Below are 121896 nucleotides of genomic sequence, written 5' to 3'. Positions count from 1 at the left end.
TTGGCAGCGTTGGATGCACTGATACATAATGTCCCAGAGGTTCTCAGTTGGGTTCCAGTCTGGGGAAAGTTTGTCAAACTGGTCATACTGGATGTTGTTGCAGGCAGCATAATGTTCACCAAGGCATCTCCAGACTTTTGTGACATGTGTTCAGTGTGAACCTGCTCTCATTTGGGAGGAGAAAGGACAGACCTGCCAGTTTTGGTGTTCTCTGGCCAGTCAAGCTGCACAGTGCTGGGCTGTGATCAACGGTCCCAGTAGAGGATGTCAGGGCCTTATGCCACCTTCATGAAGTTTGTTTCTGATAGCCTGGTCAGAAATATGTACATCAGTAGCCCGTTGGACGTCATTTTGTAGGGCTCTGGCAGTGCTCCTCCAGATATCGCTCCTGTTGCTGGGTTGATACCCTTATACAGCCCTGTCCAGCTCTCCTTGTGCAATTGCCCATGTGATGGTATCTCCTCCAGTCCTTTGAGACTATGCTGGAAGATACAGCAAACCTTCTTAGGATGGCATGTATGGATGTGCAACCTGAATGGGCTGCAGGAACCACCTCATGCTACCAGTAGTGACAAGGACACTAGCAAAATGCAAAACAAAGGTACTGTAGAGAAAAATCAGTCAGGAAGGACAAGGAGAGTAATTATCTGTGGCCACCACCTGAAAACCCATTCGCTTTTTGGGGGTTGTCTTGCTGTTACCCCTCCAGGTCACCTGCTGTCACTTTCATTTGCACCAAAGAAGGCCAAACTGATTCACAATTGCTTATGCTTCCTAAATGGACAGGTTGATATCCCTGAAATTTAACTGACTTGGAGTTATACTGTAATGATTACCTGTTCCCTTAATTCTTTTGAGCAGTGTGTACACACACACACACACACACACACACACACACACACACACACACACACATATATATATTAATAATAAACAAACTATATTTTAAACAAGTAGCATTATATCAGCGATAGTTAATATTTTTACTTCTTTTTTCCAGTGTAGATATAAAAGAAAGATAATGCCTTTACCCCACCTACAAAAAACAACCCCCCCTCAAAAAAAAAGTCAGATAATCACTAATTCATATTGAAGATATGGTTCATACCCATAAAGCAAAGCTTGGAAATAGGATCTTAAGACCCAAGTGCCTACCCAGTGTGTGATTACCACTGTACCATCTATATTATTAGCAGTGAAGATAACACCAAATTCAAGAATGGTCTATAAAATGTTATGAGAAAAAATGAAGGAAAAAAAAAACCCTCCATCATGTGCTACATGGGCTATTAAATCATTAAAAATGAGGAGAAAGACATACAGTCAGCTGTGAGCAAGACAATGAAAATGTGAATGGTATTCTACTTACATGTGGAGGTTGTCAAGATTTACAAGGATTTATTTTCTGAGGTATTCCATGTTGTAACTTTTTCATTAGATCATAACACATCATCACATACAGCACAAACACGAAGAGAACAAATAAAATGCCCTTCTACTTGTCTTGGTGTACAGGGGACCAAACAATTAAGCTCAGTTTGGGGTGTCCCCCTTTTTTTTGTTTCCCAAGCTGGCCAGAACTTTATTTTACAATCCTTGCTGTTTATAAAGCACTGAAATAAGGGTATTTGGCTGTTTTGTTTTGTTTTTTTTTGTTTGTTTTTGTTTTTTGTTTTTTTACAGTTTATCTACAAAAGGCTATTGAATCTGGAAATATTACTAAGTTCAGTTGTCTGGCTGTTGGGGGACAGCTGGTGTCTTTGGCCAGTAACAACAAAGCTCAGTTTTACTGGAAACAGGACAGTGGAGGTTGTTTAATTAGGAGTTTTCCAAGATAATATAACTGCCAAAACTGGCACAGCTTGATAAATATTGCAGTATAATTTGTAAAAGAATATTTTCAACAATTTCAAGGAAAAAAAAAATCTGGGGAAAAAAAAAATACAATAAATAAAGTGATTGATCTGACAATAACTGGTCATGATGTATGATCTGTTGCAGAATATAAACCATATTCAAATGCAAAAAGGCAAAAGGCATGAAACCAGACTTTAAAGAAAGAAAATTAAACATAAAACATGTCCTTGACCAGACCCTATTTTTGTGAAATGCTCACTTAATTTCTTACACAAAATTATAATAAAACTTTAAAAAAGTAAGAATGTTGTGAGTTTAGCCTTTGAAATATTTAAAACCAAACATTTGTTGAGCAGCAAATAAGTCAAAAGACCATATCATTTTGCCCTAGAAAGCATTTCACACAGCAACAGAAAAATATTTTCTATGATTAGGATAAAAACAAAATTATAAACTAAGAATTTAGGCGAAATGTCTAAAAATATTTATTTCAATCCTGATTCAGTTTAACAAAATGTCAGCGCTGTTTGATATAGAATAACTTTTCCTATTTTTATAAAAGCAGAAATGTCCACTTTGCTTTGAAAATAAAGATGAGTGTTTGATTTTGTTAGCAGTGTGACGTTAACCTGTGGAAACTCAGTTGGGAGACTTAATTAACCTAAACTGGGTAATCAACATATAAAATCACAAGGGTGATAAGGACATAGTCATTGTATCTAGTGTGGAGTGCACATGAACTTGCCCTACAGCTGAAAAGGTTTAGCTACTCATCTTGTAGCAGACAAAAGCATCACAAATATTTCTAATAGTGGACCACTCTTCTCTGTTTGAAATGCTACAGTTTAGAGACAAGAAACGGCATTTCGCAAAGCTTCTATCCCGACAGTACTATCATAACCTAAGCCATCAACTGTTAAAACCACCGGCAGGCTGAGGTAGCAAAAATAATAATAAAAGTCTTACAGTCCACTGGACTGCAAGGCTGGAACAGTCACCAGTGCAGTACACAGTAAAATACAAATCTGATGTCAAAGATCAAAGGCAAACAAGGACAAAGTATTTCCGATGTATCATCAAAGCAAAAAGTGGAAGCAGGTTTTAAAACAAATCAATTGGTTCAATCAATACTAGTTAACAAGTGACAGAAAAGAAAATCACAATTTTGTGTCATACAATTTAGCAACAGTATATACGCAACCCTAAAATAAAATAAAACCTATAAAGGAAAAAAAATTAAACACCACATTCAAATGTTACTTTGTAAACAATAAATAATAATAACCAAGAAAAATAAAACCACAAAAATTGTACTGTTATTTGCTGGAGTGAAATACACTTGTAGGGAAGGCACACCTTTTTAGCACATTTATAACTGGACACACCCATACACTCACAGACCATTGACTATTTGATCAGGCAGTTTCTATTTCTGTTACTCTGTTATTTAGCTGTCCTCTTGGATTTTTGTTCACTCTCCAGTTTACTTGACTGTATTTTAGTAGTAGAAAACCTCTCTCAGGGGTGGAAATATTACTTTATAATTGAAAACTCTTTAGCTTCATGTAATTTTAAAATCAGGGGTATCAACACGCAAAGAATTTACCAAAATTCAGAGTACACCTTACTCTAATCAGACATGTGCCAAGTCTCTCCCTTTGCTATAAAGAGGTGAGCTTCCCTACAATGTTAGTAAGTTTGATATGATATTAGATATGGTGGTTGGCAGATATTCTCCTGGCTGTGACAGAAAGCCCAATTCAACAAAACACCTGAAAATATTAAGCTATTATCTCATTTTTTATACATGCTATTATTGTTTTACCAATATTATTACATATATTACTGTGGAAAAGTCAAATACATGACCTCTTGTTTTTTTCCTTCTGATATCTGAAAACTCTGAATATACCTTTATCCTGTCTCCAAAGCCTACACAGCCAAAGAAAATGATAAAGGGTCATCTGCATAAAGGGATTTTGAATTTTGCTCATATTGTCATTTCAGTACACAGTTGCCCCACTGAGAGGGTGGCCCTTAAAATAATTCCAAAAGCACTTCTAAATTTGTGGGTTTTGCCAAAGAGTGCCCTTGATCTGAATAGCAAGGGCATCATAAATCATTATATAATTAAGAACACATGAAATTATATAATTAAGAACACAATGCAATTGAACAAAAGCCACAACCTGGTTTTCTTTTATATATTCAAGTTTTTTTATATATATATATTCATATTTTCATTCAGTACATTCAAGTATAACTTTAGAGATCAGTTACGCCTTAGCTTAAAAAAGCAGTGTAGTACACAAGATTTTTCCAATAAAACAGGATTGCCTGGGCAGAGGTCCTTCATGAGGTGTGCAAGTAAACAGCTTCTGAGAATAGTGAAGCCTTTTGCCTACACAGCTGATAAAACACCTATCCAAAGTATCCTGTTTCTTTTGAAACCCTGTGTACTACTCTGCTAATTTTTATGACCTCTCTCACTAGATCCATCTAAAAACACTGCATTGTGTGTCATACATTTTTTAAACTAATACATAAGAGGGGAGGAAAATCATTCAAATTAAATTTGTTCCTTGACACCATACCATAAATGTCTGATTAAACAAAAATAGTAGCTCAAAAGGTGTGCCTATCCTTTTAAAAGATGCAATTTAAACATTTCTAAACAAAGTTTAATAGGTTTTAAAAAAAGGTTTAAAAAAAGATATTTTATAATGATGGATGCCCTGAATTAAGGTTTTTTTTTTTTTTTTAAATTCCAAAAAACGGGGGGCGGGGGGAGTGGATTTTTTTTCAAAATAATTGAAATAAAAGTGGCTCTTCTGTAAGACATCCATCATAGCCAAAGCTAATCAGTAAAATCATACCTGCACACAGGTACCATAGATACGTGTTTCTATTTGTATCTATGCTTCTGTGTACATAAGTATGCACCAGTGTATCCTTAACTATAATTGTGTGCTGATTTTAAGAGTCTGTGTGTGCTAATGTCAAAACATCAACACTGAATTAAAAAAAAAACCTGGGTTTAGTTAAGCAAATAAATTACATGCATCCTTCATCTTTTCTTTACTAGAAGAAAGGGCTAAATCATTTAAAAACTGCTTCCATAAAATTGTATCCAAGTTCCCAGAAACACAAATACAGGAAAAAAGCCCTGACTGGTAAAACTAGTACAATCAGCTGCTCTGGAGAGGTCAAACCTGAGGAAATGCTGTTAACTGGATTTTCAGCCCAGAGCAAAACTCTTCACACCAAGAAAAATGGCAATCTGATGTGTTTTCTATGAAAATGAATGGTATATGCTGTATTTCTTTTTCCTCCCAGTGAAAAAGAAAAAGGTTAAAATGATTTATCATGTGTGTCATTCATATATATATATATATATATATATATATATATATATATATATATATATATATATATATAGCAAAGTTATATAGCAAGAGAGAGAGCGAGAGAGAGAGAGAGAGAGAGAGAGAACAGAAAGTTAACATTTTTCCCCCTTGGTACTCCTGTCATGGATCACAGGCCAGAAATATAGTAATCATCATTAAGCCAGGGTCTATGCTTTTGTAAAGGGAGGTGGAGGAAAAAACATCTCATAGTGCATAGTGCGATGTCTTATCTTAGAGCATTCCATGCAGGGGAAACAATCATTTGAACAAATGGACTTATTGGCACAGACTGGAAAACCCGACCAAGCATTTAAGTTTAAGCAAAAAAAAAAAAAAAAAAAAAAAAAAAAAAAAAAAAAAACAACCCTGAATGAATAGGGTGCAAGTATTGGTCAGTCAGACACATGAAATATATCCTGCTGTCTTCCCTCAAGAGGTATGAGAGCAAAAGAGCAAGTGTGAGGAAGAGAGTGAGAGCAAGAAGTTCGCATTTCATACAACAGTGAACGCTTTTTTATCAGGCATTCCTGAACATGAGGCATGAGGCACACAAAGGAATATGTTTCCAAGGTTGAGGTATAGCAGTTGGACAAAGATAGCCATATAATGTCTATATGTACATGTCTATGTATACAATTTCCCAATAAAAGGTAGTTAAGTCTGTGTCATTCTCTGACTGACAAATATTGCTACCCCATCAGTTCAATCTATCCTGAGATACATAATGTCGTAGGCAATACATTTATGAAACAAAAAATGCAGAAAGGGCCATTAATTTAAAAAATAAAAATAAAAAATCAGTTGAAATCCTTTTTTTTTTAAACTATCCATATATATATGTGTAAAATTTAGATGGACCCTCTACATTCAATTATGCTTAAAGACTTCTTAAGTTAAAGGGGAGGATGTTTTTGGATAGGAGGTCTGTTAGCCCAGTGAAGAACAAATACTGAAAAAAATGGCATGCACCACATGCAGATCTGATTGCTGAACACTAGAAAATTAAGTTTGTTTTTACTCCTCTATGTAATCTTAACAATATAAAACACTTCCATAAATATTCTTCAGAATCAATAACATTAAAGCCCATTAACATGAGCTAGTAGTAGGGAATATAAATTCAAATGCTAAAACAAACTTTTAATAATGCCATTCACATCTGTCATACGAGCCAATTATAGAGGAAATATGTTCAAAGCCTGTATATGTATGTAGAGCTATAGAAAGATGATTCAAGAAAATTCTAAAGTCTATCCATACTGGCTGCTGGGTATTACTGCATCATATATCTTATAAGACATATAACACATACGAGCAAGCTCCAATTAGACACTTTAAATGCTCAGCATTAACAAAGTGTTAGTGCATCTTATGACTTCTTTCTGCAAGACTGTTCAGTTTGTAACAGATAAAGATTTAAGGTTATTTCTGACATTTATATGGCTGGATTTTTACAGATTTTAACTTGTTGAGGCATTCTGGGGTAATTTTCTTGATTTAATTAAACAAGTCTTTTCAAAGAAGATCTAAAAAGTATTATCTAACTTTTGCACATTCTCAGCAGATGTTCATGGAATGATGATAAAATGGTGGTGGATGTGGTTAGAATGAACACTGGAAATGGAGCCTATGTTCACATTGTGTTCATTAGGGTTTATAAACCTTTCATGTCTGATGCCATATAAGATTTCATTATTTTTTAAGATGATATATGACTGTTTTACATAATCACTGATGACAGTACTTGCCATAAAAGTATAATCTGCAGTGCCAAGTCAGACTTAAGTGCCAAATTATATTATATTTAAAAATTATAATAATAATAATTATATATGCTTCCATATAACAGAGAAGCTTATAGGTGCATGCCATTTATCTCCTGAAATCAAATAATTTGTCAAAATAAATAATACCAACATTTAAAGGTGTGACTTTCATCTAGTTTTGAAAGCAAGTAATAACTGTGTCTTTGATATACAGTTCTAAACAAATCCTCACAGACTGGGTGAACAGCAGGCAGTGATAAAGTAAATTGCTTTACACAGAATGCAACTTTCTGGTAACTAAAGGACAAAGAAATTAAATAATGTGAGATATAAGACAACATTAAAAAAATCAGCCAATAACTAATTTAAGAATAGTAAGACAACAGATATTGACAAATATATTAGAAAAACTACAGAATTCAAGCAGTCAACCAGGGTGTATTGAAGAGGTAATTGAAAGAAAAGAGTATGTTTGGGTCTGAGCTGCAGTGTTCTGGGGGATGTTAGGATTTTAATCTTTCTCCCCGTTTCACCTTCTTACCTCACCACCATCATTCCATCTGCGACTGCAATAGCTACTATAAGCTCATAATTCCAAACATTTTCTTTTTACAACAAAGTGCTATTCTCAGAAGTTTCTTGCTGAACTTTCAACAAATTGAACATTTCAAGGTATATTTTCTTATACTACTGATCATTTAATGCATCATAGCTCAACTAAGACTTCAGACACCTGCATATATTCCTGTATCCAGAAGAGTGCCTAAGTTTATTTTCTTCTTCCTGGAAAGTATGTTTTTTAAATTTATTCTGAACAAATGATCGCTATATTCATCTCAGTTGCCCTGAGTTTTAAATGAGAAAATGACATTATCATCTTGAGACAAGGATTGGCTTTGTGTTGGGATTGGCATTCTATCAGTATAATTTAAAACACATTAAACTTCAGAGTTTTTATGTTCCACCCCAACCTCCACAAACAAAAAGGCTTTTAAGTTTGCAAATGTCAACAACTGACTTTAAAGTAGTGATGAGAAAGAGGGAAAGAAAAGAAAAAAAATCCACCATTTCAATGCATAACAAATAAACAGATTAAAACAAAACACCTATTTAGTGTGATTAAAGTCAGTATTGACTGAAAAAATGTGCAAAAACAATAGCAACAAAAAAAGATGACAGTATCAAAGATAGACAGAATATTAAGTGCGCAATGCAAACAATGTCGAGGTAATTAGGTCTAATCGCCAGAATTATGGTCTGGTAAATGCCAGACTGAAAGTATAGTGCAAAATAAAGCGCAAAAATTAAAAGAAATTATAGTTTCATTTTTTTAAATCCTCACAATCATGCATCCCTGAATTACTATTTTTATGCAACATTTTCTAAAAAGACTTGACTAAATTGATTTCAGTGTTGCAGAATATAAAGGGTTGAAACTAACAACAGCAAAATATGTTTTTACCTGGCAAAAGAACAGATAATCTAGCATCGGATCCACTGTGAGAATCCTGACTTTGAAATACTCGTAAGCTTTACTTACCAAATTCTACTATAAACTCAGTGTAAGAGGGAGTTGTGGGGACAAGAGAAAAAAAAGGATAGATTTTTAAGGGGCTCATTGCAACCCATCATATCATCTATTGCACCCTATTTGTTTACTCCTCATAATTAGATACTGCCCCCAAAATGCCTTTTTAAAATAAATAATGGTATTAAAAGTTCAGATGAAAGGTGCAAGTAGGAGTTGAATCAACCTACTTTTTAAAATAAAATGTGGGGTTCACTTATGGCTTTAATAAGCATTTGTTGATCTATGAGATAAAAAATCCTAACAAATGCCTGCAGTGATTAAGTGACCCCTGTAATGTTAGCCAATAATTTTCATCCCCAATTATTGGTTCCCTGTGGTTGTGCTCACCCAGATACTGCAAAGTAAATTGGCACAATTAAAGCCATGTTCTTTTTTCCCAATTAGTATTTGAGGTTTATTAGTTTTGTCCCAGCTTTGTGTAATTACTCATCTTTTGTGTCTCCCACTCCCTGCAGTACATCCTCTTGCGCTGTGCTGGGGGTGGTCACCGGTGTTGAGGATTCAGTTTCAGCTGTGACTCCAGAGTCTTGTCCCTCCATCCTCATCATTAGTTTAAGCTTCTTCTTTGGTGGGTTCTTCAGCGTGCCCATCCTCTCTTTCACCTTGTACTCAAGTGTACTGTGAGGAATACCATAGATGTTCTGTGCCTTTGAAACACTCATTTTCCCACTCATCACCACAGCAATAGCCTCTTCTAGGATCTCACTGTTATATTGGCGGTACCGACCCCTCTTCTTGCGTGGCTGCTTGGAACCTGTTGGATCTGCTTCTGGATCTGAGGTTGGATATTGTGGTCCAGAAGTTGACTGGTCAGGATCTGTGCCCCAATACTCGCCCATGGCACTTCCTTCAAGGAGGCCTCCCAAGACAGCCCTGCGACTTTGTTTGGGCAAAATGGCCCTAAGCTTCCTGCTTAGAGAACTCTCCGAGTGCACACCGCCCAGATTCATGGAGGTATAACTATAGAGATCAGATGTATTTCCATGGGAATTCCAGGAAAGGTCCATGCCCCTGACTTGAGGGATCTTCAAGTCAACTGGAGGAGAGTTCCCTGCATCCTTCTTTGCTGTGATCGCAGCGACATCAAGGGACTTGCTGTGGGAGGCATTGGTGCCCTTGATCAATGTGCCTTGGTTCTCCAAAACAAGTGGCACATCCTTTAAATCACTGAAATTACTGTTAGCCTGTCTGAACTTCAATAAGCTATCTAACTGAGGTTTTCCCCAAGAGCCATCATGAGATGAGAGAGGATTGGTCTGACTGTGGTTAAGAAGACCAACTGTCTCCAAGGTTGCCAATGAAAGAGGGGAAGGTTGTCCAAGGAAGCGTTGCTTCTGGCTTAGGAGCTCCTCCTTTATGAGAAGTGATCGGGCAAGTGGTGTCTTGATAGGGGCAGGGCCAATGTGATTCTCCCAAATAGAATCTTTCAAGGCCTTTGCTGGTAGACCATCTTCATCGTCAACATCTCGGTATTTTTGATTGATTATCAAGGAATGCCTAATTGAGACAAAAATATGTGAATGTAAAACATATTGCACTTATGTCCTACCATGAAAAGCTGCTCTTAGTTGTGCTCCCTTTAGTTTAAGTGTCAGTGTCAAAAACTAAATATAAACAAGAATAATTTGCCATAATATACTGAATGAACAGATACCCATGATGATATCAGAAACCATGGTACAAACCATGTTGATTAAGAAAAACCATTGTACTGAGAGAGTAGGTAAAATCATCTATTTATGTCTTTGTCCAACAGGGTTTTTATTATATCATTAAAAATGATGTAAAATTGTAAATTGCATTATTCATCTGTTGACCATGGGGTTAGAGAGCAAACTGAGAGTGCTGAGAGTGAATTAAAAAGTTAAACAACACAAAATGGTTGCTCTTACCCTTTTACTATGGGCATGACAGAGAATCCTTGAGATGTTTTGAAAGAGAAGCTGCTACGATTCTGTTTTTTCTTTGTTGAGAGATCAAGGACGCCATCTGTAATTACAAATGCAATTCCCCCATAAGACAAGCACACACAATATGACAGACGTAAGATACCACTTTTACACAAGACCTATAATTCTAAAACAGTTCATAATCCAAATTACAGTCCAACTAGTACAATCTAGTACAGTCCACCTTGCAGAATAGAAAGGTGTTTGCCCTGTCATTGAGATATTGTAGGAGATTGGGAGTTAGATCCCCAGTGATGCCACAGCCATCTGTGGCTGGGAGCCTGAAAGAAAAAAAATTGGCTGTGCTCTCAGGGAGGGAGGGGTGGAATACTCACTGGCCCTTGTCAATTAAAGTGACACTAGCCAATTATGGATGTCTGTGAGCTCATGCATCAGAAAGGGGTGGATAGTGTTATCCTTTGAACATGTTACGCCTCCTCCTGGCAACGCATGAGCTGCAGTTTGAAAAGATGTGTAGTGATCGGCTGCATGTGCCTTGGAAGAAGCATGTGACAGACCACCCTGGTTGGCAGCTGTTGTGTGACACGGGAGAATTACCTGACAGGTGGGGATTGGATATGACTAAATTGCAGGGATGGGGGTTGTGGGGCAGAAATCAAAAACAATATGCAAAAAAATTTAAAAATGTAAAAATTTGTTTGAGGTGATGCAGCATGTCTTACTATATCTCTCTTTGTTCTACTTAACATGTTAACTAGCTCTAATGAAACTGAAGGGGAAATGCAAATGCAGAGAATCAGAAATATGAGTAAGAAATTGATAATTTAGTATTTTAAATAATGAATGAATGAATCAATAAATAATTACAATCTTCCAAAAGAAGATATTAATAACTGCTATGTTGCCCTATGACCATTTGACCAGAATACTAATTGTTCTCACCTGACTCTCATTAATCTTAATGTATTTAAACAGAGCTTATTTTCTCATTGTGAAGTACTGCGTCCCTCTAGTATGCATATCAAGCATTTGGATTGTGTTTGTTTGGATTTGCTCTTTAAGTACATTGTTTGTTTTTGTCATTTCAATCTTCACGTGTCCCTGTCTTTGATTTGGAATCCTCTTAAGCCTTAAGAAACAAGAAAGATTGAGGCCATGATGATGGAGCAGTCTATCCAAATACAAGAGTCTCTTGCTGTCTTAAAATGAGCACTGAAGAGCCATCTTTTGGAAGAGCACTTAAACATTAAGTTTGCGTTTAAATTTTTTTAATATTATCTAATAAAAAAAAAAAACTATACTTGTCTGCTCTGTTCTCTCTTTAGCATAAAGAGACAACAGGCACTTATATAAGTTGCTCTCGATAAGAGCGACTGCCAAATGCAGTCAATTTAAAATGTTGATAAAATCAATTTCCACAAAAATGTATTTGTTCTTCAATTGTTGTAAAAACTCCTTCCTACCATAGCCAATCAACTGGGACTATCTGTGTTATTCATCAACCATATCTCAACCTGAAAGCAAAAATGTACACCTTTGTAGAATTATACAAAGCACTTCTGTTTGAATAAATGGAAAAGAATGATTTACCTTTTACAATTAAGATACCTAGTCTGCTAGTCAAACAATACTATAATAGCAGAAATAATTTGAAATGACAAATACCTTCATGTGACCACCCAGTTAAAAATGTAGAATGAGCAGTATTTTTTTCTTAATAATGTATCAAATTTGAACTAATAAAGACTAAACAGACAGACAATTTAGATAAAACAGTGAATCGTGGAAGAGCTAGTTACTCAACCTGAAAAAACCCACCCTTGTCTTCAGCAATCTAGCTCCGACAGGGCGAGCTAAAATAACTGGTATATTTGTTAAAAAACAAAACAAACAAACAAATATAACACACAAAACATATACATTGTGTGTGATGTTACATATTATGGTACTTAATTAAACTCCTATAACATTAAGACTGTATTTTCTATATTAAAAAAAAAAAAAAAAAAAGCCAGTTCACATTAAAGATTAAGACTGACCTGCTTTTCAGCTGGCATGCTTGTGTTAATTACTTCACAATTATGGAAGACACAGTGAACATACCTCACATGTAGCCTACTGATTAAAGGAGAGGCAGGAGTCTGACATCATGTCCTGCAACATTCTACAACATATGTTTTAATTTGCTCTGTCTAGTTCATGTAAAGCCACTGTCATTCATTTGCTTATATACTCACTCTTTATTCCGAGTTTTATGGCCATGCATCTTTCTAACTTTTTAAAAGTCTTTTTAGCATAAACAACTCTGTTTCCTCTGGAGACCACTTTCTGGCTCCCACCATGTTGCATGTTTTAAATTTCTGTTATGTTGCAAATGCAAATGCCCATAAGGTACTCAAGGTTTCACATTAGGAAAGTAATCAGATACAAGCATTTCATGGCTATTATTTCTTTATTTATTGAATGAATTTATTTATGATTACCCACCTCATACAATATGAAATAGAAATTGTATATGTAATGGCCTCAGTTGGAGTAATCTCTTCAAGATGAGGTGTATACATAATCTATTTGACTGAGCCAGGAGCCAGGAGAACCTACAATAAACACTGTGCTGTTTTTTTTTTTTTGAGTCATTACTTTTGAACTATTAACTATTATTACACAATACAAAAAATACATATCTACAAATGTTTATTGCTATTAATTGAGTCAACCATGAATATTGTATTCATTGGTGCAAATCAGGCCCCCTCCAGCTCCACATTTAAGGAAATCTGATCTTACAAATTCTGAAATGTTTTACAGTACTATCTTGGCAACTAGTTATTTCTCTTATAGTAATTAAAAAAGGTTAAGTTAAATTTAACTGCATCATACCTCAGATAACCTGGTTCATGCTGAGCCTACTCTGCTGTTCTCATTCTGTTACACAAGTTACACAATCTAAGTCCTGCGACAATTCTAGAAATTTATAAATGGGCTGACCATTGGGTGGCTAAGGCAACTTTAGGGGGCCCAAGACCACATAGCAAAAAATAAAAATAAAAAAAAAGACAGAATTGTTAATTCATTGTTTAAAGAAAAACCAAAAAATCATAACCTTGAGTTTGAAATAAACATTCACTGTCATAATAGCGGAAAACCATACAGGAAGGACAAATCCGAATAACTTACAGAAATAAGTCACTTCATGAAGACTATGAGTACAAGTCTACTTTCAAGTCTTTAGTGCATATTTTAGTCTGAATATTAACATTAGGCAAAGTATTGTTTTGACGGCCCCACTGGTCAGAGAGGGTGGGGAGGGCACAGCATGGGATTGCAGGATGCTGTGTGTCTCCCTGCAGCCTCTAAACTAGCTAAATTAGTCATTTAATGTTGTTTAAGAGAGTGGTTGATTTGTGTAAGCTTTTGATGACTTTGATCTGTCTCCCTTAGTTTATTTTAGAGTGTTACCCTCTTCATGTGTCTTTTCAGTGATTCTCTTGATTTACCCTACAAGTTCATTCTGCTTGTGCTGTGGCTGTGCTCATTCTGTGACTGCAAATAATGTGCTTCTTGGATGTTTTTCAATTCTTTTTTCATACTGACACTACAGTATTACAAAAAAAAGTAAGTCCATACATTCATTATAGAAAGCCTGCATGAAGGAGAGAACTGAAATGCAGAAACAGGCAAAACAACCTGAACCTCTATTTAATCAATTGCTTGTATAGCCAATCACCTATTGTAATAGTTAAACCAGCACATGCTCTATTAGGTTTTACAATAATGTGATCTGTAACCAAGACCTCAGCTAGATGAGCTGACACTTAAGCTAAATAATAGCATATATCCTAACCTATGGGTTCAAGCACTTTATACTCTTACTTTTATACATAGCATTTACTGCCTGCTAATCAGACTTTTATTTATAAGGTTTTACAAAAGGCTCATTAATTAATATTGTCAGACATGTACTGAAAAAGAAAAGAATTGCAAATAGAAAATATTTATTCTAATATTCATTTAAGTTTCAGGAGTACACGCCGCTGACTCTGTTTTGGTTAGCTATGTTCATATTGGGATTTCTGAAAAAGAATACATGTGAAAGAGAACAGATGATATAAGAACACATGGAGAAGGTGTTTTGGCACAACTTCATTTTGCTTCGCTCTGCTGGCATCTGCAATTAACATCATATGCTGAACAACTTTCTGCCAGATGAGTGGGTGGAAACTGTGGGTGGAAACTGTGGGTGGAAACAGTTTCTTCAAAGCACTTCCCTCTGGCAAGAGGCTGAAGTCTGTTCTGACCAAAAACTCTCACCACAAGCTCAGTTTTCTTCCAAACTGCAGCCAGCCTCATAAACCCATTGCCCTGTGAATACATTGAACATATTTTTTCTATTACATAGCATATTTTTTATTAGCATACCTGTAAGCTATTCAATCTGGGCAAATATTATTGCACTATTCTTCATATATATTGTATAATTTTATTTACCTAATATATTTTTCTAGTTATTGTATTCTCTTTTCTCTTTTTATTCAGATTGCCACCAATTTCCCCAAGTCAATTTCCTTGTATGTGAAAATGTACTTGGCCAATAAACAAAATCTGATTCTGGGAGAAAAAAAAACCAAAACAAAAACAGCCAGTTCTGTGAAAGAAAAGTGTTGGTGGTATCCAGGAAGACCAAACAGATTTCAGGGGTGGCCAGTGATGATGAATTGGAAACATTCAACGAAAAGTAGTACACTAGTGAAAAAGTCAAGGGGATAGGTGTAGTAGCTAAGTACATCAGGTTGTGACGTTCACTCTGCTTTCCTCAGGACTCTTTCAGATATACGAACAAGGACGTGGTTGTGCGACTAACACCCCAGCGCTGTAAACTTTTTACACATGTGTATACATCCACATTAGGTATTATTCATTATACAAATATTCCCCTGACCTGATGCTTCCATGTATTGGAAAAAACCCTCTTTAATTTGGTTCCTGTAATTCCCCATTTCATTGCCAGTCCATTTGCAATCATCCTTCCCATTAAGTGATCAGTCCCAACTACAGTCATCTGCTCGGTGAGGGACGAGCCCTAAACTCATGTAGCGTGCCCCCCTTTACGGGGTATGTGCTCAATCGACAACACGAATAAAAATAACAAAAAAGGAAAAAAGGTTGATATATGTGTACACATTATTTATCATATGTGATCGTTACAAGGTTTGTATTCAAGCCAACGCTTTTAATACAGTCTTGCAAAGAAAAAAAAATATGATTTCTTAGCTTGCTTTGGACAAAATAATTATTTTCCTTTAGCTAAGATTTACAGACCTTCACACTTTATCCCCTTTCTCCTTAAATAGTAGCAAAAACTCTTAATATACCATTAATACAAGAAAAGCCACAAGAGCATAAATTCAATTTGTCATTTTAGACCATATTATGTACACCTTTAAACTTAGTTTTATTGAGAAAACTTCCATTACCTGGAAAACAATTAATGTAATTCCAATTCAGGTGAGATCTCAGATCTTAACTATAGACATAAGCCAATTTTATACTTAGGCATAATTTTGGTATCGTTAGTGAACAAACAGTTCCAGTAATTTCTTCTTTCAAACTGTTCTTTGCAAAGATAAATCAGGATTTTTTTTACAGGAAAAAAAAAAGAACATTTCTACCACATTTTAAATGGTCTTGATACTGCTAGAGACAGAAAAATACATTATGTACTTGTTGGTTGTCTTTGACAGAGATGAACACTGACTACTTTAAAAAAAAGCTTACAAAATATTGGTTTTAATGAAAATGCCAGAAACTGGGCACTGAATTACCTGATTGACAGATAGACTGATACGTAATTCTGACACCATAGAGCAAACCTACTACCTTTAAGTAAGAAGGTCCTGGTAAGGTTCTTTAGTGACTTCAAAGATGCATTGATGCCATAGTCTTGGAAGAATAGATCGTTTACCACTATTTCAAGTTTTATCCATTTAAAGATAATGACTCTTACCATAACAAATGGCTTTGTAATTCTTTATACACTTATATTAATAACTGTCTCATGTTATGGAATATTGTGTTGCTTGTTAAAACCATTCAACATACTTCAAATTGCTAGAAAGGTTCTAATTAAAGTGGTATTTAGAGCTAGCAGTCAAGCTTAGGAATGTTTAGTCTAACTAGCCCAATTATCAACTAAATATTGTCAATTGCTTTATTGAGGGCAGCAATTACATTAAACTCATACAGTATTGTTATAAAATATCCCCCCCGACACTGGCAGTTGGGACCTGCTGGAATGAACCAGCATTAGTAGATGCTTTCCTCATAGGTCTGTGGGGAGATGGGCAAGCAGGAGGTGGCGACCCTGAATGATATGATGCATCTTGCCAAGCCTTACAACCCTCTCCTGTAAGAGAGACACTGCAATCTCTGCAGAGGGTCTCCTCCAGTCCACCAGCAGGACCAGTTGCAGCTCCCGAAGAACCCATGCAGCTGGAGGGTGCTGGAGTTCAATGCAAGCGAGAAGAGCCAAAGAGAAAAGGCAATCTGGTGAGTTGCTCTCCTACACCATCGAAGTTTGGTATTTCTGTGAGAGTTTCGCACAAGGGTCGTTCCCCTCCAGTCACTGTGTTAGTGGACTCTGGTGTAGCACGAAACCTCATGGACCGGAGTTTCGCCAAAAAGCTGAAGATAAAGCTGATCTCATTACCGTCTCCCTTACATATGCATGTGCTTGATGGAGGATCTGTGGACTCAGGTTTTCACTCATGTCCACCTTCAAGTAGACGGAGGGCACACTGAGCACATCTTCTTTTATTTATTTTCTTCTCCCTGTCAGCCCATCACATAGATCTCTTCTGGGTATGCGCACCCAACCTTCACATATCCTGGAAGAAAAATGGCATTCTAGAGTGGGCACCCTCCTGTGATAAGCAATGCTTCCCCAAGCGGGCTGTGCCTCTCCAGTCTACATCCGTACAACAAAAACCTGGAGTACATTCAGACAGCAAAACGTTTAAACTCCACGCAGGCATGGTGGGCTCCTTTTTTCTTCCAGTTTGTTTTCCAGATCACCTTCAGACTGGGGGAGAAGAACGTGAGAGCGGACACACTCTCTAGGTAATATACTGCCAATGCACAATCCACCAATCAAGAGCCAGTGCTTTCCTCCTCTTGCTTCTTGGCAGCCGTGCGATGGGATCTGGATCACAGCTTCGAAGTGGCTAATCCCCATCCTCACTGCCTACCTTGGCTCTACGCTCCACCTAAACACCGCACAGCCCTCATCACATGGGCACACACCTCGTTAGGCACAGGCCATTCGGGGTCAACATGCAGTGCCCAACTATTGCGTGCACACTATTGGTGGTCGGTGACGCACAAGGACATTGTCAAACACGTGTAGACTGTGCAGACTGTGCCTGCAGAAAAACAACATGTACTCCGCCGGCAAGTAAGCTGCTCCCCTTACCCACTCCACAATGTCCCTGATCTTACATGGCCATCGACTTTGTAAATGACCTTCCTGTCTCTGAAGGAAACACCGTCATCCTCGTTTCAGTGGATGGATTCTCCAAAATGGTCAGGTTCATTCCTTTGAAGTCACTACCCAAAGTGTTGGAGACTGCCGATCTGCTATTTCGTCACAGCTTCAGACAGTTCTGGCTGCCTGAGGACATCATCATATATCCGCTGTCCAGATGTGGTGTCAATGCAGCAAACAGGTATGGGAGGAAACTGGCCGACGGTTGGGCTCTGCTATAACTGCCTTTAAAAAAAAGGTAGATAAAAAGCATGGAGAGACCCCACGTTACCCCACGAGACAAAGCACGGGTTGCTACAAGATGGCTGGGTGGGACCCGCAGGCAAGCTGGGTTTGAAATATGCCAGTCCATATGCAGTGCTCAGTTGGATTAATGAGGTCACTTGTAGGACAGGCTTGCCAGGGAACAGCTATGCATTGTTGGCCTTCCATGTGTTGTCCCTAAAGCCTGTGGTGGAAGGAACCCTCTCTGACAAAGAGGACCCATCGAGATCACCGCCGCCACTGCTGGAGATGGAGAGAAGACCCACCTATAAGGTGCGTGCCCTGCTTGATGCAAGACAGAGAGGCAGGTAGCTGCAGTACCTCATAGACTGAGAGGAGTACATCCTGGAGGAACGTTACAGGATAACGGCCTGGGACGCCGCACTCCAGGAGGCTGAGGGGGATCTTCCAGGGGGTTCTGGCCATACAGCAGGAGGCACATGCCAACTTCTGCACAGCAGCACCCGCCCATTCCCCCTGGACTCCTTTACCATACCCTCGCCTCTCACGCACTTTGTGCTGGCAGCATCACAGTAAATCATATACAATAACAGATACTTTTGATTTTTGACTCTCAATCTTATAATCTTGATAATTAACTTATGGTATACTTTCTTATAAAGGAAGTGACGCTTGGAAGAGTTAGGAGAACCTTTAGAACCTCACCTGAAAAATAAAAGTAATTTGGTTTCACTCTGAATAATGTCAACACAAGTTTCATTTTCACATCTTACCTTAGTTATCAGTCTAACTAATGGTGCTTAAATTAAGGGGGGCTTTATCCAGAAAATGTAGTGTCCTCATTAGGGCAATATAATGTGTCCTCATTAGGGCAATATCGTTCATCTGTGTAATCCTGAAACTTTTAACAGCATATTTTGTGCAGAATATTTCCTCACACAAAATAAACACTGTTTTGAATTATTAATTTTGAGGGTCCATCTTTTTGAACAACAAGAGCACAAAATGAGTGTAATGCAGACAAATCTGTAATGCAGACAAATTTGATTACTTAAGAGGGTTGTTCCATTTTTGTTCCCCCCCCCTTTATTTTACTTACCATTGTTAGTCATTATTATTATTATTATTATCATCATCATCATCAAGAATGACAACTATAAATAATACATTTACTCTAAATATTTAAATCATTTCAATTACAAAACAATTGTGTAACCCCAAAACTTTGACTTGTAATGGCCTGTTCAAGATTTGGTGCATTTGCATAGTCATTACGTGGAGTAAAATTGATTTTATTTGAAAGGAAAAATAAAACGAAAATCATTCAAATCATCTACCTTGGTTACAGGGCTCCACATCTGGCTTTTTAACAGTTAGGTCCAGTGGAGAATCCTGGTCAGCCATGAGCAGCTTGCTGAGGACAGGGTTCTGTGCCGAGGCAGCAGTGCTGGTCCCAGGGCCTGTACCACCAAAGAGGGCAGTGGGCGCAGTCAGGGCCAAGTCCAGCAAGGGCGCTTTGGGCAGGCTTTGGTCCTTGGTGCCGTTGAGCTGGGACTGGGGATAGGGTATATCCTGAGTTGAGCTGGTTTTTGAGGTATATTCTGCTGCGAACTGTCTGATCATTCGCTGCATTATTTCCCGTGCCACTAAAGGAATGTGGGGATCCGAGAAGCTTGGGAGGTCTGCTAAAAATGAAACCCAGAGAGCAAATGCATAAATAACTACATACTCTTGAAAAGTTTTTATGTCTTCAGAAACATGACTAGTCTAAGGCCTTTAGTCGGTTAATATGTTACAGGTTTTGAGTTTCAACATCTTTCACTACATAACAAAATTAACTATCTCCTATGTTACATATTTAGCAGAATAATGTATTGCATTTCACACATATTTCATACCAACATAAATAATGAGACACTCTCCTTGAAGGAAACAATCTTAAAAAAGGTATGACACTGATTCAAATTAAAATGTGTTTTTTGCTATTAGCACTTTTTATACAAGTCAACATTACTTCAAGCAAGCCATATCTAAATTTGAGTCCATAGCTCTCACTTGTGGTCTTTCCTTTTCAATTTCTCCCACAGAATTTTAGTGGGATTAATCAGTGAACTGGGAAGGGCATTTTAAAAGCCTGTTTCTGTGGTGAGGAATAATTATGTATCCTATTGAGGCACAAAGTCATAACACCAAAAATACACCATAAATACAACAATTAACAAGTTCCATAAACCTGGTAACCTGTCAGGAATCTGAATCTTGGGTAAGGATAAATCCTTAAACATGGCAATGATCCAAAACAAAGACAGAAATGGGTCATTGAAAACAAAATATATGCAATTTGCTCAATTCCTTAACTTAAACGCTACTGAAATTCTTCGGTTTGAGTTGAAGAACGCTGTCCACAAGAACACAACTAAAACCTTAAAAAATAAACACACAAACAAAAAACTGGAAAGGTTCTGCAAGACAAAAAAAATATTCTTATACATGTATGTAGACACACTACACATGTATGTAGACACACTAGAAATGTATGTAGGCATTCAAAAAGAATTGATAAAATGTTACTTGTATGACAATTGAGACACATAAAAATGCAATGGCAACAGACAACTAACAGTCCTTATCCAATATTACTTGGAGTCTACTATTTTACAGGTTCTTCCATTGCACTGATAGAATGTTTCTTAAAATGATATGCTAATCGTCTCTTTCTCTCTGATTCACACCTCTCTGTCTGCAACCAACTGTGGCAGCAATTTCCCTTTGTAATGATTTTTCACCAGTAGTCTAAGATATATTTTAGGATTTTAACCCATCTCGCTACTGGTCCGGATACAAATCTATAATCAGTTTTCATACAATAAAACTGAACATTCAATAAACAGCTTTATGTTCATCCACATTTTGGACTTCTAGTAGAACATGTGCACCCTCAAGGTTGAATCATGGTTACCCATTCAAAGAAAAAACAACAAACATCAGTGCTAAACAGCTGAGCAACTCTTTATGCCTACCAGTGGCTACCAGTGTATATGCTAATACAGTGTCCAATTAAACATTTCCCCCACATGCCCCCCAGGCCAGTTGATCAGTTTTACTGGCCCTGGGGAAAAACAGCAAAGTAACACTTTTCCATAAAGCTTAGGCCATTAATTGAATACACACTGTATAAGTTTAGGTTTAACACTGACATTCCTAGTTTTGATAAAAATCTTTGTTGGAGTTACAGACTGAGTTGTCTGAGGCTACAAAATCTTGATAAACATAGCCACTGCCAATGGAGAATTCTCTGACCAGGAGAGAACCACATGTATCAAAAGACGGATAAATATTTTCATCTCAGTGAGAATAAATGAAGTCTAACACATTCTCCTGATGTTCAGTGCATACCACTCAGGCTAAGGTAGGTTATTAGCATAGCATTGCAGGCTAGTTTGGTGCAGGAAAGTTACTATCTTAGCTAACTAGCTATATAGTTAAGTGTTACTTAACAAATTTCAGAAAAAGCTATGCTAGCATTTGTCTTATAAAATCCATGAATTCATCATTATGGTGAAACTAGCTTCAGCCAATTAGCATCACAGATGAACTGATTCATGGCTGTGATTGGCGGAAACACTGTAACTGGCCTGAACAGAGCACTGATTGACCAATCAACTTGCCCAGACCATTGAACCATTGCTTATGTTGAACCCTGTAAAGTAAGATCAGCTTTCATGTTTGCCACTGAACTGGTAATTTTAAAAATTAAAGTAAAATTATAATTTGCTCAGAGAGATGTGTGTACATACATAATCTATGTGTGTACATACATAATCTTTCTTCCAACCGCAAACAATTGCCTGCTTACCTATTTATTTAAGATGCGTGAGAAAATGAATACAACTTACCCCTTCTACAGAAGACAGCATTGAGGAAGTCTTCTGCTTGCCTCTCGAGTTTGTTGATATTGGGTTTCTCCTGCCTATATATGTCCACCTCTGATAAGACTTGGTTGCTCAAACCAACCAAGTTCTCCTAAAGGTGATTTTAAAAAATCTTAGTTGAAAACATTTATTATTACACTGAATTCTCTGAATAGTGTTTAATAGTCTCCTCTTAACTGAGAAAGAAAGGTTTAACATCCATAAAAAGGAATAGTGGGAAAAATCAAACAATCATGACTGAATAAAATAAATGTTTTTATTTTGGGCCAACTAAAGGGGCCAGTTGAGCCAGTGCCCAAGTGCCTATCACCACAATGCCCAAGACAGCTCAAAGACTGTGGAAGCACCACTGTTTGTGTAAAAATTATGGGAAGACCAGCCAAAAAGAGGCATTTTTGCTCAGTTTGACTGAACATAGAGCAAGTATAACACAGTCCTATCTTTGAAATACACATGTACAAGGGTTCCCAGTAATAAGCTAGGTTGCTACGTATCTAAGTGATTAGCAGTGAAGATGGCAAGAAACACATTGTTGTCCATGAAAAGTCATCACTACTGTCCCTTTAATCACAAAATTAGATAAGCAGTTTTAAGGGGGCACCGTATTCAAGTAGATTTTTCTTACAAACTTTGGATGCTGATTATGTTGGAGATATTTTAAACATTTAAGATAGCTAGTTAGCTAGTTAACCTGTAATGTGAGGGATTCATAATTTTGCTCATCATCATTGAAACAACACTAGCTTGTAACATGTTCCACTTTGGCCAACATTAACAACCTTACTTGGATTGGATTATTGTAAATGTGCACAAACAAGGTATGCAAGAGATTTTATATTTATTATTGGCTGTAGCTATAAGGGGCTATAACAGTTACACAAAAGTAATGAGAGGAGCCATCCCTTTTAAAACTACATTTGTTTAGTATCGCCAAAACTGCAATGTTATTTCTGTAGAATCTTTTATGTTCAGTACAGTAAAGCTCAGTGCAGAATGTTTTCCCTGGCTACACATAGCTTGCATTGGAATGCTGTTAAGCAGCATTGACTATTGACTATACTTTACCTTAGCAAGCTAAATATGGTTAATCAGCAGCCATGTGTTACTGCGGTTTTTATATTAAAAAGCCAGCCATGTATTGGTGCAGTATTTATCTTATAAAGATTTTTTTTAAAAGAAACCTCAGCCCAAAGGTTTTATGTCAGACAAAGTAATCTAAGAAGACAAAGTAACCCAAGAAGACAATCAGCTCTCAAAAGTGAGGATTTATTACAATAGCAGTTAAAAAGAATCTCAAATCTTGTTTCCTGTATGATTATTTATACACACAAAACAATGTAATGAAACAAAGAAAAAAGTGCTTAATTTGTAGATCCTTTTCACTATCTTTCTCACTGAGCTAGCTAATAAGCTTTACACAGTATGAAAACATAAATCTTCTAAGCAACTGCAAAAATGAGCCACTGTTTTATTATTGATATTATAATCAGTAACTTCCTTCTCATTGATGAAATGCACTTAAACAGTGTTCACTGTGCTTTTCTCAACCATTGGGAATGCTGGGAAGAGTCAGCAGCAATTTCATTGGTCAAAATCCTGATTAGCTGATGACTTCTGGCAGTGTAGAAGTAATGAAAATGGAAATGTTGAATGAGCACATAGGATAAATCTGAATGCACAAACAGCCTCCCCAAACAAAAGCGCAGTGGGTCTGGCAGATCTGGGTAGGAGCAGGATGTATCACAGAGTGTACATACAGTTGTATGATGCATTGCAAGATAAATCTTAATGAGACCAGGGTAAATGTGAGTGAGCACATGTGTTTTGCATGATGGCAAAGAAAATGTGTGAGATCTTGGTCAATCATGCTCACATTTTTAAAATGTGCGCTCAGTTTTAGGCTCCAATGTTAAATATTTTTGCACTTTAAAACAATTTTCACTTTTTTAATAATAGGTTACATTTGGGTATAATTATAATCATGAAATACTTGAGTGTGAGTGAGCTTGGAGTAATAAACAAATGTTACATAAATCATTTATTTTTTATTTTTTTACTGAAACACATACATAACCAATTGCAAATGAAAATGACATGAGCACAGTATGGGTTTTTGGTCTTCACTGGTTAATCAGTGAAGCTGAATGAGGAACACGTTCATGCACAAGGAGACAAATTACAAGAGGTACATATGTAGACCACAGTACAAACACCATCAAAACATAAGCAAGGCCCAACATACGTCAAAGACATAGTATGACATCCAGGGTTAAAAATGTAATTCCAAACCTAAGTGTCATACTAAATTGATTGTCATGTTACAATCTCTAGACATACACAACTCAGTCACCTTTTCATTAGTACTGACTACAAAAATCAATGCAGACAATGTGTTATTTGGGTAGCAGACCACTGTCATTGTGACACTGACATGATTATGCAAACATATATAATTAACTTTTGTGTCAGAATCACTAGTTGACTTTTGAGCATTTCCTGTGTTTTTAAATGTTGTTGAGTTTCTAGATGTTCGGCTCCTCTAACAGTTTTCAGTAAGACCAGGTTTCAGTGTTTTACCCCAAAAAGGAGCATTACCTTCAGATTGACAGGTTGAATATTGGTCTATGTTACACTGAAATTACTGTTGCTTAAATATGAAGCCTTCTTTGCTGCATTAATCAACACCATATTTCTTGGTAAATAGCATGTAAAGAATTCGGTATTATTTTGATGGTATGAGCTCAGCTCACATGTATAGCAAGATATGAAGGTCAGGGTCCAGAGAAGCTTCTGTAAAAAGCACTTCTCACATAGAAAATATGCTAAGCAACTAATGCGCACATTGTTGCCATATACCAACAGACAACTTTGTATCCAATACTGGCTAGCTACTTTGTCATCACACTTTCTTTCCAGACACAGCCTAATTGTGGTGATGAGGAAGCAGCTTACTTTACTGCCAGTAATTTTACATTTCATATTAAACCTTACATACATATTTGTATTATGCATTTTATAAGTAATTAAACTTAGCCTCTTATATTCACTTCGTAATTTTTTCAACTGTTACTGTTGCCCTCTGTGCAATATTCTCTTCTCACTATGACTGAGTTTCTGATAAACCATTTGAACATGTCAAAATTCCATCCTGCTAAAAGCAAAGTAGTTTGCTGTATTGTTTTTTAATGAATGATTGCTTTCTGACCATCTTGTAACCACTTCTCACAAGATTTGATAATGTCATTTTGAACGTGTCAGTTTTCTCCTAAAGTAATGAAGACTAATTTACAGACCTTTATGTTTCTCTGTCCAATTTTGTAGAATGTAAATTTAAGTCAATTACCCTAGGGACCATGACCAATGGGAGCCCTATAAAATGTAATTGTTATTGCAGCCTTTTGTGAAGTGTTTATTGTGGAAATCCATGTCACAATGGCCCAAAAAAAATGGCAGTCGTGGCAGTAGTAGCTCAGTGGTTAAGGTACTTGACTAGTAATTGGAAGGTTGCCCGTTGAAGCCCCAGCACCAGGTTGCCATTATTGGGTCCCTGACCAAAGCCCTTAACCCTCATTTGCTCAAGTTGTACTAAGTCATGTTTATAAGTTGCTTCGGATAAAAGTGTCAGATGAATGCTGCAAATGTAAAAAAATGACATATTGTGCAGCCCTAGTAGCAATTGCTGAGCTAGTACTAGTTTATCAGGTACAGCAAGTGTTACTAGGGTTTGTACACATGTCAGTGTTGCTGCTATGAGTTGAGAGTGGTCTTCTACCCCAAATTATGCAGCCATCAGCAAATCTGTTCAAAAACTGACCACCAGTCAAAGGCAAGAAGCTGGCTAACACCAATTGACCCATATGGTAGAATTAAAAATCTGAAAAGCTATACTGATAAGGACACCAAGGAAATGCCAGAAAGAAAAATCAGTTACCTTCACTTTCTCTCGTCTTAAGCAGCAGAAGAGACAATTTTCATCAAATGACCAATCTGAAACCCCCTTTGGCTCACAATCTGCAGGGACGGGGTGGGGGGGGAGAGAGAAAGAGAATCTTATGGCTGGGCATAGTAACATACCCTCATATCTTAAAATCTCTACAAATGTTATTGCTTAAGAAAAGGACATTAATAATAAAATATCAACCGTTAAATAATTTTATTTCAATAAGGTATGTCGAAACCAATAACATAAAAAGGCTTAAAAACGTAAAAGCTCAGCGGCAATAATAATTTACTGGTATTAAGTATCTTAAGATCTTGAGTCATCAATATAATGAAGCAGCAACCTGCTAACTATTATTTCAGTATAATATGTTGACTTAGTATTTCTTTATTTTACATTAATATTTGTTAATATTGTTATTTTAACATATCACAAAAACTGGTAACTATAATGTGAGATGATGAAACATTGTCACTTGTCAGGCATACTCCTAAACATCTTTTTAACTTCTGACATATGTTATTGTAAATTGCATTTTCCAAATGGTACTTTGATAAAGTACCTCTGAAAAAGTTATCCTACTTACATACACTATCCTTGAGGAACTGTGTCCTCTCTCTACTCCACAAAACAAAGATAAAATTGATCCGGGTCTTTTTGTAATCATCGAGGACTTGGTCAAAAAACAAAAATACATTTAATGACATCAAACCTAAGCGCTATAAAGTGTAACCATTAGCTCCCTCCATCCTCTTCACCTACACCTCAGAACTGACCACAAAGCCCACATGGTCGATATGCCAGAGCAGAGGCAGAGTCTATTTAGCAGTCTAGCATGCTGACGATGTCACAAGCATTAGAACCAGAGAAGACATAAGCTTCACAGTTTCACCTACATAAAGTTTTGCCTAACCAATTTTGTGAATATACTAGACAGTATAAATCTGGACTGTCAGACGTAGACTGACCTCATCAGTGCTGACATGAGTGTATGACACCGTGCTGTCAATATTAAATGTGGGCATATTCAACTATTTTATATTCAACTATTCAACTATACAATCCACTAGCAGTGAAGCAGAGTTGCGGAGAAAAAATATATTTTACATTTTATAAATGTTGTTTATTTTGCCTTTATTTGTTTATATTTGTTTATATTACTGCTTGTACAGTGTGCAATGCATGTTACCTATTGCTTATTATTTTCTTTTCTTTATTACTTTTTTCTTTATTTACTCATATATTTAAGTTTTTCCCTCTTATTAGTTGGCTAACTCATTGTGCGCTTTTCAACATATCCACTCCATTAAACCATCTTTGACTAAATGAACCCAAATTAATAAGTGTTATAATTTTGCTAGATCTGTATCTCAAATGAGCAAGCTAGGTAGCTAGCTATCAAACAGATAATAGGCAAACATCAATGAGATTTATATATTATTAACATTAATATTATGTTACCAGACACTAAGGGTCTGTTTACACCTTGCATTAATGTTTCATATCCGGATAGTATCTGGATATACTTTGGCTGTGTTCAGTTTACATGTCTCACTAAAATACATCCTCAGATGAGATCTGATTTTACTCTCCTGCATAAAAAGCACAGCAAAACAATTCTTCATGTCCATTTTACCTCTTTTTGGTTTCTCACAGTGCATTATATGCTGCCAAATGGTGTGTCTGTGTGGGGGGGAGAATGACATTTAAAGCAGCCAGCAAATCATCTGTTGGTGGAGGAGAAGGATGGTCTTGCAGCTTCTGTCATTTCTGCAGTGGTCAGTGTCACTATTGTCATTTTGTGCAAAAAAGGACATTTTGGGAACGAAAGAAAAGTCAGGACTAGTGGTAAAGAATTCATTGATACACAATACCTTCCATTCCTTCACATATGACACCAGACATTGAATTTAATTTGTGAGAAAATATCCTCTCAGCTGTTGTCAGACATATTTCCATTTGTAAATGTATGTGGATATTGAAAAACACATTCCATTTACGCTTGCATTAAATGTGGTGAAGATTTGCCTCTGACCACCTCCGAATGTTGTCTGAGTGATCTGATTATAATCACAATGTATCCTGGGGGTGTTAACACCTGGCTTTTCATGTAGCCAAATGAAATCCAAATATGATCTGATCACCCAAAATGCATGTAATGTAAGGTGTAAACAGCCTGTCTAAGAGCTATGTGCTAAAGAAAAACATAATTGCTGAGAGATTTTATTTTTACCATGTCAGATGATAAAGCCAAACAGCAACGCAGAACAGCGTGCGACTTCTCAGTGGTTCATGTATTAGAATGAAAACTAAGACAAAAAACTAATTGCAGAATACAGAAAAATATAGTTTTTCAGTTTCAATTATTAAATATCATTATAAAAAAAAAAAAGTTACTTTAGTTACTTAACATTTGACATAATTTAGATGATAACTCGGATCAATTATGCTAGACACAACACAGCTTGACTACTGCCAGCCCTGTTAAATCTAAACATTTCTTAAACCATACCTTTCCAGTAACGTGAACTAGGCTAAAAGGTCTCAACAGAGCTTGATTACTGCCAGCCCTATTAAATCTAAATTAATTAAATTGTCCTACTCAGTAAGGCACCCACTGCGAACCCTGTTGAAAGAGCTCTGGTTATAGGACCCTATTTTGCAACACGTGAAATGAGCTAGTAGTAAACTGTATACCGGGGGCCAGGCTGCTGGACATTGCATGTAGGAGCTGTAGTGAAGACAGATTAATAATGATTCCACTTGAGATGTTCTAACCTGGCCAAATGAGGGGCTCTCCTCCATTTCTGGGCCACAGTCCAGACCTGGGACATGCTGGTGCCTGGAGGATTAGCAACAAAGCCATAAAATGGCCCAGCTACATATACAGCATTTAGCTGACGCTTTTATCCAAAGCAACTTAGAATTATGACTGAGTACAACTTGAGCAATTGAGGGTTAAGGGCCTTACTCAGGGGCAGTGCTTGAACCAGCAACCTTCTGAGTACCAGTCAAGTACTTTATCCACTGAGCTACCATTGCCCACAGCTATCAAGATGGCCTTGTCCCTGACAAGCCCCCTTCTCTCTAATGGTCACAAACTGATGGACAGTAAGGTGAAAGGCTCTTACCAGCCTGGGTATAGTAAGGAAGACCATAAATTCCCTCAAATTCCTACCAGAACAAGTAACCTTGCTCACCGCACATATTCACAAAGTAACAACATACCATTTAATCTACTATGATGTCAAATAATCAACCAATAATGTATGGTGATTTTAATATAATTTCCCAATTTTGATGCGTGCTCCTGTTGTTTTATAAATACCTGCTGTCGTATTATTCTTATTATTATGTTCATTACTTGTCCTTCATTAACTCATATTATTCACTGATATTACCTTATCTGTATGTTGCTTACTTCATGAATATTGTAAACAAATTGTTATTCAATCCTAGTTGTGTTAGACGTTTGTAACATCTATAAACCAGGAAAGTAATTAAAGTGATTATCAAAATGCTCTACCCTCATTCTGTAGTAGTAGTAGTAGTATCCCTTTATTGCTTTATTTCCTTATTTTCTTTATAATTGATTCTTGATACATCCTATGCATTCCTGTATCTCTTAAATTATTTTCCCCCGTTCACGAACAGAGGCTATTGAATATGCATGACCTAGGCAGGCCTGGTTTCTTCCAAAAGATAATTGACAATTTCTACCTCCTCAGTTGAGAGGTGAGGAGAGGAGTCTGTCGAGTTGGCAGACTAGTAGGGTCCGAGGTGTGAACTGCCACTGAAACGGGGGGGTGCAACCCCCCTCCTCCACTAAACTTCGCCGAAGACATTTTTTTGCTTCTTTTTATTCGTTTCTTAAACAAGTCAATAACCTCTCGATAAGCAGGTAAAAATACTGAGTTGTCTTTGTTTACAATATTTTAATTGGATGTTGTATCTTCTGTTATTACCTTATTTATTTATTTTTGTTAGTGTATATTTGTTGTAATTGGCCCATCATGGCTCTTATTGAACATACCTGTCTGGACGAGACTGGAAATTCCAATACACTGCCCACTTTAATTTCGGAAAAGGTCTGCCTGCGAAGACCTATGTGATTCTCACTAGAGCCATATCCTAAGGTCTTCTCTCCTGATCCTCCTATTAGACTGTAGGCATATTTTTATTACGAATTTGTTGGTAACTTTCCTTTGTTGGCCTTGATCGATAAGTAGATTACCCAGTTGATTCTGCCAATAGATTGAATTTCTCTAATTATTTTTTAAATGATTTATTTTTTGAAAAACATTTTAATTGTCTTCTAGTCCTTTTAGCTTTCGAGTTATTTTAATTAATCTAGTTCCCTGTATCCACCACAATTTTGTTTGTGTTAACCTTAGCTTGTTTACATTGTTATGCTTGTGATTATAATGATTCTAGTGAACTAGCCACTACTGGTCATTAATAGAGTCTTAGTCACTAATTGCAGTGCATGTTTTCTTATCTTGGCTTAGTCATTAATACACTAATTAAAATTAATACATTTTCCCTGTTAATTAGTGTGGTGCTGCAATTAAATTTAACAACTGTAACTGACAATTCATTAAAAGTACAAAATTCACTACATAGCTAACGATATACACCTTCGCCAGTTAGAAATTACTAAAAATAATATTGCAGAGGTGTGTCAATTAGCAAAGGTGATGTCTGATGCTGTAGTATGCTCTGGTCTCATACCAAAGCGGTGCACCGATATAACGTACAGCTGGTTATCTTCACTGAACTGCAGGCTGTCCAAGTGGTGCTCACAAAACAGTGTGGGGATTATAGATAATTGGACCACATTCGAGGGCAAGCCTGGCCTTTTAGGGCATGATGGTATCCATCCTACCAAGGAGGGTGTTGCTTTCCTTTCCTATAACATAAGCCACAATCTTATGACAGACCTAACAGAAACATGGATGAAGCAAAATGAGTAGCTTTAAATGAAACGTGTCATTCTGGGTACAGTTACATACACCACCCTCATCTAACTGGACATGGAGGCGGCACATTAGGCATAAACCAGAAAGCTGGTTAAGATTTTGAGTCCTTTGAAATACATTTTTACTAGCATAAATTATGTAGCCAGCGATAAGAAGCCCACCCAGCCTCTTCCACAAATCGGCATCTACAGGCCACCAGGACCCTATTCTGAATTTATTAACAAGTTTGAAATTTTCTCTCTAAACTAGTCACTCTAGTAGAAAGAGCCATTATTGGTGATTTCAATATTCACCTAGAGATCAGCCTTTAGTTCTATATAAGAATCAATTAGTTTCACCCAATGTATAAGAGAACCCACACACTCTGGTGGACATATGCTTGATTTAGTTCTGACATACGGTGTAGACATAGAGATCAAATTCATACTACCCCAGTCTGATGCCATCTCAGACCATTCCCTCATTTCATTTAAACTACATATAAGCCACAGTATAGTAACCCCATCTCGCTACTACACCAGACGCATGATCACGTCAGCCACTGCATCAAGATTTATTGCAAATCTCCCAGACTTATCATTTGTGACTGGGATACCCTCAAACTCCATGGAACTTGATCAAATGACTGACTGTTTAGAATTAGTATTCCGCTGCACACTTAATGATGTTACTCCACTTAAGAATATAAAAATTAGGGGCAAATTATTACCTTGGTATAATGATCACATTCGAAATTTAAAACAAAACACTTGAAAAATACAAAGTAAATGACACCGCACTAAACTTGTAGCCTTCCAACTTACATGGAAGGAGAGCCTTCTTAAGTATAAGGAACTTATTACCGCTCAAACAGCTTATATCTTGACCCTTATAGAAAATAACAAAAATAATCAGAGATTTCTAATTGGTACAACTGCATATCTAACTAGGAATAAAACTGACACCAGTGCTCAGATTACAATATCACAGTAGTAAGGAGTTCATGATTTTCTTCCAATGAGAAAATTAAGCACATTAGAAATAACATTCAGAGCATGACATCAGTTAGATAGAGATCAGAGCCACGAATCCAAAAAAGACTAGAATCCTCTATATCTATCCAAGACCCAGAACTTACATCTCTGATCTCACGCTCAAAATCCTCCACTTGCTTACTAGATTCACTGCCCACAAACCTTAAGGAATTCCTACCTGTAAGTAATTGAACCTTTACTAAATTTTATAAACTCCTCCTTGAACATTGGCTACATACCTATATCATTCAAATTAGCAGTAATCAGACCACTTATCAAAAAACTAACATCGACCCATGACAGGTGTCAAACTACAGGCCGACCTCAAACCTTTCAATTATTTCCAAGGTCCTAGAAAAAGCTGTAGCTCAGCAACTGAGCTTAAACCTGAATCAGAACAAGACACACAAAGTCTTTCAAATCAGGCCTCATCATAGTATAGAGACAGCACTGATTAAAGCAGTTAACAGCCTGTTGTTGGTTTCTGACCAGGGTTATGACTCCTTGCTTATATTGTTTGATCTGAGTGCAGCATGTGACACTACAGATCACAACATTTTACTAGATAGACTCAAAAATGTTGTTGGAATTAGGGGAACAGCCCTTTCCTAGTTTAAATCTTATCTAGCCGGTCGCTACCAGTTTGTTAACATAAATGGAGACTTCTCAGCATACAAGGTTAGATATGATGTCCCACAAGGATCTGTTCTAGGGCCTATGCTTTTTTTATATATATGCTACCTCTAAGTGACATTGTATGTAAACACTAGTTTCCACTGCTACACTGATGAAACAGCTATATGTCTTAGCCAAACTAGAAGACATATCATCTTAGTATTATTGATGAATACAAAAAGGATGTCAGACACTGGATGTTGAGAAACTTTCTCTCACTTAATCCTGACAAAACAGAGGTGCATCTATTAGGCCCAGAAACAGCTAGGTCCTCACTCTCTAATTACTCAATGAACCTCAATCACATCTTTTGTAAGAGTTAAAGATGTTGGAGTAATTGTGGATCCCAGTCTCTCATTTGAAACTAATGTAAATAGTGCACAACTCTCAGAGGAGTTCAAAGACAGAGAAAATTAAGATAAACAGATGGTGCTTTCACCCTGCCACTCTCAAACATTCGGTCATGTTTGTTGATGGTGGAGCAGTGGGGCTCTGATGTCTCAGGAAGCCCTCATATTTCTGCTACCTTATGGCTTTCCTTTGTAGCTAAGGTGTTAAAGCTAGTTCAGCAATTTGTTTCTTTTCTCCAGAGAACTTCTACTCTTCTTATAACTTCTACTCTTCTTTCTTTTCTGATGCTCAAACTAGAAGGGGTATTTTTGCTTGTCTTCCCTTTAGACCAGCCTGAACACCATGGACTTTCCTGCTGTACCTGACTGGCTTTAGTGCATGTTCCACCTTCTCTTCTTTACTGAAGAGCCAATCACCTTCACGATGGCATCGGTGAGGTTAGCTGCCGTCACGACTGCTCCAACCACACTTTGCACTTTTTTTTTGCTTTTTTATTTTGCAAATTTTCGCAATTAAAATTTTTTTCTCTTCACCACAATGTCATCTCATACAACAGAGAGGCTCTTGGTTCTATTGTTTTACAAAACACTCACCTCAAGCCATTTCTAACCTCGGACCCAAGCTGGCTGAGTGAGATCCTGAGGGAGAACAAAGGAAACGCGAGGAAAAGGCCTTGAGGAAAGTGAGCCAGCGTGAGGAACAGGCTGAGGGCTCGGGCCCACCGAGCTCCCTTACCTAGCATCCTGCTAGCCAATGTCCAGTCTCTGGATAACAAGCTTGATGACCTCTGGGCCAGGAGAAAGTTCCAGAGGGACATTTGGGACTACAATTTCCTCTGCTTCACTGAGTCATGGCTGAACCCAGCGGTAACAACCCAAGCTATCCAGCCAGCCGAGTTCTTCTCGGTACACCACATGGACAGGACGGCAGAATCAGGGAAGTCGAAAGGTGGTGGGGTGTGCGTGACGGTAAACAACAGCTGGTGTAACAATGCTAATGTGATTTCTCTTGCCTGCCCTTGCTCACTCAACCTGAAGCTGCTTGGCCTCAAGTTTCGTCCTTTTTACCTTCCTCGTGAGTTCACCTCAGTCATCGTCAATACTGTGTACATTCCACCTCAGGCTAACACGGACACCGCACTGTATGAACTTCATGAGGCTCTCACAGTTTCAGTTACATCACCAGGATACTGCACTTATTGTGTTTGGGGATTTCAACCGCGCTAACCTCAAGCATGCAGTGCGCAAATTTTATCAGCACATAACCTTCCCCACCAGGGGAAATAGGACACTAGATCACTGCTACACCCCATTCAAAGACAGTTATAAAGCACTAGCTGATCCACCTTTTGGTAAGTTGGCCCACACCGCCATCTTCCTCATACCAAAATATAAACAAAGGCTGAAACGGGAAACTCTGGTTCAGAGGGAGGTTGCGTGCTTGAGAGACTAATCGGCGGCTGCTCTGTAGGGCGCTCCGGATGACACAGACTGGGAAATGACGCAGACTGGGACAGTACAAGTCTGCGGCATACGGAGTGCACAGGGCGGTCAAAGAGGCAAAGCGGCACTACAGGAAGAAACTAGAGTCACAGAATGGCTCCAGAACCCTGTGGTAGGGACTACGGAGGATTACAGACTACAGGAGCCCACCCTCCGGACTGATGAGCACGGATGAGTCTCCTGATGAAGTGCTTTGAAAAGCTGGTCAGAGACCTCTTCACTGCCAGCCTCCACTGACCCACTGCATTTCGGCACAACCGCTCCACTGACAATGCAATTGTACATCTGCTTCACACCACACTGACCCACCTGGACAAAGGGAGGGGTAATTATGATAAAATGGTGTTTGATGACTACAGTTCAGCATTTAACACTATTGTCCCCATCCAGAATCACCACAAAGTTGGAGATCCATACACACAGGTATGGATGCAGTCCCAGATCCTCCAACTTCCTAACAGACAGACCACAATCAGTACGGGTGGGCAACTGCATCTCATCCACCCTCACCCTCAGGACTGGAGCCCCCCAGGGTTGTGTCCCAAGAGCCCTGCTTTACTCACTGTACACCTACAACTGCGTGACCACTTCCAGCTCTACCAACATCGTCAAGTTTGCTGACAATACCGCCATCATGGGCGTGATCTTGGGCAATAACGAGAGGGCCTACCAAGATGAGATTAAACACATGGAGAACTGGTGCCAGGAAAATAATCTCCTCCTAAACGTTAGCAAGACAAAGGAGCTGATTGTGGACTGCAGCAACAAGCAGGAACGGCACTATCAACCTCTTAAGATCAACGGAACCATGGTGGAAAGAGTAGACAGTTTCAGGCTTGTCAGCGTCTTTACCACCTCAGATGCCTAAGAGACTTCAGACTGCCCTCCAAGGTGCTGCAGAACTTCTATACCTGCACTATTGAGAGCATCCTCACGGGGAACATCACAGTCTGGTTTGGGAACAGCACCAATCAGGACAGACAAGCTCTCCAGGGGGTGGTGCATTCAGCAGCGCGCATCACTCATACGGAACTTCCTGACCTGCAGACCATCTATTGTAAGTGGTGCTAGACCAAGGCCAGTAGGATTGTGAAGGACCCTACCCATCCTGATAATAGGCTCTTCTCTCTTTCGCTCCCTGAAGACTAACACGGAAAGACTGAGGAGGAGCTTCTTCCCACAGGCCATTCGGGCTCTGAACCAGGGCAACTGATGGGACTACTCTTCATTCACTGGATTCCCCCACTGGTCTAGACCATTGTTCACTATAACATCATACACAGTTTTACACACCCATATTTTGCTATTTGTACTGCGCCATATTGCACCTTCACCCTGAGCTACATAATTGAATAGTTGTACATTTATATATAATCATACTTGTGTTCATACATTCCCTTTAGATTTATTTATTCATCCATATTCACATTTATCTATTTTTTTGCCCCCAGACAAATTCTGTTTTATAGCTTAGACTTTATTTTACTTCCTTTACAAATACATTTTAGGATCTATTTCAGTTTAACCTTATATTACCTGTCACGGAATGCTTGCCTCCCCAGAGTCACGTGGTTTGGCCTGCCATATGCAGTGGGAGGGAGGTTTTGTTTGTAACCACACCTGCACACACCTGCACCTTGTTCGTCTAAATGTATATAAACCCGTGTCAAAGTGTGCAGGGTGTTGGTTATCGTAGGCGTAATGTGTGGATGTTTCGTGTTAATGTAAAATGTACTCTTGTTTCTTGTATCTGTCTAACGTTAACCATTTCATGTTCCTCGTGTGTGAATCTTGTGAGTGCCGTTAGTGTCATATGTTAATAAATGTATGTCCCAGTCAGTGAAGTCTTATCTATATATTTTTCTGTGTCTCTCCTCGGTTTATGGGCAGAGCCATCACCAAAGGCCATTTATACTGTGTATGACTATGTATGCGACAAATAAACATTTATTTGATTTGATTTGAACACCGCCATCGGCTTTTCTGATAGATTGTGGTTAACGGTTTCCTGTGCAGACTCTGAATTAAACTACTAATTGTTTTTTTACTGAATAATCTGTGTACCTCCTACCAAATATTCGTTAGTCCTTTCTTTTAGCTCATAAGCTACTCTTGTAAGTTTTATAGCAAATTATTTACAAGCTGTGGTTACAAAGCAAAAGCAACTTTATTGATTATGTGATATTAAGTTTCGGTTTCCCTTGCTATCAGGGAGTGTTACCTTGGCTTGCTCATTAGGGGCCAAGACCAAGCTCGCACAAGTTTCTGAATTTCAGTAAAGCCGATTTGTGACATGCTGTATAAAAAGCTCTACACAAATGAATCTGATCTGAATTGAAAACACTGTATTCCAACATAAAGGCATTACACCAACAGCCAAACATAGTGTTGGCTGTGTGATTGTCTGCGGATACTTTGCTGCTTCAGGGCTTGGATTTGTCATATTTGGCAAAACGAAAACCGTACCTTTGGCAAAACCACAAATTCTACTCTCTAACAGAAAATTCTGCAGGAAAATGCCAGGTCCATAATCTCAAGATCAAGCAACAGTGGCTTTTGTAACACAATCCAAATCACAAAAGCAAGCTCACCTCTCAGTGACTAAAAACAATACTAACCACCTTAAAAAAATAAGGTGTTGAAATGACTTCCATTACATTTTGTAGGAGGATTTTGTGAGACAATTAGTGTGACAAATATGTAAACACTAAGGACATGAGATGACAGACAGCATTGTACAGCTTGGATACATAGTCATGATTTGGATTGGTGTAGAATAGAAAACCAAATAATATCTTGTCAAGTGCCTTCTCTCACACCTCTAAGTACATTTCAAATTGTATTATCCGCCCTTTCATCACTGGTGACTCTCTGCCCGTGTGACCAAAATATTACTTGTTGGAAGATTATTCTCCACATGACAAACCCAGACATGATAGTGACATGGTGCTGTATGTTAAGCTGGCACAAGTTTATCTTCAGGCACAGCACTGTTCCTTTTTTTTTAACATGTCAGTGTCACTGCTGGATTGAAAGTGATCTGCTATAGAAAGGAACCTAGGTCACAAAGTACCTGTTATTCACACACCAAACAATGAGAAGCTGGAGCATGGCTTTATACAATTTCTGTATGTCAGCTGAAGGGTCTGTGACTATACAACTAACATGGTACTTCCAATAAAGTTCCTGGTTTGTAATAGTATAAATCAAAGTACGTATGGATTATTTTATGGTATGTTATCATTTGGCTGGAGTGGGGTATGTTGCTGAGGTCTATTGCTGTAACACAGTAAAGCACATATCAAACCCTGTTTAAATTATCTACATATATAATTATACTATTGTCCAAATTTAGTACAACACACCTAGTAATTATCAAGCTCCAGGTATAAAAGGCTTGGATGACTGTTATATCAAACGCAAGCTCATGGAAAACAAGGAAACAAATCAGGCTTCTGTCTGATAGATGATAAATGAAAGAACATTCTGATACTGATTGAAAGAAACATTTTTCTTACAAAGAAGCAGCAATAAATCTATTTTTACTGCTACCATTTCCCATTCCATAGCTAAATTAATTTCATAGCAACCATGCAAATAATGTGAGAAAAGGTTAAAAAAAAAAAAAGCCAACTTCTGTTGCTATTTTCTGTAGGTCTGTTGCCATGACACTGAATATTCATAAAGCTTTTTTATTTATTTTAGTCCTGATTCCTAACTGACTGTTCATCCATCAATTTCAAATTAATTGCCCCTTGAATAATTACATTATCCTTACCTTGAAAAAGTGTAAGATCTTTTACTAGCCCTGGCCCAAACAGCCCTTCCAAAATGCTCTCAAAACCTGCAAAGGACACAAATAGAAAATTAGCACTTTGGGGCTGTGATGGATGGTGGCAGGAGATGCACGTTACTGTATACTTACACCTACTGTCTCTTTCACTCATGCACCTACTCACACACATATACCCTCCCCCATCCTTATCATTAGAATTTAATAATAACTAACATTTAATAATAACATTTTATTAATATAACAGTGTTAATGTCACTTATTTTTACTAAGTCTAAATAAAATGAGCTCTATTGCTAGGCAACAGCATAGTGTAGTACATCATTCTGCCATGGAAAGGGAAAAAGATTTTTTAAATAAATAAATAAATAAATAAAACAGTAAGGGGGAAGGCAAAGGAAAAGCCTCTGGAAAAGCTTTAATATGTTGCACTTAGTTGTATTCCTATACATCACAATCAACCACACTACACAGTAAAGCAGTGTTCAACTGTTAAGCATCTAATGCAATGAGTGCACTGGCCAATCACAGACTTACTTTAAAGCATTGTGAGTGCTCTAGGTAATCACAAAACTTTAGATTTTCTGTAAAAAAAAAAAAAAAAAAAAAAAAAAAAAAAAAAAATCATAAATGCACTCTAAGTGCAGAATCATGTACAAGCTCTGCTATTTTGCTGGACAGTATTTTACCAGGATTGCCAGACTAAATATACTTTCAGTTAATATGGTTGAGATAATTATTAGTCAACATCTACAATTTCCATATTTTACTATTTCCAGTTAAAATAATTTGCAACAAAATCTTCACAATGGGGGGCAAAAAATGCTGTCTTGCAATGTAGCCTCAGTTGTTGACACAGATCCATAGTCATAAAAACCTGCATAGAGTTAAACTGAGAAATAAATTCCCTAACAGCATAACAAAGAGGAAAAAGATTGCAACAGAAACTATATAGAGTCAATTGAAACACTAGCTTACATTTTAATTATATCAAGGGCTTGGCAAAATTAAGATAAAATTCATAGCAATATATTTCCCACTAATAAAAAACAACAACAACATTGGCTTTAACATTAGCAGGCTACCCACATTCTACATGTAGTAGATTTTACCTAAAGCTACCAGAAACATCAATCCTCTGAGAAGACCTTTGTCAAGTAAACGCTAAATTATTTAAATTTAGCATTTAAATGTTTCCTTGAGCACTTCCAAGTTTGAGAAACAGCACAAATACTCATCTTCCACAAGATGAGATTGTTTAATGAGGCAATCTGCAATGATTAAAATAACCTGGGGTTCTTTACCAGGCATATTATAGTAGGTAGAAGGAACTGGAATCATTACTGACATGAGAGCATGCAAAAAACAGGGAGACGGGTATTATGTTACCCGACCTCCCCATGTAAAATTACTTCACCGCAGTGAAAAACGTTTTCAGTTGAACACTGCGGCCACATTAGCTAATAATCATGCATTTATCACTTCCAGACTGGACTACTGTGATGACTTAATATCTGTTTGTACTACTAAGAGCATGAACAAGATCCAATTAGGTCAAAATGCAACAGCCAGAGTTCTTACTAGACTAGAAAGTTTGATTATATTACTTCTGACTACACCGCATTATCTCCCAGTAAAATTTTGTATTGATTATAAAATACCTCAAATGACCTACAAATAACTGAATGCTCTTGCCCACATCACACCTGCTTAAATCAGAAATGCACAGGCTCTTTATTATTACCTCAAATATGGAAATCTACTGCAGAGCCTATAAAGCTCCCACACTATAGAATAATCTTCCTGCCAATTTTTGAGACTCAAACACAGTCTCAATATTTAAAGTTAGGCTGAAAACCTATTTGTATTTTCAAGTTTTTTATCACATACCTCTCCTCTTAGGTAAAGGTGTAGACCTAGGAGTTCATGGGCATTGAGAGTTATGGTAATCTGGGATGTTATGATGCGGTCACTTATGTTTATTGACTGAGAGCAGTGGAGTGCTGATGTTCCAGGGAGCACTCATACTTGTGTTTCCTTCTGGCTCTATCCTTTCAGCTGGGCTGCCATAGCTAGATCTGCTAGAGACCATCCTTGCACACTATAAATGGCTAATTTAGACACTTTAGTATTTGAACATGCCTAATCATGTACCATCTCTTTCTGCTTGGGTATACGTTCTCCTGGCATCATGCTGTTACTGAGCTTCAACCCTTCTCACCCACTATGGCTCCTCCCACCAACCCTTGATGCCCCCTGCTGTTCCCTTTCCCCCTCAACCTCAGTCACCCTTTTCTCCATCACCCTATGCAGATGTTCTTGTGCCAGATGGAGATGATGCCAACTTTGGACAAGACCTGCTCAATGACAACAAAGTATCTAAGAGAATGTCCCAGTCCCATCAGTACATGAAGTAATGCTACCAGTAGACGAATCTAAGCCACTATCCCAGGTATAGCCCGCCCTGCCTAGACCCACTGTAGTGTCTGAGGTTCCTCATCTACAATGAAGTGGCTAATTGTACAAAATGCAATATAAAGCATGGACTGGTTGCTAACTGGGTCACCCAGTGGAGGATGGGTTCCTTCTTAAATCTTGGTCCTCAATTGACGGTGAGCAATTGAGGTTTAAGGGCCTTGCTCAGGGACACTACAGTGGCAACTTGCCAGTGGTGGGACTTGGACTGGCAATCTTAACCACTGAGCTACCACTGTCCCCATATACTTAAAAGAGTTGGCTATCTGATAAGGAGCTCAATCCTGCAGTTGCTGAAACCCACAATTGAACCAGGGACCTTTAGAACTTCAGTCTAACACTCTCACAGCTGATCAATTTCAGATATTAATTAATTGACACATCCAACACAACTTACAATTCTGAACAAACACAACTTGAGCAAGTGAGGGTTAAGGGCCTTGCTCAGGGGCCCAACAGTAGCAACCTGGCAAGGGTGGGGCTTGTACCTTAACCTCTGCGCTATTGCCTCTCCAAATGCACACAAATTCATCAGTCACTATACATTGAATGATTTTTTTTTTGCTGAAATACCACAACAATATTCAACAACTTACTAAAAGACAATATTGGCTTCATTATGGCTTCATTGTTAAAGGCTATTAGCTAAATTGATATTAACTTTATTGCTATTAGGCTAAAAGGGGAAAAAAAAGCTCTAAAAATACTCTAAATGCTGTAATACTGTAAAGGAATATTATGCTTTCTCATTTATACTTACAATTTGTAGCAGGATTACTAATTTTTCCAGCAGTGAATGGAAACATCCAGTGATTTGCAATGCAAACTTTATAGCTAGACCATTATAGAAGCCATTGAACCATCTCTCAGATTCCAGCTCATAACTGCACCAAAACAACTCCACATAAACCTCTTCCTTTCCATGATGTCCAAAAGTACTGCCAATCAAATTATTCGCTAAAAACAATAGAACGCTCAAGCAATGTTTTGCCACCTCACACAATGGCTGCCCAAATATGGCAAGTAAGGTGTCTACGCTTTTGTCAAAGCATCCTCTATTTGTGGAAACAGCTGTCAATCACGCCAATTGTGCATGGAAAACACTTGTGAAGTAATTTGAAAACCTCCCTACCTCCCCTCCCCCCTAACAGTTTTAGTAAATGAAAAATCCAAACTTTTAGTATTTGAGTTCTAAATGCATTCAGATACACATCTGGTTGTGTATTCTAGTAACACGTCATTTGTCCAACCAAAAAATGTGCCATTTCAATAAATTAATTCTTACTGGTCAAGCTCACCTGTGCTTCCATGGTGCTTCCATGGTGCACCAAGCATAATCAGTCAGTTATTTTATCATAACACCCTTTTTAAATATGACCAAATTATGTATATGAAAGCATGTATCAAAGAAAACTCCTTAACAGTTTAGTTTTTCTAGACACTTGCAGGTAGTTCTTGGTCTGCTCACATCAAAATTCAAAGAAACTGGGAAAAACACAGTTCCCCAAACTATATCCCCAGCCCCACCCCCAAACTTCCTCAAATCACAACCCTAGCCCCACCTCCACACTTCCCCAAAGGAATCAAAAGAATCCCAGGGCAGTATCCTCCTCCTGGGTTAGCTAACCCAAACACAGCCCATTGCTGTGCAATGGTGCTTAAGAATATACCAAACAGCATCACCATGAATATAACATATAGGTACAACAAAGTTTTTATAACTCACATTTATTAAACAAAGTAGGTAAGCTGGATTGTGTTTGACAAAAAGTGAAGCTGATATGCAAATTATAGGTTCCATCAGTGAGGGAAAAGCACTTGTAACAGACCAGACTGGTAGCACCATGTAAAGTTGCAATGGTAGCACCAACTACTGGTTAACACCAAAAACCTATTTAAAGTCAAAATGGACATTCAGTCTTGTTTGTGTGCCATGAATGTAAAGAGCTATGTAAATGTGAGGTTAACAATATACAACACACACAGTATTACTATTCAATTAGCAGCTAGATCTGCTGCAATTTTAAAAGTCAAAGTTGACAGGTCTTAAGTAGCCCAAGGCCTTCTAAATTAGCGAATTACATAGATTTATCAAACTACCTTAATGTAATCACAGAGATGGCTGAATGTGCTACTGCACCAGAGACTTCTCAGGATCATCAAAAGAACTGTCTTTTCCTTTAAATGTAAATTGTAGTCGTGCTGGGAAGCGGAGACCGGATGTGATGCCTGGAATATCTCTAAGCAGCTGCTTCATGCATAACATTTCTTTACAACAATAGGTGTGAAATATGGGAAGATGTGTACTTGTGTTCCTTTGAAGGAGAGCTGCTCCTTCCAATGAGCTAAATCTTTGATATCCCCTTGACTTGCACATATTATAAATGGTCTGGGTCTCTGTTCTTCAAGGGGGTGTGGTCCTATATACTCAGTAAAGATTTGGGGGTTCATCAAGATCCAGTATTTCTTTCAAGGCAGCTCAGAAAGCTTGTGATGATATGGAAGAGGTAGCCAGGGGCATAAGTGTACTCAAAGACACAGAAATGAACACTATATTGGTGGCAATTAACACCAAGTAGTCAGAGTTGTTTTCTAAAATGAATGGCAACTATAGAAGAGACGAGGAGACGAAGGACTGCACAAACTTATCTGAAGAGGGACTGAAGAGGGATAGTCAGAGAACGCTAATCATTTCTATCAACTGAGATTTTATTCACATCTGGCTGTGGGAATTCACAGAGATGACAGTTCACTAGCTGCTGCAAACCTCCTTAAATGCAAAGAGATTATGCTAGAAGGGAATCCAGCATATTTTATTAGCTACATCTCAAAGAGTAAAACTTAATTTTAATTCTTGGAACTGCAGAGGTTTGCACAAACTTCAAAAAATTAATCAGTTTATCAACCAGATTAAGGATATGCATTCTAAAATTGTATTCTTACAAGAAACACATTTTTGGGAGAAAATAACTAGGATTTTCTTGGAGGTGGCAGGGTAAGGTATTCACCTTGTTTTAATATTTTTGTCACAGCTCAGAGGAGTTATGATACCTATTCATAACTCAGCCCAATTTCAAGCAACAAATGTAATAAAGGATGAGTTGAGTATTTATTTAACACATTTTCTTACTTTACACTTTCAGGACAATATGTAATAGCAGGGGATTTTAATTGCACATTAGATCCAATTATGGGCAGACCTACAGGTTCCATCAGTCTCATAACAGATGCAGAAGAATTATTTTGTTAAATAATTAGCCTGCTAAACATATAGAGGGAACTGAAATTAAAAAAAGCATGTTATTCTAGTATATACAATCCATATTGTCACATTGATTACGTTTTGGTATCTACGGAACTACACTTTTGCTTTTATGATATTGTAATCTCAGATCATGCACCATAGTGTTTACAGTATGAGGATGTTAAGTTGGTAAAAGACCCATCTAGATGCCAGCTTCAGTATAAATGGTTTGAAATTAATTCAACACAAACATCAGACCTCACTAAATGAAGCACTTCAAGCATTTTTAAGGGACTTATAATAGGTTATACTAGCTCTTAATCCCAAAAACCACAACTAAAGAGAATGTACCTTGAAAATAAAATTAAAACTCTCCAAGTGAAAGCCTTTCAAAAACTAATCTGCAAATAGAAAAATAATTATTGATTTTGAGACTATTGATTTTGCATCTCTAGATGAGATGCAAGACAAACAGATATTCTATGATCATGGTAATAAACCAGGCAAACTCTTGGAATTGCTAATTAAACAGTTAGAAACATGAAAATCACATCAATTATAATTAATTATGTTACTATTACAGGACCTGCTGAGATAAAAGATGACTTTAAAGCATATTATGAAAAATTATATAATACAGAGACTAAAAGACCTATAAAATCTATGGAAGGGTTAATTATGCCATCCATCTTGGATTAATTTAGGGGGCATTTGGAGTTAAAAAATATTAAATTAGAAATGTAATTGATATGAAATCTGACCAGATGGCTTTCCAGTTGATTTGTATAAAACATCTAAGAGAAAATTATTAATGCCAATGTTGGAAATATTTCCAGGGGAATTTCAGAATGAAAACCTTTCACCTTCTATGAATGGTGCACTATTTATAATGCTCACAAAATAAGGGAATGCCTCTAACAAATGTGACAATATAAGGTCAAAATGTTTGTTGAATTCCAATCTTTATTATGTAAAAATATTATGTAAACATCTTAGCAAAATGAATAGAAAATGTAATGTCTGACTAAAAAAACTAAAGAAAGAACAAAAAAAATCACAAACCATTGACTTGTCATTAGAAGGCAGGGTTTTGATAATGACAGAAGAGTGCTAAATAATGGTAAAGAAACACATTCAGCCCTCCTATCACTGGATGCAGAGACGGCCTTCAACATGGTTGAATGGCCCTGTCTAATGTTTTGGAAAGAACTTCTAAAAGTGTATTCATCTAATATATACAAAGCAGAACAGTAGAGACTTCAGGTAGGGGCAGCGGTAGCTCAGTTATTAATTTGACTAGTAATCAGAAGGTTACCAGTTCAAGCCCCACCACTGCCAAATTGTCACTGCTGGGCTCCTGATTATGGTCCTTAATCCTCAATTGCACAAATTTACTCATAAATAGTCATAATTGTAAGATGCTTTGGATAAACGTGTCAGCTAAATGTAGACATACTGCACTGTTCTCATAGCCAAGCATCAATACATTTTTTGCGACTGGAAAAAAAATAAATAAAAATTATTCAGGATGCTGCCCACTTCAGAGTACAGTGATAGGATTGTCCAGTGGGGGGGAAAAGAATTATCTCTACACTGGTGAACAAACTAGATGGCCTAAAAAAAAAAATGCTCCCAACACTCCAACCTAAGAATAATAGTTCCAAAGGACATGGAAGGCAAAAACCTGTTACATGAAAGTGCCGATACAGGAGGTATTTTGTCTGGATCATTTCCAGCATCATTCCACCATTCTGGAAAGAGCGCAAGAGCTCAGTCAGTCAGTGGCAGCTGGTGATTCAAGGTTGAGGCCTCTGATCTTGCTATTTCACTCATTCCAGGATCAGGAATAGGTCCTTAGGACAAGTAGGGATGATATGAATTTCCAAGCTCATAACATCAGATCTTTCCCTGATTAACGCATGGATGTAATATCTCACGACAATGGGCTGCTTTTCAATTAGTAAAGGATGTGCTATATATGAGACTACCTATGGATAGCTTAAATGGAAGGATATAAATTATTTGAAACTCCAGAGGCAGCCAACGTAGTTTTACTTCAAGAAATACATCTACCCAAACTTGGACATACCAAACTTCTAGGTTAACCAAGTGTTTCATTCAAATTATAGTATTAGGGCCAGGGGATAGTGATATTGATCAATAAAAGGTAAGAGTTTATTCCTTCTCACTTTATATATGTTACTAGTGTGGTTAATACTTTATAGTAGTACATTTGCTTTTTCAAATTCAGGTGGTATTCATTTAGGTTTCCGTAAACTAATACACCCGGTTATTAATGCTTCTGGAACTTGCTGACTGATCCCAAAAATGATGCAGGGTGCCTACTAGATTCCACCATGTTATCTTAGCCAAACAGACGGAGATGGGGGAAAAGTAATGGGGCATTGGGGAGTGTCTCAAAGTGACTGACAGGAGTGTAAACAAAACAGGATTCTGACCCAGAATGCAGTTTTTCAAACAAGTTTATTCAGTCACCTAATATACATTTGCTGATGACCTTGATGTAATAATTTTTTATTAAACTACATATATTCACAGCTTATTTGAATTAGTAAGAAAAGGGAGAATGTTGATTAATGCACCTTTTAAACATAATGATCAACAACATTACTGTCAAGTAAACGCCACAACTCCGCACATAGAGCCACAACTTTTGAGTGAGTCACTACATTTTGTCCTCGCATTACCCACAACTAAAGCTTTTTCCAATCTAATAAAAGAACCACTTGGTTCAATCACCCATGGTTCAATATCACAGACATTTACCTGTAATGTCATTTAAGTAGCATTGACCTCAGTGATCTGATTGAGAAGTTTGCCTTCAAGACATCGACTAGCAATTTTTTTATTCTTCGACAGCCCCATTTTCTTGTCTGTGTTGTATTAAGCACCCAATTTTTTGTTTGCCAGTATAAATGCTACTGTGTTGTCTGTGAAAACTTTATGTTGATAAGTTCAAGGCTTTCTGTACTTTTTTTATCACTACTTCTGTATCTTGTCCCATGCTAAACTTGAACATTTGGTCTGAGGAAGAGAAGGATTAAGCAAGTCAAATTTTCATAAGATAATGTAATTTCATATTCAAACAAGAACTACCTAGAACTACTGTTAGAACATAGTGAAAAAAACTATTTAGCTAGCATCATACCTGAAGTGGGACACATTTCTGTTACTGAATTTAATAGGATAACAGATCTCTGTACAAATGACAGACATAAGTCTACTCAGTTTAGCTAGGTATTGTTGTCACAGAAAAAGAGAACATTTTTTAAAAAATACATATTTCAATCATGAGAACTTTTTAACTGTTATAACTGCTTATAATGGGGCAAGTGTAAATATAGGTTTCAAGGCTTCCAACAAAAATAAATAAATAAATAAAATAAAGTTCATTCACACAGGAAAGCCATTAGCTTTTTCTCCACAGTGTGCTTCCTTGCTTATTATTTTTCTTCAATTTAGAGTTGGTAAAGCATTCCATAATCTTTACATGGATGGAAACACACAGTCCCTAAAAAGAGTTATTGACGCCTGATTTAGATGACTAAAATCTAAGATCCTAGATATAGCATTCTAGTTCTTATGAGCCCATCTCCCCATAAAATACTAATCCAGTTCAAATAGTGCTTTAGCCTGCTGATGATGTTTCCACATGGGAGCCATAAAGATGTAACTTTATTATAGATCGGAGGAGCCTTCCAGTTCACTTCTTCAGCTGAATAAAGTTAGGAACAACCATAAAAAGAGCTCCAAATGACATCTAGGGCACCAGCACGAGTCCTCAACTACTCTCATTCTGCTCCCAGCCCTGAGAATTCACCCACACAAACTCATCTACACAATAACAATGGTGCAGCACTCCTGGGTTCTAAGCAACAAGAGCTGTTTTCAGTGCTGAAAGGACACAGTGGTTATGGCTGAGGATGTTTTCAGTAATGACAGGACACAGTAGTCATTGCTGAAGAGGTTATCCTAAAAACATAGCAGTGGATGGATAATATGCAATGGTCAACATGTAATATTTGACTTGTTTTCATGAAGTACACTGTTTTCTTTTAATGACCACAACCATGCACACACAGCACACACACCTACCTCTGCCAAACTTGCTGCAGCCAGCCCTACTTTGACAACTAGGGCACCAGCACGAGTCCTCAACTACTCCCATTCTGCTCCCAGCCCTCCTGAAGGTGCAGCTGAGATTTCACCCACAGGAACTCATCTACACAATAACAGTGGTGCAGCACTACAGGGCTCTAAACAACAAGACTTGTTTTCAATGTGGACAGGACACAGTGGTCTTCAGAGGACACATAAAGGAGGACAAACATCAGACACATTTACATTTACATATCATTCAGAGGTCACATCAACATTTCTAGTGCTCATCCCTTTAGTGCAACTGTTAAGGCTGTTTCATGTCCTCGTCTGAGCAGACTTCAAAAGCTCTCGAGATGTCAAAAAAGTATTTTGGAAGGGGTGAGAGAAACAGGCAGTTCAGGAAAGTTGTTCTCCAAACAGAAATGTTTGGATGTTCCACACACGTTTGCAGCAACTGACCAGTGGAGAGGTATATGAAGGAGGCTGGGAAATGACAAAACCCTTGACTGTTGCTGTGACGAGATGATATTTAAGAAATGATATGTCAGAGAACTAGGACTCCCATCTATATGACTGCTCTCACCATGACTACAAAGATGCCAAGAAAACATCTGTGTGGAATGCATGCCAACATTTTATTTTTAACACACAACAAAACAAACCATTTCACCTATTACTACTTCTTGTTTACAAGATAACCCCCCTTTTGCTGTCTAGCCAGGAACCTCCCTTACTGTTCTGAAAACTCCACCATTTTGATTTCATTTCAGGCAATTCTCAGATGTCTCTGGTGTGCATAACTAGTGGTTTGTTTGACCTACACAAAACAGTTAAAGTCCAACACATGCTGTACCTTAGCGTAACCCAGTTTCCACATGCTCTTTACATTGTATCTCATGACACTGCACTGCTGCACTGCAGTGTTTTCTCCACCATACTGGCCCCACTCCTGCTGGTTACATCTCCTCCACCAGTTCTCTTTGCTGCTTTTCCGCTATTGAATTGCAGCCAAACTACTCTTACTGGCACTCTCAGCTGCTGTCAGGTTTCCCTCCACTGCTTAGCTTTTCTGCTGGCCACCAGCAGTCTTTATTGCATCCAGACCGCATGCAACCCCCTGCAGCAGCTTTTTGCTGGCCGTCTTTTGCCTTCCATCTAGCTTATTTCCTTACTGAACACACACACACGCACACACACACACACACAAGTGCAGCCAGCACTACTCTGACAACCAGGATGTGGGTGCTATCCTCCTCTTACTCCCATACTGTGCCCTACTTCCTGAAGTTCCCACATTTTCCCATAAGAGTTCATTGACACAACAGTGTTTCTCTCACACTATATTACCCCATTAATAAGTAGGGATGCACCTATGTAGAGTTTCTGGACCAATATCGATAACCAATAATTCACACCTTGTTGTGGCAGAGATTTACTGCAATCAAGCAAGAAAGACTGGCCAGGTTATCAGTTTTAAATCCATTAAAATTCCAATATAATACAAATAATATTATATTCAATAATGAATCAATCATTCGCTAATTGTTTGGATAATTTCACCTGCAGATGTGTTTTTTTCATTCAGACTAGCAACTCACATAACCACTGTCATCATGTTGCAACATATCATAAATGTTATCATATCAAAGTTTCCTTAAATGCAATACAAATCACTCATTCACTTCATGAACAAAGGCCTATGTACATACCTCAAAATCAGGAATACAGAAATGCATCATATTTCTTTGAATATCACCAAGCCATTTAAATAAAAATCATTCAAGTATGACTGTGAATGTTGAAACAAGCCAGCTTCCATACACTTTGTTACCAGAATCAGAATTTATATGTAACATTCCAAACAGATTAATGAATTGTAAACAAACCGAAACAAAGAAATATACAAAAAAGGGGAAGGGAAGAGAACACTTAAAAATATAGAAGCCTTATGAATATTTCTGGTGTGGTGTAAATAGCAAGTAATTAATATACCTGATTACATGTACAATTTATAAACAGATCTGTAATGGAAAAGTTGTCAGTCTTTAAGAGTTTTGCATGGCGACAATTCTATTTTAAACAAAATGAAGTTTTGCCGTGTTTTCACCTAAATGACTACTGTAGTGACCCAGAATAATTTGGACCAAACTTTGTATCACTTTATGTCATTTTGTGTCATTTGTGTCAACTTTGTGTCATTTCATAACTATATACCAAATCTGATCAAAATCTGATAATCCCAAGTACAGATTTTTGCAATTCAGTGTGGAACTGCACCACCACCAATGATTGACCTGTAGCATCCACATTGCATTAAAGTTGCATTACAGACCAATTTTGAGTCAACTGTGTGAAAGGAAGAGGGCTAATTTGGAAAATGCTATTTTAAAATAATGGTTAAACATAACAGTGCAGAAGCTGTGAGGCTTAGAAAATCACTTCAAGAGAAAGTAGTCCAACTCATAGAGCCGCATTATTTGATGCCAGTTATGTGGTTATGGTTGAAAATGAATGACACACAAGTTTAAATGTTTGAAAATATGAGTAACATCCCCAGTCTTACCATGAATTTTTGGTAATTATTACAGTTTACGCAATTATTATATGAGAAATAACTGGTCCATATGGACATCTCACAATTGCAGCAGATTTGTTGGCAGCGCATCCAAGATATGAATCTCCAGTTCTACCAGTTCCCAAAGATGGACTGAGATCTGGTGACTGCCACTTGAGAACAGTGAACTCATTATCATATTCAAGAAAACAGTATCATGGCATATTATTCTCCTGGAAGTAGCCATCAGAAGATCTGTACACTGGTCACAAAGAAAAGGACATGCTCACCATCAACACCGAGTTAGGCTCTGGCATTTAAACGATGCTTAATTGGTATTAAGGGGCACAAAGTGTGCCAAGAAAATATACTCCACACCATTAAACCATCACCAGCCTGAACTGTTGATCCAAGGCAGGATGAATGCATGCATGTTGTTTGCACCAAGTTCTGACCCTATCATTTGAAACTGAGACTCATCATACCAGGCAACATTTTTCCAATATTCTATTGCCCAATTTTGGTGAGCCTGTGAGAATTATAGCCTCAATTGCCTGTTCTTAGCTGACAGGAATGGCACACCATCTGTTTTTCTGCTGCTGTAGTCCATCTACTTCAAGGCTCAACATGCTGTACGTTCAGAGATGCTCTTCTGCATACCTTGTTGTAACGAGAGGTCCTGTGAATTTCTATCAGTTCAAACAAGCCTGGTAATTCTCCTCTGAATTCTGGAATAAACAAGGCATTTTCACCCAAAAGACTGCCACTCACTGGATATTTTCTCTTTTTCAGACAATTCTCTGTAAACACTAGAGATGGTTGTGCATGAAAAATCCCAGTAGATCAACAGTTTTTGAAATACTCAAATCAGCCAATCTAGCACGAACAACCTTGACACTTTCAAAATCTGCTTAATCACCCCATTCTGATTCTCAGTATGAACTTCAGCAGGTGATCTTGACAATGTATATATGCCTAAATGCATTGAGTTGCTGCCATTTGTTTTTTTGAAAAGACATTTTTGTTAACAAGCAGTTGAACAGGTGTACCTAATATATTGGCTGATAAGTGTGTTACTCACTCTGAAATGTTACCTGAATTGTTAAATTGTACAAACTCTGATCGGAACCCAACAGGTAAATGGTGCAAGAAAAGGATTCTGGGAAGTTGAATCCTTCAGCTCATAACATGCAAAACTAATTATATATATATATATATATATTATATAAATAAATGTAGGTATTTTTAGGGGTTCCTACAACATTAAAAGCACCTGGCAAACATTATGTAGGTCCCCCTTGTGCCACTAAAACACCTCTGACCCATGGAGGCATGGAGGTCACAAGACCTCTTAAGGTGACCTGTGGTATCTGGCACCAAGACATTAGAAGCAGTTCATATAAGTCCTATAAATTGTGAGTCGGTGCATCCATGGATCGCACTTGTTTTCCATTACATCCCACAGATGCTTGATCAGATTTAGATCTGGGGAATTTGCAAGGCCAATGCCATTAGGCCATGTACTATGACTAAAGTGCAGTTACACAGCCCCATATGCAGCAAGCTGCGATGTACTATGTGGTCTGACACCTTTCTACCATAGACGACATTGAAGAAGCTCTTCTGTCAGATTGGAGCCTTTGCACCCCATCTGTGAGCCTTGAGCATCCATGACCCTGTTACCAGTTCACAAGTTGTCCATGCTCAGATCATTTTTATTAGATACTTAGCATTACATGCTGGGAATTAGGAATTAAATGGCTATTGGTTTCATGGTTTACATCCCAATGGTTAATATTAGTTTCAAATTTTTATTATAATTAAGACTGTGGTCAATTACCATGCTTTGAAAAACTTGTTAAATACGGTCCCATATCAATCAAAGTTAGCAACAGCCTCCCAGTCGCAGTGACACAGATGCGGATGCAACATGGCAGAAAGCAGTGACAGCATTCAAGAGATATTTCAGTCTTCTAAAGGGACAAAGTCTGAAAGTGTGGTCATGAGACTTCGATATGGGGAAAATGTTACGGTTTGTCTAACTTGATAATAGCAATAAAAACATTACGCATGTCTGGTGTAGTGGAGTTTGCACTTTTTTGCCTCAGAGCTAGTTGAATGCTCATTAAGAAAGAATTCAATGTACATTTGTATTTGTATATTCTTGATGCACATTGTTTAGACCAATTTATTTCCTTTTCTGTATGGATTTTATCATAGCGCACCATAACTATGATTTGACAGCATTATTTCTATTTGTTTAGAGTTCAGTAAATATCTGAACTCATACAAAAGTCTTTTCTGTCAGGGAACTCAACATTGGAAAACCCTGTTATTTATTTGCTCTCATCAGCACTGCATTTATATTCTGAAATGACCTAGAAATTGTACAAAAGGGGTTATTGAGTTAAGAGACATTGAAAGGGGAACAAGCTGATAATAAATGGGTTCATGACCAGGCCATAGAGGCAGAAAGAAGGAACTTAACATGTAAAAAAGCTCCACACAAACAGGAAGTCAGTAAGAGGACTGATTGTAAAACAGCAGATTGGGATAAGCATGAACAAATGACAAAGCATTTTTGTAAGTCACTCTAGATAAGACCTTCTGCTAAATGCCATAAATATAAACATAGGAAAGTCCTAATGCATGTTCAATTAAGAATTGGCCCTTACTGCATTTACTTGTATTCTCAATATCCACATCTAGAGGACATGTAAATGCCGAAACTGAAGCGTGAAGGTGTGAATCCACTTGCTAACAAACTAATCATACACAACACTGTTACCAAAACACTACAGAAGTTGTTGAAGTACTCAGGTACTGAGTATTCTCCCTGACGATTTTTATATATTAACACTTTGTAAACTCATTTGCCTTGATTTACTTGTTTATTTTATTTACAGAAAAAAACAAAAACAGTCCTGAACATTGTTTTTCCACCACACTGGCAAGAAAACTTTGAGGATTTAAGAATGTTCAGAAAGCATGATTTGTTGTAGGTGAGTCCAAAGGCATCTTATAGTCAAAGTTTCAGTGATTTTAACATGGAAATTAATATATTTTGCTGCACATAAGATTAAACTATAGGGAATAAAAAGAATGCAGATCTTTTTCAGGGTAAATGAAGAAAAAATTAACATTAACTAGACATAAGGCATGAACATGGGGAGTTTTATGAGCACTATCCAATGAGTCATATATCACGGACCGAAGAGCTTGCCATTACATACAAAAATGAATAAAATGAAGTAATTTAGTTAATTAGGTATTTATGTATATTAGGAATATATAAATTATTAATATTTTCCAACATCAGACTGCTCTTTAGCTACTCATTCTGAACAATGGATGAAGCTGTAGCTGGCTTTTTGCCTGGAATGTTCTTCTACCTTAGACAGTGCATCAATTGTCTTATTTAAATTCTCTGTTGCACATGCTAAAATGTTTTTTGCCCATTAAGCTGGGAGAAAATTAAATTAAAAATGTCAGACTTCAAGTTTTATGAATCTGGTCCAAAAAGTTTATTTTAAATTGTCCGAGGTTTGGCTAAATTATATTGCTTTAGTCATGTACAACTTTACTGGTCTGGAGGAGTTTTTGAAAAGTAAAAATAAGCCTACTCTGTTATTGCAATTGTATCAATTAATTCAAGGAATGAAATGAAAATGAACAAATGAAAAATAAACTTAGTTTCAAATCTGTAAACTGCTGTAGCTGATCAACACAGAGCCAGCCAAATGACAAACAGCTTCAAATATTTTCTAAAAGTCGATCAGCCAATAAAGTTTAAAGGATCACTACAGATTGCCTGTAGTTAAAAACAATTTTAAGCAAGTTTTCAAACATAATAGCTACTTTAGGCTTGCTGTTGTAAAGACTGAGCAATTGGGGTCAAGATTAGTGAGGATATTCAATTCTACTGGATATAAAAAAAAGAGAGAGAGAGAGAGACAGAGAGACAGACGTTTGTCAGAACAAAAATGCAGAAGTTTCTTCTTCTAAATACCAGATGCACATGCATTCCTTTTCGAAGGGACATGCATTTTGTTACTTTAGCTTAGTTTTTTTGGAGGAGGGCATCAAGTTGCTGGGGCATATAATATGTTTTATTAGCAGTATTATCTACATTTCAATTACTGAAATTGAGGCTGCTGCAAGGAAGTAAACAGTGTTCTTTTCAAACTATGTAGTCACTGACAAGTGACAGACAATAGGGAACACCTTAAACATCTTTTGATTTTTTCCAAATAATGTTTTAAGTATTTGAGCAAGATTCATAATTTTTGTATTCCTGCATATCTTTTCTACACAGGAACATGTAAACTTCATTTCCAGTATCAACACAGTATCAGTATCAAGGCTTGAGGACTTGATTTCTTAAGGGGAACACAAATTTGAAGGGCAGCTAAATGGAATGCAACACCTCCTGTCTGCATTCTTATCCCCAGCATTTTTCAAAATAAAGTTATGCCAATCAAAAGTAATAATTCATGTTACTGACAAGATACATATATACATATATATATATATATATATATATATATATATATATATATATATATATATATATATATATATATATATAAATAAGCATGCTACACACTGCACATGGGCCCCTGTGGACTTTAAACGATGACAACAGCTTATATTTGATTTTAAACAACTGTGCCTTTAACTGTGTAAATTAAATTAACACTTTTATGCGAAAAGTGAAATTAACAATGAATTGCTTTTGTTGTATTTAATTTAATGCTGAACAAGGTACTTAATTTCTTTTTTTATGCATTAAATACATGCTTTTGTAATGGCCCAACACTCCCCCAGTCAAGTGATCCCTCTATTTTTCTTCCTGTCTTTCCTTCCATGTGCTCTTTGTTTTCATCTCTCTAGCTCTTAACATTATTTAAATAATTATTTAACAATTTTCTTCAATTATGTAATTATTAGAATTGCTAAAATATGTTGCCTGAGTGTAAAATTTGTGTAGAAATATGCTGCTTTCGATTAGGTTGATAGTTGTTGAACCAGATCCTGTGTGATGATGCCCCTTGCAGCTGAAGAAGCAGAATTGTATTACTCCTTATTAGCTAGGTTCTTATTACAGACTAGTACAATATTATCTATTTTCACAATAAAATTCAGCATCACCCATAAGATAATGGATTCCTCATTGTGAGACTGGGTTCTCTGAATTTTAAGTCCTCAGACATTTTTCTCCTTGGCACCATCATCTTTGGACTGCACTTTAAGGGTCTAAACCTGCATTAAAGATGCTTTGTGAAAGATCTAAACAAAGAAAATGTGACTAAAGGAGGCCTGGAGCAAGGAAAATGGAGCAGAATTTGTGCTGTTGTCAACATATAAAAACAGGCGTTGGTTAAAAAAGGTTATAAAGAGGAAATGTACTAAAAAAATTAAAATAGTTTATTTATAAAAAATTGTGCAGCCTCACAACCAAAATATCAAATAATCTGTGAGTGTCCGTCATTCTAGAGCTGCCTTTCTAGCAGCCTGTTAATTTGGGGGTGGATGTATGACAGAAGCTAGAAATATTGTGTATTTAGATTCAGGCCAGACAAAATGCATCTGATCTTCATTATTTACCTGGCAATGAACAGTGATAGCAGGACCAGTACATAAATATATGAAATCATAACAAAAATCACAAAATATTCAAAATCAACAAAATATACAATGGATGCCTTGGACACAGACATGGATCACATTAACAAAATGTTAAAATGGAATTAAAGGTCATTAAATGAAAAGGAAAAAAACTGCCCACAGATTGCCACTGTAATCTGTTGTGGCAATAGAAAAATAAATGTGCCTAATTTCCATCATACATCTTAAAACCACTTTCATTTTTAACTCACTTATCATTTATTTATTCATTCATCTTCTGAACCTCTTAATCCAATTAAGGTCACAGGGGGCTGGAGCTTAACCAGGCAGCGCAGAGTGCAAGGTGGGAGCCAAATCTGAACAGGGGGCCAGTCCATCACAAAGCACTCAATGAATGATTGAAAGGGCAAATAAGCAATAATCACTATGTACTATACATCTACATAAAAGCTGGCCTGTGTTCCATTTTACACGTTTTGACAGCTTCTTAGTATTTGCAAACAAATATCTAAATAGTCCTTCTTAAAAACATTAGTTAAAGCAATACAATTTCAGAAGTGACCATAATAATATAAGCATGTTCATTAATCTAGTTCAAAGCATACACAACAATTGGCACCTTTTTAAAATGTATGCAACAGTGCAAATTCACTGAAATGTTTTGGGTTTTTTTAAAGAAAAAGTGTATAGATCAGTGACAATAAACAGCATGTGACAAACTGAATTACCATGAAAACACAACACCTCTGTTGTAAACACACTGACAATTCATAAAATACATTACCCCAGAAAAAAAATATCTACAATTTTTGATCCGAATAAGGCCAGCAACCTTTAAATTTACAAATTGCCATTGCAATCTCAGTAACATTGCACTGATGGAAAATGTGAAGAAAAAATCCTGGAAAGTGTGCCAGTAGTGGAAATTAAGCAAAGAAAATGTACATAATTCAAGAAACAAATGGTTACAGAAACCAGTTATGAGCATCTGGTCACAGTACACAAAAATCTTTCGCAGTTTGTTATGCAACTTTGGTTTTCAACAGCTGTGCTAAGATTAATACATCAACACTACAACAAATCAGGGCCAAGACAATTTCACTAAAGCCATGTTTGTGTATGAGTTGCAAGCACAAATTATGTTACATTACTCCATTAAAACACAATGTATTAGGTGGTGAAGACAGTGTTCAAAGTGTTGAAAGCTTGGGCAAATAATGGAAACAGCATATCTTGTGTTATTTCACACAGCTCTGAAAAAAAGTATGAATAAACAGGTTAGTGAGTACTTTGAGGTATTCACCTATTTTATCCCACCTTTATGTACATTAAGGATGGATCTATTCAAGAGTAATTACACATAAACCTTCAATGATTTAAGCTGCTGACCTCTAAGACAAAGGATGCCCATTTTAGAGCTTTTAGCAATCACATTCATCTTCTGCCATACATTGTAATTGCTATACATTTCCAGCAAGCACTTTGCTTGTGTTTAATGTCTAAATCAAAATAGCAGTTTGCACCAGGTTTTAGACATTGTACTGAGAATATATGTGGCCAACAAAGTGTTAATATGAAACCTTAAATCTATATTCCAAGCACAACAGGGAGTTTCTGAGGAACCTGAAGTCTGTAATGAAAATCGAATGATAAGCCTTGTGAGTAAGCTGCATCACTTAGGTGTACCCATATGTGATGCACATTTCATCAGCATGAACAGACATCAGCATTTTTCCCTACAGGAAAGTAGAGGTGGATGAAAAACTGAAAATTATGGAAATGTCTGTCTTTCTTAATTTTGATCAGATGGAGCAGACACAATGAAACAGGAAAACAGCAGAGGCACATTTAAATGGGTTAAGATAAAATATCAGTGATTTTTTTAAATTCCATGTTTACAACAATAAAATGTGCGATGGAACAGTCAAAAAAAAGACAATGGCATAATGAGCTAGTCAGTTACTTATGAGTTTTTACCATTCTTTTCACAGAGTAAACTATAGACCATACAACAGTGTAAAGCAGGTATGTACCATGTACTGGGTAAAACAGGAAAGTACAGCAGTACATGGGCTGGGCATTCCGTAGGTAGTTGTTCCTTTGTATGTTTGATGCTAAAACTTTAGGCATCCTTGACATGAAGGATACAAAAATAAACAAATAACATCATTTAAATATGCATATGGACTTAATCTTCTTTAGCAATTAAGAAGAATAATCACGCATCAAATCTACAGATTCAAAAAAACCCTTTGAATAGAGAATTTTTTCATACCTAAAATTAAAACAAACTACATTAGCCATAACCAGATCTGTATCATTACCCTAAAAATCAGCCATCACCTTAGACAAAGGGAACCACTCTTATGAGCATCACATCTTTAAAAAAAAAAAGACACAAACTCATGTTGCTCTCAAAACACCTGCACAGTTACAAGAGACTGTTGCTGCAGAGACGGAGATGGCGGTGTTTCCACAGTGCTAAATTCAAAGGCAAACAAGTGGACAGTACAAGAGTGAAAAGGCAGATCCAAAAATACCAACAAAAAACAAAAAAAAACAAAACAAGTGGCACTGCTAACACAAAGAAACCTCAATATAGCAAAATATATTAATTAAAAGCTGATTACGCAAAAATGAGCTTTAATGGTTGGGTTTGGCTGAGCAGTGGCTGTTCCCGAGTAACATAGCCATTCTTAGGCCGTTGTGTAAAGACATGAAGCATTTGAGGAATACATTAGAAATTAGCAAATCCCCGTTATTTCAAACCAGAAGCCGTTTATGCGCAGTCGTATTTGACAAAAGAATAGAACGGAATCCATTCGGGTACCAAGGTTTGGAGAACGTGGGGATTATTTAATAACTACCTGACTAATTTGATTTAAAATATGGGTATATTATGGTTTGAAGACAACACTAAGGGGGATTAATATATAGCAGAAGCGGTAGATAAGATAAAATCTCTCCCGCCGCCAGTAAACAACAGATCAACAATCGCACAGTGGAAATGGACCTGATATCTGAAGTTAAAAGCGACACGAAGATTAAAACTGTATTTTTTGAAAATCGGGAAAACCCTAGCTACTGGAGAAATAACAATCTTTCGTATGCAGGGAAATAAACTGATTACCCAATGCCAGTAGCAAGGGGGATGGGCAGAGCGTTTAAACATACCCCCAATGTCTTCTTAGCATCATTTAAACTAACGCTATTGCTGGAATATTTAGGCCCTTAATCAACTATTATTAGTTTAAACACACTGGTCAAGCAAGGGAGGCAATCATGTATTCATTTATTGCTCTTATTATGATCTAGGATATTTAGTATGATTTTATATGAATGGGCATCGCATGCTTGTAGAACTATTCGTCCTACTGGACTAAAGAAATCATAAAGATCTAATATTGTCAAACGCAAATGACTGCATGATAAATGACAATGGGCCTATTTCATAAAATAAAATCATTCTGCTAGAAAATGCCTTCGATGAAGACTGAGGCGTTCAAGCTCATGGTTGCTTAGCAATTGAGCGCAATGTCATTTCCTTTGTCATCCCCCACCCTAAAATACAAAACTGTTTTCTGTGACATTTCCCCAGTGCAGCAATGCGCGTCCCCTTTTACCGATTTGAGGACAAGAAGGTAACGCGCACCACCTTACCAGCTAGGCTATGAAAGGGGGCGCGCTCAGCCCTCCCCAGCGAGAAGATCAGAGCAGGGAGCGCGCACCACAGCAAGAAGAGCGCAGTTTCATTGGCTCATGCGCAATTCCCTCCTTACACGTGACACGCCCGCTTGCAATAAACAAATTCTAATTATTATATTTCAGGTCTTTAACCTTACACCAAAAATAAGTGACAAATAAAGAATAAAAACAAAAACACAGATGAATCGAGTCACAATGAGCGAAACAACCATTAGTCGCATTAATAAATTCTAATCAGTGCAATTTTGGATAAGGTCCAGAGGGAGGCAACCGGCTTAAAAGACAGCCTCGCGAAACAAAAAGCCGCTTCTCCTTCCACGAATGGCAACAGATTTTACTTAGCCATGCCAGGCACTGAATTACACAAACATAGCCCACAGAGAATGCCTTAAGGTTTCTGCATGCAATGTTAAATGAGCTTACCTACACAGTGAATGAGTTTATGCCGCCACGAGTCAAGTTCCTGCCGAAAGCCGCGCCTCTCGATCGTACATTGCTGCCGCTTGCACAGACTCGCCATTTTCTATCGGCCCCTCCCGCGGGCGCGCGCCTACTGCTGGGTCCTTCCCCGCGCATACGTAATCACTACTCCTGTGATCAGGCATGACTTGTGGTAGCACTGCAATATCTTCTAAATTGTCCTATCGTTGTCAAAGTATGACTCCAAATGTATCGCATTGCTGAAACTACTGTTTAGAATGCAAAAAAAGCTATATACTATTTTTCTAAAATTTGTAATTGATCAGTCTAATTTTGGTGACGAGTTCGTCGTGCCCTGTTAAGATTTTGGATAAAGGGAGACGCGCTTGGAGCACGCCGTTGATTCTTTATCACAAAATTACTTCACTTGTGATGTAATATAGCTTATTCTTACTTTTTATCTTTGAGGGCCAAATATTATTTATGGCTTTGTGAAGTCTAAAAACACAAAACAGTATAATAAAAATGAATTGCGCAATGATGAATTGTATGCATTTTGTAAAATGTACATTTGTATTTCTGTACAATGCATGACATTGGGGGCATTACCAATTTCAGTAAATTCTCTGGTTTCCAGTGGGCAACACTTTGGGCAGCCCTGGTCTAAATGCACATGCAAATGCTGAGGCATTAAGACAATAGATTCAAAGTTATTACACCTGTCATATTCACTCTTCTCTGTGTGTCAGGTGCATAAAAAGGGGGCACAGAAAATGCCCATTCTACAAAACTAAAATATATTGAACTCCAAAATCAAAGTACTTGCAGCTGATCTGGAAAACCAAACTGATTCTCAATATACATTCTCATATAGTCATTACAACTCAGAAAACAGCACGAGCTTCAAAAATGAATACCTGAATTTAGGATTGTTGGGCATTGATGCCAAGGTATAAGCAAGGTATGAGCCCTCTTTGCAACCTTTCATGTCGAATATTTTGAATTGTATTACAATGTTATGAAGCCTATTGTTTATGTATCTATGATGCATTTTGAGAGTTATTAGACTTACCTTTTATTTTGAGTTCAAAACCTATCAAGCAGTTCCTGGATTCGACTTGATTAGCCTTGACTTGATTGATTAGATTATTTTTACTACTACTACTACTTTTGTTGTTGTTGTTGTTATTGTTGTTGCTGTTGTTGTTATGTACTTATTTATTTATGGATGAATTTGGAAGTGTTGTATAGTCAGTAGTTATTATTTATGATTTGAGTAATAATTATGAAATGTCCATTTGACTGTATTTTGTCAGTTAATTGAAAGATTTTGCCATTGTTACTACATTGTTTATTTTGGTGATCTGTCTGACTGGACTTGGTTTTGTTCAAATGTCCTTTCAACTGGGGGCAGGACTTGGTGGGATGGGGATGTTAGTTTCTTCCTTTGTTTGCACTATATGAGCTTTTAGCACTATTCTCAATGCTGTTATCTGCACATGCTTGTTTGGAATTAAATGTAGAGTCTTTGAACATTAAGGTTATGAGCAGTGTTATAAAAAAGGAAAAACACCGTAACTTTTTTAAAGAAAGAAGATATACATTGGGATCTTGTAAGTAACATATCAGTCTGATGCTGAGCATGTTAAAACTTATATGTGAGTGGGTTGGTCAAATCCATTTTTCTTACAGATCCAATCAAAACATCTAATCAAAAAATCAAATAATTAATTCATGACAATGAAAGAGAATTTAGTTATATTAGTTACAGGTATATTCTTAGGCCAGCATGTGACAATAATGAATATGTACACTATAAAAAATTATTGTCAGCAGCAGCAAAAAGTAAACTTCTGGGATCCCATGAACACAAACCTAATTGATACAGTGGGTGAATTAGTCAGCATGTTGTGATGTCAACAATCCACCTTTGGTCACTGTACCCATTTTCACTCTGGTATATATGAACCCACTGTCTGCATCTACTGAAGCCTTAACTCTTTCCAGCTGTCTGGCCATTCCTGAAAAGTATGATGGCTCCCCAAATTACTGCAAGCATTTTTTTGGAAATGTTCACTGTATTTCAGCCACACCCCCTAAGTGTTTCCTACAGATCACTTTTGAAGTTCCACTATTATCAGGGAGAGCTATAGTTATGTGAAATTTCCAGACACCTAATGCTCAGACATATTCTGATTTTGAAATCCTTTTCTGGAATGTGTTTGATTATGCTCTGTCCAGAAAGCCTGCAGATGAACATCTCCAGCACCTGAGATGAAGAGAGAAAGTCAGCCGCAGGCACTGCTTTAGCCTGTAGCTTTTAGCCATGTTATCTGCTGAATGCAGCTGGGATGAAACCATAGTCTAAACAAGTCCCTTAAATCAGAACTAGCTTGTAAGCACAACTTTGCAGCCACACCGGAGGAGGAGGAGAATGCCCCCTGGAATTTCTTGGGGTGGGGGGGGGTGGGACGACTACGGCTACCAAGCCAGGACCACAGCTAGCTGAGGGGCTCCAGAGGGACCACAGTGTAGGCAGTTTGGTGGAGCCAGCTAGGTCCCTGGCTAGCGAGGTAGTAGCCTGTGTTCTCTCATTCTTGAGTATAGGCCATGAGCACTGGATGGGTCCACCCAATGTCGTGTTGGGAATCCACCTGCAGAAGAACAGTTTTATTGCTGAGTTTGTGGTGCAAATTAGAACTGAACATTATTTGCTTAGAACTTGCTTATTCTGAAGATTCATTTTATTATTGAACAACTACAGTGCTCTCAGTTAATCCAAAATGTTTATAAACCTCAAACCTGAATATTTAAGTAAGTAAAAGTGAGGTTTTGGCTTTCTTATGAGAATATGTGTGCAGAAGTGAAATATGGAAATTTTCCCCATCTTACTTGTTTATTTTCATCTGTTAAAGAGAGAATAATAAACAAACAACTCAAAATGTACAAATAAACATCTGACATTAAAAATACTAAGTGACCAATATAGCCACCCTTCCATTCATGGAGTCTGTCAGTTTCCTACTCTGTTGATCAACTTTTTGTACAGCAGCAACCAGCAATGTTTTCCTTCATTGTAGATCTCCCACAAAAGAAGGACCCAAAAATAGGGTTTAGGTCAGGTGAGAAAGGGGGCCATGGCATTATTCTTTCATCTTTAAGGCCTTTATTGGCTAGCCATGCAGTGGAGTACTTCAGTGCATGTGATAAAGTATTGTGCTGCATAAAAATCATGGTCTTCTTGAAAGATGCAGACTTTTTCCTGTACCATTGCTTGAAGAAAGTGTCTTTTAAAAACTGGCAGTAGGTTTGAGTCCATCTTCAACCCAAAAAGGTCCAACTAGCTCATCTTTAATAATATCAGCCCATATCAGTACCCCACCTCCACCTTGCTGGCATCTAAGTAGAAGTGGAACTCCGTGCCCATTACTGATCCAGCCACAGGCCCATCCATCTGGTCCATCAAGAGTCACTCTCATCTCATCAGCCCATAAAACCTTTGAAATATCTTCAGATATTTCTTTGCATCTTGTTCAGTAGTGGTTGGGTTCCAGCCTTCCTTACCTTGGCCATGTCTCTTAGTACTGAACACCTTGTAGTTCTGGGCACTCCAGGTAGGTTGCAGTTCTGGAATATGATAGAACTGGAGGATAATGGGGTTTCTGGTTGCTTCATGTTTGATTCTCCTAAAATCTTTGGAAGTTAATTTATGTCTTTTTTCTCAACATTTTCCTGGTGACCCTGTTGACCATTTGCAACAAAACATTTGATGGTTCTGTAATAACATAGCATCTTAGCAATTTTAAGAGTGCTGCATCCCTCTGAAAGACCTTTTTTGGAGGGGACGACAATTTCGACTTTTCAGAGTCAGTTAAATATCTTTTTGGCCCATTTTGCCTGAGGAAAAGAAGCTGCCTAATAATTAGATCACATGGCACATCACCAAAGCATGGAGGTCTCCCTCTTCTTCAAATGCTGCCTCTCTCACAGACTGCATATGCCAGAGTTTTCTGAGACAAGGAGTGAAAAGCTGACAAAAAGTGCAAGCGAACAAAACAGAAAAAAGAAAACAAAAAGGAGACCATTGCTTCCAAAAATGGTCAGCCATTTTGTCACAGGTGTAGAATGTGCAGGAAAAAGGGAAACAAATTCATGTCTCAAACTGAAGAGTTTACTGAAAATATCAAATCAAAACCAAATGCAAAAAATGTGTTAACAGGAACTAAAAACCATCATTGCAGTGACCGACAAAGTCATAGAAACACAAATCAGCTTAAATAAGGAACAACATAACAATGGGACACAGGTGGTGCGGTGAGTAAGGCACACACCACCTGAATTGGACACAAAACCCTTTTGGAGAATTTTTGTGATGTTTAATGTTTTGTTGTTTTCTCTAACAACAGAACTTCTGTACCAGTCGATCTACCACACAGCATTCAACAAGTGCTGGAAGATATTCCTTTACCCCACCACAAGAGTTCTGATTGATTAATACTTTTAGCCATTTAATTAGTTAAAATATGCTATGCATTTTTTTTTAGTAATTTTGCTGTATGGAAAAAGAGGAAAAAATAGCAAAATGCTACGAGCAACAAGAAAAAGGTTGATGTATTTAATAATGAAAGGGCCATCCAAAATAATCAAATAGGCCAAAGTAATGACCTGAACAATGACATTTCTAAACCAAAGCAACATTACGCACAGAGTGAAAAACAGTTCAGGCCAAAACCAGAAAAAAGCATGTATGCATGGTTTTAATTTGCTGCCTGTCTAACTGTTTGGTTTTCCCCTTTTTGGAAAACGCTACCTAAATTAAGCCTGCTGTCTAGAGTTTGATAAACTTAAAGAACTGGAGAGGGTAGTGAAAGAGGAATTTAATTTACCTGTACCCTTTGCTCTGTATTACAAGGATGCAGATTTTGGAGATTTTTCTTATTTAACTACTACAGCTACTTTGAAAGACTAAGACACCAAGATTGTTTTGTGAAGCCTTTGCTTATCATCTTAATAGTGATTGACAACCCTCAGGATATGTCCACTCCAGCTCAAGATGCCCCATCATCTGTCTTCATTCATCTCATCAGATACAGTATCAACTGAGTCTACTGTCAACTTATCAGATGTCTCATCTGTTCAGTCTGGATCATCAGTTTTGCTGTCCCTCCTGATGACTCAAGGGATGCCGTCACAGGTCAGCTCAACATTCCTGAATTTCCATTTTCTCAAGTGTTGAAATTTTGTGCCTAGCCATGAGCAAAATTTTGCTCATGCAATTTTTTTCTAACATTTTTTTTTGGGGGGGGAGTGTTTGAAAGCCACTAAGGATGCTGGTGTGGATAATCAAAGAGAGTGATTATCCAGATGGCTTGATGGTACACCACTTTGCAAATACTGAGCACCTTATTACACATTACCAGGTTAGTGTGGTACATGCATACAGTCATGTTTAATAAAAACAAATAATAATAATAAAAAACATAGGAAACTGCCTGAAAACATTTGTTTCAACATATTTAAACATATGGACTTTTGATTTTCATTTAACAATATTGAAAGATGGTAATATAATTAAACAAATAAAACTGAAGAAATATCTAAAAAAAATAATATGTAAACTGTATTTAACAGAAATGCAATTTTCTTGTGAGGAAAATGTTAGCATTCCCCCACATTTATTACTACTTAAAATTCAGAAAAATCAAAATCGGGTGTACCACATCAGCTGCAGATTATCAGAACATTATTACAGATGATTTTCGAGGAGCCTCTCTTATTTAATCCTCAGATATTTAGTTAGGCTTGCTCGTGATTGTTGTAGTGAGTGGTATCACCTTAGTGACATCCAAAGAGCTATATGAGGCTTTCAGAAATAAGGTTGTATATGCATAAGAGTCTGGGACAGGTTTTAAACACGAACAACTAGAAATTGTCATTGCATTGTCTGGAAAATAATTTTTAAATAAATGAAGTGTCCTAAATGTTTCTTCACATGAAAATTGCATTTCTATAAATTACAGTTGACAAATTATTTTTAAGAAATTTGTTGGGTTTTTTTTTGTTACATTACCTCCATCTCTCAGTATTGTTAAAATGAAGATCAAATGTAGATATGTTGAAAGTTTTTTAAAAAGACAAAGGCTTTCATCGGGTGTCCTAATTTTCACATGACACATCCGCAACACTTTGGCCCCTTTATGATACATCTGCATTCTGAAGTGCCTTTATGACAAAGACAAATGTTTTGTGTGAGCCCAATGTGATGATAAAGACTGGAATTCCCAATTCAGGTCTGAAGGGTTTTAGTGATGATTGTGACCTAGACAGGCAAGCAGCAGTGCTTTAAAATAAATTCTTTTACTGGAAGCCACTGTAAAGCCTTACATTGTATGGACAAAAGTGTTGGGACACCTGCTTATTCATTGTTTCTTCTGAAGCATTTAAAATTTTTTAAAAAGCTGCGCTTATTGGAGTAACTGTCTCTACTTTCCAGGGAAGGCTTTCTACTTGATTTTGGATCAGTGCTGTGAGCATGGGCATTAGTGAAGTCAGAACGTTGGATGATCATGATCCCACCTCATCCCCAACCCTCCAACTCATCCTAAAAGCATTGGATGGAACATCATCATTGGAGAGAACACAGTTTCACTGCTCCACAGCTATGGGGGAGCTGGCGGTTTTTGAACCCCACTAGCCCATATCTGGCATTAGGCATGGTGCAAACAGGTTAATGATCATCTGCTCCAGAGAGTCCTATTCTCTACAGGGACTAGACAAGCTATGTGTGTGCACATTTGCACATCTGTATCAACAATGGGAGCAACTTAAAAGTAGATTAATTAGAAGGGGTGTCCACAAACATTTGTACACAGTGTAAGCATTGGGCTATTGTACCCATTTCTTTTGGTATTTTCAGCAGATGGATTTTGAACTAGCTGAAACTTTTTGATGGTCTGTTTAGGGAAGACTTTGAAAAGACAATTGCAGTAATAAAGCCTTCTTGAGATAAAAGCATGAGTTTTTAAGTCATGTTTTGACAAGGGAGAAAAAAAACTGATTTAATCATTGCTTTTACATGGTTGCTAAAATTGAGGCCACAACACAATTTATGTACACTGTCTTTCATTTTAAGTCCTTTAGTGTTTGCAAATGAGGTTTAAAAGACAGATCTTTGGGAGTCATTGGCATGTAAGGAAAAGACCCGTGTGGAGAGGAACATATGTTTGTAAACACTATCATATAATTAATCTGTTAACATAAAAATGTTATTTCAGGACACCAATGGAGATCTCAACCCTGATGACCTGAAACACCACACCCTAAAGATTGTAACCAAAGGGAGCTCTGCAGATGGGGGTCTTTTAGAAGTAGGGATTGTTTTTGGAAGGGGTACAGGTGATTCTAAGATTACAGAGTGCCCCGAATGCATGCGTCATATTTGTCGGCCTGATGTATGTAGTCAGTTGGAGCTATTGAATTTTTTCCAAAATAGCTACTGAAACTAGACCGTAGGAAACTGTCCCCCAAGAGTCTGTCATTGGAGAACAAGTTGTGGACAAATGTATGTTGAACACTGATGCTGCCAAAATGTACAAGCACACAGACACACCATCACACATCTTAATAAAGCAGATAATCCCAGCAACACACCATTTTATATGCAGATTTATGTGATACCGTCCACTACTGTTTGGATTTTGACTGTACTTCTGTTTAGTTTTTCATTGATAGGTTAGTGAGGTGGGTGTTGGGGAAGCTATGACAATGTTAGTGATTGTGAACTGGAAAAAATGAGTTTAGGTCTAATGCAGACCCATTACTTATTTCTGTCACCTGTACTTACAATAGCAGCTCCATACTGTGGCATATTGCATTGTATTATTACATGGCCTCTTGCATTTTTTTTTATTGTAAAGGCAAGCAGAAAAAGACAGTGGTTTTTTTTGTTTTTTGTTTTTTTTTCTATGATATACTTATCCAATCGGGTTAAATGCTCACCCAAACCGACTGGAACACCAATTATCAAATACCACTCCTTTTTATAGTGATTCATGTTTTCCACCAATAACTAATTGTTTAAACTAGTTTTTAATAAGATATGACAGAATAAAATATTGTCTGGGTTACATTAACAAGGCATTCTATTTGTTGTTTTTACTGAGAAGATCAGATCACATTATAGGAGCCAATTAGGCAATAAGCTTTCAAAAGGGTTCACATATTTTGTCTTGCAACTGTATGCATATATTAAGATGTATAAAGCAGGGGCACTCAATCCAATCACCAAGAAGCTTCTGCAAATACAAATTATTATTCTGCTGTGTACATTTATACCAGGCAATCAAAATCCTTAAAAGCTGATTCATCAGGTTTACATGCAGTAGCTATTGTAGAACCTGTGATCTATGCCTACAGCCAACCATTTGAGGAGAAGTCTGTATGAAGCTGCTTTAATTGAACCTCTGACAAAGGCTGTAAAGGAGAGCGACACACACCACCATGGTACCCGAACCACTCCATTGCCTGCTTCAGAGCAGGAATGCCAAACTTCCGTGTGACCTACAAAATAAAAGTGGAGACAAATTATGTGATTGAATTACACAATTTTTGCAGCATTAAGTTCATACCCAAGTCATTAGGTACTAACAGTTAAAGGTAGAATAGGCAGTTTTATATAAACCAGTAAGTATAAACGAGTTTTAGAATCCCACCCCCTACCTTCAGCCCTCCTTCCAGAGCCACTCCCCTGTAACACATGAGCACATACTGCCCTTTTAATTGGATTGTATAATGAGCCCCACAGTCCTGCTTTTTTAATTGGATTGTATAAGACCCTCACAGTCCTGCACTTTTAATTTAATTGTATAATGACCCTCACAGTCCCACCCTTTTTTTGGATGGTCGCCCCTCACCCAGCTTATTCCCTCAGCTGCTTCTTTTTCAGTTGATCAGTTTAGGTCAGTCTGCACATAATATCATTGAACATTTGCATCTGGTTGTCATATTTGTTTACCCATGCACTGAACTATATTCCTACAAAGACCTGAGGATTTATTTGTATGGAAATTAACATGATCTGTTACCATGTTACTTTTTTTTTTATACCAACATAGAAAACTCTACTGGCTACTGAGATATGTAGTAATGAAGGTGACATCAAGAAAACCAAGTAGAAAGTGCTACATATTTTGCAATCGTCTTGGATAAAATATCCAAAGAGTTCCCACATCTCAGAGCAATGTGCTTCTCATTCATAGAAAAAACAACTGTACTTGCTTCACCTTATGAATGCTGTTAAGTAATGTATGCAATAGATACAAACATGGAGAAAAGCTAAATAGTCAGATTTCAAGCATGGCCTTGACCATTAAGATTGTGATTTGCAAGATTGTGATTTACTTTCCTCCAGCTATTGCTGCTATACAGGTGCAGAAAGGAGAATCTCAAATACAGGCTCCAAGCAGCAGTAGGAAAAAAGCATTAAGCAATGATAAACTGAATGTCACTACTGCCAATTAGACCATTGAGCAAAAAAAAACTGAAAAAAATTAAAAGAATGCAAAATGATCATTCTGAAGAGCGCTCATCAGGAGAGCTTGCTCAGCAACACATATCTAAAATTGTCAAGGTTATGTAGAGAACATATCTCGCAGTCAAATAATTTTACTGCCTCTCCCACTCCTGTTAAACTAATTTGCCCTGCCACTTCTACTTTGTCATTGAATGTTTAAAAAAGCTTTTCCTTTGATGTTCAAAAAGGGGAAGAGAATGTTTCTTTTCTTCATGATACAGTAAATCATTACTTTATCAGAGGAAAATTTTACATATTTGAGTGCTTTTAATAAACCAGTGTATTCTTGCTGAGGGAGTAGGTAATGCCAATATTTCCTAACTCCATGTCAGCTCTGACCCTGCCTAACCCTTAGGTTGTATTACCAGCCATTACTGCCAAAGGTATCCCTACGCAGAATAGTGACCAATTTCTATAGCAACTCTCCATACACACCTGCGAACAGTTAGGAATCATGATCTACAATTGAACACTGTGTTGGTCTGCATGTAATTGTGAAGTCCTGCCAATTCTTAGTAGTTATTGTCTATATTTCTGTTCCCTTGTCTGATTTCCCCTAGTTTTGTGTGTGTGTGTGTGTGTGTGTGTGTGTGTATGTGTGTGTGGGGGGGTATTTTTTGACTCTTGCATAGTGTTTTTGTACTGTTGTTGGTCTGGTAATATGACTGTTTGGTACTGTCCTCAGATCATTTAAAGACAGTTTTTGGTGGAAAAGTTAACATTTTTGGAAGAGTCAATGCTGATTCATTTGTCTGGCACATGACCTGTCTGAAACAATCAGATTTCACTGATTACCAAATCTGATTTAAAGATAAGGATGACTGTCATCTTTTACGCATGGAAGCCTATTCTAAGCAGAAACAGGAATTACCTATAAAACTCCGTCAAACTAACGTAGGGAGCCTGATGATTAAAAGTGCTAAAGTGGGAACACATCAACACTCATCACTTTTGTTGACTTTCTATACCACCTAGCATTTACTCTAGATATAATAGTAGATGGTGCTTACTGTTCATTACAAGGCTGCCTCATTGGACCTTGTTCAAGTGCTTGTCATCTGAATCACTGTCTTTATCATTACTGTATGTCTGATACTTGAACTAATGATGTCCTGTTTATTTTGGGTTTGTGCTCATAAAATTATCTAAAACTTGTGAAATCTATGCAAGCATAGTACATTGAATGTACGTATAAATGTAGGTAGCATTTGGCAGGGATGGGAGTGACTGGCCACCACCCTGTATGAACATGGTCTAGGTTAACTAATCTTGCTTTGTGCTCTATTAGAGAGAATATAAAAGATTAAAAAAAAAAAACCTTGCATTAACAGTAACAAAATTCTAAAGAACACAGCCAAAGAATTATAAAGGAAGTGTACTTTCTGTGGTACTAAATTAAGGCTTGTCACCTTTCATAACACCTGTTTTCAGAAACTGTATTGCAATAATGAAAGTAAAAATCAACATTTTGTTTAAGCATAAATAAACAGGCAAGTGGGAAAAACACTTTAAGGCTGTTTTAAAGTTAACCCACATTTTCATACAGCCCATATGCTTATAAAATGTTTTTACTCTAAATATGTCTGTCCTAGGAAATAGAATCACAGAATGTGTCACCCCTTTTTGCTTTTTTTACTCATTTCTGCCCATGAATACACCGTTTGTAAACTGTTTGTAACCTCTGATTTGAAGCATGCAATCCAAAAATGGCAAAGCATATGTTTGATGAGGTAAGAACACAGAGAAAGATGGATACTGTCCTTCATGCATCTCACTCCAGATCAATAGAAGATAGATGACCACATTCAATGGCTTATCGTCATGACAATCATGTGTCCCCTGGAAAAGCCTGTAAGTGTATGGACCAAAAGTGGGAATGCTTAGAGCTGGATTAAAGCAAAAACTTTTCAAACTGCTGACACCCTATTTAACCAAGTTTTTCATTTCTATGCTATGCCAGAAGACATGGTTTCAGAAAGAAGTCTGTAATAAACATCCAAAGCATGAAAGCCATTTACAGACCAACTGGCAGTGACTTTGTATCACTTCCATTCTCTATCCACAACCAAACCAGCAGGTTGTTTGGCCCGGTTTTTGTTATGGTCAGAGTATGCCCAGAATTCTCCATGTAGCACTTCAACAAGACTTGCTATGTGCCTGTCACAGTTTCTCACCCTTTGGCATTATGATTCATATGGCACTTTGTGGTGCTTTTGTTTTTCTGTTTTTGTTCCTTTTCCATAGCATCAATCGCAAAGTGGTTATGTTTTGTTTTATCATGTTATAACATTTTATATATATATATATATATATATACACACACACACACACACACACACACACACACACACACACACACACACACACAAACACACACACACATACATACATACATATATATAAATAATTTTTTACATTAAGCCAGTTCCAGCTTTGATTTCACATATATAGGGGTGGCACGATCAGTCCCTCCCAGGTTCTGTTTTCCGTGTTTTCCCTATCTTGTGTTTTTTAGTTCCATGGTTTCGTTTTTCTCCTTCCCTCATTTGATTTTCCACACCTGTCCCTCGTTTCTAGTATTAAGTTCATGTATAAACCCTGTCTGGATCCCAAAGTTTAGGGCTGTTCATTTGAATGGTTGCGTTTATGTGATTGTGAATGTGTTGGTTTGTACTCTGTGTATTCTAGCCTTCGTGTTTCTTAGCCCTGAGTTCTCCCTAGTCTTTGTTATAGCCTGCTTCCCCTGTTTGTCTCCTTGTGTTTGTTTTGTTATTCATGTATCCCCGTACTCTCCATGTCGGCTCTTTGACCCTAGACTGCCTTAACGACTCTGATTTTTGATTTGCCCATAATAAATCTCACTCCTCTCCGCACATGCATCTGCCTCCTTACCGCTCAACGTTATAATGGGGGACTTTTGGCCCATTAAAGTAGAAGTTCAGGGACTAGGTGGAAGATGTTCAGGGACTAGTTCATTAAAATGTCCATTTTTTTCAACTTTTAAACTTTTTTAGGTAGAGTTCCATATAGTTGTCTAATTGTATTTGCCACTGCACATTCGGTATCCTAATGTGACAACATGATAGAGTTAAATAAAGTCTTTCATTATAAAAAAATTATTAAAGGTTTATTTAAAAAATAAATACTCAGGCAGATATGCTAAAAATTACTTTAAGCTGAAAATTTAAGAATCTCACAGCTAGGGTTGAAACCACAATGCCCTATTTCATATTTTTCAATGATGGGGGGGTTCAGATGCCCTGAAGAAAACAATACCCACTAGATGGTACTGAGAGGTTAAAATTTGAAGGTCAGGTTCATGGACTGTGGAGCTGTCATTTATCACCTTGATACCTATACAGCATTCCTATAAAATATCTTCCTCTTACAATGGTGTGCAATGCTGTGTTACCATGGTAATAAAACACTCACTGCTATGTTTGGTTCAATGAGTCGATACTGGAGCTTTCTTGCCTTGTCCCACTCCCCGGATGTACACAGCTGTGCTAGCTCACACACCTCTTGCCCCAGGACATTCGCTAGAGCACACACTCCACCCACAGCACCTTACAAATACAAGAATAGTTGAGGTCAGCCTATAATTGGTTATCACAACAATGTAGTCATTATAATCACTCACCATCATTATATGTAAAATAAATATGCATTGAAACAACTATGACAAATAAATCATTATTAGAACAATATATTATTTGATATATTTACATTTTCAGTATTACATATTTATCTGTACAACAGTACAGATGGAAAAATTTGAAACAGCCTGTGTTTTTCACACAAATTGTATGATGATTGACAAATCCATTGCACACTTAAACATCATTAAAGCCACAGAGTAATGGCATTCCAAAGTGACTGCAGTACTTATTCACTCATCACACTTCAGTTAATAGCGCTCCCTTGAAGATAACTGTACTGAGGTCGGTCACATTTCCCTTTCCCAAGTAGCAAACATTCTACTTGGTGTTTAATACAGTGCATCCTTTAATGTCATGAAAACAATATTTCACTCAATCAACATGTAGATCTCTATCAATATACATCACATACATAACATTTGAGTAATGGTAGGCTTATACAGATAAAGTAAATTACAATGCATTTCTAAATTTAACATTTCAGTCAGTTAATCTGATCCATCCAAATTTTACTTTACACTTGGTAAATGTGTTATTGTGTTCTTCCATGTGAGTAATCACTTCACTGGGGTCATCAGATAAGCACCCTCATTCCTTTGGTGTTTTACTTATAAGCCACAACACCTCCAGATGGCTTAACAGAGACACCTGACATCACTTCTTTCAGCAATTCCCAGAGTCTTTTTCTGCTATTGCTCAAGTGTAAGGAGAGGACAAACTAAACATCTGCCAGTGTAGAAACTTTATTTCATGATTTTTTTAATACTGCATACACATTTCCTGTATTTTCTGATGAAAAAATAAACGTCACTTAGTCTGTAAAGTACCACTTTGTAACAGTTTCTTCAGTTGTTTTATAACTGGTGAGCACTGAAAATATAAAGAAAACATAGTAACAGTCCAAGAGTCTTACATCAAGTATGTTTGACACCTTGATCTCTACCACAAGGAATATAACTAAGTCTAAAGAATAGCCATATTTATATGTAGGCCCTATTATATGTTGCGTGAGGTCAAAGGAATTTAACAACACGGCGAAATCACAAGTAGTAGGATCTGTGGTTTTGTCAAAATAGAGTAGTAGGACCGACCAGTGGGCTTGTTAAAATCAACAGGAAGTAAAATGTAGTCAAAGTCAGTTGTTTTGCAAACAAATTCATCAAATAAATATGTGTTGTGTCTAGGTGTGTGATATAGGACAATCATTAGAACTGATTGCTTGCCTTAATAGCAAAATATTCAAAAGACATATCTTACAATATTGGGGTGGGGCTGATTTGTTTAAAGCATCACTGTTGAGCCAGGTTTCAGTTAGAAAAATAATATCCAACTCATAGTATTCAATTATTTGCCCTATTGTGAAGACTTTGTTAACTGATACAATATTAAGAATTGCAGCATTTAACACATGTGACACCTCAATTTGTCTGCCCAGCTTTAATATAATTAAATTAGATCTAACAGGGCTATAATTAAAGCTGTTGTGGAGCTTATTATCGTGCCACCGGCTATTGCATAGCAGCAGAATAGAAGAATGTGCCATAGTGTAGTAATAGTGATAGCATGGATTCTAACACATCTGTATTCTCGCTCCTTATGGCATGGTGTAACAGTATTTTAGGCTTCGTGGTCTGATGTTAATGGTCATCCACAGTTTGTGATTGATGATTTGTACAGCATTTTGTCTAAATAGTATTGATTTTTATCTTTGTCTGCCTATTGTGTTGAGAAAAAAGCAAATAGTAATTATTGGTGAAATATTTGTTATGTTTGGGCTTATTGTTTTGTTTTTTAATTTATCTGCTCTTCTGGCTTCATTTTTGATTTGACCTAATGTTTTGTTTTTATATGTTTTATTTATTTATTTTTTTGGTTATCTGTTTGGGTATTTTGGATGTATATGTGAAACAAAAATAGAAAAAAAATTTAATCTTCATTTAATGAAAATTAAACATCAAAAACAAGACAAGTGCAAACAGCTAACAAACAAACAGCAATAGAAAGGCATTCACAAAAGGATTCACAAACATAGTTACATAGTTACATGGGCACAATAACCAACCAAGGTTGGAACTAACAGTGGGGTATTTATACACACACTGAAAGAAGGAAGATACAAAGGTGAAGGGGGGACACACTGCTAACATGGAAACAGGAAAGTAACCAGAGGGCACATGGGACACATAACAGGTGGGAAAAAAGCCACATAGTGACACTCACCATAAGGGCAAGGGGGTAGAGGAGGGTACTGTGATAAGCCCATTTATGCATATTGGTTGTGTAGCGTTCTCTTGCCTTACAGTACTTAGTTACTTGAAAGCTGGTGCTGCACTGTGTCTGTTTTAGTGTATATGGTTCCTTTCTGGCATTCATCCTTGTCGTCGCAGGTGGGACATTAGTCTCTATATCAGAGTGTGTCCCATTTGTGTACTACAGATTAATATTATAAAGGTATATACACACACATCATTGTTAGCTGAGAGTCTTTTGACATGGGTTTTAAACTTAAAATAGTAACAGCTGATAATCAACCTTGTTTACATATACGGATAAGACAGCTACATTTAGCTGCCATGAGCTAGCTAATTAGCTAGCTTACAAAGCTTAATTAGCTTAATTACAAAGGCCAAACACTGTGGTAAGTAGCTACTGTGGAGCTAAATCACAAATAAACATGCATTTCAAACAGCCTTCTAAAATAGCAACCATTTATTATATTTAATATAATTATTCATTATTTTACTTTTGTAAAAAGAAGTTGTAGTGACATTTAAACATCCATTCTCCTGTCACCATCGCTGTAAAACTTGTGTCATGGTCCATAACACAGTGACATGCCTTGTGTATTTGTTGTAGCCTACAATGTATCTTTTAGTACCAATTATTATTAGACTATTGCAGACTATTATTACTATTTATAATTACTTTTAGCTATTAGTTATAGTGGGAAAAAGCAAGTATAATTGTGAAGTAAATATACCTGGCCAAGCCACATATATATTTTAAAAAGTCTAGGTAAAATACCTAAAATTGTATTCTATGACACACTTAAATGTTTCTCTGGGCAAAAGTCATAGAAAAGTCATAGAAAAGACTGCTGTTAAGGCGAAATAGCCTACTTTTTGAATAAACAAACATACAAAAAGGGCAGGACATAGGTTATATTATGTTCATAATTGCCTAAAACCCCCAAATTATAAAAAGCACCATTCTAGGTTAAATCCAGTCTTCATTAAAATCTTAAAATGATGTTGTAGAACTTCAGGCTCTCTAAATACAATGTGATTATCCACTGCATTTACAACAATGTGCAGTTCTCTAAATAGAGAACGTAACTGCACATAACATTAATATCTAGCCCACTCACACCAGATATACACAGAAGGTTTGTGCCAACTCTTTCATTTCCTATATTAGAATCCGAAATCAACACAGAACTCTTGTTTATGACAGCCTCCCCCAACCCCCCACCCCCCAGTATGGACTTGGGAGAACCCACCTCCTATTCTTAGCAAATGATTTTGTATATTAACCCTGCCACAGTGCTTCTTGTGCGGTGTGGAATTTTTCCCCCTCAACCGAGGTTAGACCTCAAAAGGAGGGTTAATTTATCTGCACTACTGCAAACAGCTCAAAGACTTTTCTCTTAATTTTGAGTAATGGTAAAATCTTAGCTAACATCTATTCAATGTTAATTGGCAATAGATTAACCCAAGCTTGTGAGGGCAGTCACGCAGCCTGAAATAAGGGTGATCATTTCCCTTCTGTGAAACCGCAGATAAAACTCCCATTCCTGGACATTAGTGCCAGAAGTACAGAATTCCCAGCACATGTGCATTTTGAATATGTGGTATTTACATTTAAAATCTGTTGCTGTTGTTTCCATCATAAGGCTGAAAAGTCTGAATAAATCGTTCAGTGGCACAGTCATTAGATATGTTTAATCATATGTGTGTGACATTATAAAGTGAGAAGGTACTAGTGGATCATGCAATAACTTGTAAGACTAGGCTATACATAAAAAAATTTAAGTTTTATTATTTACTGCACCATTAACATATTCCTCAGAAGGGAAAAAGCCTTACAGCAACTTTAACAACAGACTACATAATTTACCCGATCATGAAATCCACAAACCTCTGTTTTGCATGGAGAAGTCGAGCAAGGGGACTGGGATTAACTCTTACCTACTGTGTATGAAGCCATTAGAAACCCAGCTGATCCTGCCAACACTTGGAAATCCTGTGATCTGGTTTTATGCACAATGAGACCTATTCTTGTAATCTAACCATTATGCAAATGGAAAAGGCAAAAGAAAGAAACCATGAATTCATTTGCATTATAAGTTTGTAATATATGCTTTACTGCAGCCTACAAAGTAATACAGTGTAAGAATTGGAGCTTTGAATCCAATGCTGTACCACGATAAATACTGAATGGTTTATATTCTAAATGATCCTGCATGGGTGACAAAAATTTGATTCTTTTCCACACTTTCCTAGCATTTCCTAGCATTTCCTTTTAGCATGAGATCTGCTAAAGAAATGGAAAAAATACATTATTAAATAAAAAAAAGTGTCTCACATCTCCACCACTGTCCTTGATGCCGATTATATTGGGATGTTGGGATAACTCAATCACAGCACTCACAGGTAAATCCAGAAAGGTACTGGCTGGTACATTGTACAGGACAATGGGTACAGGGCTGGAGTCTGCCACCTATAAATGGTGAAGGGGGAGGCAAACATAACATGAAATTTTACGAAATTATTATTTATCAGAGGTAACTGGAATGTTACAAACTGACAAGCAATGAAAACGTGTCAGCCTATAAAGTGATAAAAGTATACAACCCTGAAAGAAATTAACATTGCCATGAAAAAAAGGTATCAGGGCCTACCTATAAGAGACTTATAAAAACAGTGCCAGGGTCTCTCAGTACAGTATGAACTGTATAATGTATACATGATGGTAGAAGATCCCTCTTCTAAACTGAAGAACAGTTCTTACAAATTCTCCACATAAACCTTATGCAGACTCCTGAAATGGTGCAGGTGCATTGATTCTTTTTATGCTTGAATGTACAGTACCAGCAATAAATTTCTGATAGAGTAGTAAAATTGAAAAATGGTGCCATGTGTATAACCATAGCAACCTCAAATTAAAAGAAGAATGAAAAAGCAAAAAAAAAAAAGAAATCTTATAAAAAAGGTCACATTTTTGTTTTAGTGTAAAAACAACTTTCCTAAAAAAGTAGAATAAATAACTTGTATTTTTTGAAAAACATAATAAATTATTTTTAATGTCATGTGAAAAGTAAAAAATAACTTGCATCTTTTGTAAACAAATATTTCAAATATTGCAATAATCAAATATGTCAAGAAAATACTGCTAATTAAGAGCAATCTTTCAGCGATACCATCCTATGCACTAGTATACTATTATTTATTTAGGTACTAGGTTATATTATTTTATTTAGGTATTAGGTATGCATTAGTGCCTAGGTTTTTACCAAGAAACACTAGCATGTTTAACTTTTCACATTTTAGGCTAGATCTGAGGCAAGTAACAATGTTTCCTCCTGAACTAAAAAGTTGCTCAGATAGGGAGCTGGTATGCAGGAGATCATTTTTGTCACCTTACTTGGAGTGGGAAAGATGCTTTTTCCACCATTTCAGTGGATTTTCCTCAATATCTAGCATAGGACATCAACTAGCTGCTCAGCTCTGTTTCTAGTCTTTTGCTGAAGCTAACAGTTATAATGCTTTTTTTCTAATTACAGGACAACAAGTAGCTGCTCAGCTCTGATTCTAGTTTTTGCTGAAGCTGACAGTTATATTGCCTTCTTTTTTTCTAATTATAGGAAAAAGCACACCCTCCCTGCTCGCGCCACATGGTGATCTTTCTTTGCTTTTTCTGAAATAAACATGCACACAAAAACAATTATATTACTGATGATTTCACTTACACTTGAAGATTTTACAAACTTTACAGCTCATGCAAAATTAACAAAAGAAGAGAAATGCCTCTTAATTCTAAACTAAATAATATCCGATTAATAACAGCACATTTTTATTTATACTCTGATGACTCAGTGTAGCATTTTGTTACATTGTAATGTCAATATTACATTGCAACACTAATATCAGGCACACTAACATTAATAAAGGTGCTATATGAACAGATTTTGTTGTCACAGTATTTATTGAGCATGATGAAATTAGCTGTAAATCTTTATTTACATAGCACCTTTTTAAACATATGCTTAACAATAGCACAAAGAAAATAAAAAACACAAGGCATGTAGAATTTATGACACACAAACACAGAAAGAATACAGCAGCAAGTCAGCACCGAGATATCCCCATTCAGATGATTAAATATTGTAGCATTGTGTCTGTTAAGCTCATGTGCACTTAGCGATTGGCAGGTACAGCCTGTGTCCTAAACATTGCTGCCGTGTCCATGCATTGAGCTCTGCAGCTTTGACAACATTAGTGTCACTGTCTGTTGTAATGGCCACAAGTCTCTTCTGAACTCAAGTCTCTTCTGAACGTCTTGAACTCTTCAAGAACTAATAACATTTCTCAGGCCCTGTGCAACCATTTGACGTGTGATCCACTGGAATATTTGCCAGTTCAAAGCATCTGTTATGCTTCCATTCATTGTCAATGTAGTACAAAGAAAGTATGGGTCCATCATCCTACATAACCAGAGATCAGATGTAGCTGTGGAATAGATTTCAGTTGGGCAGCTACATTTTAATGACATTTTATACATTCTGAGCCCTGCAGTTTGAGAAAAATATTTTTGCAAAGGTATAGTACGTCTTTTGTCGAGGGTTTTAATGAGCTTTTAATCGCACTGTAGCTATGGGAGCCATATCCTTCATGATGTAGTAGAAAATGGCATTAGTTATTTCTTTCCATATTCTTGAATCCTTTTCATGCTGCATTACTGAAAGGTGCTTTGTGGAGACATTTGTTGCTGGGTGCTTGTTGGTCTCTCTTTTTGAGCCATGCACTGGTCATATTTGATAATATGATTGCACTCCAAGTGTTGAAAAAGATTCATGGTATTACCTTTGGTTTCTGAAATGCCTTCTCCACAGTGTTTACACACAGTGTTCAGTGTCATCTTCACTAAAGACAAAATATGCCAATGGACATGATATTTTGATTTATTTTTTGGTACAAGCTGCTCTGTGTTTGAGTTCTCCTCCATATTGCTTCCATTTGGCTTATTGGATGGGACCACACATGCTAGTTGTTGTTTTTTTAAATTTATTTAATGAAATAACAAACATGGCCAAGATTGCATCAGTTAGACATTCTGAATGTCAGTTTCGATTCATAATTGCCCAGTCCTATGCAACAGCCAAATTAAGAATTACTTAGTAAAATGTAACTAAAAAGAGAGGGAGTCTGGTTATCTAACTACCCAATCAAAAAGTAACTAAAACTTTGCTAGTCTTCAAAGTTTTTCTGGATTCGGGACAGTTTTAAATAAAAACCAGAGAACTCTTCTTAACAAGTCACTCTTGTTATAATATATAACTGATATAATATCAAAAAATAAGTTGTAGAGAGTCACCAAAAAACTACAACAAAGTTATCTGCTAAAATGTCTGCCAGATTCTAGCAGTCAGCTGCTAGAGGCTACTGCAAAAGCTCTACTCAAGACAAGATTTTTTTGTTTGTTTTTTCTATGAATTATAGACTTAAAAGCACTGTAGCCAAACACTACAAAACATTGAAACATCTATCCCAGATGATTCCATAAAACTGCATTTAAAAACAAAAACAAGCAAAGAAATTCCAATACACCTCCAATTATAACTCACATAAAATAATTGCAATAGGAAGCAAGGAGGCTTTGCTCTACTACCAGTGACTATTCTGCTATGGTGGGGGGGGGGGGGGTGCAGGGGCCAGTGCCCCTGTGACAACAAGCGTGGCAACCCTGCAGTGCCCTAAATAAGAAGTGAGTATTCTATTGCCAACAGACAGCCCCTCTAACAACTGGTTTGCTTTACTTATCTAAACTTCTTCCATACACTCCCTTCCAGAATTGTAGATTCTCTGACACTGGCCTTCTTACCAAATCTCAAACATGACTGTCCTCAATGAGAAGCAGATTATTCCATGTCATTGCTATAAAAACCCTGGCATGTACTCCCTTTTCACATATGAATGTGCATACCTTCACACAGCTCTATAAAACTCAAGCATCTAACTAAGTCTTCGTTTCTCTTTTTTGTTTTCACATGCTTGCTATGACAATCAATTGTTTTTGTTTTGAACTTACTTTTGTTAATATATTATTTTTATTGTGTTGCTTGTATTTTAATATTTGTTTATATTTTAAACTTTAAACACATCACTGAGAGTGACAAATGTCCTACAAAACAACATTTTTAAAATCATCCTGGTCATTATTATTATTATTTAAAGTTAACTGTGACATTCCAGTTCTAGTTTTATTGATATATCACCCTATAAATCTAATTTACAGTTTCTTGGAGTTGATCATAGTTCCTGTGTTTTTGTTTGTCTACCTTCTTTTGAAGGATTGTCCACAGGTTCTCAATGGGATTGAGATCTAAGGAGTTTACTGGTCATGGACCCTAAATTTTAATGTTTTGTTCATCAAGAAACTTTTGTTATCACTTTTTCCTTGTGACATGGTGCTCCGTCATGATGGAAAAAGCATAGCTCATCACCAAATTGCTCCTGGATAGTTGGGAGAAGTTGCTCTTGGAGGATGTTTTGATACCATTCCTTATTCATGGCAGTAATCTTTGGCAAAATTTTGAGCAAATTCAGTCCCTTGGATGAGAAGCAACCCCACATATGAATAATTTCAGGATGCCTTACTGTTGGCATGACACAGGACACATAGTAGCGCTCACCTTTTCTTCTCCAGACAGTCATTTGTCCAGATGTCCCAAACAGTCTGAAGGGGACTTCATCAGAGAAATAACTTTACCCCAGTCCTCTGCAGTCCAATACCTATACTTCCTGCAGAATGTCAGTCTGTCCTTGATGTTTTTCTTGGAGAGAAGTGGCTGCTTTGCTGCCCTTCTTGACACCAAGCCATCCTCCAAAAGCCTTCGCCTCAATGTGCGTGCAGATGCACTCACACCTGCCTTCTACCATTCCTGAGCAAGCTTAGCACTGGTGGTTACCCAATGCCATAGCTGCATCCTCTTTAGGAGAAGGTCCTGGTGCTTGCTTGACTTTCTTGGGCGTCCTGAAGCCTTCTTCATTGCCATTGAACCTCTCTCCTTGAAGTTCTTGATGAGTCAATAAATAGTTGAATTAAATCAGCTGCCTTGTCCTCATTATCACTTTCTCCTGACCTAACAAGAAGATCACTGAAATTATGTTAGCAAGCCATTCTGTGGCAGGGCTGAAATGCAGTAATTTTTCATGGTGAGGAATGACTTTGCAATTAATTGCAATTCCTCTGATCACTCTTCACAATCTAGAGTTAATGCAAATTGGCCCCATAAAAACTGAAGCAGCAAAGTTTGTGAAAACCAAAATGTGTGCTAGTCTTAAAACTTGACAAAACACAAGACTAGTTGTGGTTTTGTAGATGTCGCTTTGCTCTTTTGATAACAGAGGGAATAGACGTTGATACTTCAAATCACATACTACTAACAATTGATGTCTTCACTCCACTTTTTAAGTAAGCATATCAGATTTAGGAATTTGAAACAGAATATGAAACCCTGTCAAATGCTGTTTCTGCACTTACAAACAAGTTCACTGTTGACTGTTCTAATTCTGTTATTGCATCTGTGTTGGATCAAGATCCTTCAACATTATGAGCTTTTTTTTTTGTAATTGGCCTCCATCGTACACTAATGAGGTATGTACAATAAACACCTGCAGCAAGCAACCTGAGCACCTGGACTTGTCCGTAGACCAGAATGTATGAGCAACATGTAGTGGAATACAGTGCATCCCTAAGAGCAGCTAGAACCTTGTTAATTACAAAGTATAAAGAATGACAGGGGAAATACCAAGCAGCTTTTCACTACAACTAACAAATTGCTTAAGCCTAATAATGTTTACTGATAGAAATGCAAAAAAATACACAGCAATTTATCTTGCTTTTTCTAGTTTTACTGTTATTAATATTGAATTTATTTCCATGTTGGGGTCCAAAACCTATGTGCATCATTCAGGTCCCACAGCACTTTTAATAAAATGTTTGCTCACCATATTACTAGTAGAGTACATAATTCTCTTGACATAGAATTTATTCCTCCAGAATTTAAGATTGCAGTTATGTCTCCGGTTCCTAAGAAGGATGGTTCTGATGGCTAAAAATACTCAAAGGAGTGGATGCTGTCCAGAGCTAGAATCATATTTAATTTATCAGAGCCTTTTCAAGCTAGTCTAAAGCTAAACACAGGTCATAATTCTGAATGATCTCATTTCAACAGACTCTAGAGCATTAACAATAATACTGCCTGTCCTTACAGTTGTTGTATGCATGCATGTTTTTGGAAACCATTAGTTGTTCTCTTTTACTTTATCAGATGGAAATACTTCTTGGACTATCTGGCACTGTGCTTTATTGTTTCAGATCTTATCTTTCTGGATGTTATTTTTTTTTATTAAGGGTATGAAATCTTCCTCTACACTTGTGTGACAGGGCATTCCTCAAGGGTCTTTCCTTGGACCAATTCCATTCTGTATTTATTCTCACTTGAGCATATCAGTAAATTTGGTTTGGATTTTTACTATGCAAATGATACCCAAATTTATATTTCCATAAAATCTAGTCTGTCTCATTCCATAGCTGTTCTTACATGTTGTCTCAATGAAATGAAGTTTCTTAAACTTAACTGTTCTAAGAATGAGGTTCTGTTAAAAGGTACATTTTCTACTGTTCCTTGGACTCTTGCATAGAATCTTGGCATCCTCTGTGATAAAAGTTAACTTTAAAAGCCCACTTAAAACATAATTTATATAATATCGCTTGGCTGGGGCATCACTAGTCAAGTTTTCCACTAACTAGCCCACAAAGTCATGGCATGTTGGCATTCATATAAGGCCAAATTGTTAAGTTGATTATGGAGATTGTTTACACTATGATGATACTTTTCACTGCTGAAATGTCCTTCAACATAAATGTTCTGTTGATGACTGTGCTGTTGTTCTATGGCAACAATCAACTGGGAATGTGTTAAATTCCTAATTGTAGTACCTATGGTTTGTAGTTTAATTGAATGACCACCTTAATATAAAGGAAACCATCCCAAAATATACACTCTCATTTTGGTATACAATTTTTAATTATTTTTGAACACAGAAATCTATACCTAAACTTACTCCACATCTCCACACTGCTCTAGATCATCCGGCCAATCCTCTCTGACAGACCGACCAGACTCACCCAGAACACCATCCCCAGTTTACCAACCACATCTGCCCTCATCTAGAACTTCCGTAAATGTTCACTTCTCATCCACACTCTCATTGTGAAGTATTATTTCCTCAGTGGTTAAGGTACTTGACTTGTAATTTGAAAGTTACTGATTCAAGTCCCACCACCGCCGAGTTGCCCCTTAACCCTCAATTGCTCAAATTGTACTCTTTCATAACTGTAAGTCGCTCTGGATAAAAGAGTCAGCTAAATGCCATAAGTGTCTGTTTTTGCGGTTAATTGTTCATGAATTTCTGGTTTGTTCAACTCTTTTGGTGTTTGACTTTTGCCTGTTCCTTGTCATCAATTTTTGGAACGTGTTTTCTGTGCACCTGTTTTTCTGTCCTTGTGATTCATGAGTTATTATATACATATGTAAATTATGTTTTGGAAGAAATGTCAGTGCACCCATGTCCTGTCAATTGCTACACTCCGCAAAGAAGTTTTCATTCATTTTATTCATAACAAAGAAAATTCCTGTACCTGACAAATACTGGCAAATCAAACTGATTCTAATTATTAAGTAAATATTTTTGTTAAGACTTGGGTCTATGTTTAAAGGTCTTAAATTGTGATTTTCAAATGTTTAAAACTTGTAAAAGTCAAAATTGGAAAACAATTCTCTTTGGACCTCCTGACTAGCCCTGGATGTTATGTCAAAGCCCCAGATGTCTTCAAATCTTCTTTTTAAATTCTGGTTTGGTAATTTTCTCTACAATGGTTTACTTTATCAATAAAAATCAGCTTTATCATCTCAACCAGCAAATTATGCAATATTTCTGAAAAAGCAAGGGGAATGTCACATTAACCATGTAAAGAACCCCATCATTATACATAACTTACCTGGATATAGTGGTGAATGAGAGCACTGCCATCCATCCTACCATGATAAAAACATGGTGTCACTACCAGCAGGCAATCAGCACCAGCACTGGCCATATTTTCACTCATTTGGATTGTCGCTTTGGTAGCTTTAACAAGAGAGTTCATTTAAGACTTTGATTAAATCATTAATACATGCCATTTTAATGAAAAATATTAAACCACAGGTAAAAAGATAACTTTGTTCAGTTCATCTTGAATGGCCAAAGCTGAAATGAACAAAATATCTTTCTAACAGGCTCACTGTTGCAACTAGTAATAACAAAAAAAAATCAATCAAAAAAAAAAAACAGCAGCAGCAAGTGGAAAGCACATTTGCATTCATAAGTTTTTGCTAATTATGTCAAAACAGCCAACAATGAAACCACAATAACCTGTTCTGTTTTTCACTCATCTTTGCTTTTCCAGTGGGTCTTATTCTTTTGTCCTTTGTATCTGTTGGTTTTGTATACTGAGAGGAGATGGGGACAGAATTCCAGTAAAAAAAAAAAATCAGCATGATAATGGGACATCTGAATAATTTATTTTGGAATCTGTTTTCATCGTAATCTGAAACATGTGAGATTATTCAGAATCGTGGCATTAGTTTGGCTAGTTTTTTGGTGCCGCTGCAAAGGGTTGTTCTTTATTCCAGAGATCATTCAAGGTGAGGTAGTGTTAGGGGTTTGATCTGCATTCCCTGTGGATGGCGTTTCAGTGATTTTAGGAAACCAGTGTTTGGTCACTTCCTCGATTGGTAATGCCCACTTCCCTCAAGAGTATGCCTGATCAGTGCATGGTGCAGTTTCCAGAGGTGTTCTCACAGTGCACTGCAGTTCACTGGTCCTTATGAAGTACTGCAGTGCAAGTCTAACAAAAATTGCCTCTCTGGATATAAGAGGGCATACACAACTCTGTCACATATACTTGTTATGAGTGGAAAGAAGAAAGAAGGGTTGTGCAACCTTTGTAAAATCGCTGTTACTAACTGATGGGAATTTCTCATCCATCCTATGTGTTAGACAAATACCTGATAAAAGGGTCTGATGTAGCAGTGTTGACAATGCATTTGGCGCATCTTTCTCCAGATTGGCAGGCATAATTGATTACTCTGATCCTGGAATTCCCTGCTTAATTTTTTTGGATACTCTCCATGTATGTTGTTTTGTGAATAAGCTTGTTTCCATGGCTATGTCATGTTTATAATTCTAGCCACTTGTTTATCCTTACTTCCATGTGTTACATCTTAGCCCTTGTATAATATTGTGCACTTTGTTTTTATTTAGTTTATCATGTGTTCCCATACTTTACATATTGGTAAATTGATCCTGGACTGTTGATGCTGACTCTGCATTTGCCCCTAATAAATCTTGTTCTTCTCCGCACATGCATCTGCCTCCTTACCACTCAGCGTTACACCTTTTGATTCTGTACTGAATCTGTACATTATCTGAGTGCACACACAATGTCTTTGCTTTTATTATGGCAGATGGGTTATATTCTTAAAGGTTATGAGTTCTGGTTTACATAATGCACTGGCCACATTTCAGTAGTTTATGAATCAGATGGTGGATTGAAAGTCTGTGTGGTGTATTTAGATAATGTGGTAATATTTAGTGATACATGGGAGCAATTTTACAGGACACCTGTTCCTTATTTAATTGTTTGAAGCACATCTTGCCATTAATTTGGCAAAAGCTGAGTTTGCCAGGGCAACAGTGACCTACCTGAGTAAAGTAGGCAGGTCAAGGCCAAGTGCATCTTCTGCAGGCTAAAGTCCAGTACACACCACCAACCACCAAGAAGAAACTGATGAGTTACCTCGGACATTCTCCTTTTGAGGCTGTTAAAGTTCCTCTTATTTCAGCTCCTCATTGATGGCTCCATGGTTTGATCAGCCATTTAAAATTTAGGTGGATGTCAATTAATTTTAGTTTAACTATTCAGTGATTTGGCTGGGCTTTGATTGGGCTTTGCACCATTTTGATATTTATGTTGGGGGAGTTTTGGTTCCATTGATGGTCTATTATCATGGTGACAATCCTCTGACATTTCTTCATTCTTTGCAGAACCTTAACATTTAATGCCATTTCTTACAGCTTTATGCTTTTGATGTGCACCATATATGTGGATAACTTGATTGCGGACATGTCAGGGGTGCTTGTGTTTTATGATTGTTTGTTTTTGTCATGTTCTCCTGTCTTTAGTCTTCCCAGGGCCAGAGTTTTGACATCTTAAAATGCTGAACTTTCTACTTTTATGGGGGTTTTTTTGTTGGTGTTTGAAGGTTTGTTTTTTTGTGGTATTTGTTTGGTTGTTTTTGTGGGGGCAGGGGTGAGACAACTCTATGGGCCATCTGGCTTATTTTTGCTTTGATTGTTGTACGTGAAATGATTAGGCGGAATGAACCTCATTGGTTGCTGACACAGTGGAGGTCAGGAGTTTTGGGTCTCTTTAAAAAGCTCTTCAGTCTGCAGTCTTTGATTTCTTTTTTTTCAGTTTGGACATTATTGCTGATGGGGACTGCTAAGTTCATTTTAGTAGTGCAAGGTAGCATTGTGTGGAAATAGAGTCAATTTTTGACTACAAACACTACTCGTTGCCTCCTTCAATTGTTTGTTACGGACTGGTCTCCAGGTGGTCAACAAAGTGTAACATTTCTTTTAACTTAACCTTTTTTTTTTGCAATTTATCTATTAACTAATTATTTGTTAATTACTTTAATAATTATATAATTGCTTTACACTCATTAATAAAATATGAATTATTAAACATTTATTCTGTTGTTTAACTGTCATTTTTTAAATAAAAAATGCTGGGGTTTTTTTTGTTTGTTTTGTTTTTTTTACAGTTTTCTGGTAAATGACTAAAATATATTTAAACTAAAGCTAGAATGCTAGGCTAACTTGTAGAGAATTGTACACACATGCAACCAAGTATAAGGAACATATTGACACCCCCCAAGTCCAAATGGGAGGAGCCACAGAGAGAACATCAAGGCTAAGATATAGTAATGCAAGTAACGGCAGACCAACAGACCTTGTACTAGTAACAAGATGCAGAAAACAGCTGATAAAAAATCCAAAAAAAAGTAATATGAAAAGTCAAAGAAATATTCAGGAATAACAATGGAAATAGAGAGAATGGGGAAAATTAATACCAAGGTTGTCCCACTGGTGTCAGGAGCACTTGGGGCTATGAATCTAGAGGAGTAGCTCAAATGACAATGTCAGTAAAAATCTCAATCTAAAAAAATGCAATTCTAAAAACTGCAAATAAATAAATAATATAATATAATCTATAGAGGATCTTATCCTGCCATGAAAACAACTCTGCTTCCATGTCCCCCATTTGTCTGAGACACTCCATTCTTGCACGTATTCATGGATGCACCATTCAGCAGAGTGGTGTCTAAATAAACCCATATATATATATATATACAGAATTAATGTAAATTATTCCCTGAATGGCACCACATACAATAGCAGTCAAAAGTTTGGACACACCTGATTGAATGCATGTTTTAATTGTAATAAAGGCATTTTAATCTAGTGGATTGTGCTTAAATTTGTTTCTAAGAAAATTATAATTTGGGAAAGGTTTTCACCTATATATGAATTCATTTTCAACACACACACACACACACACACACACACACACACACGCGCGCGCGCACACACACACAATGATGCCCCATGAAGCTAGTTAAGAGAACACCAAAAGCATGCAAAGCCTTCATCAAAGTATAGTTACTTCAAAGAATCTAAAAGTCAATATTTAATCACAGCATACTAATATGTGTTATTCCATTGGTTTGATGCCTTCCCTGTTTTTTTCCTGTGGAAAATAGTTAAAGAAACAGAGTAGGCGTGTCCAAGTGTTTGACTGGTACTGAAAATATTTTTCATTTATCCCTTTTTGTGTATAGTCAGCTTTTGAGCATGTCTGTTTAGGAGCCTCATCAATGTCTGACTGTCAAATGTGATTTTATTCCTTTGTTCCTTCCATTTTAGGGTGGATTTCAATTTGCCTTCTAATGATGCCCAAGTGGAAGCAGCACAAAAAATATAAAAGATATACAGCTCACATTCACAGCCAGATCCTGCCATCAGCAACTTGGCTTTAGGCAGTGCCTGTTTAACTCTTCTCACAACCTCGATCCGCTCTTCTGTTGACAGATATGGGTACTCCCCATTAGAGCCCTGAACCACAAGACCTGTCAGTGAAATGAAATATGAAATAAACCCACACAGAATAGAGGCAGATAGTTATTTTTCACATAAAAGTAACAAGTATATTTACCTCAAAATGTACAAAGTTCTGAAATTGTGAATATCTGGAATGTACAGTCAAATATTTGGACACCCCTGATTTAATGCAGGTTTTTCACATTCTTAAAGAAAGTTTAATTCCAAGGTTTATGCATAATTCTTTTTTCAAGACAAAATAAACAGTTCAAAAAGAACAACCCCCTCAAGAGTTAAACTTCAGACTTTAGTCAACCCTAGCCAACACTTGCTTAGCATATGTGGCTACCTCTTTAGTACCAAAACCATCCCATGTGGCTACCATATGAAGCGGGTTAAGAAAAAGCCAAAAGTGTGAAAAGTTGTCATCAGTGGTCACCATGATAAAATTACAATATAACATTATCTTTTTTTTTTTTTTTTGGCACTATTTAATTCCATATATGTTCTTTACTCATTATTCTAAAATATGAAAAAAAAAGAGTTGATATATTAAAACACTTAGATTGGTGCTAAATATGAAGGCAAGTATAGCACAAATGATATTAACTCAAATTATCACATTATATTGGGACTTTCTAATTCTTTTAATTTTACACACAGGATCACATTCACATTTTTAACCTCTGTCTGTTTTACAAAGAATTTTAGTTATGTCTACATAAGTATTCCAAAATAAGCATATCAGATAAAGATTTATTTTTAATTATATGACCATTATACTCACCTTTAAAAGGTATGTTGTTATACTTCTGCAGATTTTTATATAGGCTTTGATAATCTACCTCTCCCTTCTGTGTAAAAGGAGTGACTATAGGAGGATAAATTCCACTAATGTCAAGTGTTTGACCAGCACAGTGACTTGATCGTCTCCATAGAGAAGCAATACTTCTTGTGTAGATATTAAAACTTCTGACGGACAACATGCCTCTGATTATGGGTCTGAAAATAAAAGACAGAAAAAATGGAATGAGGCTATCTGACCTTTGTTTCAGTTAATATTTAACAGCAGTCTAAATATTGACAGAATGTTTAGAGAGGAAAAAGTCTTGTCATGACTATGTCATGAGGTTGCTTCATTGGAAAGTCGACCGGATGGGGTAATTTATGTGGAATAGGTGCCGTGGATCAGTGCACCCATGGCCAACTATGCCAACCTACAACTTTTGATATTAGTAAAAATTATGTACACTTGTTTAAAAGTACTGACAGCTGTAAATGTACTAGTTTAAGGATGCTACCACCCTGCTTAAGGCCATTTCCATGGAACCATGCCGCACATCTTAAAGAGTCAATCAGAATATGTCTGATGCATCCAACACATCCAACTGCTTGTTAAAAATGAACTTTTACAGCTTCCACAAGAGCCACTAATTACTCATCTTACCTCAAAACTGAAGATGATTCAGGGAAGAAAGGCTAAAGCAATACCTGCCAGCAAAACCAAGGAAATGGGGATACAAGGTACTTCTCTTTGCTGGTTCTAATGGTGTCCCACACAACTTTGATATATACATAAGGAGAATTGTACAACCCCTTGAAATACCAGATATGGGAGCCAATGGCAATGTTGTCCTGTGCCTGGCTAAACCTATAGCCAAGCACAAGAACTATAAGACCTTCTTTGAAAACATGTTCAGGAGTGTCCCTCTTGTGCTCAGACTGATTCAACAAGGAATTCACTGTACTGGTACTATTCATAGTAACATATTACCAGGCAGCAACATAACGAGTGATGGACAGCTAAAAAAACTGAACAAGGATCTTCTCAAGAAAAAACTGACATTGTTGGAGAAACCAACCTACATGTAGGGAAGTTGTATGACAACCTCTCTGCGACCCTGCTTAGTAACTACACCCAGTCACTGAGGCTGAGAGGTTGGATGGCAAGCAAAAGTCCTTGCACTTCCTGAATACAATATCTGTGACTGCCAGGATCATATACAGAAGAGACTGTAGTGCCATTGGTATAAAAAAGGAGGAACAAATGAGGCTCTACACATTTAAATCTTATATTGCTGAAGGACTTTGCAAAACTGCAAAAAGGTCTTGAGGGCAAAAGAGGTTATCCCAGTTTCAAAATTGCTGGCAAAGATGTGTGACTGGATGCCATGGCACACTGGATAGTTATGTCTGAGAAGAAGGGGGATGCAAGGTACCAGAATTCAAAGGCATATCAAAAGCCAAGTGCCAGAAATGTGATGCCCATCTCTGTTTCACAATCATGAGTAACTGCTTTTTAAGGTTCCAAACAGTGAATCAAACAAACAATGAAAGATAAAACACAAACCCACTAATAGACACAGCATGCCTTGATAAAAATACATTCATTCTTTCTCAATATAGTCAATAAAGATGATATGAAACAATTTGATGCTTTGATGGCATTTTTTTTTATTGGTAGCTGAACCATTTTCTAGTTGATATTTATTATAATAAAACAAATTCTAATTAATATATTACTTGTTTTCACCATATTCCCTTATTTGTAAACAATAGAACTCCCCAGGAGTTTAGTATATTTGTAGCACATTGTTGCCCTGAGGCAACAAACCAATATCTGGTTGGGGGGTGTGGAGTTTCAACCCTACTCCAGGTGTTCGTGTGTGTGGAGAAGAAACACAATCCTCAAAGCACTCGGGTACACAATTAATTGCACCTTTATTACAGAGATCTCTGGAGAGCCACTACACCACGCTGGGTGCACCTAAATCAGGAAGTGGCTCTGCCTTTGCCGACAAACAAACATACATTTATAGGGAAGACCGCAATTGTCTCCTGTCACAATCATTCTTTGTATTTTTCACTCCATTTAAGGAGTTGTTTTTTTTTTTTACTTCGTGCTGAAAGGGCAGCCTTTTTCGTCACCTCTTTCACCTCCCCCTCCCTTCTTTGCTCTCTGTGCGGTCTCCTCCAAGTCTCTTTGTAAAACTGCAGTAATATACGCGACAAGCCTATGCATGTTCTTAATACCCCTTACCCTTTTAAATAATGCAATGTAATTACTCACCCACATCCTATACTTTATGCCATGTTTAATGCCATGTGCCTTTCATTACTGACCCCATCCCACAGGGGTGACCAATTTTATGATTATCAAGGACCCTAAAAAAATAGGTTGAATTTTTTTTCCCCAAAATAACAAAATGTATACCATAGAAGGTTAACTTTAAGTACTTGAATTAAATACACAGCTACCACTAACCATTAGCACTGAAAGGTATCTAGATACAAAATGTTTGTCAGTACCAATAATGTTGTCACGGAACGTTTGCCTCCCGCGAGGCACGTGGTTTGGCCAGCTACGTGCAGTAGGAGGACCTTCGTTTGTGGCCACTCCTGCACACACTTGCACCTCGTTTCGTCTGTGTATTTAAAGCCATGTCAGGGTGTGCAGTATCATTAGTCATTTTTGACTAGCATGTGGATGTAACATCATAAATGTGGATGTAATGTCGTAAATGTCTTGATGTAATGTTCCCTTTATCATTGTTAAAAGCATTTGTTTTTATTGTCCTTGTTTAAATGTTAACCGTTTCATGTTCGTATTAATCGTGTGTAATTCTTGTGAGTGCTGTTAGTGTTTTATGTTTATATGTAAATAAATGTACATCCCAGTCGCTGGAGTTTGTGCGTCCTGCCCCTCGCCCTGCGGCACTCGGGCCACCACGCGTTACACATGTTTACACAACTTTCCAATTATTCAATCAGTTAAGGTATATTTGAAATCCAAACTATGGTTTTATAGCTAGTTCAGATATAAATAAACTAGCAAGCTAAAACTTTAAAGCAATTTCCATAAAATATCCCTTGGATGGAAATGTAGCTAATGTAATTGCTGCACCTTAAGGTGAAACAGAAAATAAGATTAAAATAATTTTAATCTCAGCAATTGAGTATCTACCAGATAACCAGCACCACTTTCTGTACTGATAAATTAGCTAATTTTTAAGCATGGGTCGACATCATCTTAAGCCTGATTTACACTGTGCAATTAAAGCTGTCTTAAATGTAGTGCATGCTACACTCAGTGGTGGATTTGGATGTGGGCAACATGGGTTTTGTCAAGGGGTTGAAGCAGTTTGCTGTGGGAAAAGCACTACTATTAGATGGTCACTAGCTACACCATTTCAATGTATTTGTAGCAATAGCAAATTTTCAAGTTCAAGTTTCAAGTTTGGTTTATTTGTCACATACATAGTCATACACAGTATAACTCGCAGTGAAATGGTTGAGAGTGCTCTGTCCAAACTGAGGAAAAAGAAAACAGGGGTGCATAGAGAAATAAAGATATTCTATATATGTACAAAAATATATTAACAATGTATGTACAATATATGTATATTATGTTTATGTACACAATGTACAATGTATATGGTTATGTATATATGAATATACACAATGCACAGAATGTACAGTTCCATCTTGTAAATTACATATTTACAGTTTTTATGTTAAATGGTGGTAATTGAACATATTTACAGTTATGTTACATGGTGGTGGTGGTCCCCACAGTTTATCAGTTTCCCTGATTCAGGGCCTGAATGGCCTGTGGGAAGAAGCTCATCTTCAGTCTCTCTGTCTTGGTCTTCAGGGAGCAAAAGCACTTCCCTGACCTCAACAGAGAGAAGAGCCTGTTGTTTGGATGGGTGGGGTCCTTCACAATCCTCCTGGCCTTGGTCTGGCACCGCTTGTAGTAGATGGTCTGCAGGTCAGGAAGTTCCATGTGAGTGATGCGCTCTGCTGAACGCACTACCCTTTGGAGTGCTTGTCTGTCCTGCTTCGTGCTATTCCCAAACCAGACTGTGATGTTCCCCGTGAGGATGCTCTTGATAGTGCAGGTGTAGAACTTCACGCGGTACCTTGGAGGGCAGTCTGAAGTCTCTTAAGCGTCTGAGGTGGTAAAGACACTGATGTCTTCTTTGCCAGGGAGATGGTATGGCGGGACCAGGACAGGTCCTGCGAGATGTGAACACCAAGGTACCTGAAACTATCTACTCTCTTCACAGTGGTTCCACTGATCCTCACAGGTTGGTAGTGCCGCTCCTGCTTCTTGCTGCAATCCACAATCAGCTCCTTTGTCTTACTGATGTTTAGGAGGAGATTATTTTCCTGGCACCAGTTTTCCAGGTGTTTAATCTCCTCCAGTTAGGCCCTCTCATCGTTGTCCGAGATCAGGCCCATGACAACGGTGTCGTCAGCAAACTTGACAATGATGGTGGAGCTGGAAGTGGCTGTGCAGTCATAGGTGTACAGTGAGTAGAGCAGGGGGGTTAGGACACAACCCTGAGGAGCTCCAGTGCTGAGGATGAGGCACGGTTGCCCACCCGTACTGATTGTGGTCTGTCTGTTAGGAAGTTGGAGATCCAGTCACACAGGGATGTATGCAGTCCTAGATTCTCCAACTTGGTAGTGAGTAGGGAGGGGATGATAGTGTTAAATGCTGAACTGTAGTCGACAAACAGCATTTTAACATAATTACCCCTCCCTTTGTCCAGGTGGGTCAGTGTGGTGTGGAGCAGATGTGCAATTGCATCATCAGTGGAGCGGTTGTGGCGGTATGCAAACTGCAGTGGGTCCATGGAGGCTGGCAGTGAAGATGTGATGAAGTCTCTGACTAGCTTTTCAAAGCACTTCATCACGACTGATGTGAGGGCAACAGGGCGGTAGTCATTGAGGCCGGAGGGTCGAGGTTTCTTCGGGATGGGGACGATCGTGGATCACTTGAAGGTGGACGGGACGATACCGAGCATCAGGGAGAGATTGAAGATGTCAGTGAATACTGGGGCTAGCTGATCTGCGCAGAATTTGAGGACTTTCCCACAGATACCGTCTGGTCCCACCGCCTTCCTGGTATTCACCCTTTTAAACACTCTCCTCACGTCACTCTCCGTGATGATGAGAGGGTGCTGTTCTATGGTGGGCTCTGCGCATGCACCGTTGGCTGCGCCGATAGTACCATTACCATTTGCACTAGCACTGTTAGCATTGGCGCTGCTAGCATTAGCACTGCTAGATGTAGCCTCGAAGTGAGCGAAGAATGTATTCAGCTCGTTCGTCAGAGACTCATCTGCACTCATCAGTCCGGAGGGTGGCCACAGGGATCTAGAGCCACTCTACTGGAACTGTGTCTCTAGTTTCCTCCCGTAGCACCGCTTCGCCTCCCTCACCACCTGAGCACTCCGTATGATGCAGACTTGTACTCGTCCATATTCCCGCTGATGATCCTCGTGTTGTAGGCAGCAGTGCGAGAGTTCAGAGCCTTGCGGATGGTTTTGTCCACCCAGGGCTTCTGGTTGGGAAACTTCTTGATGGTGATTCTTGGAATCGTGTCATCCACCAGTTTCCCAATGAACCCTACTACTGCCTCCGTAAATTCGCAGACATCATCAGTGCTGCGCCGGAACATGTCCCAGTCTGCGTCATCCAGAGCATCCTGCAGAGCGGCCCCCGATTGGTCTGTCCAGCACGTGACCTCCCTCTGAACTGGAGCTTCCCATTTCAGCCTTTGTTTATATTTTGGTAGGAGGAAGATGGCGGCGTGGTCCGACTTACCAAACGGTTGATCAGCTAGTGCCTTGTAGCTGTCCTTGTATGGGGTGTAGCAGTGGTCAAGTGTCCTATTTCCCCTGGTGGGGAAGATGACGTGCTGGTAAAGGGTGGGCACTGCACGACTGAGGTTAGCGCTGTTGAAATCCCCAACCACGATAAGTGCAGCGTCCCGGTGCTGTGCCTGAAACTGTGTGAGAGCCTCATGAAGTTCCATACAGTGCAGTGTCCATGTTGGCCTGAGGTGGGATGTACACGGTGTTGATGATGACTGAAGTGAACTCCCGGGGAAGGTAGAAAGGATGAAACTTGAGGGCGAGCAGCTCCAGGTTGGGTGAGCAGAAGCGGGCGAGAGTAACAACATTGGCATTGTTGCACCAGCTGTTGTTTACTTTCTCACACACTCCACTGCCTCTCGACTTTCCCGAATCTGCCATCCTGTCCATACGGTAAACCGAGAAGAACTCGGCCGGCTGGATGGCATGGTTTGGTACCGCTGGGTTCAGCCACGACTCGGTGAAGCAGAGGAGATTGCACTACCGAATGTCCCTCTGGAACTTTATCTTGGCCCGGAGGTCGTCGAGCTTGTTGTCCAGAGACTGGACATTGGCTAGCAGGATGCTGGGTAAGGGAGCTCGGTGTGCCCGAGCCCTCAGATTGTTCCTGAAGCCAGCTTGCTTTCCTCGAGGTCTTTTCCTTGCGTCACGTCCTTTCTTTTCCCTCAGGATCTCCGTCGGCCATCTTGGGTCCGGGGTTAGAGACGGCTTGAGGTGAGTGCTATGTATATTAAGAGAAATAAGAGCATCTCTGCTGTACGAGATATGCGTCGTGGTGTAGAGAGAAGGGCTGCGGAGAAATCAGGGGTAGCGGGAAGAGCGAAAAGGGCGAGAAAGATAGCGAAAAGAGCGAAAAAAGTGCCAGGTGTGGACGGAGCAGTCGTGACTGCAGCCGACCTCACCGGCGCCATCTTGGGATCTCACAATTAGCAACGATTAGCTAGGTTTAGCAAATGTTTTACAAGGATTAACTAGGTCATCTACCACGATGATATAAGTTTAAAGATTTAAATATAAATTTAACAGACACATGTGCCCAACTACAATATGGTTATAATTGCATATGTAATTTTACTAATCTCTTTACATTGCTATGGGCCTATCTGAAAGAAGCAGTAAGAAGAAATCCACTATGTGCCCAGGCCACTGAATTAGAGGTTGAACATCTGGCTAGTGATCAGGAGGGCTGGAGGGAAAGGAGAAAACTAAATACAGAGTACACATTGGACAATGCATCAGCACAAAACAATGGAATGGACAATATACCACCATACACTGGAAACTGCTGACTGCATAAAGACAAAATGGACAATTTAACAAACAGATAATACAGAAAGCTAAAAGGACACCTACAGCACACACTGGACTCCACAAGCCATAATGGATACTGGAATACAACACTGACCACTACAGGCCACAATGAACATTAAACGTCCTCTCACATTTGAACACGGACAGAACAAGGAGACCTGGTACCTAAAAAATAGATCGACGTCATATTTTATGACACTGGGAAATTGATTTAACCAGCACCTCTAAAAAAGAAAAGTCTATTATATTGAGAACACGGAGTGAACGGATTTAATTGGAACTCTGAGAAAGGTAGTTCATTACATTAGGTTAGAATGCCAGAGTTCAAGCACAGTAAAAGACTGTAGTAACGTTAATATGGCTACTAGCCAGTGTAACAGATGGAGAGGGCATATAATCAAGAAGAACTTACGTTTGCTTCTGCTAGTGTACGCATGTTGTATGCTGTTATAACAATTCTCTTCCGGACAAGTGCATGAAAGCGGTTTAATCAAACTGTGAAAGAAAAGTTTGGAGTAGCAGCTAGATTGACCATTTCAACCCACTATCCCCAGCCTTCGCAACTGGCTGCAGTAATAAAAGACTCAGATGCGCAATCCAACATTTAGTTGTTACGGTGGCTGGGAAGAGCCAAAGTGCTTCGTTACCCAGCACGATGCAAATACACATAGCATGTTAATCAAAATGTCAAAATATGCGATACATTCACAAATGCGATGCAAATTAATGAGCGCTATATACATTTAGAGAACACTTGCTCTACATGACAACACATGTTTTAAATTTTGGAAATGCGCTTCAAATTCAAAAAAACGCATGCAACTTCAGAAACGCTGAAAATACAATCACAGCCCAACGGAAGAAGGCCACAATACAATGAAAGTGTTGTTTCTGGATTGCACGGAGAATGAAATCCTAAGAGGCCAGCGGGAAGTACCGTGGTCAAGCTATCCTCGCTTTAGCGATTCACAGTCAAGTCCACTACCGATTCCACTACCACATAACAGGAGTTCAGACAGATTTCACTGTACCATTCCTTCATAAATCTGTATTAAATTCATATTACCTTTAGGCAAATTAATGTATTTATTTCATAAAGGCTGCCTTTTTTTCTTCAAGCTTGGGTCCCCTACCAGATGCCTGGAAGCTTGAGTGTCTAGCGTAGAATCCTAGCCTTTCCCATAACTGCACTCTTCTGAATAGAGATCTCGGATGTAGGTCCTAGGATCTGCTGTAGCCATTCTACCAGTTTTGCGTGTCACAGCCCTTAGTGCTCCGATTACCACAGGAAATCACTGTTGCCTTCATGCGCCACGTCTTTTGCAGCTCTTCTCTCAGCCCTAGGTATTTCTCTTCAGCTTCCTGAGACACTGCTTCCTGTTTTTGAAACTGTTAGAGAAGGGTATCTCTACAGACCAGAGTCAGCTCCAAATGGGCAGTACAGCTCCAAATAGGTGGGACTGGCTCCAAATTGAGTTGGACATTACATCAAAGGGCATGCCAAACGTGTTAGCACATCACCTGAGTAGATTATAGCTAACTTCAACCTGTTCAGTGTATTTAGTGGGTGTCGTGAGAGTCAAGATATCATTTTTAAGTAGCAAGTGAAATTACACATAGTTTCATACACTGTTTAGCATGATAAATGACTAAACATTTAAAATATTTTTTATGTTAGCTGTGTAATATTAGCAGGAAAACGAGGACCAAATGTGGAAGACTTTATTAGGATCACAATACAGATAGGGGCTGTATGAGGAGTTGGTAGGATTGTTTGTAATGTGAACTGAAAGTAATTGCAACTCTGTTTTTACACCTCCAACCACAACGAAACAGTGTTTCATTGCAATGCAAAAGGCTTATACACCGTTTCAGAGCAAGATATATAGTTTTTAACCAAAGTGAATAACTTACAATGCGCTAAGAAAACACATATTTGAAGTGAAAAGAGTTTATACAGGGGAGAACAAGTTGTTTGTAATGTGAGCATTGAAAGTAATGCAACTGTTTTTACATCTCTAACGACAACGAAACAGTGTTTCACTGCATTGTAATTGGTTTATACATCGTTTCAGAACAATATATATTGTTTTAAACCGAAGTGAATAACTTACATTTGGCTAAGAAAACACGTTTCAAGTGAAAAGAGTTTATCCAAAAGCATACAAACTGTTTGCAATGAGCACATTGCAGGTATTTGAAACTCTGCTCTTTCACCTCTGCCCACAATGAATAAGAGTTTCAAATCATTCTACTTGACTTTTACATTGGTTCAGAGCAAGGCAAACTGTTTTTGACCAAAATGTAAAACAATTTGTAACACGGATTTCAAGTGAAAAGAGTTTATACAGGGGAGAACAAGTTGTTTGTAATGTGAGCATTGAAAGTAATGCATCTTTTTTACATCTCTAACGACAACGAAACAGTGTTTCACTGCATTGTAATTGGTTTATACACCGTTTCAGAGCAATATATATTGTTTTAAACCAACGTGAATAACTTACATTTTGCTAAGAAAACACATATTTGAAGTGAAAAGAGTTTATACAGGGGAGAACAAGTTGTTTTAAGATGTTTGTAATGTGAGCATTGAAAGTAATGCAACTGTTTTTACATCTCTAACGACAACGAAATAGTGTTTCACTGCATTGTAATTGGTTTATACACAGTTTCAGAGCAATATATATTGTTTTAAACCAAAGTGAATAACTTACATTTGGCTAAGAAAACACATTTTTCAAGTGAAAAGAGTTTATCCAAAGGCATACAAACTGTTTGCAATGAGCACATTGCAGGTATTTGAAACTCTGCTCTTTCACCTCTGCCCACAATGAATAAGAGTTTCAAATCATTCTACTTGACTTTTACATTGGTTCAGAGCAAGGCAAACTATTTTTGACCAAAATGTAAAACAATTTGTAACACGGATTTCAAGTGAAAAGAGTTTATACAGGGGAGAACAAGTTGTTTGTATTGTGAACTGAAATTAATTGCAACTCTGTTTTTACACCTCCAACCACAACGAAACAGCGTTTCATTGCATTGCAAAAGGCTTATACACCGTGTGAAGGAAATATTGTTGTGTTTCTTTCTCTATCATTGTAAAGCGTGAGAAAGCTTAGCATAATATTAGAAGAACAGGACGTTCCCTAGAGAACGTCCTTGAAGAAATACACTCCTTCCAAGGAGTTATCTGGTCTCAGCAGAAGCAAACCCTCCCTCGTTCTCTCGAACGCTACGGCTATTATATAAGGGGAGGGAAATCACCCAAAGGGGAGCGAAGCAAATAGGCACGCTCATTTTTTGAAACTAATAACTCAATAAAATCTTCTTATCCACATCTGACTCCTTGTTTGCTGAATTTCCACCACAGAATTTGGCGTAGTCGGCAGGATCAGCGAGAGGCACCATGCGGAGCGGCGGTGACTAAACTTCGAGGACGCTCCTCAGAGAGAAAACTGAGCTGGAGGAAGAGGGAAACCCCGGGGTTGTGCTCCGCCTGATCTAACGAACAGAAAGTAAGTGGTGAAGTTCAGTAATTTAATCCTAGAAGAAAGTGACATAGTGATCCGCCTGAGTCTACCCTGGGGTGGGTCTGTAAAGTAGCATAGTATATGAGATACTAGGGCTTAAAAATAGGGTCTAGAGGACTCCGGAGTCTGGGACTCCGCCAGCCTAAGAGAATAGGCACACTGAGTAGACGTACTGTAAGAAATAGGCCCGGGCCGACAGAACACCCCGCAGGGAAAGGAGTGGACTCAGTATACTAGCACGATTTGCTGGAGCGGAACTAATCCATATCGGGGGTAGATGGTGTGGATAATAAGATAAAAAATAGGAAAATTGTAGAGAGTAGGTAAGTTTCCTTTGTTCGTTTGTTGCCTGAATCCAAAAGTAAAAAAAAAAAAAAAAAAATGGGTGCAGGCAATAGTAAGGAGTATGAGTTCGGTAAGGACAAGCTCTCCAGTAGCCTATTCTTTCAAATGAGTAAAGATTATGGGGAACATGTAAACAAACATGTCCCGTTTTGGATTAAACATTATGGGTTTAATACCTCAGGGACGCTGAGTGTTGCATACCTGTTAAAATTAATTAAGAGAGTCGAGGTCAAACCTAGAGAAGCTGATAAGAAAGCACGGAAATATTTTGACAAAAACAGTGAGGATATGCTAGAAAAGGCAAAAATGTGGTTAGAAGAAGCTGAGAAAAGGCAGAAGAAACAGGAAGGGCAAAAGAAATGTAATAACGAAGTATCTCAGTGTGTTTCCTTAGCTGATCCTGACCTCGATGCCGCCCCACCAAGAGCCCCCCAGCTGATTCAGCAACCACAAGCGCTAGCAAATCCACCTCCTTATCCCCAACCAGGAACTTCATCAACACCAAAGCCGTCTCCATATGACGAATTAAGACGACAACTGGAGGCAATAACCTCACCAGTGGCTCATCGTACCCGAAGCCACACCCCTGCAGAGTCCTCCACAGAGCCTGAGGTAGGCTATGCCCCATAGTTCCCGATGGTGGAAGTGTCAGGACCTGAGGGAGTGATTATGGTCCACCGTCACTGGACTACAGACGACATCATGAAAGCGGCCGACGGCCTGAGCAAGCCAGGTGATATCGGCGGACGACGCTTCGGACAAGAACTGATGGCATTCATGCAGTCCTGCAGACCAACACAGGTTGAACTGAGACGGTTGTTGATGATTCGACTCGGACCACAGTATAATCGCATCGATAGAAACTGGGGGAATGGAGATGTCCGTCTCCATCTGCCTGAGTGGAATGCACCGCCCCAAGGCCAACCTGACCTAAATGGCCCATACAGAGAGATGATAAGAGGACTCATCGAAAGGGTGGAAACGGCCTATCCTACCACCATCAACACCGACGTGATCGCATCATGCAAACAGAAAGATGACGAACCCATCGCTGACTTTCTCGTCCGTCTGACACGTGTCCACACTGACCATTGTGGCATTGACACACCAGCACAACGAGCAGCAGGACCCGGAGAAGTAGGTGCGTGGGAAGCTCATCTGAGAAACAGCTTCCTAATGAATATGAGAAAAGACATCAGCGATCTCATTAAAAAAAATCTCATTAAAAAAAATACTGCATAGGCTATAGTAGAGCTCCCCTATCTACTATTGAGGAGCACGCCAAGCATCATGAGACGATCCTGGGAAAGAAAGACGCCAAACGAGAGCGTCAACGAGCAGATACCACGCACCAGGCAATGCTAACGCTAGTCCAGACGGTGGGAGACCAAGGGAAAGGTCGCGGACGAGAAAACAATCGTGGAAGGGGACGGAGGGAAAAACGAGTGGATGAAAGAGCAGGAATGCTACAACTGTGGAAAGCTTGGACATTTCGCCAGAGATTGCCCAGAGGAGGAGAACTCTTATAGCGGGGGCACAGACCTGGATCCCACTATCCACGAATGACGGGCGGTGGAGAGGCAGGACAGCAGCGGACCACTGAGTGAAGACGGCAAAAGGGAAGTAACAAATTTAAATTACCAACTATTGCAGCAGATTAGTAAAGGGCCAAGAGGCCTCCCCGAAGTAACTGTGAAAGTAGAGGGAAAAAATGTTAGGTTTTTGGTTGACAGTGGTGCCACCCACTCAGTGTTAAAAGAAGGATTAATAGAATGTAAAATGAGAACAGGATATGGGATAACAGTAATCGGAGTAGGGGGTCATCCCATTGATGAAAGGATGTCCGAGCCTCTCCAATGTAGTTTAGGAAACAGCCAATTCAAACACAGCTTTTTGGTGTCAGAAACCTGTCCAATTAATTTGTTAGCTAGATATTTAATGTGTAAACTTGGGTGCACAATTAGCAGCAACCCAGAGGGGTTATTTGTTATGTGGGAAACACCTACACAGGGAGTCCAGCTAGAGGCAGGAGTCCCTTTGTACGTGTATGAATTGCAGTGCACTGCTGGGGAAGTACTAACACATTTTATGACTGAAGTTACTAACACGCTACCTGGTGAGCTGACAGTTAAACAAAGTGATTCTATTCACTGTACAATGAAGGTCCATGAGGGATCTGATGTTGATTTTGAACAAAAATTTGACTTAAGGGGCAGTGACAGTCTGATTATCACAGCTATAGCGTGGGACTGCGAGTGGGCTGCGGGAGTGGTGCAGCTCTCAGCTAAACAGAAATCTTTATATTCAATCTCACATGCAGCACCTCATGTGTCGCTGGCTAGCGCACATGTTGACCCAGACTGGCAGAGAGTAGGGTTGTGGACAAAACGCATGTTGAGCACAACTGATTGGATAAAAGAACCCCAGTGTAAAGTCATGTACAGCCCAAGCATAGGTGTGTGGAAAATGCCAACCCCGTATAGGCTAAATTGTAAAAGGGGGGTTGAGCTTGTAAGTCCTAATATAGTAATTATGGCAGCCTCTGTTACCCTCTCAGAGGAAGAGGAGGAGGAATTGAAAACAGTTCCTGCAGGATTATGGGCACAGGGAAAAAATGATGTGGGCTTAATAAAAGGATGTGAGCCTGTCCACATCACCCCAAAATCTGATTACAGACCACGCCAGCAGCAATACCCTCTAAAACTAGAGGCAGTGGAGGGCATCAGGCCTGTGTTCCAATCATTAAAACAAGCAGGAGTTATCGTACCATGCCCAGACTCACCAGTACGTACTCCAATTTTCCCAGTTAAAAAGCCAGGGAGAGATGAATGGAGATTTGTGCAGGATTTGCAGGCTGTCAACACGGCAGTACACCCTAGAGCCCCAGAAGTTCCAAACCCGCACACCATTCTCTCTCAGATCCCACCAGACAGTAAGTGGTTCAGTGTAGTTGATTTGTCCAACGCTTTCTTTAGCGTACCTGTGCACAAGGATAGCCAATTTTGGTTTGCTTTTACTTTTGAAGGAAAGCCATACACATTCACGAGATTGTGTCAGGGGTATTGTGAATCACCAACAATTTACAATGCCGCCTTACATCGAAGCCTAGAGGTTTTAGAACTCCCTGAAGGAACAGCCTTGCTGCAATACGTTGATGATCTTTTGATTTGTGGAAGAACACGAGAAGCGTGTAAACAAGCCACGGTGGCACTGCTACATCATTTAGCAGGGGAAGGCCACAAGGCATCCAAATCCAAATTACAGTTTTGTAAGCAGCAAGTGCATTTTTTAGGACATGACATCACTGAACAAACGCGCATGCTGACTAAAGACCGAGTGAATGCCATTTTGACTATACCAAAGCCCATGATGAAAAAACAACTGTTGTCCTTTTTAGGAATGTGTTCCTATTGTAGGACATTCATACCATCCTATGCAGAACATGAGGGACCACTCAGAGATATAATACCGACCAAAGGGTCAAATTCCTCACAGCCGGAATGGACGCCGGAAGCTGAGGCGGCCTTCACAACACTGAAACAGCTGTTACAAGTCATGCCAGCGTTGGGCATTCCAGACCCAAACAAATCATTTGAACAGACAGTAGACGTTAAAGGGCAATATATGATAAGTGTATTGACACAGAAACATGGGGACAAACAAAGGCCGGTGGCCTACTTCTCAGGAAAATTAGATACAGTCGCAGCAGGCCTACCTTTATGTGTAAGAGCTGTGGCAGCCGCCGAGAAGGCACTAGTGGCTTCCAGAGACATAGTAGGCTACGCCAAGCTTACCCTATATGTGCCTCATGCAGTGTCAAGAATACTGCAAGATCAAAAGGTGGCACATTTGTCCACTCAGCGATGGCTTAGATACCACACTGCCTTACTAGACCTGCCAAATGTTACTGTGAAACGATGCACAACTCTAAACCCCTCCACTCTATTGCCTACAGGGGAGGAGGGAGAGCCCCATGACTGCCAACAGGTGTTAGAAATTGCAACATCTCCCAGAATAGATTTAAAGGAGGAACCAATATTTAATGCGGACCTGGAATTGTTTGTGGACGTGTCGCTAAACGTGACTCTCAAGGCACTAATCGAGCAGCATATGCTGTTGTGTCACACACAGAAGTGGTGAAAGCAGAATCACTCCCATCTAATTACTCAGCGCAGGCAGCTGAACTTGTTGCACTCATACAGGCGTGTAAACTAGCACAAGATAAGACCGTGAACGTCTGGACCGATTCCTGGTACGCGTGGGGAGTGGCACATGACTTTGGGGCTATTTGGAGACATCGTAACTTCCTTACGAGCTCAGGAGCAAAGATAAAGAACCATTGCCTAGTAGCAGAACTGTTGGAAGCAATCCAACTACCAAAGAAAGTGGCCATCATAAAATGTGCAGCACACACAAAAGCAGGGGACCCTGTGTCGAGAGGAAACGCTTATGCAGACAAAGTAGCTCAACTCACAGCCACACAACCAGTCCATACACAAATGGCACAAATAGATAATGGAACCAGGATAACAACCAAAGATATCCAAAAACAAGCTACTCCACAAGCTTATGTGAAATGGAAAAAAGGGGGGTGCAAACAAATAGGCGGGATATGGGTACACCCAGAGATAAACAAACCCTGTCTCCCCACGGCTTACATGAAAGGACTAATTGAGATTGCTCATGGGAGGAGTCACATGAGCAAAGGGGGGATAGTGGAAAGTATAACAAAATATTGGTATGCACCAGGAATAAACACACACACCAGAAAATTTTGTTCCCGATGCTTGGTATGTGCACAAAACACACCACACAGAGACAATCATACCAAACACGCACCCGCCAGACGCCTAGTGAGCCTTTTCAACATTGGCAAATAGATTTCGTAGAACTGACACCAGCTGAAGGAAAGAGATACATGCTTGTGTGTGTGTGCATGTTTAGTAAGTGGGTGGAGGCCTTCCCAACGGGAAAACAAGATAGTGAGGCAGTAGCAAAAGCGCTATTGAGAGAAATTATTCCCCGGTGGGGGTTACCACAACGAGTGTCCAGTGACAATGGGACACCCTTCGTACACGAAGGACTAAAAGCTTTGACTAAATACCTAGGGGTAGATATGAGAAAACACTGCAGTTACCACCCTGCTAGTGCAGGGGCAGTAGAATGGACAAACGGCACCATTAAAGGAGGTCTAGCTAAAGTAACGCAGGAAACAGGCATGAATTGGGTAAAATGCCTTCCCCTCGTCCTGTGGCAATGTCGAACCAGACCACAGGCACGAACAGGGTTATCAGCTTTTGAAATAGTGTTTGGACGGCCTCCCAACACGGGGGTGGGTCCGCCTGACTGGGATACTAACCTGATCAATGAATCACTTTTGCAGTACTGTGTGTCTCTGCACAAATCTCTCTCCCATGTGTCTAAGCAGGTGAAGGCAGTTCTTCCCGAGGTGATGGATACTCCACTCCACACCCACCAACCAGGTGATTGGGTGCTGATAAAGGACTTCAGAAGGAAGCGGTGGAACCAGCCCAGGTGGAGAGGACCATTCCAGTGCTGCTGACGACTAACACCGCCGTCAAAACCGACGGACGAGCAACGTGGATACACCACACTCATTGCAAGAAGGCGCCAGAACGACCTGAGGACTCATGATGAATTCTCTGTTTGTCACTATCCTACTCACTACTCTCGCCCCGATCGCGGGACGACAACTCCTGCCAGAGGAAAGATGCAAAGGCAATATCGCTTGTGCAATGGCATTGGTGACGGCAACCACTGCCAAGCCAAACCAGTCTTGCCTAGTGTGTCACCCCTTTTAGGTGCCATGGACGCCCATACCCATCACCCACGACATGGCGACCCAGATGACCAATAAGACTACATGTGAACTAAATAGGCTAACAGGACAGCTCTATAATTTATCTAGAGAAATCATAAGCTCGATGAAAATACCCGGCTGGGCGGGTAATGGGAGGGCAGAAGTGGCACATCGAAATAATGACTGCGAGACTACGACAAAGATGCATTTAGCCGATATGACTTTTGATACAACTAATATTCAAGGGGACTGGTGCTTGTGTTCAAAAGGGGGGGAACCCACTGACCCTTATCTAGGACATACCGAGTGTAAGGTGAATTATATAGCATTAGATAAGGATGGGCACAACTGTACCATTCAGGGAAGAAATGAATTAAGGAATGCCACAAAAACCTTTAGTGGGAGATGCAACAGTATAGTCAACCCTATTACACAAGGGGCAATGATGTGGGCATGTGGGGCAAAAACCTACTCCGCCCTCCCCATTACCAAGGCCAGTAATTGGAAGAAAACTGGAAAGAACTATGAGTTCCAGTGGTCAGGATGTTGCACACCAGTACTCCTAACCCCGCCAGTGTCTATTTTCAAACTACGTGGGGCACATGCACACACCATACATAAACGAGGCACTGGCAAGCAGCACCCCGCTAAATACAATGGCTATACCCTGGCCGACCCATGGACCACCCCTGCATCGGCAATAGGTTGGTCTATATTTCTGGGAGGAGGCACCACTGCAGCCTTGAATAAGATTAACGGTTTAGCGTGGCAAGTCCTAACTCTGGCCAATAGGACTGAGAAGATTTTTACACTCCTAAACCAAGAATTGCACCAGATTCGCCAAGTAGTCCTGCAGAATAGAATGGCCTTAGATTTGCTCCTAACTGAGGAAGGTGGGGTGTGTAAGAAGATAAATGTATCATGTTGTTTTCACATCCCAGATTATTATGATAATATAACAGACCTGATTACACATATGAAACAGGACATCCAGGAGCCGTCCCCAGCAGACAATTCATGGTTCTCATGGTTCACCTTGGCCCTGGGCCCGTGGGGACACTGGGCAATGACGGTGCTTTTTCCTGTGTTCATTGTCGTATTGATGGTTATGTGTTTCCTGCCATGTATTATGAATTGTTGTGTCACCTGGGTGACTAATCTTACTCGTGTACAGTATCAACTGTTGCAAGAATTGCCAGAGGGGGTGGATGAGGATTCTGAGGAATTTAATGACCTCCAGGCACTATTCACTGAAAATTAAAGTCTAGATGATGTTGATGATTGACAAAGAATCAAAGGGGGTAAGTGTGAAGGAAATATTGTTGTGTTTCTTTCTCTATCATTGTAAAGCGTGAGAAATCTTAGCATAAGATTAGAAGAACAGGACGTTCCCTAGAGAACGTCCTTGAAGAAATACACTCCTTCCAAGGAGTTATCTGGTCTCAGCAGAAACAAACCCTCCCTCGTTCTCTCGAACGCTACGGCTATTATATAAGGGGAGGGAAATCACCCAAAGGGGAGCGAAGCAAATAGGCACGCTCATTTTTTGAAACTAATAACTCAATAAAATCTTCTTATCCACATCTGACTCCTTGTTTGCTGAATTTCCACCACAACCGTTTCAGAGCAAGATATATTGTTTTTAACCAAAGTGAATAACTTACAATGCGCTAAGAAAACACATATTTCAAGTGAAAAGATTTTATACAGGGGAGAAACAAGGTGTTTTAACCTGTTTGTAATTTGACCATTTAAAGTAATTGTAACTCTGTTTCTACACCTCTAACCACAAGGAGGCAACGTTTCCATGCATTGTATTCGGCTTATACATAGTTTCAGAGCAAGAAATACTGTTTTTAACCAAAGTGAATAACACAATTTCCTAAGAAAACACATATTTCAAGTGAAAAGATTTTATACCGGGTGGAGAAACAAGTTGTTTTAACCTGTTTGTAATTTGACCATTTAAAGTAATTGCAACTCTGTTTCTACACCTCTAACCAGAAAGAAACAGGGCTTCTATGCATTGTAATCAGCTTATACACTGTTTCAGAGCAAGACATCTTATTTTTAAGCAAACTGAATAACTTACAATATCCTAAGAAAACACATATTTCAAGTGAAAAGATTTTATACAGGGGAGAAACAAGGTGTTTTAACCTGTTTGTAATTTGACCATTTAAAGTAATTGTAACTCTGTTTCTACACCTCTAACCACAAGGAGGCAACGTTTCCATGCATTGTATTCGGCTTATACATAGTTTCAGAGCAAGAAATACTGTTTTTAACCAAAGTGAATAACACACAATTTCCTAAGAAAACACATATTTCAAGTGAAAAGATTTTATACCGGGTGGAGAAACAAGTTGTTTTAACCTGTTTGTAATTTGACCATTTAAAGTAATTGCAACTCTGTTTCTACACCTCTAACCAGAAAGAAACAGGGCTTCTATGCATTGTAATCAGTTTATACACTGTTTCAGAGCAAGACATCTTGTTTTTAAGCAAACTGAATAACTTACAATATCCTAAGAAAACACATATATCAAGTGAAAAGATTTTATACAAGGGAGAAACAAGGTGTTTTAACATGTTTGTAATTTGACCATTTAAAGTAATTGCAACTCTGTTTCTACACCTCTAACCAGAAAGAAACAGGGCTTCTATGCATTGTAATCAGCTTATACACTGTTTCAGAGCAAGACATCTTATTTTTAAGCAAACTGAATAACTTACAATATCCTAAGAAAACACATATTTCATATAAACAGATTTTATCCAGGGTAGAAACAAGGTGTTTTATCATGTTTGTAATTTGACCATTTAAAGTAATTGCAACTCTGTTTCTACACCTCTAACCAGAAAGAAACAGGGTTTCTATGCATTGTAATCAGCTTATACACTGTTTCAGAGCAAGACATCTTATTTTTAAGCAAACTGAATAACTTACAATATCCTAAGAAAACACATATTTCAAGTGAAAAGATTTTATACAGGGGAGAAACAAGGTGTTTTAACCTGTTTGTAATTTGACCATTTAAAGTAATTGTAACTCTGTTTCTACACCTCTAACCACAAGGAGGCAACGTTTCCATGCATTGTATTCGGCTTATACATAGTTTCAGAGCAAGAAATACTGTTTTTAACCAAAGTGAATAACTTACAATTTCCTAAGAAAACACATATTTCAAGTGAAAAGATTTTATACCGGGTGTAGAAAAAAGTTGTTTTAACATGTTTGTAATTTGACCATTTAAAGTAATTGCAACTCTGTTTCTACACCTCTAACCAGAAAGAAACAGGGCTTCTATGCATTGTAATCAGCTTATACACTGTTTCAGAGCAAGACATCTTATTTTTAAGCGAACTGAATAACTTACAATATCCTAAGAAAACACATATTTCAAGTGAAAAGATTTTATACAGGGGAGAAACAAGGTGTTTTAACCTGTTTGTAATTTGACCATTTAAAGTAATTGTAACTCTGTTTCTACACCTCTAACCACAAGGAGGCAACGTTTCCATGCATTGTATTCGGCTTATACATAGTTTCAGAGCAAGAAATACTGTTTTTAACCAAAGTGAATAACTTACAATTTCCTAAGAAAACACATATTTCAAGTGAAAAGATTTTATACCGGGTGTAGAAAAAAGTTGTTTTAACATGTTTGTAATTTGACCATTTAAAGTAATTGCAACTCTGTTTCTACACCTCTAACCAGAAAGAAACAGGGCTTCTATGCATTGTAATCAGTTTATACACTGTTTCAGAGCAAGACATCTTGTTTTTAAGCAAACTGAATAACTTACAATATCCTAAGAAAACACATATATCAAGTGAAAAGATTTTATACAAGGGAGAAAGAAGGTGTTTTAACATGTTTGTAATTTGACCATTTAAAGTAATTGCAACTCTGTTTCTACACCTCTAACCAGAAAGAAACAGGGCTTCTATGCATTGTAATCAGCTTATACACTGTTTCAGAGCAAGACATCTTATTTTTAAGCAAACTGAATAACTTACAATATCCTAAGAAAACACATATTTCATATAAACAGATTTTATCCAGGGTAGAAACAAGGTGTTTTATCATGTTTGTAATTTGACCATTTAAAGTAATTGCAACTCTGTTTCTACACCTCTAACCAGAAAGAAACAGGGTTTCTATGCATTGTAATCAGCTTATACACTGTTTCAGAGCAAGACATCTTATTTTTAAGCAAACTGAATAACTTACAATATCCTAAGAAAACACATATTTCAAGTGAAAAGATTTTATACAGGGGAGAAACAAGGTGTTTTAACCTGTTTGTAATTTGACCATTTAAAGTAATTGTAACTCTGTTTCTACACCTCTAACCAGAAAGAAACAGGGCTTCTATGCATTGTAATCAGTTTATACACTGTTTCAGAGCAAGACATCTTGTTTTTAAGCAAACTGAATAACTTACAATATCCTAAGAAAACACATATATCAAGTGAAAAGATTTTATACAGGGGAGAAACAAGGTGTTTTAACCTGTTTGTAATTTGACCATTTAAAGTAATTGTAACTCTGTTTCTACACCTCTAACCACAAGGAGGCAACGTTTCCATGCATTGTATTCGGCTTATACATAGTTTCAGAGCAAGAAATACTGTTTTTAACCAAAGTGAATAACACAATTTCCTAAGAAAACACATATTTCAAGTGAAAAGATTTTATACCGGGTGGAGAAACAAGTTGTTTTAACATGTTTGTAATTTGACCATTTAAAGTAATTGCAACTCTGTTTCTACACCTCTAACCAGAAAGAAACAGGGCTTCTATGCATTGTAATCAGCTTATACACTGTTTCAGAGCAAGACATCTTGTTTTTAAGCAAACTGAATAACTTACAATATCCTAAGAAAACACATATTTCAAGTGAAAAGATTTTATACAGGGGAGAAACAAGGTGTTTTAACCTGTTTGTAATTTGACCATTTAAAGTAATTGCAACTCTGTTTCTACACCTCTAACCAGAAAGAAACAGGGCTTCTATGCATTGTAATCAGTTTATACACTGTTTCAGAGCAAGACATCTTGTTTTTCAGCAAACTGAATAACTTACAATATCCTAAGAAAACACATATATCAAGTGAAAAGATTTTATACAAGGGAGAAACAAGGTGTTTTAACATGTTTGTAATTTGACCATTTAAAGTAATTGCAACTCTGTTTCTACACCTCTAACCAGAAAGAAACAGGGCTTCTATGCATTGTAATCAGCTTATACACTGTTTCAGAGCAAGACATCTTATTTTTAAGCGAACTGAATAACTTACAATATCCTAAGAAAACACATATTTCAAGTGAAAAGATTTTATACAGGGGAGAAACAAGGTGTTTTAACCTGTTTGTAATTTGACCATTTAAAGTAATTGTAACTCTGTTTCTACACCTCTAACCACAAGGAGGCAACGTTTCCATGCATTGTATTCGGCTTATACATAGTTTCAGAGCAAGAAATACTGTTTTTAACCAAAGTGAATAACACAATTTCCTAAGAAAACACATATTTCAAGTGAAAAGATTTTATACCGGGTGGAGAAACAAGTTGTTTTAACATGTTTGTAATTTGACCATTTAAAGTAATTGCAACTCTGTTTCTACACCTCTAACCAGAAAGAAACAGGGCTTCTATGCATTGTAATCAGTTTATACACTGTTTCAGAGCAAGACATCTTATTTTTAAGCAAACTGAATAAATTACAATATCCTAAGAAAACACATATTTCATATAAACAGATTTTATCCAGGGTAGAAACAAGGTGTTTTATCATGTTTGTAATTTGACCATTTAAAGTAATTGCAACTCTGTTTCTACACCTCTAACCAGAAAGAAACAGGGCTTCTATGCATTGTAATCAGCTTATACACTGTTTCAGAGCAAGACATCTTGTTTTTAAGCAAACTGAATAACTTACAATATCCTAAGAAAACACATATTTCAAGTGAAAAGATTTTATACAGGGGAGAAACAAGGTGTTTTAACCTGTTTGTAATTTGACCATTTAAAGTAATTGCAACTCTGTTTCTACACCTCTAACCAGAAAGAAACAGGGCTTCTATGCATTGTAATCAGTTTATACACTGTTTCAGAGCAAGACATCTTGTTTTTCAGCAAACTGAATAACTTACAATATCCTAAGAAAACACATATAGCAAGTGAAAAGATTTTATACAAGGGAGAAACAAGGTGTTTTAACATGTTTGTAATTTGACCATTTAAAATAATTGCAACTCTGTTTCTACACCTCTAACCAGAAAGAAACAGGGCTTCTATGCATTGTAATCAGCTTATACACTGTTTCAGAGCAAGACATCTTATTTTTAAGCGAACTGAATAACTTACAATATCCTAAGAAAACACATATTTCAAGTGAAAAGATTTTATACAGGGGAGAAACAAGGTGTTTTAACCTGTTTGTAATTTGACCATTTAAAGTAATTGTAACTCTGTTTCTACACCTCTAACCACAAGGAGGCAACGTTTCCATGCATTGTATTCGGCTTATACATAGTTTCAGAGCAAGAAATACTGTTTTTAACCAAAGTGAATAACACAATTTCCTAAGAAAACACATATTTCAAGTGAAAAGATTTTATACCGGGTGGAGAAACAAGGTGTTTTAACCTGTTTGTAATTTGACCATTTAAAGTAATTGCAACTCTGTTTCTACACCTCTAACCAGAAAGAAACAGGGCTTCTATGCATTGTAATCAGTTTATACACTGTTTCAGAGCAAGACATCTTGTTTTTCAGCAAACTGAATAACTTACAATATCCTAAGAAAACACATATTTCATATAAACAGATTTTATCCAGGGTAGAAACAAGGTGTTTTATCATGTTTGTAATTTGACCATTTAAAGTAATTGCAACTCTGTTTCTACACCTCTAACCAGAAAGAAACAGGGCTTCTATGCATTGTAATCAGCTTATACACTGTTTCAGAGCAAGACATCTTGTTTTTAAGCAAACTGAATAACTTACAATATCCTAAGAAAACACATATTTCAAGTGAAAAGATTTTATACAGGGGAGAAACAAGGTGTTTTAACCTGTTTGTAATTTGACCATTTAAAGTAATTGTAACTCTGTTTCTACACCTCTAACCACAAGGAGGCAACGTTTCCATGCATTGTATTCGGCTTATACATAGTTTCAGAGCAAGAAATACTGTTTTTAACCAAAGTGAATAACACACAATTTCCTAAGAAAACACATAGTTCAAGTGAAAAGATTTTATACCGGGTGGAGAAACAAGTTGTTTTAACATGTTTGTAATTTGACCATTTAAAGTAATTGCAACTCTGTTTCTACACCTCTAACCAGAAAGAAACAGGGCTTCTATGCATTGTAATCAGCTTATACACTGTTTCAGAGCAAGACATCTTGTTTTTAAGCAAACTGAATAACTTACAATATCCTAAGAAAACACATATTTCATATAAACAGATTTTATCCAGGGTAGAAACAAGGTGTTTTATCATGTTTGTAATTTGACCATTTAAAGTAATTGCAACTCTGTTTCTACACCTCTAACCAGAAAGAAACAGGGTTTCTATGCATTGTAATCAGCTTATACACTGTTTCAGAGCAAGACATCTTATTTTTAAGCAAACTGAATAACTTACAATATCCTAAGAAAACACATATTTCAAGTGAAAAGATTTTATACAGGGGAGAAACAAGGTGTTTTAACCTGTTTGTAATTTGACCATTTAAAGTAATTGTAACTCTGTTTCTACACCTCTAACCACAAGGAGGCAACGTTTCCATGCATTGTATTCGGCTTATACATAGTTTCAGAGCAAGAAATACTGTTTTTAACCAAAGTGAATAACACAATTTCCTAAGAAAACACATATTTCAAGTGAAAAGATTTTATACCGGGTGGAGAAACAAGTTGTTTTAACCTGTTTGTAATTTGACCATTTAAAGTAATTGCAACTCTGTTTCTACACCTCTAACCAGAAAGAAACAGGGCTTCTATGCATTGTAATCAGTTTATACACTGTTTCAGAGCAAGACATCTTGTTTTTCAGCAAACTGAATAACTTACAATATCCTAAGAAAACACATATATCAAGTGAAAAGATTTTATACAAGGGAGAAACAAGGTGTTTTAACATGTTTGTAATTTGACCATTTAAAGTAATTGCAACTCTGTTTCTACACCTCTAACCAGAAAGAAACAGGGCTTCTATGCATTGTAATCAGCTTATACACTGTTTCAGAGCAAGACATCTTATTTTTAAGCGAACTGAATAACTTACAATATCCTAAGAAAACACATATTTCAAGTGAAAAGATTTTATACAGGGGAGAAACAAGGTGTTTTAACCTGTTTGTAATTTGACCATTTAAAGTAATTGTAACTCTGTTTCTACACCTCTAACCACAAGGAGGCAACGTTTCCATGCATTGTATTCGGCTTATACATAGTTTCAGAGCAAGAAATACTGTTTTTAACCAAAGTGAATAACACAATTTCCTAAGAAAACACATATTTCAAGTGAAAAGATTTTATACCGGGTGGAGAAACAAGTTGTTTTAACATGTTTGTAATTTGACCATTTAAAGTAATTGCAACTCTGTTTCTACACCTCTAACCAGAAAGAAACAGGGCTTCTATGCATTGTAATCAGCTTATACACTGTTTCAGAGCAAGACATCTTGTTTTTAAGCAAACTGAATAACTTACAATATCCTAAGAAAACACATATTTCAAGTGAAAAGATTTTATACAGGGGAGAAACAAGGTGTTTTAACCTGTTTGTAATTTGACCATTTAAAGTAATTGCAACTCTGTTTCTACACCTCTAACCAGAAAGAAACAGGGCTTCTATGCATTGTAATCAGTTTATACACTGTTTCAGAGCAAGACATCTTGTTTTTCAGCAAACTGAATAACTTACAATATCCTAAGAAAACACATATATCAAGTGAAAAGATTTTATACAAGGGAGAAACAAGGTGTTTTAACATGTTTGTAATTTGACCATTTAAAGTAATTGCAACTCTGTTTCTACACCTCTAACCAGAAAGAAACAGGGCTTCTATGCATTGTAATCAGCTTATACACTGTTTCAGAGCAAGACATCTTATTTTTAAGCGAACTGAATAACTTACAATATCCTAAGAAAACACATATTTCAAGTGAAAAGATTTTATACAGGGGAGAAACAAGGTGTTTTAACCTGTTTGTAATTTGACCATTTAAAGTAATTGTAACTCTGTTTCTACACCTCTAACCACAAGGAGGCAACGTTTCCATGCATTGTATTCGGCTTATACATAGTTTCAGAGCAAGAAATACTGTTTTTAACCAAAGTGAATAACACAATTTCCTAAGAAAACACATATTTCAAGTGAAAAGATTTTATACCGGGTGGAGAAACAAGTTGTTTTAACATGTTTGTAATTTGACCATTTAAAGTAATTGCAACTCTGTTTCTACACCTCTAACCAGAAAGAAACAGGGCTTCTATGCATTGTAATCAGCTTATACACTGTTTCAGAGCAAGACATCTTGTTTTTAAGCAAACTGAATAACTTACAATATCCTAAGAAAACACATATTTCAAGTGAAAAGATTTTATACAGGGGAGAAACAAGGTGTTTTAACCTGTTTGTAATTTGACCATTTAAAGTAATTGCAACTCTGTTTCTACACCTCTAACCAGAAAGAAACAGGGCTTCTATGCATTGTAATCAGTTTATACACTGTTTCAGAGCAAGACATCTTGTTTTTCAGCAAACTGAATAACTTACAATATCCTAAGAAAACACATATTTCATATAAACAGATTTTATCCAGGGTAGAAACAAGGTGTTTTATCATGTTTGTAATTTGACCATTTAAAGTAATTGCAACTCTGTTTCTACACCTCTAACCAGAAAGAAACAGGGCTTCTATGCATTGTAATCAGCTTATACACTGTTTCAGAGCAAGACATCTTGTTTTTAAGCAAACTGAATAACTTACAATATCCTAAGAAAACACATATTTCAAGTGAAAAGATTTTATACAGGGGAGAAACAAGGTGTTTTAACCTGTTTGTAATTTGACCATTTAAAGTAATTGTAACTCTGTTTCTACACCTCTAACCACAAGGAGGCAACGTTTCCATGCATTGTATTCGGCTTATACATAGTTTCAGAGCAAGAAATACTGTTTTTAACCAAAGTGAATAACACACAATTTCCTAAGAAAACACATAGTTCAAGTGAAAAGATTTTATACCGGGTGGAGAAACAAGTTGTTTTAACATGTTTGTAATTTGACCATTTAAAGTAATTGCAACTCTGTTTCTACACCTCTAACCAGAAAGAAACAGGGCTTCTATGCATTGTAATCAGCTTATACACTGTTTCAGAGCAAGACATCTTGTTTTTAAGCAAACTGAATAACTTACAATATCCTAAGAAAACACATATTTCATATAAACAGATTTTATCCAGGGTAGAAACAAGGTGTTTTATCATGTTTGTAATTTGACCATTTAAAGTAATTGCAACTCTGTTTCTACACCTCTAACCAGAAAGAAACAGGGTTTCTATGCATTGTAATCAGCTTATACACTGTTTCAGAGCAAGACATCTTATTTTTAAGCAAACTGAATAACTTACAATATCCTAAGAAAACACATATTTCAAGTGAAAAGATTTTATACAGGGGAGAAACAAGGTGTTTTAACCTGTTTGTAATTTGACCATTTAAAGTAATTGTAACTCTGTTTCTACACCTCTAACCACAAGGAGGCAACGTTTCCATGCATTGTATTCGGCTTATACATAGTTTCAGAGCAAGAAATACTGTTTTTAACCAAAGTGAATAACACAATTTCCTAAGAAAACACATATTTCAAGTGAAAAGATTTTATACCGGGTGGAGAAACAAGTTGTTTTAACCTGTTTGTAATTTGACCATTTAAAGTAATTGCAACTCTGTTTCTACACCTCTAACCAGAAAGAAACAGGGCTTCTATGCATTGTAATCAGTTTATACACTGTTTCAGAGCAAGACATCTTGTTTTTCAGCAAACTGAATAACTTACAATATCCTAAGAAAACACATATATCAAGTGAAAAGATTTTATACAAGGGAGAAACAAGGTGTTTTAACATGTTTGTAATTTGACCATTTAAAGTAATTGCAACTCTGTTTCTACACCTCTAACCAGAAAGAAACAGGGCTTCTATGCATTGTAATCAGCTTATACACTGTTTCAGAGCAAGACATCTTATTTTTAAGCGAACTGAATAACTTACAATATCCTAAGAAAACACATATTTCAAGTGAAAAGATTTTATACAGGGGAGAAACAAGGTGTTTTAACCTGTTTGTAATTTGACCATTTAAAGTAATTGTAACTCTGTTTCTACACCTCTAACCACAAGGAGGCAACGTTTCCATGCATTGTATTCGGCTTATACATAGTTTCAGAGCAAGAAATACTGTTTTTAACCAAAGTGAATAACACAATTTCCTAAGAAAACACATATTTCAAGTGAAAAGATTTTATACCGGGTGGAGAAACAAGTTGTTTTAACATGTTTGTAATTTGACCATTTAAAGTAATTGCAACTCTGTTTCTACACCTCTAACCAGAAAGAAACAGGGCTTCTATGCATTGTAATCAGCTTATACACTGTTTCAGAGCAAGACATCTTGTTTTTAAGCAAACTGAATAACTTACAATATCCTAAGAAAACACATATTTCAAGTGAAAAGATTTTATACAGGGGAGAAACAAGGTGTTTTAACCTGTTTGTAATTTGACCATTTAAAGTAATTGCAACTCTGTTTCTACACCTCTAACCAGAAAGAAACAGGGCTTCTATGCATTGTAATCAGTTTATACACTGTTTCAGAGCAAGACATCTTGTTTTTCAGCAAACTGAATAACTTACAATATCCTAAGAAAACACATATATCAAGTGAAAAGATTTTATACAAGGGAGAAACAAGGTGTTTTAACATGTTTGTAATTTGACCATTTAAAGTAATTGCAACTCTGTTTCTACACCTCTAACCAGAAAGAAACAGGGCTTCTATGCATTGTAATCAGCTTATACACTGTTTCAGAGCAAGACATCTTATTTTTAAGCGAACTGAATAACTTACAATATCCTAAGAAAACACATATTTCAAGTGAAAAGATTTTATACAGGGGAGAAACAAGGTGTTTTAACCTGTTTGTAATTTGACCATTTAAAGTAATTGTAACTCTGTTTCTACACCTCTAACCACAAGGAGGCAACGTTTCCATGCATTGTATTCGGCTTATACATAGTTTCAGAGCAAGAAATACTGTTTTTAACCAAAGTGAATAACACAATTTCCTAAGAAAACACATATTTCAAGTGAAAAGATTTTATACCGGGTGGAGAAACAAGTTGTTTTAACATGTTTGTAATTTGACCATTTAAAGTAATTGCAACTCTGTTTCTACACCTCTAACCAGAAAGAAACAGGGCTTCTATGCATTGTAATCAGCTTATACACTGTTTCAGAGCAAGACATCTTGTTTTTAAGCAAACTGAATAACTTACAATATCCTAAGAAAACACATATTTCAAGTGAAAAGATTTTATACAGGGGAGAAACAAGGTGTTTTAACCTGTTTGTAATTTGACCATTTAAAGTAATTGCAACTCTGTTTCTACACCTCTAACCAGAAAGAAACAGGGCTTCTATGCATTGTAATCAGTTTATACACTGTTTCAGAGCAAGACATCTTGTTTTTCAGCAAACTGAATAACTTACAATATCCTAAGAAAACACATATTTCATATAAACAGATTTTATCCAGGGTAGAAACAAGGTGTTTTATCATGTTTGTAATTTGACCATTTAAAGTAATTGCAACTCTGTTTCTACACCTCTAACCAGAAAGAAACAGGGCTTCTATGCATTGTAATCAGCTTATACACTGTTTCAGAGCAAGACATCTTGTTTTTAAGCAAACTGAATAACTTACAATATCCTAAGAAAACACATATTTCAAGTGAAAAGATTTTATACAGGGGAGAAACAAGGTGTTTTAACCTGTTTGTAATTTGACCATTTAAAGTAATTGTAACTCTGTTTCTACACCTCTAACCACAAGGAGGCAACGTTTCCATGCATTGTATTCGGCTTATACATAGTTTCAGAGCAAGAAATACTGTTTTTAACCAAAGTGAATAACACACAATTTCCTAAGAAAACACATAGTTCAAGTGAAAAGATTTTATACCGGGTGGAGAAACAAGTTGTTTTAACATGTTTGTAATTTGACCATTTAAAGTAATTGCAACTCTGTTTCTACACCTCTAACCAGAAAGAAACAGGGCTTCTATGCATTGTAATCAGCTTATACACTGTTTCAGAGCAAGACATCTTGTTTTTAAGCAAACTGAATAACTTACAATATCCTAAGAAAACACATATTTCATATAAACAGATTTTATCCAGGGTAGAAACAAGGTGTTTTATCATGTTTGTAATTTGACCATTTAAAGTAATTGCAACTCTGTTTCTACACCTCTAACCAGAAAGAAACAGGGTTTCTATGCATTGTAATCAGCTTATACACTGTTTCAGAGCAAGACATCTTATTTTTAAGCAAACTGAATAACTTACAATATCCTAAGAAAACACATATTTCAAGTGAAAAGATTTTATACAGGGGAGAAACAAGGTGTTTTAACCTGTTTGTAATTTGACCATTTAAAGTAATTGTAACTCTGTTTCTACACCTCTAACCACAAGGAGGCAACGTTTCCATGCATTGTATTCGGCTTATACATAGTTTCAGAGCAAGAAATACTGTTTTTAACCAAAGTGAATAACAC

At 37.6% G+C, this 121896-nt stretch overlaps 2 protein-coding genes across 7 annotated transcripts; both read right to left on the bottom strand.

Annotated features, from left to right (window-relative positions):
• Positions 1 to 860: 860 nt before the first annotated feature.
• Positions 861 to 60735, bottom strand: lcor (ligand dependent nuclear receptor corepressor). Of its 4 annotated transcripts, none has more exons than XM_081706167.1 (8): positions 60637 to 60735; positions 38467 to 38532; positions 27805 to 27956; positions 26160 to 26239; positions 22193 to 22319; positions 19634 to 19981; positions 10514 to 10610; positions 861 to 10118 (listed from the first exon to the last, which is right to left on the bottom strand). In XM_081706167.1, exons 3-8 carry the CDS (start codon positions 27872 to 27874, stop codon positions 9044 to 9046), a joined length of 1797 nt encoding a protein of 598 aa, XP_081562293.1. In that variant the 5' UTR covers positions 27875 to 27956; positions 38467 to 38532; positions 60637 to 60735; the 3' UTR covers positions 861 to 9043. The 4 variants fall into 4 exon arrangements, with proteins under 4 accessions (XP_081562293.1, XP_081562294.1, XP_026866288.1 ...); XM_081706168.1 differs by having other exon boundaries at positions 60633 to 60708; XM_027010487.2 differs by lacking the exon at positions 27805 to 27956 and having other exon boundaries at positions 60633 to 60729.
• Positions 60736 to 68698: 7963 nt separating this feature from the next.
• LOC113577699 (4-hydroxy-2-oxoglutarate aldolase, mitochondrial) lies at positions 68699 to 106058 on the bottom strand. Of its 3 annotated transcripts, none has more exons than XM_081705934.1 (8): positions 105919 to 106058; positions 91137 to 91351; positions 90250 to 90378; positions 86145 to 86272; positions 78444 to 78578; positions 78047 to 78143; positions 73633 to 73766; positions 68699 to 69188 (listed from the first exon to the last, which is right to left on the bottom strand). In XM_081705934.1, exons 2-8 carry the CDS (start codon positions 91333 to 91335, stop codon positions 69039 to 69041), a joined length of 972 nt encoding a protein of 323 aa, XP_081562060.1. In that variant the 5' UTR covers positions 91336 to 91351; positions 105919 to 106058; the 3' UTR covers positions 68699 to 69038. The 3 variants fall into 3 exon arrangements, with proteins under 3 accessions (XP_081562060.1, XP_026866290.2, XP_026866291.2); XM_027010489.3 differs by lacking the exon at positions 105919 to 106058 and adding an exon at positions 99392 to 99682; XM_027010490.3 differs by lacking the exon at positions 105919 to 106058 and adding an exon at positions 98738 to 99339.
• Between the last annotated feature and the right edge of the window lie 15838 nt (positions 106059 to 121896).

Source organism: Electrophorus electricus, chromosome 23 (assembly GCF_041902795.1).
Source record: "Electrophorus electricus isolate QZ-2024a chromosome 23, ASM4190279v1, whole genome shotgun sequence".
Classification (NCBI taxonomy): domain Eukaryota; kingdom Metazoa; phylum Chordata; class Actinopteri; order Gymnotiformes; family Gymnotidae; genus Electrophorus; species Electrophorus electricus.
The sequence above is the reverse complement of the archived record's forward strand: the minus strand, read 5'-3'. Positions and strand labels throughout refer to the sequence as shown.

Bases quoted from the DNA above. Each gene is read 5' to 3' on its own strand.
- lcor (XM_027010487.2), bottom strand. From the start codon at position 60,729: ATGGCGAGTCTGTGCAAGCGGCAGCAATGTACGATCGAGAGGCGCGGC. The intron at 22,320-26,159 runs GTAACTGATTTT...AATCACCTTTAG, and splicing joins TAAGACGAGAGAAAGTGAAG to GAGAACTTGGTTGGTTTGAG. The intron at 10,611-19,633 runs GTAGATGATTTG...TTGTAATTACAG, and splicing joins TGTGGAGCCCTGTAACCAAG to ATGGCGTCCTTGATCTCTCA.
- LOC113577699 (XM_081705934.1), bottom strand. From the start codon at position 91,335: ATGTTGTCCGTCAGAAGTTTTAATATCTACACAAGAAGTATTGCTTCT. The intron at 78,579-86,144 runs GTAAGTTATGTA...CACCATTTATAG, and splicing joins TCATTCACCACTATATCCAG to GTGGCAGACTCCAGCCCTGT. The intron at 69,189-73,632 runs GTGAGTGTTTTA...TTTATTTTGTAG, and splicing joins TCATTGAACCAAACATAGCA to GTCACACGGAAGTTTGGCAT.